Below are 141,699 nucleotides of genomic sequence, written 5' to 3' on the forward strand. Positions count from 1 at the left end.
CCGGAGTTACGAGAAGGGGGGGCGGGGGGCTGCAGAGCCCTCACTTCCCGTGGAGGAGCTGACTTCGCGGGGAGGGGGGGGGGAAGGGAGCCAAGCTAACGCGGGCACAGGAAACATGGGGCGGGGGGGAGGGGAATCAGGGTGAGGGCACATCTGGGGCAGTGTGTGATGGGACGGCGGCATGAAGGGGGATGGGAAAAGGAAGAGCAGGGGCTGCGGGTCGGGAGTGAGGGGCACTGGCAGAGCTGTGGGGGGCAGGGCTGGGCTAGCAGGGGCTGTGGGTCGGGAGTGAGGGGCACCGGCAGGGCTGGGGGGGGGGCAGGGCTGGGCTGGCAGGGGCTGTGGGTCGGGAGTGAGGGGCACCGGCAGGGCTGGGGGGGGCAGGGCTGGGCTAGCAGGGGCTGCGGGTCGGGAGTGAGGGGCACCGGCAGGGCTGGGGGGGAGCCCAGGGCTGGGCTAGCAGGGGGCTGCGGGTCGGGAGTGAGGGGCACCGGCAGAGCTGTGGGGGGCAGGGCTGGGCTGGCAGGGGCTGCGGGGTCGGGAGTGAGGGGCACCGGCAGAGCTGTGGGGGGCAGGGCTGGGCTGGCAGGGGCTGCGGGCCAGGAGTGAGGGGCACCGGTGGAGCTGGGTAGGGGGAGCCCAGGGCTGGGCTGGCAGGGGGCTGCGGGTCGGGAGTGAGGGGCACCGGCAGAGCTGGGGGGGGCAGGGCTGGGCTGGCAGGGGATGCAGGCCAGGAGTGAGGGGGCACCGGCAGAGCTGGGGGGAGCCCAGGGCTGGGCTGGCAGGGGCTGTGGGTCGGGAGTGCGGGGCACCGGCAGAGCTGGGAGGAGGCCATGGATGGCAGTCGGGCGTTGTGAAGGGACAGAGGGTGGTAGGTGCCGGCAGGGGGATTGTAACTGCCCTGGTGTGGCTGGGTAGGGAGCGGGGTTGTTGGCGTCCCTGAGCAGGAGGCTACAAGCCCTGGGCTGGATCAGACACTCACTTTAGTACCAAGCTGCCGGGGATGGGGAGCTGCAGGTAGCGAACGGGCCAGGACAAGTCCTGGCTTCCACACCCTGCCCGGCAGCTTCCTACTCTGACACCAGTGCTGGGGAGGGGAGTGAGGGCTGGTAGTTAGTGCAAGTGGGTGCTTTGCCACTGACTCACTTTTCCTTTCAACTGTTATGTCATATCAACTCTTCAGGCCGGATTTTTCCAGTCCTGAAATGGAGTTAATAATACGAACCTGCATCTATCCCAGAGCCAGGGAGAGAACCCAGGAGTCCTGGCTCCCAGCCCCCTCTGCTCTAACCACCAGCCCCCACTCCCCTCCCAGAGACAGGGAGAGAACCCAGGAGTCCTGGCTCTCAGCCCCCTCTGCTCTAACCACCAGCCCCCCACTCCCCTCCCAGAGCCAGGGAGAGAACCCAGGAGTCCTGGCTCCCAGCCCACCCCTGCTCTAACCACCAGCCCCCACTCCCCTCCCAGAGCCAGGGAGAGAACCCAGGAGTCCTGGCTCCCATCCCACCCTTGCTCTAACCACTAGACTCCCCTCCCAGAGCCAGGGAGAGAACCCAGGAGTCCTGGCTCCCAGCCCCCTCTGCTCTAACCACCAGCCCCCACTCCCCTCCCAGAGCCGGGGAGAGAACCCAGGATTCCTGGCTCCCAGCCCCCTCTGCTCTAACCACCAGCCCCCACTCCCCTCCCAGAGCCAGGGAGAGAACCCAGGAGTCTTGGCTCCCAGCCCCCTCTGCTCTAACCACCAGCCCCCACTCCCCTCCCAGAGCCAGGGAGAGAACCCAGGAGTCTTGGCTCCCAGCCCCCTCTGCTCTAACCACCAGCCCCCACTCCCCTCCCAGAGCCAGGGAGAGAACCCAGGAGTCCTGGCTCCCATCCCACCCTTGCTCTAACCACTAGACTCCCCTCCCAGAGCCAGGGAGAGAACCCAGGAGTCCTGGCTCCCAGCCCCCTCTGCTCTAACCACCAGCCCCCACTCCCCTCCCAGAGCCGGGGAGAGAACCCAGGATTCCTGGCTCCCAGCCCCCTCTGCTCTAACCACCAGCCCCCACTCCCCTCCCAGAGCCAGGGAGAGAACCCAGGAGTCTTGGCTCCCAGCCCACCCCTGCTCTAACCACTAGACTCCCCTCCCAGAGCGGGGAGAGAACCCAGGAGTCCTGGCTCCCAGCCCCCCATGCTCTAAGCCCCATTCCGTGGCCAGAGGCCTGGCTCTGGGGTTCGCGTGTCCAGGTGATGAGGGAAGGTGACTAAGTCACTGAACTTTATAGTTCAACTCGGGGGCTGGGTTTGTTTGTAGTTTGGCAGGAAAGCCGGGGGGGCCCTGGAGCTCCTGGCTGGGCTCTGATCCCAAGCAGGCCGCAGCTGCCCGGCTAGCCAGGTCGGGGCGGGGGTGTCTGGATGGGATGAATCACTGGCCACACACTCAGAAATGACTCCTGTAGCCCCTGTAAATATGACTGCAACACGACCCACCTCTGAGCTCAGCTTCCCCCCTGGAATCCGGCCCGAAGGCAACCCCCTGCTGTCATTGGAGCCAGAGCCGGTTCTGATCTCAGTGACTCCGGTGTGAAACCAGAGTGACCCCCCCGCCGTCAATGGAGCCAGAGCCGGGTCTGATCTCAGTGACTCCGGTGTGAAACCCGAGTGACCCCCCTGCTGTCATTGGAGCCAGAGCCGGTTCTGATCTCAGTGACTCCGGTGTGAAACCGGAGTGACCCCCCTGCCGTCAATGGAGCCAGAGCCGGGTCTGATCTCAGTGACTCCGGTGTGAAACCGGAGTGACCCCCCTGCCGTCAATGGAGCCAGAGCCGGGTCTGATCTCAGTGACTCCGGTGTGAAACCGGAGTGACCCCCCTGCCGTCAATGGAGCCAGAGCCGGGTCTGATCTCAGTGACTCCGGTGTGAAACCGGAGTGACCCCCCTGCCGTCAATGGAGCCAGAGCCGGGTCTGATCTCAGTGACTCCGGTGTGAAACCGGAGTGACCCCCCTGCCGTCAATGGAGCCAGAGCCGGCTCTGATCTCAGTGACTCCGGTGTGAAACCGGAGTGACCCCCCATGCCGTCAATGGAGCCAGAGCCGGGTCTGATCTCAGTGACTCCGGTGTGAAACCGGAGTGACCTCCCTGCCGTCAATGGAGCCAGAGCCGGGTCTGATCTCAGTGACTCCGGTGTGAAACCAGAGTGACCCCCCTGCCGTCAATGGAGCCAGAGCCGGGTCTGATCTCAGTGACTCCGGTGTGAAACCGGAGTGACCCCCCTGCCGTCAGTGGAGCCAGAGCCGGGTCCGATCTCAGTGACTCTGGTGAGAAACCGGAGTGACCCCCCCTGCCGTCAGTGGAGCCAGAGCTGGTTCTGATCAGAGTGACCCCGGTGTGAATCCACAGTGACCCCCCTGCCATCAATGGAGCCAGAGCCGGTTCTGATCTCAGTGACTCCAGTGTGAAACCGGAGTGACCCCCCCCACTGCTGTCAATGGAGCCAGAGCCGGTTTCTGATCTCAGTGACTCCAGTGAAAAACCGGAGTGACCCCCCCTGCTATCAATGGAGCCAAAGCCGGTTCTGATCTCAGTGACTCCGGTGTGAAACCGGAGTGACCCCCCTGCCGTCAATGGAGCCAGAGCCGGTTCTGATCTCAGTGACTCCGGTGTGAAACCGGAGTGACCCCCCTGCCGTCAATGGAGCCAGAGCCGGTTCTGATCTCAGTGACTCCAGTGTGAAACCAGAGTGACCCCCCCCACTGCTGTCAATGGAGCCAGAGCCGGTTCTGATCTCAGTGACTCCAGTGAAAAACCGGAGTGACCCCCCCTGCTATCAATGGAGCCAAAGCCGGTTCTGATCTCAGTGACTCCGGTGTGAAACCGGAGTGACCCCCCTGCCGTCAATGGAGCCAGAGCCGGTTCTGATCTCAGTGACTCCGGTGAGAAACCGGAGTGACCCCCCTGCCGTCAATGGAGCCAGAGCCAGTTCTGATCAGAGCAACCCCGGTGTGAAACCGGAGTGACCCCCCTGCCGTCAATAGAGCCAGAGCCGGGTCCGATCTCAGTGACTCTGGTGAGAAACCGGAGTGACCCCCCTGCTGTCAGTGGAGCCAGAGCTGGTTCTGATCTCAGTGACTCCGGTGTGAAACCGGAGTGACCCCCCTGCCGTCAATGGAGCCAGAGCCGGGTCTGATCTCAGTGACTCCAGTGTGAAACCGGAGTGACCCCCCTGCCGTCAATGGAGCCAGAGCCGGGTCTGATCTCAGTGACTCCGGTGTGAATCCGCAGTGACCCCACTGGAATCAGGGCTAGACTCCACTCTATTTGTGTAGGATTCGCTCAGGGCAGAGGCATCCCGGGAATGCGGTTGCTTGTGGGGTTTTGGAGATTGCAAAGTTTTCCTGCCTTGGGCTCTGTCATCTCTGCTGAGTCACCCAGCTCCTGGTCCTACGAGATTAGCACGCACCTCGGGCTGTGAGTGTGAGTATGTAGGTGTGCGCACGCGCATTTGTAGCACGGAGGGTGTGTGCACAGCTGTGTGCATGACTCTGGGTGTGTTGCTGTGAATGTGTGTGTGTGTTGGTGTCTACACGCGTGACTCTGTGAATGTGTGTGTTTGTGTTGCTGTTAATGTGTGTGTTTATGTTGCTATTAACATGTGTGTGTTTGTGTTGTTGGGTGTGTTGCTGTCTAGACGCGTGTTGCTGCGACTGGGTGGGTGTGTTTAAGTATGTGATTCTGACTGTGTGTACTTGTGTTGCTGTAACACGTTTGTGTTGCTGTGAATGGGTGTGTGCTTGTGTTGCTGTGACTGTGTGTTTCAGTTGCTGTGACTGTGTGTTTGGGTGCATGCTTGTGTGTGTCTGTGTCTGGTGAGGAAGGGTGTGTGTGTGTATGATGAGGGGGAGGAGGTTTTGTGTATGTATGAGAGCGAGGGTGGTTGTGTGTGTGTTAGGTGTTGTGTGTATGGGAGGTTGCATATGCGTGTGTGCAGCCCTCAAACTGAGCCCCATCAAACACATCTCACCCTCTTATTTGCCCTCCCAGCCCAAGAGAGTCAGGTCCCTTCCCACCACCGATCCCACCACCGATCCCACCTCTGGCACCAGAAGTCTCTCTGCAGTGGGCATCTTGGGTCCCCACTAAGGAGAGCAGGGGGAGCAGCCAGAGGACCCACTAAGAAACACTCGGGGGCGCCGGCAGCACTCCCACAAACATTGTCTGCAGTGGGGTTTTTGTATCTGGGTGTGAACACAGCCTGTTGCTCTCCGGCCTCTGCCAGCGCCTGGGGCCTGGCTCAGGAACCGGGGCCTGGCAGGAACTGCCCCGGGCCAGGGCGTCTCAGGCCGCTGCTCCCGAGACGGGTCAGCACGGGCTGGGGGAGGTTCCCGGGACGTGGCTGGAACTGGTGGATTTGCCAAGGGCAGGTTACTTGAGCAATCGGCATCCTGTTAATTGTCCTGGGCAGGAAGGTGAAGAGGGGGAGGGGGAGAAAGAAAGAAATTTCCACTCCAGATTGCCAGCCTGGCCCTGGGCGCCCTCCTCCCCCTCCAGATCCCCTGGCTCTGCCGGTGCCCCTCACTCCCGACCCGCAGCTCCTGCCAGCCCAGCCCTGCCCCCCAGCTCTACCAGTGCCCCTCACTCCCGACCCACAGCCCCCTGCTAACCCAGCCCTGCCCCACCCCCAGCCCTGCTGGTGTCCCTCACTCCCGACCCGCAGCCCCTGCTAGCCCAGCCCTGTCCCCCCAGCTCTGCCGGTGCCGCTCACTCCCGACCCGCAGCCCCTGCCAGCCCAGCCCTGCCCCCCCTGCTCTGCCGGTGCCCCTCACTCCCGACCCGCAGCCCCTGCCAGCCCAGCCCTGCCCCCCCAGCTCTGCCGGTGCCGCTCACTCCCGACCCGCAGCCCCTGCCAGCCAGCCCTGGCCCCCCAGCTCTGCCGGTGCCGCTCACTCCCGACCCGCAGCCCCTGCTAGCCCAGCCCTGCCCCCCCAGCCCTGCCGGTGCCCCTCACTCCCGACCCGCAGCCCCTGCTAGCCCGGCCCTGCCCCCCCAGCCCTGCCGGTGCCCCTCACTCCCGACCCGCAGCCCCTGCTAGCCCGGTCCTGCCCCCCTAGCTCTGCCGGTGCCCCTCACTCCCGACCCGCAGCCCCTGCTAGCCCGGCCCTGCCCTCCCAGCTCTGCCGGTGCCCCTCACTCCCGACCCACAGCCTCCTGCTAACCCATCCCTGCCCCCCCAGCTCTGCCGGTGCCCCTCACTCCCGACCCGCAGCCCCCTGCCAGCCCATCCCTGCCCCCCCCCCCAGCTCTGCCGGTGCCCCTCACTCCCGACCCGCAGCCCCCGCCAGCCCAGCCCTGCCCCCCCCCAGCTCTGCCGGTGTCCATCTCTCCAGACCCGCAGCCCCTCTGCTCTGCCCCACACAGCACTCAGCGATTGAGGGGTCCCTTTGGGTAGCCGGATGCCCAGAGGCCGGCACGCTTGTTTCACTGGTAAGCGAAGCCGGCGGAGGCCGGATCTGGGCAGAGCGCAGACCCTTGCTCTGGCCCCGCCATGCCAAGATCTCCGACTTTGGAATAACAGCTCCCGGCCATACACGACCCCTCGGATGTTTAATAAACACAGCGGGTGAGCGCGTCATATCCCTTCGCTTCTGGCCTTGCAAGTGCAACCTCTCAATGGCCTGCCTGGCTCTGCAAGGGCAGCGGGGCGTAGCAGGTCAGAATGTGGGGGCTGGGAGCCAGGATGCCTGGGTTCTCTCTCTGGCTCTGGGAGGGGAATGGGGTCCTGTGGTTAGAGCAGGGGGCTGGGAGCCAGGGCTCCATTGTGCCAGGCGCTGCACAGACACACAGGGAGAGACAGTCCCTGCCCCAGCTGAGATCAGGGCCCCGTTGTGCCGGGCACTGCACAGACACACAGCAAGAGACAGTCCCTGCCCCAGCTGAGATCAGGGCCCCGTTGTGCCGGGTGCTGCACAGACACACAGGGAGAGACAGTCCCTGCCCCAGCTGAGATCAGGGCCCCGTTGTGCCGGGCGCTGCACAGACACACAGGGAGAGACAGGCCCTGCCCCAGCTGAGATCAGGGCCCCGTTGTGCCGGGCGCTGCACAGACACACAGGGAGAGACAGTCCCTGCCCCAGCTGAGATCAGGGCCCCGTTGTGCCGGGCGCTGCCCAGACACACAGCGAGAGACAGTCCCTGCCCCAGCTGAGATCAGGGCCCCGTTGTGCCAGGTGCTGCACAGACACACAGCGAGAGACAGTCCCTGCCCCAGCTGAGATCAGGGCCCCGTTGTGCCGGGCGCTGCACAGACACTGTCCGAGATGGGGGCCCTGCTGTATTTAATGATCCAGCCCACCCCACTCCTGGGCCTCCAGGCACGCTGAGTGTGGAGACAGCCGGTCAGCCCAGCATTCAGGGACCCCCAGACGGGGGAGGGGCTCAGGTTGGGGCTTCCTGGCTAGAGAAGGAGAGAGGGAAAAAACCCTTCCACGCTGGGGAAAGAAGACAAGAAAGAGCTCTCTGTCCTGAGAACCGCCCTAGGGGAAATGCCGGCACCAGCCCTGGTCACCAATCTGTCCATTTGTCCAGCCCCATACACCCCTATCTGTCTGTCTGTCCATCCCCGTACAGCCCCATCTGTCTGTCTGTCCATCCCCTACATCCCCAGCTACCTGTCTGTCCATTTCCGTACACCCCCATCTATCTGCCTGTCCATCCCCGTACACCCCCATCTGTCTGTCTGTCCACCCCCTACATCCCCAGCTACCTGTCTGTCCATTCCCACACCCCTCATCTATCTGTCTGTCCTCCCCCTACACCCCATCCATCCCCATACACCCTTATCTGTTTGTCTCTCCATCCCCATACACCCCCATCTGTCTGTCTGTCCATCTCCATACCTATCCATCTGCCCATGCCCCTACACCCCCATCTATCTGTCTATCCCCATATTACTCCCCCATCTGTCCATCTGTCCAGTCGCATCTGTCCATTCCAGTACACCCCAGCTATCTGTCTGTCCATCCCCATATGCATCTCTCTGTCTACTCTACCTATGCCCAGACACCTCCGTTTCAAGTGTAAAAGTATAATTCAGGAGGCCGAAAATGAATTTGAAGAGCAACTAGCCGAAGACAGAAAAATGAACAGCAAAAATTGCTTTGTGTACGTCAGCAGCAGGAAGCAAGGCAAACACCCCCGGACGAGCGCTCAAGGAGGACAAGGCCGTTGAGACGACGCTAAAAGAATTCTTCGCATCAGTCTGCACGGCTGAGGATGTGAAGGACTTTCCCACCCCTGAGCTAGTGTTTTTAGGTGACAAATCTGAGGAACTGTCCCCGATTGAGGTGTCGTTAGAGGAGGATTTGGAACCAGCTGATAAACTAAACAGCAATAAGTCACCAGGACTAGCTGGGCTTCACCCAAGAGATCTGAAGGAACTCAGATGTGAAATGGCAGAACCACTAACTGAGATATGGAACCAGTCATTTAAATCTGCTTCTGGACCAGATGACTGGAGGAGAGCTAATGTGATGCCAATTTTTAAAAAGGGCTCCAAAGGTGATCCTGGCAATTACAGGCCAGTCAGCCTGACTTCAGTCCCGGGCAAACTGGTTGAAACGATCGTAAAGAACAGAACCATCAGACACATCGATGAACACGATGTCGGGGAAGCGTCAACGCAGCTTTTGTAAAGGGTAATTATGTCTCACTATAAGATTTATGTGAGGGGGGTCAACAAGCATGTGGACACGGGGGATCCAGTGGATATGGGGTACTTGGATTGTCAAGAAAGCTTTTGACAAGGTCCCTCACCAAAGGCTCTTAAGCAAAGTAAGCAGTCATGGGATAAGAGGGAAGGTTCTCTCGTGGATCAGTAACTGGTTAAAAGACAGGAAACAAAGGGTAGGAATAAATGGACAGTTTTCAGAATGGAGAGAGGTAAATAGTGGTGTCCCCCATGGATCTGTTCTGGGCCCAGTCCTATTCAACATATTCATAAATGATCCGGGAAAAGGCATAAACAGTGAGGTGGCAAAATTTGCAGACGATACGAAACTACTCAGGATAGTTCAGTCCCAGGCAGACTGTGAAGAGCTACAAAAAGATTTCACAAAACTGGGTGACTGGGCAACCAAATGGCAGATGAAATTCAATGTTGATAAATGCAAAGTGATGCACATTGGGAAACACAATCCCAACTAGACATACACAATGACGGGGTCTAAATGAGCTGTTACCGCTCAAGAAAGGTCTCAGCGTCACTGTGGAGAGTTCTCTGAAATCCTCCACTCAATGCGCAGCGGCATCAAAGAAGCGAACAGCATGTTGGGAATCATCAAGGAAGGGAGAGAGAATAAGACAGAAAAGATCATGTTGCCTCTAGATAAATCCCTGGTCCCTTGAATACTGGGTGCAGATGTGGTCGCCCCAGCTCATTGGCAGTGTGTGACTCTGGCACTTGGGGAGGCTGGGTGTGAGCACTGGAAGGTCCTAGAAGCGGTGGTCCACCGGTGCCAGGACCATGGCTCCACTCCCTGCTCTGCCCCAAGACCCTGCCCCCAATCGAGGTCTTCCCCAGAAGCCCGCCTCTTCCTGCGAGGCCCCGCCCTCGCTCCGCCTCTTCCCCGAGGCCTCCCTCACCCATAGCTTGCTCCATTCTGCCCCTTGCTACAGCCTCCCTCGCCCACTCCTCTCCGCCCCCTCCTCTGAGGTCCCCCTCCTGCTCCTCTCCACCCCACTGAGGCCCCCACAGACTGCCTGCCGGCCACTCGCTCCTCTCCACCCTCGAGCCCCCGTCTAGCCGTCACTCGCTCCTTCTGCCCCCTCCTGCATTAAGGGCGAGCAACGGGGGAAGAGGGAGTGAGTGACGGACGGGGTGGCCTCGTGGGAAGAGGCAGAGCGAGGGCGGGGCCTCGCAGGAAGAGGCGGAGCATAGGCGGGACCACAGGGGAAGAGGCCAAGAGAGGGCGGGGCCTCAGGGCAGAGCAAGGGGCGGGGTCACAGTCCAGGCGGCCGTGGCCTCCACTTCTCAGGAGCGTCCGGCGGCTGCGCTGCAAAGGCGGCGGCCGGGGGCCCTCCACAGGGAGGTGCCCCACATCCTGCATGTCTTGCCCCGTTTGCGGAGGCTTAGCTGCCCCACGGCTCTTATACCCAGCGCCCAGGCCCTGTCTCAGCAAAGGTACAGAGCAGGGCAACGCAAGTGATGAGGGGGCTGGAACAGCTTCCGGATGAGGAGACATTAAAAAGACGGAGATGACTATGCCAGAGGTCGATAAAGTCATGACGGGTGTGAAGAAAGCAAATAAGGAAGTGTCATTTACCCCTTCTCTGAACAAAACAGCTAGAGGTCACCTGACGAAATGAATCGGCAGCAGGTTCAAAACAAAGAAAAGGAAGTATTTCTTCACACAACGCACAGCCAACCTGTGGAACTCCTTGCTGCGGAATGTTGTGTAGGTCAAAAGTGTAACTGGGGTCAAAAAGAATGAGATAAGCTCATGGAGGACAGGTCTATCGATGGCTATTAGCCAGGATGGCTAGCGATGCAACCCCATGCTCTGTGTGTCCCTAAATCTCTGACTGCCAGAAGGTGGGAATGGGTGACAGGGGATGGATCACTTGATGATTCTCTGTTGTGTTCATTCCCTCTGGGGCACCGGGCACTGACCATTGTCGGAAGACAGGATACTGGGCTAGATAGACCATTGGGCTGAACCAGTACGGCTGTTCTTATCTAATCTATCTATCTATCTATCTATCTATCTATCTATCTATCTATCTATCTATCTATCTATCCCCATACACCCAGGGCTGCCCAGACCGGGGGGGGGGGGGCACGAGAATATAGTATTCTATTGTATTGCAACTTTTTTTTATGGAAGGGCCCCCCAAAATTGCTTTGCCCCAGGCCCCCTGAATCCTCTGGGCGGCCCTGCATCCACCCCATCTATCTATCTATCCCCATTCCCAAGTTCAGCCCTGCTTTCCCGGTCTGCTTTGGTCACCAGAGTCCCCTGTGGTGGCTGTCCAGCAGTGGCCGGTGAGTCAGCGTGTGGTGTGAGCGCACGGAGGGTCATGCAGAGCACGGCTGAGCGAGCGCATGTCGCCATCCCGTCCTTTCCCTGCAGGCCCCGGGGGGGTGGACGGGTTTGCAGGCCAGGGACTCCGGGGGGAGGGGGGGGGGCACTTCCACTGAGCTTCAGCCTCTAACTTCTCTCCAGCGTGTTAGACATGGGTGTGGGGCTGGGTAACGGGATACGGGGCCTTTCCCCTCTAGGGGGTGCTGGCTCCCATCTGGGCCCAGGGTTGGGGGACTGGCTGGCTCAGTGGGGGGGGGACCCTGTGTGTGTGTGTGTGACAGGCTGACACTAGATCTAACCTGCCCCCCTCCCATTCTTTGCTGCCCAGTCACCCCCTGTCCTGTCCAGCCTGTTAATACAGCTCATTGTGCTGCGGGGGGAATGGGGTCCAGTCACTCATTAACAGCCCCCTGCGTCTTGATGGCCCTGTTCACACAGGAGGCTGGGGGCCGGGGCGCAGCCCCAGGCCGATATTAACCGGACGTTGCCCCGGCTGATTGTTCCAGGACTGGCCGGGACTGAGTGTCCCTGAAGTGCCCCATGACGCAGGTGTTTGTGGGACTGAGCCAGGGGAAAGGGGCACCCATGGGTGTGAACAGACCAATAGATCGCAAAGCACTGGCTGTGATAATGCAGCCGGCTCTGGGGAGGGGCGGCTGGGGAAAAGCCGCACAGCGACACTGCACGAGGATGGCTCACCTGGTGCTGAGATGCAGCCAGCTCTGGGGAGGGGCAGCAGGTCCTAGCCTCACAGCAGCACCTGAGGATGAGCTGGGGGAAGGACAATTCTGGATCCCTTTGAAACGTCACAAGGGATTTAGGGGCTCGCCGGGGTTCAAACCCACTGCGCTGGATTCCCCCCCCCCCAGCAGATCACGCCGGCCCCTGGCCTGTGGGACAGTCCCAGAGAGACTGTAACACTGAGCCTGACCCTGGGCCCATGGGGTGTAGGGGGTCACGTGCTAGTGAGAAAATAACCCAAGGCCCAGTTCTGCAGCCCTGCTGTGGCATGAGAGAGCATCACCGCCCCCTGCTGGTGGGAATAGAGAACTGGGAGGTGTGTGTGTGTTAGCACTGCCCCCTGCTGGTGGGAATAGAGACCTGGTCTCTCTCTCTCTCTCTCTCTCTCTCTCTCTCTCTCTCTCTCTCTGTGTGTGTTAGCACTGCCCCCGGCTGGTGGGAATAGAGACCTGGGCTCGCTGTGTGTGTGTGTGTGTGTGTGTGTGTGTGTGTGTGTGTTAGCACTGCCCTCTGGTGGTGAGAATAGAGACCTGGGCGCTCTCTCTCTCTCTCTCTCTCTCTCTCTGTGTTAGCATTGCCCTCTGGAGGTAGGAATTAGGCGTGCTCTGTGTGTGTGTGTATATGAGTATGTGGGTAGTACTCCGCCCCCCCCCCCCCATTAGTCCCACAGATCCCCGAATATGTCCAGTCACCCCTGATTTTGCCCAAACTCCTATTTTCTGCATTTAACAATCTCCAGCCCTGGACAGTCTCTCAGCCCAGTGACTGATCAGGCTGGTCCGACGGTGCCAGCCAGCAGCACGCGCTGTAACCCCACCTGGCCATACCCGGCTGCTCCGAGTCCGACCCCCAACCCCCGGCCCTACGGGCTGTCACTGGGGGTGGTGGGGGCTGGGGGCCGTGTCATGTGCCCCTGGAGAGGGATAGAAAGAAGGATGCGTGTGGGGATGGAGGGAGGGATGGAGGGAGGGAGGGATAGAAGGAGGGATGCGTGTGGGGATAGAGGGAGGGAGGGAGGGATAGAAGGAGGGATGCGTGTGGGGATAGAGGGAGGGAGGGAGGGAGGGAGGGATAGAAGGAGGGATGCGTGTGGGGATGGATGGAGGGATGGAGGGAGGGAGGGAGGGATAGAAGGAGGGATGCGTGTGGGGATAGAGGGAGGGAGGGATAGAAGGAGGGATGCGTGTGGGGATGGATGGAGGGATGGAGGGAGGGAGGGATAGAAGGAGGGATGCGTGTGGGGATAGAGGGAGGGAGGGATAGAAGGAGGGATGCGTGTGTGGAGGGATGGAAGGAGGGATGGATAGAAGGAGGGATGCATGTGGGGATAGAGGGAGGGAGGGAGGGATAGAAGGAGGGATGCGTGTGGGGATGGATGGAGGGATGGAAGGAGGGATGGATAGAAGGAGGGATGCATATGGGGATGGCTGGCCAGATGGAGGGAGGCAGGGACGTAGATGGGGATAGATGGGTGGATATGGCTAAGGATGGAAGCAGTGACCCTGACAAAGATTTGGGGGCCATGGGGGACAAGCAGCTGAACACGAGCCCCCAGCGAGGCATTGAGGGCAAAAGGGCTAATGAGATCCTGTGACGTATACCCTGGGGAATCTCGAGTAGGAGCCGAGAGGTTATTTTAGCTCTGGATTTGGCCCTGCTGTGACCGCTGCTGGAATCCCGTGTCCAGTTCTGGTGACCACAGTTCAGGAAGGACGTTGATACATTGCAGAGGGGTCAGAGAAGAGCCACAAGAACGGTTAAAGGATTCGAAAACACACCTGCAGTGCTAGACTCAAAGGGCTCCATCTCTCCACAAAGAGAAGGTGAAGTGGTGACGTGTTCACCGTCTATATCAGTGGTCACCAAGCGGTCGATCGCAATTGACTGGGCGATCCTAGAGGATTCCCTGGCGATCATGATCTCTGGTGGCGCAGCGTGGTGGCCGTGCTCCCTGCCTACCCTGGCCCCCACACTGCTCCCAGGTGCGGCCAGTGCGGCTGCGTGGCCCTGAAGTCTCCCTCCGCGTGCTGCTCCTGCCTGCAAGCACCGCCTCTGCAGCTCCCATTGGCTGGGAACGGGGATCTGTGGCCAATGGGAGCTGTGGGGAAGGTGCTGGCAGAGAGGGGCAGTGTGCAGAGCCACGTGCCCTCCCCAGGGGCCACAGGGCCATGTTGGCTCCTTCCAGAAGCCACGTGGGGTCGAGGCAGGCAGGGAGGCTGCCTTAGCCTTGCTGCACCGCCGACCGGGGGCCGCCCAAGGTAAGTGCTGCCCGGTGGGAGGCCGCACCCCAACCCCCTCTCGGAGCCAGGACCCCACACCCTTTCCTGCACCCCAACCCCCAGCCCTGAGCCCCGTTCTGGAGCCAGCACCCCGTGCCCCCTCCTGCACCCCAAGCCCCCAGCTCTGAGCCCCCTCCTGAAGCCAGCACCCCAAGCCCCAGCCCTGAGCCCCCTCCCAGATTCAGCACCCTGCACCCCCAATACTCTGCCCCAGCCCAGAGCCCCCTCTGCACCCAAACTCCCTCCCAGAGCTTGCACCCCTCAGCCCCTCCTGAACCACAATCCCCTGCCCCAGGCTCAGCCCAGAGCCCCCTTCCACACTGCAAACCCCTTGGCCCCAGCCCAGAGCCTGCACCCCCTCCCGAACCCCAACCCCCTACCCCATCCTGGTGAAAGTGAGTGAAGGTAGGGGAGAGCGAGCAATGGGGTGGGAATAGGGGGGGGGGCTTTGGGTAAGGGGCGGGACTCGGGGAAGGGGCAGGGCAGATCTTGGGTTGCCCTTAAATTCAAAAGTGATCTTGGGTGTAAAAGGTTGGTGATCACTGGTATAGCTGGACCACTTGGTAATAGTGGCGGGGAAAACGCCACAGCGGCCCAGCACTGTAGCATTTAATTTCAGAAAGGGGAACTACACAAAAATGAGGACGTTAGTTGAACAGAAATTAAAAGGTACAGCACCAAAAGTGAAATGCATGCAAACTGCAGGGAAACTTTTAAAAGACACCATAATAGAGGTTCAACTTAAAGATATCCCCCAAATTAAAAACCACAGTAAGAGAACCAAAAAAGTGCGACAGTGGCTAAACAACAAAGTAAAAGAAGCAGTGAGAGGCAAAAAGGTACGAGGAGAGATTAATAAGACTGGAACTTTTCAGCTTGGAAAAGAGATGATTGAGGGGAGATATGCTAGAGGTCTATAAAATCATGCCTGGTGTGGAGAAAGTAGATAAGGAAGTGTTGTTTACTCCTTCTCATCACACAAGAACCAGGGGTCACCAAATGAAATTAATAGGCAGCATGTTTAAAACAAACAAAAGGAAGTATTTCTTCACACAACACACAGTTAACCTGTGGAACTCTTTGCCAGAGGATGTTGTGAAGGCCAAGACTATAACAGAGTTCAAAAAGGAACTAGATAAATACATGGAGGATCGGTCCATCAATGGCTATTAGCCAAGCTGGGCAGGGATGGTGTCCCTAGCCTCTGTTTGCCAAAGCTGTGAATGAACGACAGGGATGGATCACTTGATGATTCCTTGTTCTGTTCATTCCCTCTGGGGCACCTGGCATTGGCCACTGTCGGAAGACAGGACACTGGGCTAGAAAGACCTTTGGTCTGACCCAGGATGGCCGTTCTTATGTTCTTATGATTTCCTGTGGCTTGGTTAAAAAGATCACTTGTTTTAAAAATCAGATCCTTCAGAATTGTCAGATGTTAGCACTGGGCTTCTCGATGACTACGGATCTGTCTGTCCTCACAGTCTATGACGGTGACGTTTAGAGAATAATGTTAGTTAGAGGTAAACTGCCAAGATTTGCTCTGGCGTCATCCAGAGAGGTCCAACCTGGTTCCCGCCACGGGGCTATTATTACAGTCACGCTGTAGCCTAAGCCTGCAGTTTGGCTGCTCTTAACACTTTGGGTCTCTCTGCTTCCCCCCCGCCTGTCCGTCCGGCTTGCTGCAGGCCCACTTCCTCTCGGTGTCGCAGCCCGCGCTGTTCACAACGCCGTCATCCAGGTAAGCGCAGAGTCCGGCTCCTCTGACCTCAAAGCTGCAGTGGAGAGGAAGAGGATTAATCCCAAAGGCCCCGGTGAACCTAGCGGAAAAAGGCACACCGAGAACAACTGGCTGGAAGGCAAAGCCAGACAAATGAGGTATAAGGGACACGTTTTAACAGTGCAGGGGGGATCTTTGCACTGATGTAGCTACACCCAATCATTCCCCCAAGGTATATATCTCTTCACTGAAGTGTTATCCTGACCCCCCTCCATGCCCCCACAATCCTCTTGGCTGAGTTTCGTGGTGCTTTCAACCCGGGCTAGCTGGCCTGGCTGCTGTCCCCTGAGCTGGTAACCTGTCCGCTTTGTGGTGTGGACACAAGCGATACCCCTCGAGTGCTGATCATCCGCCAATGCCTTCCCACAATTCTCCCGCCATGTGCCCAGAAAGGACAGACATGTTCTCCCACAATTCATTGGGAAAGAATCAGAGTGTCTTGGCTTATTGAAGTACAAAGACCCAGGGGATACGTCCTCAGAAGTCCGAGTGACACACACCGGGGAGGGGAGCGCTGCACCGGCTAACCCAATAATTCAGGTAGGGCTGCTAAAATAATCCATGTGCTCCGACGCAAGTTAACTCTGCAGCGAAGACTTTCAATCAGTGTCAGTGCCCTGCACCAGGTTTAAATACTAGGCCAAGCCCTGTATTACGCCGGTGCGGGTCTCCTATGCTGGGGGGTTGTGCTAGGCTAGTGACACTGTCCATGTTCTTAAACGAAACTGACTCTTTGTTAAGAGAACAATTGACAGAGGTGCTGTGACTGCAGCTAACATTCCAGCCATGTGCACACAGACCGACTGCCTGGTGCTTCCTCCAAACTCTTCCCCCCTGCAACCTGTGCTCCTCCCTCCAAGTTCCATGCAGGCTGCTACACCTAATATAGGCTCCGAGAGCACAAATGCTGCTCACAGCCCTTGCAGAAGTGGCACAGTGTTTCTGGCCAGTAACCCCAAAGAATTAAAGTCCTCCCACTGCTGGCACCACATTAAGAGCCGTGCCATCCAGAAGCTGTTTGTGGTGCATGACAACAATAACTTTATTGGTCCTACAAAACTGTGACTATAAGGCCACCCCTGTGTGTGGTTGACAGAAGCGGGGATCGAATTTGGGAGTTCTGGGTCTAAGTGCTGGCACCTCTGCTGCCTGAGCTAAAAGACCAACCCCTCTTAGCTTAAAGGCTGTAGAAGACCCACAATTCCTCTATATGTTCCAATCAGTAGAGGGGAGCATAGAACGACTCGCAGTAAACTTGGGGTATGTGAAAAATGTTACGTATTCTTAAGTGCCACTAGATGGCGCTCTTTATGTGAGCCCTCTCCATACACACTATAGAGGGGTGGGAAGTAGATTTTTCAATTTGTAGGAAAATTGCCAAGTTTTAATGTAATGCTTCTCTAATGACATCAGCCTCGGCCCAGGCTGACGCTGGCTGCTGCTGTAAACTCCCAGCCATGACTTATAGTGTGACCTATACACAGATGACAGACAGTGTGTTGGATCCCTGCTAGTAGGTACAGCCCATGCTAACCCCACCCCAGCAGGGGGCGCTGTGGGGAAGGAAAGAGGAGAGCAGTAGGCCCAGCTGTTGGGCAAAGTTTTGACAGATCCCACTGCTTCCACCAATACCTCTCTGGGAGTAGACAGGCCCCTGCTGCCACTTCCAGAGGGGGAAAAGGCGGCTGCTGCCTCTCTGGAAATGGGGCTTCCCTGAGGCTCCCAGGTGGTGGTGGGGCTCTGGCCATAGTTGCCCTATATCATGGTGTGGTCCCCCCAATTCTGACCCCCTCCCCCCCGTGTGCAGTCAGAAAGAAAGGGACTCACAGGTGGTTAAATGCAGCGCCATCCACCCATCTCCAGGGCTGGCCCGGTTCCCTCCGGAGTCCAACCCAGTGATTGGAGACGCCTTTATGGTGCATTGCGGTTTTCTGAATAACGCAAAGGGAAATCGCACGTCATACGTGTCCCTCTCCGCCACCCATTCCTTCACTGTCTGTTCATGGTCCCTATGTGGCCATGGATTGTAACATGCTGTTATGTTGGAAGGTGCTAATGGAGGCCACCAGGTCACTCAATGGGAGTTGGGCACCTAAATAGGGTGACCATATTTCCCTGTGCTGAGTTCAGGACACCTGGTAAAATTACTGGTATTCAAGCGAGTTCAACGGCTGTCAATCAGCCAGAACTATGCAGCAGAAACGTTCAAATGAACAGTGAGTTGACTGAGCCCCTGTTAAAAAGAAATGCTGCGTAGTTCGATTCTTTTTATTTACCTTCTTATCTTTAAGGCTTCAGGGTTCACACAGGGAGGGGTGACACACACACACACTCCCGTACCCCTCTCCCACACAGGGTGGGGTGGGGTGACCAACCGACCCAACCCTCCCTGCCTGGCGCTCTCCGCCCTCCAGGCCTGGCTGTCTTGATAGCTGCCTGTAAGGGGAAATGTGAGGAAGGTGGCTCCAGAAGAGAAACATGGAAAAATACCAACGGTCCCTCATTGGACAGTCTTCAGACTGAGGCCAGATAACACGACACAACCCCACCACTGGCTGCCTTCGCGATTGCACAGTTATAAAAGAGATGAAGTGCATGTTTCACTGAAAATGACATTTCTAGGACATTTTGTTGTATCCTTATAATATTCTTTAAAAATACCAGAACTTTTGATATTGATTACAACCACTTTAGAGCTGCTCTATGGAGCATGCAAAGAAGCCCCCTTGGAAAGGCAAAAGTAAATCGCTTGCTCCTTTCACTGCAAAATGAACATGAAAGACGTTTTTCGACTCCATCATTATTATTGGTAAGAAAATAAGTGTAGAATGAAGCTTTTTTCGTTGACAAAGCAAGAGAATATGGAGCATGCTAAGGGGTGCTTCTCATCCCTGGACTTCAGCGAGGAGTGCGTGGGTCTGAAACTGGACCCATGGCAAAGTGGCTACTGGCTTCAGACTGTGGGAGAGTCGGCTCGGAGCCCAGATGAGATTTCTGGTATATAGTAGTCAGTGCAAAGGATAGTAAAGTCCATCCCCTAACATCTGAAAACATCTCCTAGTTGTGAAATGCTGTCGAAGTGGGGGTGTTTCAGCAGAGGAAGGCCTCCTTTAGGTCAAACTGTGAATGGCTCTCTTCCCCCAAGTTTCTCATCCCCTCAGTGTGTGGGGATCTGTGATTTTGTATCTGTTTTCAACAGCCAGTGGATTTGTTACACTGTTTCAAAATGTACAAGGCAATCACAATTTGCACGGGCCTGTCCTATGTTCTGCAAAGCCAAAAAAGGACAAATCAGAACTGTCTGTCGGGGGGGCTGGAACCATTTGTATAGTGGGGGGGCTGAGAGCCAAACTGTAAACCCTGGATATGATGGAAACCACTTCAAGCCAGGGGGTGCAGCAGAACCCCCCATATCCCTACTTCCAGCACCGATGACTTTCTGGGTGTGTTATGATGTAATGACCCCGTGTCTCTATTTTATAATGTGTCACCAAGTCAGAACATAAACAGCGCACCCAGAAAGCCGTGACTTAGCTTGCAGGGGGCACCCCAGACTGACTTTACATAGGATGAAGTGGCCTAGAAAGCTTAACCCTAACCCTGATTGTACAATGAGGCGGAACGGTTGCTTCTGAGTGGATTCTGGTCGGCAGTGGAAAGTCCATGGCAGTGACTGGTACCCGTCATGGATTAACTCTTTCTGGTGCTCTACTCGGAGACTAGTAATGTTGCTCCTCCACCCATTTCATCTAAGCATAGAAGTAAAAATCTTGTCCCCAATAATGCCCCTCCCTTATAGCTTCCTAGTGCCTCATGCTCAAGTCAGCAAATGGGCAAGATTTCAAGTACTGGATAAATCAGCAGGGATTGGCCGTCGAGCACAAATCACTGCAATGCTCCCTGCAGAGGATCAGAGAGAATCAGTCTCATTGGAGAGCGGATGCTAATACCACAGGGCAGATTTCCTCACCCTTTTCAGGCCGATGAGCCCTTGTTTGAAGTTAAACATGTTCATGCCTCTTGACACTTACTATAAAAGAGTGACAATGTCTCAGTGACAACAGTCGGGTGTGTGTGTGTCTCAGGAAGTGGACAGAGACTGTGGGCCTTGAAGGGCTGCAGTGTGCGAGGAGTGGAGACAGACAATGGCGGAGGGCGATTTCCATGGGGCGAGTTATTGGGAACAATCTCATTCTGCTGACTTGTGCCATCGGGCTCAGGACAGCTCGTGGGGGCGGGGGCATCAGGCCAGGTCCGGGCTGCCCCAGAGTGGCCAATGCACAGAACTCACAAGCCGAGTTTAAAGCTGGAGCTGGGGGGTGGGAATCCAGCCGGGCACCGCGGCCGGTGCCTGTGATCCCCGCTCCGGGGGAGGCCGAGGCCGGCGGATCGCTGGAGCTCAGGAGTTCGGGGCTGCCGGGGGCTGTGCCGAGCGGGTGTCCACACTCAGTTCGGTATCGATATGGGGATCGCTGGGGAGCGGGGGGTCCCCAGGTTGCCTAGGGAGGGGTGAACCGGCCCAGGTCGGGAACGGAGCAGGTCAAAACTCCCGCGCCGATCAGCAGTGGGATCGCGCCTGTGAACAGCCCCTGCGGCGTAGCCTGGGTAAGACAGTGAGACCCGGTCTCTTTTTATACAGACACCCACCGGAGACCCTGTGTGGGGCGGTGGGAGCACCCACAGAGCGGGGATCCTGAATAGGGGCAGAGGGAGGCACCATGTACCAGGGCTCATGAAAGGGCGAACAGGGACACGAGGTAGCTTTCAGAAAGAACTGCGATCTTCATTTACAGACTGCAAGTGATGGGGGGAGAGAGACCTACAGGAGGCTAAACTGGGCACCACAGGCAGAGAACAAGGTGCCCCAAGGCAATGGCAGGGACTCGTTAGATGAAATAGGCCCAGATGATCCCAGCAGGGAACCACGCCCGGAGGTGGGTGCCCCTGTTCCTCCTGCCCTTAGGAAGACCTGGTATCTGGGTGGCCCACTCCAGATAAGAATCCTCCATGTGGTTTCCCTCGCTTCACCTCCAGATAAGAGCAGTGTGTGGAGGGGGTGGGAGAAGGCTGTTTGGCAGATATGTAAAGGGGGGACGGTGTCTCCCTTTCTTGCCCACGCCCCTCGAGGGAAGGGATCTCAGTGTGTCTGGCTGTCTCTGTTCCTCCACCCGTAAGAACCCCTGGTGTGTGGGTGCACCCAGCGCATGAAGGATCTCGGGTGGGTGGGTGTCTCTCTCTCTCCCCTAGTCAGGATCTCCGGTGCGTGGCTGTATAAAAAGAGACTTTGTCTCCCCCAGGCTGCGCTGCCCTGGACGTTCACAGGCACCAGCCCACTCGTGAACTGATCCCCACGGGAGTTTTAACCTGGCTGTGTTCACCCCTCCGCGGGCAACCTGGGGACCCGAAGCTCCGCAGGAATCACCGTCGTGATCCCAAACTGAGCGCAGACCCCGATCCACACAGCGCGCTGCCCCCAGCCCCTGAGTTCATCAATTCACCCGCCGGGCTGCCCGTGGGGTCGGGATTCACTTTCAGACACAACCCCCAGTGCCCCACCCGCCTCGCTGTCTGCTCGCCCCAGATTCACACTCTGTCAATTCTACCCTCTGGCCACACGGGGGCAGCACGAACGGTCTCATCTAAATGCTCTTTGCATTGACCCTTCAGATGCAGAGTGAACCCAGCGCGCAGATCTCTGGGTGCGGCCAAATCCTTCCCCGAACCCACAGTGTCAGCAGCAAATCCCCTGGGAAAGATCCGGAGTTTTGCCGTTAAAACCAAGGAAAATGTACCTTGTTCTGTTCTAGCTACAGCGGGAGATCGAAGAAGCTCAATTGGTTTCACTGAATGAAGAGAGGTTGGAGGCGAATTCACCACTGGTTTTAAATCCTTCCCCAGGGCAAATATCGGATTTCAGGGGTTCCTTAATTCCCCAGACAAAGGTTGAACAAGACCCCAGTGGCTTGAAGTCGATGTCACTAAATCCCAACCGGAAATCACCATCTTTTAACCGTGAGGCTAATGGCACAAGCTCCGCAAGGGACGTGGTAAATTCCCCATCACCGCGGTGTCTAAAGCAAGATCGCGGCTCGTTCAGCGGGATCCCGGCCGGGTGTCCCTGTTTTCATGAGCCCTGGTACACGTTTCCGACCTGGGCCGGTTCACCCCTCTTTCGGCAACCTGGGGACCCCCAGCTCCCCAGCGATCCGCCGGCCTCGGCCTCCCCCGGAGCGGGGATCACAGGCACCCGCCGCGGTGCCCGGCTGGGTTCCCACCTCCCAGCTCCAGCTTTAAACTCCGCTCGTCAGTTCTGCGCCTCGGCCACACGGGGGCAGCCTGGAGCTCCGCTAACGCCGCACCTGGCGGGCTGCATTTCCCCCGCCCGGCAGGTTGAACTTTCCCCGCAGACACACGTGGGAGCAGAAGCCGGATCCGTCCCACAGCCACAGCGTTAGGGGCAGCTCCCCTAGAAAGGTACTGACGTCACCGCTGACGTAACTGACTAGCCAGAGCGCTGCCTCCAGGTTCTTCTCTGCAGGGTGACCGTATTGGCCGAGGCTGAATACGGGCCCCGGGTAACATGGCTGGTAGTCAAGTGGGTTCAGCGGCTGGCAATAAGATCGATGCGGCACAAACCTACAAATAACATCAAATTGACTGAGCCAGAAATGTGAACCCTGGCTGAGAGCCGGCACGCAGCGTTGGCTGGTCTGCGTCTGCCCCCCGCGCTGCATCTTCGCCCCGCCACCAGCCTGGCACCCCCACCCCCATGGCTGGCCACTGGACCCTTCCCACTCACCACTGGTGGGCAGGCAGCTGGAGAGCAGGGATCCGGCCAGCAGCAGGGCCCACCAGTACTGACGGGATGGGGGGGGGGGGGCGCTGGGGAGACAGTAAATATGGGACAATTTGCCCGTTTTAAGAAAAAGTCAGGACACCTGCAAGAGGGTTTAAATACAGGACTGTCCCTTTAAAAATAGGACATGGGGTCACCTGAACACTCTCTGGGTGACCACACAGGACTGGGGAGGAGCTAGGAATTGAACGAGGGTCTTTTAAGTACAAGGTTATTGCCTTAACTCTGAGGCCATGCCCTGAACCCAACCTGCCCTAGCTGCAGTGCCCCCCCTGGCCTGAGCTACCCAAGCAGGCTTGTGGACGCCAGTTGTCGATTGCAGTCCAGTGCCTGGATGTGGGTCGTTGAGCCTGCACATGAGGCCTGCTATTCTGTGTTCTCAAACCACAGATTACAAACTGTTTGGGGAATGGATTTGTTACATGTCTGTACAAGTGTCTCGTTCAGCCTCTGTGATCTGCATATTCACAAAGAGGATGCGGGTCCCTGGTCAACAAGAGAGGAAAAGTTGGAGAGTGAGTTGTGTAGAAGCCTGCTTGTTTGGGGCTATAGTTTGCATCTGTTTTCTTTTAATAACCCCTCCTGTTTAAGATAGACAGTGATTACATATATTAATGAGGCCTTGATCCCTGACTGTGACCTCTAGGACTACTATAATAGAACTAATAAATTAAGAGAACAAAGACGCTCCACCCCTTATGGTTCAAAACAAGAACTGAGTGTAAGTGACACAGCCACATCTGCCTGAGTTTGCAGAGAGCCTGAAGCAATCGCTGAGAGAAAGAACTGCCCAAGTGTCACAGATGCAGCGGCGCTGCCTGAGTCTGCAGAGAGCCTGAGCCACTCACTCAGAGGGATGGCACAGGTCCTGCCCATCTCCACTGAGTGTTAAATCTGAACCCTAATGACAACACATTGCTATTTAACCCTACCTGGGGTTGCCATCTCTTATGGTTTTATCATTAGACTCGGTGTTTAGTCCTGAAGCCGCAGCTCCTGGGTCACAGGAATACATAAGAATCTCAGCCTTCCATTAAACAGTTAAAACATTCCCAGCTCTGAGTTTGCAGAAGAAAGCTTCAAAACATGACCCGAGTGCACAAAAGAACCCCCAAGCTTAGCGTGGCTTTCAAAATGCCATGATTTTTAAGCCAAATCCCATGATTTTTTTTGGAGGGGGGCATGATGTGATTTTTTTGAACAGGGTTGGTCACCACTGCCCCAGCGGGGACACTTGGTGTCACAAGTGGGCGGGGCTTGGGTTGTGGGCGGAGTTTGAATGGTGTTATGTTTTCCCAGTCTAATGCCAACACCTCCTGCTGTGGGCAACCTGGTCTATTGCCGTTACAAGGACTCGATGGCTCCGTCTTACCAGAGCCTCTAAGCTACTGTTTGCAGCCAGAGAGGCACCGTGTGAAGCGCAGTAATTCTGGCCGGACTTCCAGTTCCCTTCCGCTTCAGAATAATAGTAGCACTTTCCTTGGGAGGCGATCCAGCCTTCTGGGCAGCAGGGGGCAGCAGACGCTCTCAGAGCGGCCATGTCAGGTTTGATGGCAGCTCCTGGTAATGCACAAGGATAATAACAAGTTAGTGCTTCCACCATCACGGGGGTGTGTGTGTGTTGTACTGGTGCTCCGGGAACAGGGTAGACACAGCTGTAATCATAGACGTGTTGGGCTGGAAGGGACAATGAGAGGTCACCAACTCTTCTGGGGCAGGGCCAAGTAAACCCAGACCATCTCTGACAGGTGTTTGTCCAACCTAGTCTGAAACACCTCCAAGATGAGGACTCCACAACCTCCCCTGGAAGCCTGTTCAAGAGCTTAACTACCCTGAGAGTTAGAAAGTTTTTCCTAACATCCAACCTAAATCTCCCTTGTGGCAGATGAAGCCCATCGCTAGTTGTCCTACCTTCCGGGCAAATGGAGAACAATTGATCAATGTGCTCTTTATAACAGCCCTTAATACAGTTGAAGACTGTTATCGGCCCCCTCTCAGTCTTCTTTTCTCAAGACTGAACACACCCCATTTTTTTAACCTTTCGTTAAAGGTCAGGGGTTCTAAACCTCTGATAGTTTTTCTTGCTCCCTGATAAAAATGTGGATGAGAATAAAAAATGTGGAAAATTTTGAGTTTACAGAAAAAAAATTGCAAATGTTTCATCTGAAAACCAAACTATTTTGACTTGGAAATGTCAATGCAGTGCATCATGGGAGCTGTAGTCTTGGTGTCTGATGCTTCCATTCTCTTCTATAGGTGTGGCTCCTTGGTCAGATGCCATCTCCCATGATGCACCATGGTCTCCCCTTTAGTGAAGGGACTGTAACGTTGCAATCCTTAGCCTTATGGGAGATGAAGTCCAGCTGGAGTTCCAGCCTGGCCTCCACATGTTCCCCGTAATGAGATCTTGACTTGCAGTGTCTCATTCAGCCACTAGATGGCTCTGTGATCTGCACCAAGTCGCAGACAGGATACAGGTCTCTGGTAGGGTGACCAGATGTCCCGATTTTATGGGGAGCTTTGTCTTATATAGGTGCCTATTACCCCCCATCCCTTGTCTTGATTTTTCACACTTGCTATCTGGTCCTCCTAGTGCCTGGTCAACAAGAGAGGCAAAGTTGGGGAGTGAGCTGTGTAGAAGCCTGCTTGTTTGGGACTATAGCTTGCATCAGTTTTCTTTTAATAATCCCCTCCTGTTTAACATAGATAGTTACTTCATATGTCATGACATTCCCTATGCCAGGGTTGTCTACGCTAGTAGGGATCTCCCCTATAGCAGGGGAATTCCTAGTTAGGGAGATGTTAGTTTCCATCCCGGTTATGCTCCTGGAGTAGCTCAAAGGGGGCCAGGATCTGGCCTTGCATGGGAAAGGGAAAAGAGACTTGGGAGGACAGAATGTGTAACCGAGTCGCGGAGAGGGAGCCAGCCTGGGCCCTTTCTACTCACGTGTGAAAACAAATATGGTGGCGCTCAATCCTCCGATCGCAATCAGGAAAATGAGTAGGACCATCCACGCCATGAATGTCTGGATCTTGGAGAAAGATGGATCGTCTGCAATGGGAGTGGGGAAAGCCATTTAAAATTCCTCGGGGACAAAGCTACTCAGAGTCAGAACCCAGGCTTAGTACATAGTGTAGACAGACGGTGGAGGTTTTAGGGGGAGGCAGCAAGGCAGTGGATTGCACACTGGCCTGGAATGCAGCAGACCTGTGTTCATTTCACTCCTCTGTACCTCAGTTTCCCCATATGCAAAATGGTTCAATAATACCAATCTCTTTTGAGATCTACCAATGAAAAGTGCTAAGTATTATTATTCCTGGAAGCGGGGTTTCAAACGGGCAGCGCTCCCTTCCTCTGGTTCAATTTCTGCGTATTTAAGATGAACCCACCCTCATACGATTGTTCTCCTTTACCTTTGAGTCCGACTGGGTCACCGTCCTCAGCCTGCTTCGCCAGCTCCACCATATTTATGTCTCCCCTAACGGTAGAAGTTGGCTTTGATTTTGGAAACTTCTTCCGGCTACAAAAACACAATGTTACATTGACGATACCTGAATGTTCTCTAGCCGCGCATAGCATGGGTAAGGGATGGAGAATGGGGGAAGAGCAAGTGGTGAATTACTGAGTTATTTGCTATTGGGTGCTATAAAATGATTCTTTCATCCAAAGTCAATCACAGGTCTCATTAGAACCAATGGATGGCCAAGCACCCTCTTTTAAGCTCAGAGGGAGCAATTGTGTAGAAAGAATAGTAAATATGGCAGGCGACCAGCTTGGCTAAACAGTGAAATCCTTGCTGATCTTAAATGCAAAAAAGAGGCTTATAAGAAGTGGAAGATTGGACAAATGACCAGGGAGGAGTATAAAAATATTGCTCAGGCATGCAGGAGTGAAATCAGGAAGGCCAAATCACACTTGGAGTTGCAGTTAGCAAGAGATGTTAAGAGTAACAAGAAGGGTTTCTTCAGGTATGTTAGCAACAAGAAGAAAATCAAGGAAAGTGTGGGCCCCTTACTGAATGAGGGAGGCAACCTAGTGACCGAGGATGTGGAAAAAGCTAATGTACTCAATGATTTTTTTGCCTCTGTCTTCACGCACAAGGTCAGCTCCCAGATTGCTGCACTGGGCAGTACAGCATGGGGAGAAGGTGACCAGCCCTCTGTGGAGAAAGAAGTGGACGTGCACAAGTCCATGGGGCCGGATGCGCTGCATCCGAGGGTGCTAAAGGAGTTGGCGGGTGAGATTGCAGAGCCATTAGCCATTATTTTTGAAAACTCATGGCGATCGGGGGAGGTCCCAGATGACTGGAAAAAGGCTAATGTAGTGCCCATCTTTAAAAAAGGGAAGAAGAAGGATCCGGGGAACTACAGGCCAGTCAGCCTCACCTCAGTCCCTGGAAAAATTATGGAGCAGGTCCTCAAGGAATCAATTATGAAACATTTAGAGGAAAGGAAAGTGATCAGGAACAGTCAGCATGGATTCACGAAGGGGAAGTCGTGCCTGACTAACCTAATTGCCTTCTATGATGAGATAACTGGCTCTGTGGATGAGGGGAAAGCAGTGGATGTGTTATTTCTTGACTTTAGCAAAGCTTTTGATACTGTCTCCCACAGTATTCTTGCCACCAAGTTAAAGAAGTATGGGCTGGATGAATGGACTGTAAGGTGGATAGAAAGCTGGCTAGATCGTCGGGCTCAACGGGTAGTGATCAATGGCTCCATGTCTAGTTGGCAGCCGGTTTCAAGTGGAGTGCCCCAAGGGTCGGTCCTGGGGCCGGTTTTGTTTAATATCTTTATTAATGATCTGGAGGATGGTGTGGACTGCACTCTCAGCAAGTTTGCAGATGACACTAAACTAGGAGGCGTGGTAGATACACTAGAGGGTAGGGATCGGATACAGAGGGACCTAGACAAATTAGAGGATTGGGCAGAAAAAAACCTGATGAGGTTCAACAAGGACAAGTGCAGAGTCCTGCACTTAGGACGGAAGAATCCCATGCACTGCTACAGACTAGGGACCGAATGGCTAGGTAGCAGTTCTGCTGAAAAGGACCTAGGGGTCACAGTGGACGAGAAGCTGGATATGAGTCAACAGTGTGCTCTTGTTGCCAAGAAGGCTAACGGCATTTTGGGCTGTATAAGTAGGGGCATTGCCAGCAGATCGAGGAACGTGATCGTTCCCCTTTATTCGACATTGGTGAGGCCTCATCTGGAATACTGTGTCCAGTTTTGGTCCCCACACGACAAGAAGGATGTGGAAAAATTGGAAAGAGTCCAGCGGAGGGCAACAAAAATGATTAGGGGTCTGGAGCATATGACTTATGAGGAGAGGCTGAGAGAACTGGGATTGTTTAGTCTCCAGAAGAGAAGAATGAGGGGGGATTTGATAGCAGCCTTCAACTACCTGAAGGGGGGTTCCAAAGAGGATGGAGCTCGGCTGTTCTCAGTGGTGGCAGATGACAGAACAAGGAGCAATGGTCTCAAGTTGCGGTGGGGGAAGTCCAGGTTGGATATCAGGAAAAACTATTTCACTAGGAGGGTGGTGAAACACTGGAATGCGTTACCTAGGGAGGTGGTGGAGTCTCCTTCCTTGGAGGTTTTTAAGGCCCGGCTTGACAAAGCCCTGGCTGGGATGATTTAGCTGGGAATTGGTCCTGCTTTGAGCAGGGGGTTGGACTAGATGACCTCTTGAGGTCCCTTCCAACTCTGATATTCTATGATTCTATGATTCTATGATTAAGTCCCTTTATTCAAGAGGGAGAGCTACAAACAATGGAGGGACCGCCCAAGGCACATGACTGTTGTGTACTGGGACATATATGGTCAGGCCTAGGGGGTCAAAGCAGGAGTTGGGGTCAGAGCCAGAGTCAGTAGCCAGGAGTGGGGCATAGAAACAGGGATCTGGAACAAGGCCAGCCAGCTACAGCTTCACCTAGCCACTCAGACAACTTCCTGTGCCTCCATCTGGCTTAAATAGTGAGTCTGAGCCAATCAGAGAGGCTGGAAATCTCCTCCAATCAGGAGCTTTGTGGGCAGAGCATCTGGTGAAGTAGGGTCTGCCAGCCCACATTCCCTGCTGGTACCAGCGAGCTGCCGGGTGGTGGCTGCAGTCTGAGGACTGACTGCGGACCTGGATTCGAGAGTTGAGATCCCTCACATCAGCGGAGCTAAGCTGTGCGGGCCGAGGGTTTGCAGACGCAGGGGCTAGGAGGCTGGTTGCAGCATGTGTGTCTTGGAGGCTGAAAGCCAGGGGAAGCAGAGAGATAGAGCTTTTTGGGCACAGAGCTCCTGGCTTGGGGGTGGGGAGGGACGGACACATTCCATTATTGGTAAGGGGGAGGGCACAAGAGGAAAAGTTTGGGCACCACTGGATTAAAGAATTAGAACATCTGCCTTGTAGTGATAGACTCAAGGAGCCCGATTTATTTAGTGTTACAAAGAGAAGGTTCAGGGTGACTTGGTCCTAGGCTATAAGTACCTAGATGGGGAACAAATACTTAATAAAGGGCCCTTCAATCTAGCAGAGAAAGTTACAACATGACCCACTGGCTAGAAATAGAAGCTAGACAAATTCAGATTGGAAATAAGATGTATGTTTTTACCAGTGAGGGTAATTAACCATTGGTTCAACTTACCAAAGGTCATGGTGGATTCTCCATCACGGACACGTTTTACATCAAGATGGGATGTTTTTCTAATGGAGCTGCTCTAGGAATTAATTCAGGGACAGTCTCTGGCCTGTGTTATCCAGGAGGTCAGACTAGATGATCCCAATAGTCCCGTCTGGCTTTGGGATACACAGGAATGGGACATTGGTGTCCCCCCGGCAGACTGAGCTGATACTGCAACCACACAAAGGAACCACAACCTGGTAGGAACCCACCCAGATGGGAGCGTAACTTGGGGGTGGACCAATGTGTTGCCTGGACACTGCAACACCTGAGCTAGGACCCAGTGGAGTAGGAGGGCCTTGGCCTGACCACTAGGCCAGCTGGCTATCGCACTGACCCACCACAGAGGGCCTTTATCAGAGGGGGAAACTGAGGCACAGAGAGTCTCAGGCCACCCAGGATGTTTGTGATGAGCAGGGCTTTGAACCCAAGGCTGCCAAGTGCTTAGCTAGTGAATTAATCATTGGACCAGCTTCCCTCTCTGTACTAAATGCAAGATCCAGCAGTAGCTAATCCCCTCTACAACAGCTGGTCAGGAACGTCCCATCAAACTGAATTTCTGATGCAAAATGCAGTTTCCAGAAAAATCAAAATTTCCTGCAGGAACATTTCAAAGTTGCCAATTTTTTGTCTCAGTTTTCCTTTGGGAAAACCAAAATGGGACATTTTGTTTCGGGTCCGTTCAACGTTAATCTGTGTCTGCCTGAGCCGTCGCGGTGCCTCAGGGGAGTTGAAGTTCGGATGCTTCATGCTCCCATTCGCCTCTCTGGGACGGGCTCTCTGGCTGGACTACATGTCCCATGATGCACCAGGGTCTTCCTGTTGTGTGGTGCATCACTGGAGTCACGTTACCATGGATGCATCATGGGAGATGTAGTCCAGCCAGGGAGCCTAGCCCATAGGGAAAAATGAAGGCAGGAGGCACCCGAACTACAACTCCCATGAGGGGAGATGCATAGGAAGATGCAGATTAATGTTAAATTGACTCGAAACAAAATATTTCAACATTTCTGGGATTCTGTGTTCAGCCCCAGGAAGATATGGTTAACCCTTTTGGCCTGAGTGGTTCACCAGTATTCAGGGCCTTGCTGGGTTATTTCCATTAACAGGAGAAATCAATTATATCAGTTGGGTCTGTTCTCAGTGTGATCATGTTTATTCACAAAAAATGCCCACAAAGTCCTGTTCCTTCGAACACGGGAAAAACAAACAATAGCCGGCAAGTTCCTTGCTCGGATTCCCCACGTCTGCCCTTCCAGGGAGTTCTGTGCCCAGAAAGCCCTGTCTCTCTGTTTCCTTTCACACTCACAATGGTTTCCTCTGGCTTTTTGCCTCTAATACACAATCTGCTACTGATATCCTCATCCCTGCATTTGCAATCAGGGACACCCCTCGGCCCAAGCAGCTTAGATCTTCCCTGCCATGAGCCTTGGGCAGTCCCTCCATGGTTTGTAGCTCTCACTTCTACATAAGAGGGGCTTAGTTGCTCCTTCCATTGAGTCTGAAAGTGTCTGGCCATCCACTGGCTTTAACCACATGTGGGAATGTCTTTGGATGAAAGGCTCACTTGATGGTAGTCACTTAACACCTTTCAGCGTGACAAGACAGCCAAAGTGGAGGATTTTGAAAAGAGCAAGAACTGTGCTCAGGGGGCTAGAGGGACACTAGGGTACGTCTACACTGCAAAAAACAAACCAACCCTCACCAGGGTTCAGAGCCTGGGCTCCAGCCCAAGTGGGAAAGTTTACATTGCTTTTATTACCCCTGTAGCATGAGTCCTGGGAGCCCGAGTCAGTTGATGGTGGCTTTGAGATTTGCTTAGGAACCAAACCTGTTTCCTAGACCCCTTCCCAGCATAACAAAGTTCAAGGGGCAGCAGTTAGCAGGAGCCACTTACCCGGCCAAGGGACGCCTGATGCCCTAGAAGAGAAAGCAAAGGAAACTCAACCCATATTCCATACAGCAGATCCCCTGTAGAGGCAAGATGTTGCTCACACCAGAAAGGGGCCTGTGAATAGGTGCCCTCCATTGCCTATCACCCCAAATGTTGGATGTTTTTGTTTTTTGGGATTCCAATGCTGGGACGTGGCATTGAGTGGAGGGCGAAGGAGAGGGCTTGGGTAGCCTGAGTTATAGTTCACTTGTGTTTGCTATTGTTATTAAAAATTTCCTTCTGTTAGCCTCAAATTCTGAGCTCTTTACTCAGGTTGTCACCTGTACAACTTGTGATAATCATATAGGGGTAACCCATTAGTTGGCAGCGGTAGTAGGCTGTTATCCACTATGTGGACGAGCTACTAGAGAGCACCATGGTACACACTTTACAAATGTACTATACTTACTCAGGTAAAACTCCTAAGGGCAGCAGTAAAACTGGGGTGGGGTGGGGGAGTTAAACTTTTTGATAACAATTTCATTGCACATTTGAAAAAAAATCCCCAAATTTTCATTAAGAAAAATGGCCCTTTCCCCCGGCTTTTTTAAAAAAAGGTTTTGTTGAAAAAATGTCAATGTGCTTGGAGGATAATGAGCTTTCTGTTCTCTGCTTTGTTTATTTATACTGCCAGTTGTTCAAGACAAGGATTGTCTCTTGCTGTGTGTCTGGGCAGCGCCTGGCACAATGGGGCCCTGATCTCAGCTGGGGCAGGGACTGTCTCTCGCTGTGTGTCTGTGCAGCGCCCGGCACAACGGGGCCCTGATCTCAGCTGGGGCAGGGACTGTCTCTCGCTGTGTGTCTGTGCAGCGCCCGGCACAACGGGGCCCTGATCTCAGCTGGGGCAGGGACTGTCTCTCCCTGTGTGTCTGTGCAGCGCCTGGCACAACGGGGCCCTGATCTCAGCTGGGGTCCCCAGGAGCTGCTGTAACACATGTAATAATTAATCATTTAGCACAATACTACCTGGTTTATGCTGGCATCAGCCTCCTCTCTGGGAATCAGTGTGTGTGATTTATGATTCTGGGCATCCCTGCAGACAAGGCAAATGAAGGTTTGATCCTCTACGCAGTAGAGTTTTAGCTCTTCTTTGTGGTTCGCACACACCCTTTCTGGCCACAAACTTGGCTCCTCTAACAGGAACTGCTTGTCTATTTCTTCCACCTTCCAGGGTTGGTTGTCAGAGCCGGATTTTCCCTCCTGAATATCTTCTTTGCACCACGGGCAGGTGATTTGCTCTGTCACTTCTCTCCAGGGCCGGTTGATGCAGGCCTGGCACAAGTTGTGGCCGCAGTGTCTGATCACTGGATCTCGACAGCGCTCCAGGCAGACAGAACAAGTAACGAGGCCCCGGAGATGCTCAACAGAGTTTGTGTCTTTCATGGCTCCTGCGGGAGAGATGGTGGAATGTGAAGTTTACGCTTGTCTCCTGGGGTTATTTTTTGTGTGCATTGGTTGCCTATACTGGGCCTTTGGAAAGGAGGAGACGGCAAGGGGATAAGGTGGAATAAATTGAGGGTAGGCAGACAGATATTCCCCTAGGTACCATGGCATTGATAGTTCTCTATCTCTACCGTTCTAATAATGCCAACAACATGCAAACGGTGACTCTCCCTACCTCTGGTTTATAATGTGGCTGTGTTTGAGGGGATTTTAACAGAGCAAGCGAAAGGCCTGATCTCAGAGCTACCCACTGTCAGATCTCCAAGTTCCTGTTCCAAACCACACAGATGAGAGAGCTCTTCAGAACAGAAAGTGAGGGGGGAAATAGTTAACATTGGCATTCTTTGCTGTTCGACATGGCTGTACCGGTTTGGGTGAAACTTAAAAAACCCCAACCAACCAAACCCTGAATTCCGGGGGCAGAGATTTTAGGAACAAACAGGTAAAGTTATAAACAACTGAAAATAGAGGGTTATTAGGGTGAGCATCAGGCAATCTGAACGATGCACATCTCGAATGCTCGTCCTTAGTAGCTCTCTGTCTATATGGTATTACGGGGGTGTTTGATTATGTAGGGCTCAGTTCTGCTGCCAGTTTGAAATCTAGTCTGTTTCAAAACAGGTTAACAGCAGTTTCTGCTCCTGCATCTGCTTCTTAGATGTCCTTCTATGTATAGTTTTACAGTCACTCTTTACTATCTTAAAGGATTATTTTTTTCTGCCCAGTTGCTCTGTGAAAAACCGGCACAAACACGGGAAACCGACAAAGTGTGCAGCAGAAATTGTGAGAGAGACTGTACACAAAGTGCTGTCAAATGCAGCGAGACTTCAGTCGCTTTAATCATGTGAGTAATCTCACTGATTTCCATGAGACTAATCAAGTGATACAAAACAGCTTAACATTATCAGAAGGACTTACTTTAAAATAATCAAATCAATGTAACTGTAATTCTGTGGACTCATAAACATCCTTCCACCCTCCACATAAATTAAATACAGTTCCCAGTTAGTTTGAGCTGAAAAACAACAGAAGCTTTTTTTAAAGGTCATTAGACTGCATGAGAATGTATCAAATGAATGTTATAAAGGCTGGAGATGGAAAATGAGAACTCCTTCACAGGTTTTTGGATGCAGCCTGCTTTCTGGTGAAGATCAGTCTGGTTGAGAGCTACCATACCTGGAATATGCTCTTCGGTTGTCACAAATCTCTGACTCGGGAGACCTCATCTGGACCGTGTGCTCAGCCCCTCTGCGAAGTCCCCAGCTGAACAGCGAGTAGTTACTGCCAAACTTCAAGGAGTTCAGAGAGGGGCAGTGAAACCGATCGGGGGCTCACAAGGGGAGACTGAAATAGCTAACGGGGCTTGGTTGGTTGATTTCTTTTCCTCAGCCCTGGTTGATTGGCTGTTTGCTGTAACCCCATCCTGGGCCCTGACCCACGGTTACTTCACCTCAGCCTCACTCCACACCTGCTCCTCATATCTCTTCTGCCCTGTCCTCCTGGCCCCCTCCATACCCTCCTAAGTAAACTCCACACTCCCAAAAATATTACGCAATTAACATGCCATCACACTGTTCTTTTGCTCCGCTTGTGTGTTATACTCCTTCCCCTGACCCTGGGCCTATTTAGATTGTAAGTCCTTCGACACAGGGACTGTCTCTTCCTGTGTGTCTGTGCAGGACCCAGAACAATAGGGCCCTGATCTCAGCTGGGGCAGGGACTGTCTCTCCCTGTGTGTCTGTGCAGCACCCGGCACAACGGGGCCCTGATCTCAGCTGGAGCAGGAACTGTCTCTCGCTGTGTGTCTGTGCAGCGCCCGGCACAACGGGGCCCTGATCTCAGCTGGGGCAGGGACTGTCTCTCCCTGTGTGTCTGGGCAGCGCCTGGCACAACGGGGTCCTGATCTCAGCTGGGGCAGGGACTGTCTCTCGCTGTGTGTCTGTGCAGCGCCCGACACAACGGGGCCCTGATCTCAGCTGGGGCAGGGACTGTCTCTCGCTGTGTGTCTGTGCAGCACCCAGCACAACAGGGCCCTGATCTCAGCTGGGGCAGGGACTGTCTCTCGCTGTGTGTCTGTGCAGCGCCCGGCACAACGGGGCCCTGATCTCAGCTGGGGCAGGGACTGTCTCTGCCTGTGTGTCTGTGCAGCGCCCGGCACAACGGGGCCCTGATCTCAGCTGGGGCAGGGACTGTCTCTCCCTGTGTGTCTGTGCAGCACCCGGCACAACGGGGCCCTGATCTCAGCTGGGGCAGGGACTGTCTCTCCCTGTGTGTCTGTGCAGCGCCCGGCACAACGGGGTCCTGATCTCAGCTGGCGCAGGGACTGTCTCTCGCTGTGTGTCTGTGCAGCGCCCGGCACAACGGGGCCCTGATCTCAGCTGGGGCAGGGACTGTCTCTCCCTGTGTGTCTGTGCAGTGCCCGGCACAACGGGGCCCTGATCTCAGCTGGGGCAGGGACTGTCTCTCCCTGTGTGTCTGTGCAGCGCCCGGCACAACGGGGCCCTGATCTCAGCTGGGGCAGGGACTGTCTCTCCCTGTGTGTCTGTGCAGTGCCCGGCACAACGGGGTCCTGATCTCAGCTGGGGCAGGGACTGTCTCTCCCTGTGTGTCTGTGCAGTGCCCGGCACAACGGGGTCCTGATCTCAGCTGGGGCAGGGACTGTCTCTCGCTGTGTGTCTGTGCAGTGCCCGGCACAACGGGGCCCTGATCTCAGCTGGGGCAGGGACTGTCTCTCCCTGTGTGTCTGTGCAGTGCCCGGCACAACGGGGCCCTGATCTCAGCTGGGGCAGGGACTGTCTCTCCCTGTGTGTCTGTGCAGTGCCCGGCACAACGGGGTCCTGATCTCAGCTGGGGCAGGGACTGTCTCTCCCTGTGTGTCTGTGCAGCGCCCGGCACAACGGGGGCCTGATCTCAGCTGGGGCAGGGACTGTCTCTCCCTGTGTGTCTGTGCAGCGCCCGGCACGACGGGGCCCTGATCTCAGCTGGGGCAGGGACTGTCTCTCCCTGTGTGTCTGTGCAGCGCCCGGCACGACGGGGTCCTGATCTCAGCTGGGGCAGGGACTGTCTCTCGCTGTGTGTCTGTGCAGCGCCCGGCACAACGGGGTCCTGATCTCAGCTGGGGCAGGGACTGTCTCTCGCTGTGTGTTTGTGCAGCGCCCGACACAACGGGGCCCTGATCTCAGCTGGGGCAGGGACTGTCTCTCGCTGTGTGTCTGTGCCTGGCTAAGGTCAGTGTGAAAGTGATTGCAATGTTGCAAAAGATGTATTTAGTTGACATGTTTCAATGTTACGCGTGAATTTAACCATCCCGCTTCTGTGCATTGTGTAGGCTTTGCCAGCTGTGGCCTTCAGGAACACTTCACTCACCTGGCCGAGCGTCTCCACCAGATAAGCATTTCAACATCTCTCACGATAATCTTGTGGTCTGGAAAGAAAGTCACGGCTTGCATCTGTCATGCACCTTCCTAGACCTGACCCTGTGTTGATGTCAGTGAAATGCCCACAGTGATCCATAAGCATCTGCAACACCACGGAGAAGTACCCCTTCCTACTGATGTACTCCGTCGCAAGGTGGTCTGGTGCCAAAATTGGAATGTGTGTACCATCCATCGCCCCCTCCCCTCCACAGTTAGGGAAACCCATTTCTGCAAAGCCATCCACTATTTCAGGCACATTTCCCAGAGTCACAATCCTCCGTAGCAGGATGCGATTTATTGCCTGGCACACTTGCGGATGTAAGCAGAGTCAGGATGAGCTCCACCCTGACATCTGGTGGTGAATTATGGCGAGTGTGGAAAAGAACTTCAGGGGCTGATCTGGTTTGCATAGGCACACCCACTCGCCTGGCATGAAACCACAGCAACTGAAAGTGGTTACTTTGGCTGGTGTGGGATCCCCAGTTTCTCCGTTATTGGGGCAGGAAGAATAAAGTTTTGTTACCCTGATTCGGTGAATCAAGGCCAGTGGAACTGTTGTATGACAGAAGGACTCACCATTACCTAAGTAGCACTTGCTTGACAAGGGGCATGGGTTACAAAACCTAGTGAATTAGAGAAGTTGGGGGCAGATATTTGTATCTGGTGGTGTAGGCCCCTTTTTGTAAGCCTGAAACACTAATAGCATTTCTTCTTCTCTCCACTGTTGAACGTGAGAGCTAACTTTGATTCTGTTAGGAGTCTAGTTACAGGCTGGTGAGCTGAGTTCACTTTGGGCCAATAGTGCACTAGCACCGGGGCTCCCCTACTACTAGTTGAAATCACTAAGAGCTGAGATCACTGAGTGCTGTGTTAACTAGTGGGGGAGCCTGAAGCTATATTGCTAAGCGGCTGGCGGAGCAGTTTGTGGGGATGGCTGGAGGAGCAGCTAGCAGAGCGGAGCCTTGTGGGGACGGCTGGAGCGGCCCAAGGAACGGTGAGCAGAGCCGAGCGGCTCACAGGTCGGTGAGCAGAGCGGAGCAGCTTGTAGAGCGGAGCAGTTTGTGGGACGGCAGGAAGTGGACTGGCTCATGGTGAAGGCTGCGGCGGAACCCCATGGAGAGGCGGCCGTTCGGCCTCGGATCACGTAAGGTGCCCCTTAACACCCTGCATGCCCCCCTTTTACTCTGGGGCTGCACTGACCAGGGACAGAGACTTTAGGGGTTGTTGGACTTTTGGGACTTTGGTGATTCTTGGGTTGCTGGACCCAAGAGACTTTGGGGGGTTGTTGGACTTTTGGGACTTCGGGTGATTTTTGTGTTGCTGGTTTCAAGAACCAACGGGAAAGGACACGGCCCAATTTGCTGGGGTGGGTCCTCGCTCATGATTTGGTCTATGAACTCTAGTTGTGGTGTTTTCCCAATTTAATGCTATGTTGTTTACCTCATGTTATTAAACATTTTCTGCTACACCGAGGCTCTGTGCCTGCGAGAGGGGAAGTATTGCCTCTTTGAGGCGCCCAGGGGTGTGTGTAAGATTTTCCCAGTCACTGGATGGGGGCTCGAGCTGGTTTTGTGTCACGCTGTTGGGAGGGGACCCCTATGTACTGAACCCGGCCCTTGCTGCTATCAACTCGGCCTGGCAGAAGGGTTACACGTTAACACAGCCCCAATGGATGACTTTCCCACTCCAAATGTATACGTGACCAACCGGTAGCAGTCTGGAGTCACCAGCTTCCACACAGCAATCGCTTACTGAGAGAGCAGCTCTCATTCTGGTGTCCTTGCGCCGCAGGTCTGGGGCCAACTCCGTGCACAGTTTCAGGAAGGTGGCTTTCCGCATCCAAAAGTTCTGTAGCCTCTGCTCGCCATCCCACACCTGCATGACCATGCGATCCCAGTCCCACCATTCTGTAGCGGCTCTGTGACTGCCAAAAGCAATCTAAAATTGCTCTTACCCGTATCACGCAGAATGTCGGGCGCCTGCGAGTCTTCTTCAGTTAGGAACTTCACGATTAACTGCACTGCCATCCGCGATGTCTTCAGGACAGTTAACAGAGCGTAGAATAGCAGTGCGGGATCCATCCCTTCTCACAAAGTTGCCGAGGTGCACAGCAAAGAAGGGCCGTTGCAAAAATGCTGTGAAAGAAAGCCGGAAGCCCATGGAGTGGTGGGACAGAAAAATGCATCATGGGACATTTAGCCCAGCCCCAGGATGCGCCGCGATACTCTCTGCCTTCCCACAACACCTAGCGACAGAAGGTGTCGAGCTGGACCCACAGTGCATTGCTCACACTGTGGATGATGGTCCCCACACTGTATATATGATTTGCCCAGAGAGGGAGTTATGGATATGGAATTCTGATATCAACTTTTGGGTGTCGACATCACTTTTGTCGACAAAAATTGGTAGTGTAGACATGGCCTAACTCCAGCAGCATGGCAATTTTCCGGCCAGTGTGAGTACACCTGTGCAATCTAATGAGGAAAAGGACCTGGAGATTACAGTGGACGAGAAGCTGGATATGAGTCAGCAGTGTGCCCTTGTTGCCAAGAGGGCTAATGGAATATTGGGCTGCATTAGTAGGAGCATTGCCAGCAGATCGAGGGAAGTGATTATTCCCCTCTATTCGGCACTGGTGAAGCCACACCTGGAGTATTGCATCCAGTTTTGGGGCCCCCACTACAGAAGGGATGTGGACAAATTGGAGAGAGTCCAGCGGAGGGCAACGAAAATGATTAGGAGGCTGGGGCATGTGACTTATGAGGAGAGGCTGAGGGAACTGGGCTTATTTAGTCTGCAGAAGAGAAGAGTGACGGGGCATTTGATAGCAGCCTTCAACTACCTGAAGGGGGGCTCCAAAGAGGATGGAGTTCGGCTGTTCTCAGTGGAAGCAGATGACAGAACAAGGAGTAATGGTCTCAAGTTGCAGTGGGGGAGGTCTAGGTTGGATATTAGGAAACACTATTTCACTAGGAGGGTTGTGAAGCACTGGAATGGGTTACCTAGGGAGGTGGTGGGATCTCCATCCTTAGAGGTTTTTAAGGCCCGACTTGACAAAGCCTTGGCTGGGATGATTTAGTCGGTGTTGGTCCTGCTTTGAGCAGGTGGTTGGACTAGATGACCTCCTGAGGTCTCTTCCAACCCTAATCTTGTATGGTTCTCTGATTCTAATGCACTTAGAGACATCGGGTCTAAAAAGAAAGCTCTGCTCAACTTTAAGTTGTGTTAGTAAAGAGAAGTTGTAACACATCCAGGAGTTACTAATCTGATAAGATAATGTTTAGATCAGTGATTCCCAAACTGGGGTTTGGGAACCCCTGGGGGTTCACAAAATGTTACAGGGGGTTCTCGGGGAAAAAAATCCCTAATGGGGGACAGAGCTGTCCCTAGGGACCCTAGGCAGCACGAGACTGGCAGCCTGGAGCCCTGGAGACTTCCAAGAGCTAAGCAGATCAAAGCAAGCATCTCTATCACACGGAGGAGATTTAAACTTCAAGACTCCTTAGAAGAAATGGAAAGGGAGGGGGATATTTTTTGCTGTTTTTTAAAATTAAATAGGCAGCTAGTATTGTTTATAAAATTATTATGAAGAACAAGTTGAAGCTTTGTTGTAACGTGCGTTCTTTGCCTGGACTGCTCAAGACCTGAATGCTTGTGTAGGAGGAACCCTTTGAGTTGGTTTCCTAAATACCTTCATGCTGCTTCACATCTGATACTCCTTGATGAAACATAGGAGCCTTGTCTTATAACAGCTTATTCAAAGTGATACAAGCTACGGAAGTGAGATCTTGGAAGAATGTTGCCATTTTCATAATGTAATAAAAATACTGTAATGATAAATAATAATTATTAATAAAGAGTGTGTAATAAGCATGTCATAAAAACAAATTTTATATTTCCAAGAGCACTCCTTTTATAATTTATGCTCAGGTGAAGGAGAAAATTCCTGGAAATATTCATTTTTAGGAGGGGGTTCGCGAGATTTGACATTTTAGTGAAAGGGGTTCACAGGTTGTTAAAGTTTGAGAACCACTGGTTTAGACACAGCTCTGGTTTACTTTGGCCCCATTCACAAAGAATTGATCTTTATCGAAAGTGAAAATGTTCTTCTTTCACTGCTGATCTGTTTTATGGGAACTGATTATCATTTATTGCCTACTTTGTCCCAGCAGATATGTGTCAACAGTGGCAGGTACTAAATGTTTTCTTGTCAGCTCATTGGATTTCCTTCATGGGTGTGAGGAGGGCAAATAACAAGTCTTTGTATTGCCATGTCCCACAATGGCCCCTTTACTTTTGACAGGCCTCCTAGATGGGGGGGAGAGGATCCCTCCTGACTGGGGTCACCTTTTCACAGGTGTGGTAAGATGAGGCCCTGAAACATAAACCCTTGTATCAGAGGCCCGGTCTGAGGCCTGAGGCCTGAACTGAAGTAATGGTCAAGACTTTGCTAACACAAAGTTAAGCTGTGAGCCGAGGCAGGCCCGGCTCACAGAAGTTAGCAAGAAGAAGGCTTCTAAAAGCACGTAGACACATATAAACACGGATAAGATGAACGTGTGCCAGAACATCCTAGTACAAACACATTCCACAGAGATAAGAAGGAACAGGCAGGCCCATTCTAAAGACAGGGTGAGAAGGACAATATGATGGATAGACTTGTTTGTTCGAACCAACTTGTACCAGGAGAGAGGCAGCACCCTAATGCGTAGAGGGGCTGTACCTCAGAACGTCAGAAGAGATGTGTAACCTGTTTGTCCCTGTGTATAAGAATGCATCCCCGAATGGATGTCTTTGTCTGGCCTACGGGGCAGTGGAGAGTCCCGCCACTGACCGAGCCGGTCCATTCTCAGGGACATCATAGGATGTCCTGTATTTTGCGGGGAACTATTCCTGTGGTTCGTTTGACAATAAACCTGGCCGGGTGCCTTCGGACGTTATGAGAGTCTGTGGCCATTGGGAGTTCTCCTGGAGTCTGCTGTGTCAGTGACCTGCACAGAGCCGGGGCAGCACACAGAGGGAACACACACATGCAGCCGACTGTCATAGGGTTACCATATTTCAACAAGCAAAAAAGAGGACGGGAGGAGCCCCGCCCTAGCCCCGCCCCTGCCCCTCCCACTTCCCGCCCCCCCAGAACCCCCAACCCTCCCCCCGTTCCTTGTCCCCTGACTGCCCCCTCCTGGGACCCCTGCCCCTAACTGCCCCCCAGGACTCCACTCCCTATCTAAGCCTCCTTGCCTCTTGTCCCCTGACTGCCCCAACCCTTATCCACACCCCCACCCCCAGACAGACCCCTGGGACTCCCACGCCCCATCCAACCACTCCCCACCTCCTGACAGCCCCCCCCCAGAACTCCCAACCCATCTAAACCCCTCTGCTCCCTGTCCCCTGACTGCTGCGATCCCTCTCCCCACTTCTACCCCCTGACAGCTCCCCCCAGAACTCCCAGCCCCCTACCCCCCCGCTCCTTGTCCCCTGACTGCCCCCTCCTGGGACCCCTGCTCCTAACTGCCCTCCAGAACCCCACCCCCTACCTAAGACTCCCTGTTCCTTGTCCCCTAACTGCCCCCTCCTAAGACTCCCCCCAACTGCCCCCCAGGACCCTACCCCCTACCTGTACCCTGACTGCCCAAAACTTTCTCCACTCCCCCCAAAAAGCCCCCCCCCCGTTTCTTGACTGCCCCCTCCAGAACCTCCCTGGCCCCCTTACCCTGCTGCTCAGAACAGGGTGTTGGGCTCTGTGCCAGCCGGACACATGGCTGAGCTCCCCAGCACAACAAAACCCGGTCCCTGGCCCTGCACAACAAAACCCGGTCCCTGGCCCTGCACAGTGCTGCGGGACCGGGCTGCAGGAGGAGGAGCTGCCGGCCGGCTCAGAATGCAGGGAGGGGGGGGGTGGGAGGAGGAAGCTGCTCCGGAGTCCAGCCCGGGACTTTCCTGCAGCCCTCCCAGCTCTGCTCTGCCGGGGGAGGGGGGAAATCCCGGACATTGTGAGTGCTTTACAAATTCCCCCCGGACGCTATTTTTAGCACGAAAAGGAGGACATGTCCGGGTAAATCCGGACGAATGGTAACCCTAGGTGTGGAGGTTGGGTGTGGAGGTTGAGGAGGGAAGGGAAGGGAAGTTCACAGCCTGGGCAAGGGCTGTTTTTGGAGGGGCTTCTACTGGCTGCCTGATTTAGGTGCTGCCTAGGAAAAAGGAACCTTTCCCTTGTGTTCCTGGGAAGAACAAACAAGTATCCAAATGAAAGCTCAGCTTTGTGTAAAAATCCCCCATAGACGATAAACCCAGCACATCCCAGCTCCGCTGCGGGCCCCATCTGGCCAGCCCTGGCACCCCGCACACACACTCAGCTGCGATGATCGCCAGGGAGCAGGCTGAGAGCACTCGTGGGGTGGTCTGCAAGCCTAGTCCTGGTCTGACCTGGACGGTGCTTGAGAATATCAGCTCCGTGCCTGCAGCTCCTCATACTCTGCTAGCCGCTTCTCCACATGGGTCCGGAGTCAGTCCTTAATATGCTGTTTTCTGCTATACTTGCTTTTATAACAGTGAACTAACAGTGCCGGTCTCCCAGGACCATGTGTTTCCCTCCAGGAGAATAATAATACGGACACCATAGCACTTCCATTAATAGCCCCAGAGCGCTTTACAAAGGAGAGGCAGGTGTCTCCATTTTACAAATGGGGAAAGTGAACCGCAGAGCAGTGAAATGACTCGCCCAAGACCTCCGCCACAGAATAGGATGCAGGTTTCCTGTCGTCTGGTTCACTAGGCAGAAGACTGGGTCCATTGCTTGGTCCATTTTACTGCCCATTGGGAGTGGGCCAAGGTAGTGGATTAGACCATGTATAAAAAGCTGTGGGAGGGACACACACCAATTATTGTAGTTGTTCCCAGCTCCTGGTGTACACACCAGTGCAGGCTCAGGCTTGTGGCACTTGCTACCTTGAAGTTGAGTCTCTGGGCAGGGTACCATGCCACATGTTGCCCACTTCCCATTTGGCTGTGCACACTATTTTCCTGATTGCAAGATGGGTGAGCTCACTCTTCATGATAGTGCAGAAGGTGCATAGCTGAATTGGAGCTTAGCTGGTACAGTGAAGTTCTCAATCTGGTGAACAGCTGCATTAACATATAAGAGTCAGGAACCCACTGGATAACAGAGCTATAACTTGGCTTGGCAACTCTGCTGTTTAGCTTTCTCCCCGCGATGGATGGCATCATATACACACAGCATGTAAAAGGTCCTAGTACTGCAACAACAGGCTCTTATGCAAATCCTCAGAGAGGGTGGTGGTTGTGAAATGAGCTTCCTCCTTTACAGTTTGTAACATCGTCCAAAGCGAGTAGTGGAGGGACACACTGGTAGTTGTGTTTATACCCCCCCTTCGCTTCTCCCGCACCTACTCTGTCACAACCCAGCTGATCCCGTAGGAGAGGACCTGCCAACTCTGCCATTGTAAATCCAGAGATACAGGAACGGGGCGTGTGCCCTTTTTGACTCCATCAGGGTGTATAAAGAAAGCCTGAAAGGGATTTCTATAAAGAGTTTTTCTGTCTGCTTGTTTTTTAATCCCAGGAAAATCAAGTCTTTCCTTCCCTGATTTTGCAGCAAGTGTCCCTTGGAGGACACGGAGACATGGATCGGGAGCCTCGCAGCTCTTCGTGGACCAGGCCGGGGTGAGAGTCTTTTAGTTAAATGGATGTTCAAAAAACCTCAGACCAAATAACTCCAAGCAGTCTGAGTACAAACCACTCCCCTTCACAGTTAATCCAGTCTCACTCACCTTGTGTCTATGATACCACCATCTTGCCACTTCTCCAGTTGTCCATAGAGTGCTCTAGGGAAAGTGATGTTGACAAAACCTGAATTCTAATGTTAATAAAACAACTAAACAAAATCCCTTTCAGGCCCTTTTTATCCACCATAAAGAAAAAAAAAAAGTTTCTTTTCATTTTGAAGGACTGAGGGCCTGATCCAATGCCTATTGAAATCAATGGTAGTCAGTCCATTGACATCAATGGGCTGTGGATTGGTCACTTATACCTTGATTGTAAACACTATGCTCTCAGCTGAAATTTAGGTTACAAAAGCTGCGGCACAGAACCAAATTTCATTTATTGTGCAAAAGTGCAAACACTCCACTAAGTCATTCAGGCCCTGATTCAGGAGTCCGTCCCTGTTCAGCAAAGTACTTAAGCATGGGCTTTAAGTGATTTGCGGAATAGGGAGGGATGTAAGCCTGCAGAATAACATCTTCAGAAGCAACTGTGAGATTTAGGCGCTTAAATCCCATTTACAAAAGTCACGTTATCAATTTTACTGGTGCTGAATGGGGCCTGCTTAATTTGGAGGATGAGAAACTACAAATAGCAGGTGGGGCAAATGGAGTAGATGGATTTTTGTTAATGTTCCTTTAACTGAAAAAGAACTTTTATGTGAGCTAAAATGACTGACACTTGAAGGGAAATGTTTTCCCTTTAAGGGAAATGTTTACAGCCTGCTTGTCTTTCATGCAGCTCGGTCCCTTTGCATATTCCAGAATTATTTGTTTAGATAAGGAAAATGTTGTTTATGCAAATCACTTTCTGCAACTAAAGGTTGATTAGGGTCTTTGAGGTCTTTGTGTGGGTGGCAACTGTATTGAAGCAAGTGATCTGTCCCAGCTCATTCTGTATTGCAGAATCCTTACGAACGTATGTTATATAGAGGAGAGGCAACATTTTCAAAAGGTCCTAAGTGACATAGGAGCCTAAGTACCATTTTCAAAAGTGACTTAGGAACCTGAGTCCAATGAGACTTAGTCCAATGAGATTTAGGCTCCCAAGTGTCTAAGTCACTTCTGAAAATTGGAGCTAGGCTCCCGAGTCACTTAGGACCTTACCCTAGTCTTAATTACTTTCTGCCAAGCCTCGGATCTTTTACTTCCATGTCCCTCACTGTAGGGGAGCTGCTACCCTCTATGGCTGACAGTTCTGCAAATACCCACTTGTATGGGGAACAGCGCAATCCTATGGCTGTAGCCCCAGACTGGGAGATGGTGAGACTTCGAACAAGTCTCTGCATCTTAGCTTTCCTCTCAGGAAAAGTGGGCTAATGCTGTTTACTCTCCACTGTCAGGTTCTTTGCTGTCCGTGGAGCAGAAGCCTTCTACAGGTGTTCGGTATGAGCAGGATAGCTCCTGGTGGCTGGGATGGGTCACATAAAACCAGCCAAAGTTGGACATGATATGCTCACCAGGCTCAGCCTAGTTTTCCATCTTACTCAATGTCCATTCAAAGCTCACAGTGGATTTCCCCGAGTGGGGGAGTTTGAAAAAGGAAGCAGAGAGCAGCCTGCAGTGTGATTCTGGCTGTCCCCTCCCCTCACAGTCCTGTTGTTTCCAAAGGCTGCATTTGTGTCACCGGTAGAGCTGGGCAGGAAACAGCTTTCACGTCCCAAGAACATTTTTGAGATTTTAAGAAAACCCCCTTCCACGGTGAGACCTTTTGCTATTTTCACGGGGCCCTCACCTAACTGTGGGGGGAATCCCTGCTCCAATGACTTCTTCATTATATGTACAAAGCTCCAACCGAGAGATTGAGAGTTTTGAGACCCAGCCCACAATAGCCCCGTGGTTAGGGGACTCACCTGGGAGAGCGAGACCTGGCTTCAAGGCGCCGCTGCAGATCAGGCAGAGCAGGGATGTGAGCCTAGGTCTGCCATAGCCCAAGTGACTGCCCTAACCACGGGGTTATTGGCTATCAAAACGGGTCCGTTCCTGTGAAAAGTTTCAGTTTTACCATGTCAGCTTTTTCTGATGAAAAAATGTTTCATAGAAAAATTCCTGAGCAGCTCTAATCATTCCCCTGTGATTCAGCTTTCTCTGGAAGTAGGGTTACCATATTTCAGCAAGCAAAAAAGAGGACGGGAGGAGCCCTGCCCTAGCCCCGCCCCTGCCCCTCCCACTTCCCGCCCCCCCAGAACCCCCAACCCTCCCCCCGTTCCTTGTCCCCTGACTGCCCCCTCCTGGGACCCCTGCCCCTAACTGCCCCCCAGGACTCCACTCCCTATCTAAGCCTCCCTGCCTCTTGTCCCCTGACTGCCCCAACCCTTATCCACACCCCCACCCCCAGACAGACCCCTGGGACTCCCACGCCCCATCCAACCACTCCCCACCCCCTGACAGCCCCCCCCAGAACTCCCAACCCATCTAAACCCCTGTGCTCCCTGTCCCCTGACTGCTCCGATCCCTCTCCCCACTCCTGCCCCCTGACAGCCCCCCCCAGAACTCCCAAACACTCCCCCCCTGCTCCTTGTCCCCTGACTGCCCCCTCCTGGGACCCCTGCTCCTAACTGCCCTCCAGAACCCCACCCCCTACCTAAGATTCCCTGTTCCTTGTCCCCTAACTGCCCCCTCCTAAGACCCCCCCAACTGCCCCCCAGGACCCTACCCCCTACCTGTACCCTGACTGCCCAAAACTTTCTCCACTCCCCCCAAAAAGCCCCCCCCCCGTTTCTTGACTGCCACCTCCAGAACCTTCCTGTCCCTTCTCCTGCCCCCCCTTACCCTGCTGCTCAGAACAGGGTGTTGGGCTCTGTGCCAGCCGGACACGTGGCTGAGCTCCCCAGCACAACAAAACCCGGTCCCTGGCCCTGCACAACAAAACCCGGTCCCTGGTCCGGACCGGACTGCAGGGGAGAGCTGCCCTTGTATCAGCACAAAGTGCTCTCGCTCCCGTTTTGCTACGCTGCATGGCAGAAACCGCTCCCAGTTGCAAAAGGGGAGGGCTGCACTTTGTGCAGATACACTTGCTCAGAATGCAGGGCGGATCCGGCTCCTCTACAGCTGCTCCGGAGTCCAGCCCGGGACTTCCCTGCAGCCCTCCCAGCCGCTCGCTCTGCTCTGCCTGGGGGGGAAATCCCGGACATTGTGAGTGCTTTACAAATTCCCCCCGGACGCTATTTTTAGTACAAAAAGGAGGACATGTCCGGGTAAATCCGGACGAATGGTAACCCTAGACTGTCATCAACATTGAACAGAGCAGAGCACCACACTGGTGGCGTCTGACGAAAACAGGAAGCATTTTTGCCTGTGGGGAGCAATGTTAGGGGAAGGGGGATGGTGTGGGAACCAGTGAGGTGGTGTGTGGGCGAGGGGAGCCCCGATTGCCTGCCCTTTCTGGAAGCCCAGCCGATCTGGGCGTTCTTGGTCTGCTCTTGGTGCTGAACACTAAGTATGGCCGGGGCAGGCCCGTGAGCGGAGTCTGAGCCCCAGAGTGGTTTCCCTGATGTCAGCTCCCCCATCTCGGTGCCCTGAGCCTCTCTCCTGCACTCCTTAGTCGCACCTGCCTCCCCGGTGTGCCTGTGTATGCGCTGGGCGTCTCCCTTCTCAGCTCCCCGTGTCGCACCCCCCTTCTACAGCATGAAGAAAAGCAGAAGCAGGTCATTTGGGGAAGGGACTTTGGCTCAAATGAATCACTAGGTAATGTCCCCAAATTTACCCCCAGGTCTGTTATCCAGTCCCTCGACTGGCACTCTACCTTTCAATGCAATCGGAAACTACCTGTGTGTGAGAGTGAGAACACTGGGAAAATAGACTTGAAGCCACGTGCTCTCTTTCTATCCTGCTTCTGGCCCAGATTTCTCATTTGCATCCGCTCTGCACCGGCCTTCATAAAATCAGAAACTTCTAGTGACCTGTGGAACATTACGTTGTGTTGCTGGTTCTCCATAGGGTGCATGAGCTGCGAACAAGGGAACCCCACTGACACCTGTAGATCCAGGCTGTATTTCTGGGGGTAAGAATCTCCTTATAAGAACCAGTACATTTTAAAATGAAATCTTAATTTGATGTTGGGGCACATATTTTAGGATTGCCTTGAACAAATGACCATAAATTTGCATCACTAACACTACCAGCATGGTAATTTTCTGGCCAGTGTGAGGACAGGTGGAATTTAGTGCATTTGGAGAAATCGGGTCTAAAAGAAAGCTCTGCTCAACTTTAAGTCGTGTTAGTAATGACAACGTGTAACATATCCAGGAATGACTAATTCGATAAAATCACTTTTAGACACGGCTCTGGTTTACTTTGGCACCATTAGCAAAGAATTCATCTTTATCGAAAGTGAAAATGTTCTTCTTTCACTTCTGATCTGTTTTACGGAACTGATTATCTTTTATTGCCTACATTGTCCCAGCAGATATGTGTCAATAAGTGGCAGGTACAGATTATTTTCTTGTCGGCTCGTTGGATTTCCTTCATGGGTGTGCGGGGGGCAAATAACAAAGTCTTTGTATTGCAATGTCCCGTAATGGCCCCTTTACTTTTGACAGGCCTCCTAGATGGGCAGGAGAGGATCCCTCCTGACTGGGGTCACCTTTACACAGCAAACATTTTTTACAGTTCAAAGCACAATTTACTTTTTACCTGATAGCAGGGGATACAGTTATTAGGAATGAGATTATTGCCACCAGCAACTTGGAAGCGTTTCCTGAAGTGTAAACACATTCTCGTGAGTCTAACCTAACTTACCAGTGCTAGCAGCATGCAGAGGTGAGCTGGGCGGGTTCCCCACAATGAATCTGCCCGTGTTGAGCGGAGGCCTAGAGCCTTGGCAGGAGCTGGCACCTGCTCTGCCAGCGTCACACCAGCTAGATGCAGGGACAACTTCTTGGTGTCCTCTGCAGGCCTAATAATGGGCCTGGAGCAATCGAGGACCCTGGGAGCAGAGCCACTCAGGGCCTCGGTGGGCAGCACATCCTGTGGTGTTTGGGCCCTCAAGGCTCAGAGCCTGTGGGTCACTGCTGGGCCAGGGCTGTCCGATGGTGGTGTGGCTGTGCCCAGAACTCAGGGACCAGCACACCCAGGCTGTAGCCTGCACATCCTCCCAAGGGGCTGTCACTGGGGGCAATGGTGGGGGAAGGGGGATGGTGTGGGAGACAGAGGGCAGCAATGATGAGTGAAGGGGGATGGTGCTGGACCCAGTGGGGTGCAAGAGTGGGGAAAGGGGGACGTGTGGGAGCCAGTGAGTTGTAAGGGTCGGGGGAGGCTTCCTGAGCTCTTCTCACAGCTCCTCATCTATCAGTGGAAGCACGGCTGTGTGGCAAGGGGAGCCTCGATTGCCTGTCCTTTCTGGAAGCCCAGCAGATCTGGGCGTTCTTGGTCTGCTCTTGGTGCTGAACACCGGGTCTACACTACGACTTTAATTCGGATTTATCAGCTTTAATTCGAATTTACCCTGCAACCGTCCACACAACGACGCTATTTATTTCGATGTAAAGGGCCCTTTAAATCGATTTCTGTACTCCACCCTGACGAGCGGAGTAGCGCCAAAATCGATTTTAACATTTCGAATTAGGGATAGTGTGGCCGCAATTCAATGGTATTGGCCTCCGGGAGCTATCCCACAGTGCATCATTGTGACCGCTCTGGACAGCAATCTAAACTCGGATGCACTGGCCAGGTAGACAGGAAAAGCCCCGCGAACATTTGAATTTCATTTCCTGTTTGCCCAGCGTGGAGAGCACAGGTGACCACAGATAGCTCATCAGCACAGGTAACCATGCAGTCTGATAATCGAAAAAGAGCACCAGCATGGACCGTGAGGGAGGTACTGGATCTGATCGCTGTATGGGGAGAGGATTCAGTGCTTGCAGAACTTCGTTCGAAAAGACGAAATGCAAAAACTTTTGAAAAAATCTCCAAGGGCATGATGGAGAGAGGCCACAATAGGGACTCTGAGCAGTGCCGCGTGAAAGTCAAGGAGCTCAGACAAGCCTATCAAAAAACAAAGGAGGCAAACGGTCGCTCCGGGTCAGAGCCGCGGACATGCCGCTACTACACCGAGCTGCATGCAATTCTAGGGGGGGCTGCCACCACTACCCCACCTGTGATCGTGGATTCTGGGTCGGGGATAGTCTCATCAGCGACGCCTGAGGATTCTGCCGATGGGGGAGAGGAGGAGGAGGAGGATGAGGATGAGCTTGCAGAGAGCACACAGCACTCCGTTCTCCCCAACAGCCAGGATCTTTTTCTCACCCTGACTGAAGTACCCTCCCAAGCCTCCCAAGCCAGTACCCAAGACTCTGACCCCATGGAAGGGACCTCAGGTGAGTTTACCTTTTAAAATATAAAACTTGTTTTAAAAGCAAACGGTTTTTAATGATTACTTTGCCCTGAGGACTTGGGATGCATTCGCGGTCAGTTCAGCTACTGGAAAAGTCTGTTAACGTGTCTGGGGATGGAGCGGAAATCCTCCAGGGACATCTCCATGAAGCTCTCCTGGAGGTACTCCAAAAGCCTTGCCACAAGGTTTCTGGGCAGTGCATCCTTATTCCCTCCTCCATGGTAGGACACTTGACCACGCCATGCTTGCAGCAAGTAATCTGGTATCATTGCCTGACAAAGCCTGGCAGCGTATGGTCCCGGTGTTTGCTGGCATTCAAGCAACATCCGTTCTTTATCTTGTTGTGTAATCCTCAGGAGAGTGATATCACTCCTGGTAACCTGGTTGAAATACGGGAACTTAATTAAGGGGACAGAGGTGGCCGTTCCTACTGGGCTGTTTGCCTGTGGCGGAAAATAAATCCTTCCCTGCAGTTAGCCAAGCACAGATGGGAAATTGGCCCTGAGTTTTTCGCGTTTGGCTAGCAGGGATCTTCCCTGTTACCAGCCACGCGGTGGGGGGAGGGGTACCGTGATCATCCCAGAGAATTCATGGCGGGAGGGGGGCGGCGGCGGGGGGTGGTGGTGGTTAGTTTGGTGCCTGCAGGGATCTTCCCTGATACCAGCCACGCGGTGGGGGGGAGGGGTACAGCGATCATCCCAGAGAATTCATGGCGAGAGGGGGGGGTGGTTAGTTTGTTTTCTGCTGCTGCTGAATGTTAACAGAAAAACCGCAGCACTCTACAGGCTATACTTGGTATGTGGGAAAGGAGGGCGCAGAAGCTGTAAAACAATGGCTTACCATGGCCGCATGCAAGCCGAATTCTGTTGCCCAGACCTGTGATCTCTAGCAGCAAAGCCACAGGCACTCAGCATTAAGAGGCAAAATGCGACCTTGCACAGAAATCACATGTGCTATGTAATGTGAATAGTGTTGGTCACCGTGAAAGAGTATAAGCATTGTTCTGCAAAATGTAGCTTTTTAAACAAGTCTCTCTTTTTTCCCCTCCCTACAGCAGCTGCAAATTCCTCAAGTCTCCCTCCTCCATCCCGAAGGTTATCACAGATAAGGCGTCGTAAGAAGAGAACGCGAGACGAGATGTTTTCTGAAATTATGGAATCCAGCCGCAGTGACAGAGCTCATCTGAATGAGTGGAAGGAAACAGTTTCAAAGTATAGGAAAGAAGCCAGTGAATGTGAGGACAGGAGGGACCAACGTGAGGACAGGAGGGACCAACGTGAGGACAGGAGGGACGCTCGAGATGAGAGGTGGCGGCAGGAAGACCAGAGGAGGCAGGATGCAACGCTGGGGCTGCTGCGTGAGCAAACAGACATGCTCCGGCGTCTGGTGGAGCTTCAGGAACGGCTGCTGGAAAACAGACTGCCGCTTCAGCCCCTGTTCCACCCTCCCCCCTCCCCATGTTCCGTATCCTCCTCACCCAGACGTGTAAGAACACGGGGGGGGAGGCTCCGTACACCTTCCCATTCCACCCCAGTAGACAGCCCAAGCAAAAGGCTGTCATTTTTTTAACCTTTCCTTTGTGGCTTTTTCCTTCCCAGCAATCCTCCTCCCAAATACCACCCGGGTTCCCTCCCTCTTTTTCTAATCTATTAATAAAGAATAAATGATTTTTAAATGATAGTGACTTTATTTGGTTTGAAAGAAAGCTGGGGGAAGGGGGAGGGTGGGTTCCTTACAGAAAATCAGTCAATAAAGGGGGCGGGTTTTCATGAAGGAGAAACAAACAGATATTTCACACTGTAGCCTGGCCAGTCATGAAACTGGTTTTTAAAGCTTCTCTGATGCACAGCGCTTCCTGGTGTGCTCTTCTAATCCCTGGTGTCTGGCTGCGCGTAATCAGCAGCCAGGCGATTTGCCTCAGCCTCCCACCCCGCCATAAAGGTCTCCCCCTTACTTTCACAGAGATTGTGGAGCACACAGCAAGCAGAAATAACAATGGGGAGATTTCTTTGGCTGAGGTCAGAGCGAGTCAATAATGATCGCCAGCGACCTTTTAAACGGCCAAATGCACATTCTACCACCATTCTGCACTTGCTTAGCCTGTAGTTAAACAGCTCCTGACTCCTGTCCAGGCTGCCTGTGTACGGCTTCATGAGCCATGGCATTAAGGGGTAGGCTGGGTCCCCAAGAATAACTATGGGCATTTCAACATCCCCAACGGTTATTTTCTGGTCCGGAAAGTAAGTCCCTTGCTGCAGCCCTTTAAACAGAGTAGTGTTCCTGAAGACGCGAGCGTCATGAACCCTTCCCGCCCAGCCCGCGTTGATGTTGGTGAAACGTCCCTTGTGATCCACAAGTGCTTGCAGCACCATTGAAAAGTATCCCTTGCGGTTTATGTACTCGGTGGCTTGGTGCTCCGGTGCCAAGATAGGGATATGGGTTCCGTCTATCGCCCCACCACAGTTAGGGAATCCCATTGCAGCAAAACCATCCACTATAGCCTGCACATTTCCCAGAGTCACTAACTTTCGTAGCAGCACCTGAGTGATTGCTTTGGCTACTTGCATCACAGCAGCCCCCACAGTAGATTTGCCCACTCCAAATTGATTCCCGACTGACCGGTAGCTGTCTGGCGTTGCAAGCTTCCACAGGGCTATCGCCACGCGCTTCTCAACTGTGAGGGCTGCTCTCATCTTGGTATTCTGGCGTTTCAGGGCAGGGGACAGCAAGTCACAAAGTTCCATGAAAGTGCCCTTACGCATGCGAAAGTTCCGCAGCCACTGGGAATCGTCCCACACCTGCAACACTATGCGGTCCCACCAGTCTGTGCTTGTTTCCCTTGCCCAGAATCGGCGTTCCATGGATAGAATCTGCCCCATTAACAACATGATCTCCAAAGCACCGGGGCCCGTGGTTTCACAGAATTCTGTATCCGTGTCCGTGTCCATGTCCATGTCAATGTCCTCATCACGCTTGTCGCTGCGCTGCCGCCGCCGCTGCCTCCTCGCCTCGTTTTTCTGGTCCTGGCTGAGCATAAACTCCACGAGAACGCGCGAGGTGTTTACAATGTTCATGACTGATGTCTTGAGCTCAGCGGGCTCCATGCTTGCCATGGTATGGAGTCTGCAGTGTTCACCCACCCAGGAAAAAAGGCGCGAAAATGGTTGTCTGCCGTCCGTTGCTTTCATGCAGGGAGGGAGGAGGTGAGGCTGTACCCAGAACCACCTGCGACGATGTTTTTTGTCCCATCAGGCACTGGGATCTTAACCCACAATCCCAATGGGCGCGGGAGACTGCGGGAACTATGGGATAGCTATGGGATAGTTACCCACAGTGCAACGGTGCAGAAATCGACGCTAGCCCCGGTACTTGGACGCACACCACCAAATTACTGTGCTTAGTGTGGCCGCATACATTTCGACTTTATACAACCTGTTTTTCAAATCCGAATTATATAAATTCGGATTAATCCCGTAGTGTAGACATACCCTAAGTATGGTCGGGGCAGGCCCGTGAGCGGAGTCTGAGCCCCAGAGTGGTTTCCCTGATGTCAGCTCCCCCATCTCGGTGCCCTGAGCCTCTGTCCTGCACTCCTTAGTCGCACCTGGCTGCCTGGTGTGTCTGTGTATGCGCTGGGCATCTCCCTTCTCAGCTCCCTGTGTCGCACCCCCCTTCTACAGCATGAAGAAAAGCAGAAGCAGGTCATTTGGGGAAGGGACTTTGGGTCAAATGAATCACAAGGTAATGTCCCCAAATTTACCCCCAGGTCTGTTATCCAGTCCCTCGACTGGCACGCTACATTTCAATGCAATCGGAAACTACCTGTGTGTGAGAGTGAGAACACTGGGAAAATAGACTTGAAGCCACGTGCTCTCTTTCTATCCTGCTTCTGGCCCAGTTTTCTCATTTGCATCCGCTCTGCACCGGCCTTCATAAAATCAGAAACTTCTAGTGACCTGTGGAACATTACGTTGTGCTGCTGGTTCTCCGTGGGGTGCATCAGCTGCGAACAAGGGAACCCCACTGACACCTGTGGATCGAGGCTGTATTTCTGGGAGAAGAATCTCCTTATAAGTACCAATAAATTTTAAAATGAAATCTTAGTTTGATATTGGGGGGCATATTTTAGGACTGTGCCTTGAACAAATGTCCCTAAATTGCATCACTAACACTACCAGCATGGTAATTTTCTGGCCCGGGGCGGCCAATCTGAGTCTGAGAAGAAGCCAGAATTTACCAATGTACATTGCCAAAGAGCCACAGTAATACGTCAGCAGCCCCCCATCAGCTCCCCCGCTCTGCTTCCAATGCCTCCCGCCCACCGGCAGTCCCGCTGATCAGCGCCTCCCTCTCCCTCGATGTACCTCCCAATCAGCTGTTTCTTGGCAAGCAGGAGGCTCTGGGGGGAAGGGGGGAGGAGCGAGGGCACTGCAGGCTTAGGGGAGGGGGTGGGAAGGGGTGGAGTGGGGGCAGGGCCTGTGGCAGAGCCAGAGGTTGAGCAGTGAACACCCCCTGGCACATTGGAAAGTTGGCACCTGTAGCTCCAGCGCCGGAGTCGGTTCCTATACAAGGAGCCGCATATTAACTTCTGAAGAACCGCATGTGGCTCTGGAGGAACAGGGTGGCCACCCCTGTTCTGGGCAGTGTGAGGACACATGTGGAATTTAATGAATTTGGAGAAATTGGGTCTAAAAAGAAAGTTCTGCTCAACTTTAAGTGGTGTTAGTAAGGACAATGTGGAACACATCCAGGAATTACTAGTCTGATAAGATAACGTTTAGACACAGTTCCATTTACTTTGGCTCCGTTAGCAAAGAATTCATCTTTATGGAAAGTGAAACTGTTCTTCTTTCACTGCTGATCTGTTTTATGGAACGGATTATCTTTTATTGCCTACCTTGTCCCAGCAGGTATGTGTCAATAAGTGGCAGGTGTAGAATATTTTCTTGTCGGCTCGTTGGATTTCCTTCATGGGTGTGTGTGGGGCAAATAACAGAGTCTTTGTATTGCAATGTTCCATAATGGCCCCTTTACTTTTGACAGGTCTCCTACATGGGCGGGAGAGGATCCCTCCTGACTGTGGTCACTTTTACACAGCGAACATTTTTTTTACAGTTCAAAGCACAATTTACCTTTTACCTTATAGCAGGGGATACAGTTATTAGGAATGAGATTATTGCCCATAGCTTCTTAGAAGCGTTTCCTGAAGTGTAAACACATTCTCGTGAGTCTAACCTAACTTACCAGTGCTAGCAGCATGCAGAGGTGAGCTGGGCGGGTTCCCCACAATGAATCTGCCCGTGTTGAGCGGAGGCCTAGAGCCTTGGCAGGAGCTGGCACCTGCTCTGCCAGCGTCACACCAGCTAGATGCAGGGACAACTTCTTGGTGTCCTCTGCAGGCCTAATAATGGGCCTGGAGCAATCGAGGACCCTGGGAGCAGAGCCACTCAGGGCCTCGGTGGGCAGCACATCCTGTGGTGTTTGGGCCCTCAAGGCTCAGAGCCTGTGGGTCATTGCTGGGCCAGGGTTGTCCGATGGTGGCGTAGCTGTGCCCACAACTCAGGGACCAGCACACCCAGGCTGTAGCCTGCACATCCTCCCAAGGGGCTTTCACTGGGGGCAATGGTGGGGGAAAGGGGATGGTGTGGGAGACAGAGGGCAGCAATGATGAGTGAAGGGGGATGGTGCTGGACCCAGTGGGGTGCAAGAGTGGGGAAAGGGGGACGTGTGGGAGCCAGTGAGTTGTAAGGGTCCGGGGAGGCTTCCGGAGCTCTTCTCACAGCTCCTCATCTATCAGTGGAAGCACGGCTGTGTGACAAGGGGAGCCCCGATTGCCTGCCCTTTGTGAAGGCCCAGCAGATCTGGGCGTTCTTGGTCTGCTCTTGATGCTGAACACTAAGTATGGCCGGGGCAGGCCCGTGAGCAGAGTCTGAGCCCCAGAGTGGTTTCCCTGATGTCAGCTCCCCCATCTCGGTGCCCTGAGCCTCTGTCCTGCACTCCTTAGTCGCACCTGCCTCCCCGGTGTGCCTGTGTATGCGCTGGGCGTCTCCCTTCTCAGCTCCCCGTGTCGCACGCCCCTTCTACAGCATGAAGAAAAGCAGAAGCAGGTCATTTGGGGAAGGGACTTTGGGTCAAATGAATCACAAGGTAATGTCCCCAAATTTACCCCCAGGTCTGTTATCCAGTCCCTCGACTGGCACTCTACCTTTCAATGCAATCGGAAACTACCTGTGTGTGAGAGTGAGAACACTGGGAAAATAGACTTGAAGCCACGTGCTCTCTTTCTATCCTGCTTCTGGTCCAGATTTCTCATTTGCACCCGCTCTGCACCGGCCTTCATAAAATCAGAAACTTCTAGTGACCTGTGGAACATTACGTTGTGTTGCTGGTTCTCCATAGGGTGCATGAGCTGCGAACAAGGGAACCCCACTGACACCTGTAGATCCAGGCTGTATTTCTGGGGGTAAGAATCTCCTTATAAGAACCAGTACATTTTAAAATGAAATCTTAGTTTGATATTGGGGCACATATTTTAGAGATTATGCCTTGAACAAATGTCCATAAATTTGCATCACTAACACTACCAGCATGGTAATTTTCTGGCCAGTGTCAGGACAGGTGGAATTTAGTGCATTTGGAGAAATCGGGTCTAAAAGAAAGCTCTGCTCAACTTTAAGTCATGTTAGTAATGACAATGTGTAACATATCCAGGAATGACTAATTCGATAAAATCACTTTTAGACACGGCTCTGGTTTACTTTGGCACCATTAGCAAAGAATTCATCTTTATCGAAAGTGAAAATGTTCTTCTTTCACTTCTGATCTGTTTTACGGAACTGATTATCTTTTATTGCCTACATTGTCCCAGCAGATATGTGTCAATAAGTGGCAAGTACAAAGTGTTTCCTTGTTAGCTTGTTGGATTTCCTTCATGGGTGTGCGGGGAGCAAATAACAAAGTCTTTGTATTGCCATGTCCTACAATGGCCCCTTTACTTTTGACAGGCCTCCTAGATGGGCAGGAGAGGATCCCTCCTGACTGGGGTCACCTTTACACAGCAAACATTTTTTACAGTTCAAAGCACAATTTACCTTTTACCTGATAGCAGGGGATACAGTTATTAGGAATGAGATTATTGCCACCAGCAACTTGGAAGCGTTTCCTGAAGTGTAAACACATTCTCGTGAGTCTAACCAACTTACCAGTGCTAGCAGCATGCAGAGGTGAGCTGGGCTGGTTCCCCACAATGAATCTGCCCGTGTTGAGCGGAGGCCTAGATCCTTGGCAGGAGCTGGCACCTGCTCTGCCAGCGTCACACCAGCTAGATGCAGGAACAACTTCTTGGTGTCCTTTGCAGGCCTAATAATGGGCCTGGAGCAATCGAGGACCCTGGGAGCAGAGCCACTCAGGGCCTCGGTGGGCAGCACATCCTGTGGTGTTTGGGCCCTCAAGGCTCAGAGCCTGTGGGTCATTGCTGGGCCAGGGTTGTCCGATGGTGGTGTGGCTGTGCCCAGAACTCAGGGACCAGCACACCCAGGCTGTAGCCTGCACATCCTCCCAAGGGGCTTTCACTGGGGGCAATGGTGGGGGAAGGGGGATGGTGTGGGAGACAGAGGGCAGCAATGATGAGTGAAGGGGGATGGTGCTGGACCCAGTGGGGTGCAAGAGTGGGGAAAGGGGGACGTGTGGGAGCCAGTGAGTTGTAAGGGTCAGGGGAGGCTTCCGGAGCTCTTCTCACAGCTCCTCATCTATCAGTGGAAGCACGGCTGTGTGACAAGGGGAGCCCCGATTGCCTGCCCTTTGTGAAGGCCCAGCTGATCTGGGCGCTATTGGTCTGCTCTTGGTGCTGAACACTAAGTATGGCCGGGGCAGGCCCATGAGCGGAGTCTGAGCCCCAGCGTGGTTTCCCTGATGTCAGCTCCCCCATCTCGGTGCCCTGAGCCTCTGTCCTGCACTCCTTAGTCGCACCTGGCTGCCTGGTGTATCTGTGTATGCGCTGGACGTCTCCCTTCTCAGCTGCCCGTGTCGCACCCCCCTTCTACAGCATGAAGAAAAGCAGAAGCAGGTCATTTGGGGAAGGGACTTTGGCTCAAATGAATCACAAGGTAATGTCCCCAAATTTACCCCCAGGTCTGTTATCCAGTCCCTCGACTGGCACGCTACCTTTCAATGCAATCGGAAACTACCTGTGTGTGAGAGTGAGAACACTGGGAAAATAGACTTGAAGCCACGTGCTCTCTTTCTATCCTGCTTCTGGCCCAGATTTCTCATTTGCACCCGCTCTGCACCGGCCTTCATAAAATCAGAAACTTCTAGTGACCTGTGGAACATTACGTTGTGCTGCTGGTTCTCCGTGGGGTGCATGAGCTGCGAACAAGGGAACCCCACTGACACCTGTGGATCCAGGCTTGTGACGTTATTGATATAATCTGGGACCATATAGATCATTGTTGCAACCAAGGTCCTGTAGTGGCACGCAAATCTTGTATAAAGGGGGTCAAATGGGGTGTCTAAGACAAGGTTATGGTTTACTGGTTATGATTATGCTGTCTATATGTGTGTATCACTTTTGTAGTTGAAGTTATGAATATTGGCTCTATACTGTCTGTATTTCAAACTTATGCTATGCTGCTGGGTGACATCCCAGACAAACTGGTGTTAGCTCTGCCTAGCCTGCTTGATGGCCCATTAAGGACCATCAGCTATACACTGGACCCATTGAGAGAAGTTACAAGGCAGATACGCCTTGTAACTCAGCAAAGTATGCAGGGACTGGCCCATGTGACTCCAGACTCCATTTTGCTGTAATTTTCCACAGTAAGAACAAAGAGGTATTCTTACACCTGGAAAAGACTATATAAGGCGGATGCCTCATCTCCATCTTGTCTTCAATCCTGCTTCATACCTCTGGAGGAACTTTGCTACAAGCTGAAGCTTTGAACAAAGGACTGAGGACCCATCCCAGCGGGGGATGTATTCCAGAGACTTGATTTGAACCTGCAGTTTATTCCATCGCTGCTGCAAGCCTGAACCAAGAACTTTGCCATTACTGTATGTAATTGATTCCATTTAACCAATTCTAACTCTCATCTCTATCTTTTTCCTTTTATGAATAAACCTTTAGATTTTAGATTCTAAAGGATTGGCAACAGCGTGATTTGTGGGTAAGATCTAATTTGTATATTGACCTGGGTCTGGGGCTTGGTCCTTTGGGATCAGGAGAACCTTTTTCTTTTACTGGGGTATTGGTTTTCATAACCATTTGTCCCCATAACGAGTGGTACTGGTGGTTATACTGGGAAACTGGAGTGTCTAAGGAGATTGCTTGTGAGACTTGCAGTTAGCCAGTGGGGTGAGACTGGAGTCCTCTTAGTCTGGCTGGTTTGGTTTGCCTTAGAGGTGGAAAAAAACCCAGCCTCGGGCTGTAACTGCCCTGTTCGAGCAATTTGTCCTGAGTTGGCGCTCTCAGTTGGGTTCCACCAGAACCGCATGGTCACAAGGCTGTATTTCTGGGAGAAGAATCTCCTTATAAGTACCAATAAATTTTAAAATGAAATCTTAGTTTGATATTGGGGGGCATATTTTAGGACTGTGCCTTGAACAAATGTCCTTAAATTGCATCACTAACACTACCAGCATGGTAATTTTCTGGCCCTTGGTGGCCAATCTGAGCCTGAGAAGAAGCCAGAATTTACCAATGTACATTGCCAAAGAGCCACAGTAATACGTCAGCAGCCCCCCATCAGCTCCCCCGCTCTGCTTCCAGTGCCTCCCGCCCACCGGCAGTCCCGCTGATCAGCGCCTCCCTCTCCCTCGACGTACCTCCCAATCAGCTGTTTCTTGGCAAGCAGGAGGCTCTGGGGGGAAGAGCGAGGGCACTGCAGGCTTAGGGGAGGGGGTGGGAAGGGGTGGAGTGGGGGCAGGGCCTGTGGCAGAGCCAGAGGTTGAGCAGTGAACACCCCCCGGCACATTGGAAAGTTGGCACCTGTAGCTCCAGCGCCGGAGTCGGTTCCTATACAAGGAACCGCATATTAACTTCTGAAGAACCGCATGTGGCCCTGGAGGAACAGGGTGGCCACCCCTGTTCTGGCCAGTGTGAGGACACATGTGGAATGTAATGAATTTGGAGAAATTGGGTCTAAAAAGAAAGTTCTGCTCAACTTTAAGTGGTGTTAGTAAGGACAATGTGGAACACATCCAGGAATTACTAATCTGATAAGATAATGTTTAGACACAGTTCCATTTACTTTGGCTCCGTTAGCAAAGAATTCATCTTTATGGAAAGTGAAACTGTTCTTCTTTCACTGCTGATCTGTTTTATGGAACGGATTATCTCTTATTGCCTACCTTGTCCCAGCAGCTATGTGTCAATAAGTGGCAGGTACAGATTATTTTCTTGTCGGCTCGTTGGATTTCCTTCATGGGTGTGCGGGGGGCAAATAACAAAGTCTTTGTATTGCAATGTCCCGTAATGGCCCCTTTACTTTTGACAGGCCTCCTAGATGGGGGAGAGAGGATCCCTCCTGACTGGGGTCACCTTTACACAGCAAACTGTTTTTTTTACAGTTCAAAGCACGATTTACCTTTTACCTGATAGCAGGGGATACAGTTATTATGACTGAGATTATTGCCCACCAGCAACTTAGAAGCATTTCCTGAAGTGTAAACACATTCTCGTGAGTCTAACCAACTTACCAGTGCTAGCAGCATGCAGAGGTGAGCTGGGCGGGTTCCCCACAATGAATCTGCCCGTGTTGAGCGGAGGCCTAGAGCCTTGGCAGGAGCTGGCACCTGCTCTGCCAGCGTCACACCAGCTAGATGCAGGGACAACTTCTTGGTGTCCTTTGCAGGCCTAATAATGGGCCTGGAGCAATCGAGGACCCTGGGAGCAGAGCCACTCAGGGCCTCGGTGGGCAGCACATCCTGTGGTGTTTGGGCCCCCAAGGCTCAGAGCCTGTGGGTCACTGCTGGGCCAGAGCTGTCCGATGGTGGTGTGGCTGTGCCCAGAACTCAGGGACCAGCACACCCAGGCTGTAGCCTGCAGATCCTCCCAAGGGGCTTTCACTGGGGGCAATGGTGGGGGAAGGGGGATGGTGTGGGAGACAGAGGGCAGCAATGATGAGTGAAGGGGGATGGTGCTGGACCCAGTGGGGTGCAAGAGTGGGGAAAGGGGACGTGTGGGAGCCAGTGAGTTGTAAGGGTCAGGGGAGGCTTCCGGAGCTCTTCTCACAGCTCCTCATCTATCAGTGGAAGCACGGCTGTGTGGCAAGGGGAGCCTCGATTGCCTGCCCTTTCTGGAAGCCCAGCAGATCTGGGCGTTCTTGGTCTGCTCTTGGTGCTGAACACTAAGTATGGCCGGGGCAGGCCCATGAGCGGAGTCTGAGCCCCAGCGTGGTTTCCCTGATGTCAGCTCCCCCATCTCGGTGCCCTGAGCCTCTGTCCTGCACTCCTTAGTCGCACCTGCCTCCCCGGTGTGCCTGTGTACGCGCTGGGCGTCTCCCTTCTCAGCTGCCCGTGTCGCACCCCCCTTCTACAGCATGAAGAAAAGCAGAAGCAGGTCATTTGGGGAAGGGACTTTGGCTCAAATGAATCACAAGGTAATGTCCCCAAATTTACCCCCAGGTCTGTTATCCAGTCCCTCGACTGGCACGCTACCTTTCAATGCAATCGGAAACTACCTGTGTGTGAGAGTGAGAACACTGGGAAAATAGACTTGAAGCCACGTGCTCTCTTTCTATCCTGCTTCTGGCCCAGATTTCTCATTTGCACCCGCTCTGCACCGGCCTTCATAAAATCAGAAACTTCTAGTGACCTGTGGAACATTACGTTGTGCTGCTGGTTCTCCGTGGGGTGCATCAGCTGCGAACAAGGGAACCCCACTGACACCTGTGGATCCAGGCTGTATTTCTGGGGGTAAGAATCTCCTTATAAGTACCAATAAATTTTAAAATGAAATCTTAGTTTGATATTGGGGGGCATATTTTAGGACTGTGCCTTGAACAAATGTCCTTAAATTGCATCACTAACACTACCAGCATGGTAATTTTCTGGCCCTTGGTGGCCAATCTGAGCCTGAGAAGAAGCCAGAATTTACCAATGTACATTGCCAAAGACCCACAGTAATACGTCAGCAGCCCCCTATCAACTCCCCCGCTCTGCTTCCAGTGCCTCCCGCCCACCGGCAGTCCCGCTGATCAGCGCCTCCCTCTCCCTCGACGTACCTCCCAATCAGCTGTTTCTTGGCAAGCAGGAGGCTCTGGGGGGAAGAGCGAGGGCACTGCAGGCTCAGGGGAGGGGGCGGGAAGGGGTGGAGTGGGGGCAGGGCCTGTGGCAGAGCCAGAGGTTGAGCAGTGAGCACCTCCCGGCACATTGGAAAGTTGGCACCTGTAGCTCCAGCGCCGGAGTCGGTTCCTATACAAGGAGCCGCATATTAACTTCTGAAGAACCGCAGGTGGCTCTGGAGGAACAGGGTGGCCACCCCTGTTCTGGCCAGTGTGCGGACACATGTGGAATTTAATGAATTTGGAGAAATTGGGTCTAAAAAGAAAGTTCTGCGCAACTTTAAGTGGTGTTAGTATGTGTTGACGTCACTAGGCCTCACCCTAGGTAACTCGGGAGGGTGGAAGGCCACTAAGTGTCAATGAAGCCTTCCTGCACTAGGCCTAAGTGAACCAAACTCTGTCCTTCCATGTTTAAACTCTAATCAACCTCAAAAGCCAGGTGCAATTGGAATATGTAAGCAACCAGTTATCTGTGTGCAACCCCCTGCTCAAGCAGTAATAATGAGGCTGCATGTTTCTGGCTGAAGGGAAAAAGGACAAGATAACGGTTTAAAGAAGTTACTAACAAGCTAGGCTTATAGCTGCCAAGAATGACTTAACTATTACCAGGGATGGGAGGGGTAGAGGGAGGAATGGGGGGGTGAAAGGGAGGGCTAGAGGGGAAAGGGCGGGATGAGGCTTAACTGCAAAATGTATAAAAGAAGAAAAACTGTTCCTGTTAATGTGCTTGATTTGAGACTTGCCAGTCTCCTTGCACCGCTTTGGGATCCCAAATAAACTTTGTTTGCTTCTCCCCCTGGTGTCTTTATTGGCGCGAAGCACACCGGGCAACGAACCCACTGTTGCTGTCCTCGAGCACACCTGTGCTGGCAACATATGGACAATGTGGAACACATCCAGGAATTACTAATCTGATAAGATAACCTTTAGACACCGCTCCCATTTACTTTGGCTCCGTTAGCAAAGAATTCATCTTTATGGAAAGTGAAACTGTTCTTCTTTCACTGCTGATCTGTTTCATGGAACTGATTATCTTTTATTGCCTACCTTGTCCCAGCAGGTATGTGTCAATAAGTGGCAGGTGTAGTAAGAGGAGGCCCTGAGATATAAATCTTGGTATCAGAGGCCCAGTCTGAGGCCTGAGGCCTAAACTAAAGTAATGGTCAAGACTTTGCTAACATAAAGCAAAGTTAAGCGGCAGGCCCTGCTCACAGAACCTGGCAAGGAAAGGGCTGATGCTGCAGAAAGAGACATACCTAAAAAGTACTGGACACTAGATATCAGAACACTCCAATACTGGAACATTCCACAGATAACATGGAACAGGCCGACCCATCCCAATGACAGGGGCAAAAGGGTAAAATGATGGATAAAGTTGTTTTGATCGAACCAACATGTACAAGGGGAGAGGTGGCACCTTACTACGTAGAGGGGTTGTACCTTGCTACGTAGAGGGGTTGCACCTCAATACGTCAGGAGTGATGTGTAACTTGTTTGTACCTGTGTATAAGAATGTGTCCCTGGGGTGGTGTCTTTGTCCAGCCAAGGGGGCAGTGGAAAGTCCCGCCACTGACTGAGCTGAGTCCATTGCCGAGCGGCACTTTCTAGTAGTATGCCTGGTAGACTAAGTAATCTACGGGGAACTGAAATTGTGTCAGGGTCGCAATAAACCTGGCCGAGGTGCCTTTGTACCTTACTAGACTCTGTTTATTGGGGGTTCTCGTCGGGTTTGCTGTGTCAGCTATCTGCGCAGAGCTGGGGCAGCACACAGAGGGAACACACGCACGCAGCCGCGTGATATCAACAGGAGAAAGCAGAAGCACCACACCGGTAGCATCTGACAACAGCAGGTACAGAATGTTTTCTTGTCGGCTCGTTGGATTTCCTTCACGGGTGTGCGGGGGGCAAATAACAAAGTCTTTGTATTGCAATGTCCTGTAATGGCCCCTTTACTTTTGACAGGTCTCCTAGATGGGCGGGAGAGGATCCCTCCTGACTGGGGTCACCTTTACACAGCAAACATTTTTTTTACAGTTCAAAGCACGATTTACCTATTACCATATAGCAGGGGATACAGTTATTATGACTGAGATTATTGCCCATAGCTTCTTAGAAGCGTTTCCTGAAGTGTAAACACATTCTCGTGAGTATAACCAACTTACCAGTGCTAGCAGCATGCAGAGGTGAGCTGGGCTGGTTCCCCACAATGAATCTGCCCGTGTTGAGCGGAGGCCTAGAGCCTTGGCAGGAGCTGGCACCTACTCTGCCAGCGTCACACCAGCTAGATGCAGGGACAACTTCTTGGTGTCCTTTGCAGGCCTAATAATGGGCCTGGAGCAATCGAGGACCCTGGGAGCAGAGCCACTCAGGGCCTCGGTGGGCAGCACATCCTGTGGTGTTTGGGCCCTCAAGGCTCAGAGCCTGTGGGTCACTGCTGGGCCAGGGCTGTCCGATGGTGGTGTGGCTGTGCCCAGAACTCAGGGACCAGCACACCCAGGCTGTAGCCTGCAGATCCTCCCAAGGGGCTGTCACTGGGGGCAATGGTGGGGGATGGGGGATGGTGTGGGAGCCAGTGGGGTGCCCACAATTCAGGGACCAGCATACCCAGGCTGTAGCCTGCAGATCCTCCCAAGGGGCTGTCACTGGGGGCAATGGTGGGGGAAGGGGGATGGTGTGGGAGCCAGTGATGTGTCAGGGTCGGGTGAGGCTTCCTGAACTCTTCTCACAGCTCCTCATTAGCTGCGAACAAGGGACTGACACATGTGGATCCAGGCTGTATTTCTGGGGGTAAGAATCTCCTTATAAGAACCAGTAAATTTTAAAATGAAATCTTAATTTGATGTTGGGGCACATATTTTAGGATTGCCTTGAACAAATGACCATAAATTTTCATCTTTAGCTCTAGTGTAACCACACACCTTCTGGATGTGGTGTTTATTAACTAAGAAAAGAAATGACAGTTACTGTTGTTAAGTGTTGAGGTCTGGAAAGTCAGTGCCTTGATAATGCTGTTCAGGCTGCTCCGTGCTTCTGTCCTTGGAGCTCCAGTGTTATCAGTACTAACAGCAGGTAATCCAACCTGCTAATTCAGCAGACTGCAATGCTGAATAGAGAAAGACCACAGGCATGGTTCAGTGATGAAGGCGTCGGCCAGGTTTATTGCCCTCAGGGCACAGTCCCGGAGCCCTGGCTCTGTGGTTATAGGTACACTAACATGTGGGTACCCCAAGGAGTTACTCAGTCAACAGAGGGAGTTTCTGCTGTCCCTTAGGCCACACAAAGGGTTAATGCGAGGTACCCTGATATTTATAGACTGAGACGAAGAACTGGAATAAACATCTTAAGTACCACTTTTCGTGTTTCATGACATCTGTTACCTCCCCTTGTGCCTGATATCTTGGACAAAACATCCCTATTCATTATTTTATCAAATCATTTTATCTTTTACTAGATTGGGATGTATCTGTATTAGCTGGAATATATTTATAAAACAATCTAATGTCTAGTACACTAGTACTTCTGACACATTCAAATCTCAAATGCAATGAAGCCAGGCTTCGTACTTGCTCCAGTGCTGATGAATTTGTTCTTTGCTTGTGTCCTCAGCCATGCCACAAGGGACTTGGATCAGGGGATATACATCTGCTACCGACTTGATGGCTCCTTCTTTGATCCTCAAAGACTCAGTGCTAAGACCAAGATGCTGGAGAAACTTCTTGTCAAGGCACTTTTTGCAGATGAGCATGCCTTGATGGCCTATAGGCACGACGAACTTCAGGTCATCGTTGATAGGTTTTCTGAAGCATCCTAGCTCTTTGGCCTCACCATCAGTCTCAAGAAGACTGAGGTCTTCTTCCAATGAGCATGTCATTCCAGTGCCTAAGCGTCAGCCATCTCCCAAAACAGATCTTGTATGGGGAGCTGAGTCATGATAAAAGAAAGAAGGGTCGTCCACGTAAGCGCTTCAAAGATAATCTGAAGTGCAGTCTCCAGTGGGCTGGCATCAGTCCCAAAGAACCTGAACAAATGGCTCAGAACAGGACTCACTGGCAATCTCTGACACGATCAGCATGTGACAGGATTGACTAAATCGTCTCCAGGCTGCACATGAAAGGCTCCACACAGCTGCATTAAACATCATAGATACGGACTTCCCATGTCCTCAGTGCGACCGACTGTGCATCAGAGACATATGCATAGCCATAGATGAGAATTGCAACAATATGGCCACCATCAGCGATGGACTACCAACATAATAATACAGTACACTAGCAAGAACTTTGCCAAGTCCATGTACTGGACAGTGAACTAGTAAGCATCTGCTTTAATACATGGCCTGACTTTCACAGCCTCTAGTTCAGGCCTCAGTGCTCCAAGCTCTCTCTCTCTCCTACAAGGTGAAAGCAGGTAAACATACGCACACAAATGAGTTACAGTCTTATTTCCAAGAGAGTAATAGAAGCTTTTGTGATATTCAAGATCTATATGTCCTTTAGGGCTAACCCCGGCCAAGCCCTGGGGAACTCTTCCTTATGCTTAGAAATCATCTCCCTTCAGAGTTCAAGCGACATAGAGATAACAATTTCTTTTTGACAAGGATTTTTATTCCTTTACTCCCAGAGTTCAAGCAGATGGGACAGGTGACTGTCTCTTCTTTATGGGTAGGGGGAGCAATCAACAAAGGCTTTTGTCCACTGATGTTCCACAATGGCTTGCCTGGGGTGTATGCATCTTCTTTTTTTGGAGAGAAGATGACAGTTCTTGTGATAAACTAGTTTTTCAAACTTGGTAATGCTTCACTCCTGACTGGGTTTAGCCGCTGTTTGTTGGCGGGAGAGAGCTCTCCTGCAGTTACTTTACTCATAGACAGCACACACAAGAAATAGAGATAATTTAGAAAGCGTGTGTTTAGTTTAGAACAAGGGTCGGCAACCTTTCAGAAGCGGTGTGCCGAGTCTTCATTTATTCACTCTAATTTAAGGTTTCGCGTGCCGGTAATACGTTTTAACGTTTTTAGAAGGTCTCTTTCTATAAGTCTATAATATAGAACTAAACTATTGTTGTACGTAAAGGAAATAAGGTTTTTAAAATGTTTAAGAAGCTTCATTTAAAATTAAATTAAAATGCAGAGCCCCCCGGACCGGTGGCCAGGACCCGGGCAGTGTGAGTGCCACTGAAAATCAACTCATGTGCCGCCTTTGGCACACGTTCCATAGGTTGCCTACCCCTGGTATAGAACTTCTTTTGCAAAGCTCATGTGTCTGTTTGCTTCAACTATTGTGTGTCCCTCCCTGTAGAAGCAAACTGTAACCCTGTATGCTACCAAGATGGGAGCTCTGGGAAAGGTTGTATTTAAGCTACTGGAGAGTCTGAGGGGGTCAGCCCTGGTCCTGGGCTGTGGTGTGACTGTTCCACTTCTGTGATGGGGTAACTGACAGCCGGTGCCCAGGAGATGTGCCAGAGATAGTAGCTGGGGGTTAGGTCGATGTAATGTAGCTGTGGCAATCAGGGCACAAAATTTTTCACAGCCCTGAGTGACATCACTAGGTTGATCCACTTTTAAGTGTAGACCAGGCTCAAGAGGGGTTTCCCCGGAGCTAGCTGAAAACACAGGGGCTGAGGGACTGGCAGGCAGCTTCGTGTGTGTGAGGCGGAAAGCCAAGGGAAGCAGTGGTGAGTTTGATCCCGGCAGGACAGGGAGAGACAGAGCTGGCTTCAGGTACAGGGTTCCCTGGAAAGGCAGATGTGGAGTTCTGAGTAAGGAAAGTGCTGGGTGCTGTTTGTTTCTACCCTGGTCAGGGCACAGGAATATGGGACGTTGTTTGTAAATAATAAAGACTGCACCAAAGAAATACCTGACTCCTATAATCCATTTCTCCTTCCAATGGAAGAATGTAGCAAGGCCCCAGAGACTGGCTGACTGCTCAAGTCAAAGGAGCAATGGTACAACCCGGGTCAGAATCTAGACCTATGGCAGCAGATGTGTTCGCGGGAGACATCTGCAGGGAGCTCCAGCAGCAAAGAGCCTGTGCAGAGAAGCAGACTGCGGCTCCTTGTGGACGTGAGCATGTCTGGCTTTGTGCGCTGAGCAGTCCCCATTGTCCCTTCTCTCCGGCCTGACACGCCTCTCCCCAGAGTCAGACAAAACCCAAACATGCATCCCTGGCTTGTATTTCCCCCCCAGCAGGACCAGGCCACACCGTGATTATGGGCTCAGTATTGGCCCAAGGAGAAATAATGATGGGAAGAGACCGGGGCAGATGGAATGGGGTGGCGTATGGGATGGGTAGGATTGTTCCCTTCTGTCTATGGAGTTTTTCAAAGTTTAAAACCACAATCTTCTTTCCAGCTCTTAGCTGGCCTTTTGAAGGGGCTGGGCTGTACTCCTTAGACTGCAAAGTCATAAAGTTTAGAATACTTACCATAAAATCACCCTTCAGGTCAAGGTTGCTCTTGGTTAATATGTTGCTGATGTTTTTATGCCTTGTCACTAGCACACACCCAGGGCCGCCGAGAGCCGGTTTGGGCCCTGGTGAAATATTTTTTGGGGCTCCCCAGCAAGGGCGGAATGGCTAAAGAGGTCCAACGAGAGGGTGGGGAAGCCGGACCCCAGGCTCCCTTCCGGACCGCCGGGCCCCAGTAATTTGTACCGGCTTCCCTTCCTCTCGTTGGCCGTGCACACACCAGCTGCCGCTGACCTTGACCCAGGGAGCCCCTGTAGCCCGGCTCGTCCCAGGCGGGTGGCTGGATGTTCAGCAAGACACAGCCAAGCCAAGGCTCCTCTACACACACATTGTGTCCCTGACATAACTCAATGGGGTTCAGTTCCCACCCATTGTTGTTTCACTGCAAGTCTGTGTGTGGCTGTAGACACCCACTGTGACGGGTTGGATCACAGAAACCCCCTTGGGAACTGCCAACTGATGTGCCAAGACTACTTCTGCCCCTGCTTTCCTGCCCTGGCAGCTTAGGACTCCAGCACCCTGTCTTGTTGAGCCAGACACTCCCGTCTGCTCCAACTCAGACCCAGGGTCTGAACCACGTGCCCCAAAGCTCCAGACTTAACTGAAAGCAGCTCACAGAAGTGTTCCAGGCTTTAATGCTCAGATGCCCAACTCCCAGTGGGGTCCAAACCCCAAATAAATCCATTTTACCTTGTATAAAGCTTATGCAGGGTAAACTCATAAATCGTTGGCCTTCTATAACACTGATAGAGAGATATGCACAGTTGTTTGCTCCCCCAGGTATTAATACATACTCTGGGTTAATTAATAAGTAAAAAGTGATTTTATTAAATACAGACAGTAGGATTTAAGTGGTTCCAAGTAGTAACAGACAGAACAAAGTGAATTACCAAGTAAAATAAAATAAAACACGCAAGTCTGAGTCTAATACAGTAAGACAACTGAGTATAGATAAAAACCTCCCCAGTTCCAGTAAGCTTCTTTTTACAGACCAGTCTCCTTCTAGTCTGGGTCCAGCAATCACTCACACCCCCTGTAGGTACTGTCCTTTGTTGCAGTCTCTATCAGGTATCCTTGGGGGTGGAGAGGCTATCCCTTTAGCAAGCTGAAGACAAAATGGAGGGGTCTCCCACAGGCTTAAATAGACTTTCCCTTGTGGGGGGAGACCCCCTCCTCTCTCCTATGCAAAGTCCATCTCCAAGATGGAGTTTTGGAGTCACACGGGCAAGTCACATGTCCATGCATGACTGAATTTCTTACCAGCCAAGCCACATTCCTGGGAAAGCTCCAACGTGGATTGGCGACTTCGAGTTCATTGTTGGCTTAAGTGGTTCTTGACTGGGCATTTAATTTGCACATTCCTTTTTCAGTAGAAATCAAGCAAGTGCCAATATTCCTAACTTCAAGTACAAAAATGATACATGCATACAAATAGGAGGAATGTAGTCAGTAGATCATAACCTTTACATAGATATGTTACATGGCATATGTAGCATAAAACATATTCCAGTTATATTATATATACATTCATAAGCATATTCCCATGAAGCCTTATGGGGTACATTGTCACAACCACCTCATTGTGAATTAAGAATGTCCTCGTTGGGTTGAGGGCACGTCTACACAGCACCTGGGAGCTGTGATTCCCAGCTCGGGTACACATACACGTGCTGCTGGAATAGAATCCAGCCCGACCTCTGCCTGGACACGCACTGTGTAGACAGACACTGAGTTTAAGCTTTCATGTTCTTGTTTGTTTGTTTCATTCCTTCTTTTCCCTTCATTCGCTTTCTGCTCCTTTACAACCCACTGCTCCCCCATTCCTTGCTGATGTAATTCTTTTGTTCTTCTTTTCTTATCTTTCTCTAGCTCCTCCTCCTGATCTCTCCTTTCCCTCCTTCACCTGTGCAGCTGATATGGGACCTCCAATCATCAGCAAAGTCATTTCTGATACGAAGAGTACAAAAGCCAAGAGATCCCAGCAGCTTTGGCCAGGGTGACTCCTGTACTGGAAATATAAGAGGAAACCAAATAGCCAATCTGCCTGGAATATCTGACAGACCCAGTGACCATAGACTGTGGGCACAACCTCTGTTGAGGCTGCATCACTCAGTACTTGGAGAAACGGGCAGGTGGGGCATATGACCCCTTGTGCTGCCCCAGCTGCAGAGCCTGGATCTGGAAAGGGACTCTCTGAAATAACTATCAGCTAACAAATATAGTGGAAAAAATCAAACCACTAGACTTCAAACCAGGAAAAGAGAATTTGTGTGAGAGACACGACAAAGGCCTGGATCTGTTCTGTGAAGAGGCCGGGGACGCCGTTGCTAGAGATCCCCGGAGCACAGATATCACACGGTGCTTCTCCTGGACGAGGCTGCCCAGGAAAATAAGGTAGGCGACACTGTGGATCCGGGTTAATTCAACCCTTTTCTTTTCAGATGGTCTCAGAGCCTCAGAATCTCCCACTTTCCCAGATTTCCTCCCTTGATCTCTGGCTCCACTTAAATCTCTCCCCTGCAGGCTCCTTCTTCTGGGCAGGTGCAGGGAGCCCTGGCCACGGATGGCACCCAGCCTGTCAATCCCGCACTGTTCATTAGGGAGAGGTGGGCACTAGATCTCCGGGTGAGGCACTTTCCTCGCACACAGGACGGAAGGAAGATGTGTCTGTGCTGCTGCCAGGCCAGGAATGGAAGGAACAAGCTGCTCCCACTGCACCCCTGACAGCCCAGGCACTGCCAACGGGGTGTTCATATTAATCATGAACCGAGCAGCCCTCACTCTGGTGCACGGAACACATGGGCACTGGAACAGAGAGGGCCAAGGGATCATGGCCCTCCGAGTTTTCATCACAGGCCCGGTCCCCGGCCTCTCCTCTTGCTCCCAAGGCTGGAAGCTGGAGCAGCAGCTGCCCAGGGTGGGGTGGGGGCCAAGAGAAGCCCCCGGCCTGTGTCCCCACCCCCTGTGCGTGTCCCCACCCCCTGTGCTCCCCGCTAGGGCAGGTGGAGACTCCGCAGCTCCCTATAGCTGCCTGCACAGCTCTTATCCTGACCCAGCTCCAGCTTCCAGCCTGGTCTCGGGGTTGGGACTCGGGGGCCAAAGAGCCACAGCCGGGCCATGGTGAGAGCTGCGTGGGCAGCTGTGGGGAGCCGCAGGCCCTCCACTTGCCCAGGGCAGGGAGCCTGGGGGGACATGGGCTGGGGGCTGCTCTCGGGTGCCCCCCACTCTGGGCAGATGCAGGAACCTGGGCTCCCCAGCTCAGCTCTGGCTTCTGGCTTGGCCAGGGATGGGGCCTATGGGGAAGAGGTGGGGCAGGGCAGGGCCACGGAGGGGGCAGGGGCCTCAGGGTACCTCCAGTTTTAGGAAGAAACCTTCACCTCTGATGGAACATATATACAGGAGAGGGTTTAAACACCGGTACCATGGGTTCTTCCCTAGGGACCCATCTCTGGAGTCACGTGATTAAAACAGACCTTCAGGTTTCATAATAAAAAAAAATCAGCAACTAAACAGTAACTTTCTAGCCCATATGATTGAACAGAAAAGTTTGAAAGTCTTATAACTTTCAAGCATAACTGTTATAGTGACGTGTGCCTGAGTCTGCAGAGAGCCTGAGCCAATAGTTCTGGGAAGAGGTAACTGCCCCATGCATCTCAATAGGGTGTTCACTCCAAGAACTACTCCTCTGGGGTCCTCAGCCACCTCTCCCCAGCTCTCTGTGTGCAGCAGGCGGGGAAGAAGGCAGTGGGCCCAACTCACCATCCCAAGAAAATAAACATGATACACAAATCTGTGCGGGCGACATGTGTACTGAGATCCCTGTCCCAAAGAGCTTGCCGTCTATAAAGATGAGTAGAGACAAATTCCCCCTCCCCTCCAAACAAGCATTTCTATGTGTCATTTATTTTCTTTTCAAACATAGTCTCAGCACCTTCTGAATTTTCTGCTCGACTCAGATGGTATTTACCCAAAATAAAACATCGCCCTTTGACGGGGCAGACTGTAGCCCTCTGCCCCTTTAAAATAAAAAATCTGACTCCTACCCAGGGCCATGGTTGAACTTACTGTTTGTGCATTACTCAGGTTCAATGGCTCCAAAATTGTCCCTTGACCCTCACAAATCTGTGCATCATTGCTAGCTAGCTTTCAACCCCCTGAGCTTCTCTCAGGGTGGTTCTTTGGTGCTTGACCTTTAGCACACAGCAAAGGGAAACACCCAGTTGTGTTGCAGGTGGGGCACATTTCTGAGCTCAGGAAAGCGAACCTTACCCTGTTACGCTGGCCAGAGGGAGCCATGGCTGCAGAGCACCCTGTGGAAAGGCTCCAGGATGAAGCTGCTCGTCCCATCTGTCCGGAGTAGGTCCGAGAACCTGCCACTCTGGAGGGTGGCCACAATTTCAGCCGAGCCGAGCCTGCAGCCCCCAGTGCTGGGAGGGATCCGATACAGCCGCCTCCTGCCCTCAGCAGAGGTGGATTAAGATTTATTGAGGCCCTGGGCACAAAGAACAGTTGGGCCCCACACACTCTGGTGACCAGGGGGCGCCAGAACCGGGGAGGGCAGCCATCGCCTCCCCCCACATTTTAACGAGGTGACACGTAGCTGTGGCTAGTGAGGGGGACAAATAAAAGGTTCTGGGGGGGTCACCCCCCCCCCATATCTCGGGGCCCCTGTGGTGCAAATGCCCAGCAGCTCTCCCCTTGGCAGCGGTGCTCTGTGTGGCTGTGTAGCCCGGGCAGGGAGGAAGCGCAGGGCTAGTGGCTGTATTATCATAGCACCTGAGAGCTTCAGTCAAGGACCAGGACCCCACTGTGCCAGGCTCCTCCCCCAGCCATCAGTGGGGCTGCTTCACCCTCCCTGCTGCTGGAGTCCCACAGGTTGCCTCTGCCGCCACCCCCTGCCCCACCTCGGTGGATAGTCCGCAGAGCAGGCAGCAACCCTGGGACTCAGGCAGTCGAGAGGGCGAAGCAGCCCCGTGTGGCGGGGAAAGAGCTCAGCAGGCAGCCAGCCCCCTGCTCCTTCCTTCCTCTCTGCCAGGGGGAGCGCTGCCTCCTCGCGCCGGGCATCCCCGCCACGGACATCTTGAGAGATCTGGGGGGTACGTGACCCCGGCCTGCATGCCGCCACCACACATCGCCTCTTTAGCCTTGGGTAGACAGGCCTGTGCCAGCCTCCTCCTGGTGGGGGGATGGACTGAGATGGGCCTTACCCCCTCCTCACCCTGCTCCTCCTCTCCCGCCCCCCCTTGTGCACATGTTCCGGTGCTCTGGGGGCCCCAAATTGGCTGGGACTCAGTGGCCCCGTGTGTTAATCTGCCACTGGCCCTCAGTAAAGAGAAACTGTGCAACAGAGAAACCTCAGGCCAAACAGGCACCTGGTGAAGGAGCTAGAAACAGCTGGGTTTAGAGGCAGCGAAGGGAGCAGGAAGGCAGAGGGTGTGTGGGGAACACCAGGAGCCTCTGAAACTCTTCTGTGAAGAGGATCAAACTTCGACCTGTCTGGTTTGCGATAGAGCTCACCTGGTGGTTCCCAAAGAGGAGACTGCCTAGGAGTACAAAGTCAGGAATTGCTGTTAAGCTGAATAACTTTAGATTTTGTATAATTTATTAAACTATTGATTGGATGAATAATTTTGGATTTTAATTCCAGATTAATTTCATAGCAAGTTGCCTACCGCGGCTATTGGTGTAACTGCATCACTGAGCTTTGTAATGCCTCCATTGTACGAAACGTACTAAAAAAATACATTATGTGTCATGAAAACTTTAACGATGTCCAGTGCAAGAAACATGGCTCTGAGAAGCTGAATTCTTTTCCAAACCATTTCCCACTTGGGGCCATTTGAGCAAGAGGGTCCCATGGCTGCAGAGAACCCAGTGTAACTGCAAAAAAAAAAAAAAAAAAAAACACGAGGAGTTCTTGTGGCACCTTAGAGACCAACAAATGTATTTGGGCATAAGCTTTCATGGGTTATGTAACTGCATTACTCAGCTCTGTAAAGCCTTCGTTGAGTGATAGATTCTTTCTGTCTTTCCCTCCAGGACATCAGAAGCACCTTGAGCAGGTACGTGGTTCTTCTCACTCTCTCTCACACTTCACAACACTGGGAAAGAGCTTGGAGACGATGTTAGCATCCCATCTCCCCCGGGCTCTACAGCAAAATGTGCGGGGAAGTCACATGTTGGATACAAAATTCTCTCTTAAACTTTATCCTGAGCGTCTCACCTTTTCTAGACGACTCTGGAATTCTCCATGCAGTGAGAAGCACTGACCTCAAGTATTTCCTAGAGATGTGACGTCCCTGGGGGATTGTGGGGCTGGAATATGGACCTGTCACTGCTGGGGCACTGGTCACCATTCAGCTCAGGGCAGCAGTGGTCGAGAGTCTTTCCCAGCTGAGGGCTGTTTGGAGACCTGGGTGGAATGAACTCGGGAGGAGGGTGTTGGTGTCTCAGTTTTTAGTGGACAGATTTCTACAACACTGAACATGGGAACCTCCTATCGCTCAGCGCATGGAGGCCAAGGAGTGCATAGAGACTCAATTCCCCTTTTATCGCCATAGCTGGTCTCTCCAGGCCAGAGTTGAACAATATCAACGGGATCTTCAGAGGGAAGGTTTGACTGGCAGAGCCTGAACTACACCTGCTCTGAGGCTGGGAGAAGCAGAGGATTCTAACTCCAGCCCCATTAGAGCAGCAACTTTCACTGACAACAAATTATTAAGTGTCACTAAATGCAGTAAACCATGTGAAATTGTTTCTGTCCAGGTGTGAGAAGGGGAAGTTCCAGCAGCCAGAGGAGATTTCTCCTGAACTGGAAAAGAGACTCAACGATTTCTCCCAGAAACCTGTTGCTCCAATGGCGATTCCGAGGGAATCCGAAGGTACCAAGAAGGGATCTAGGAGGGGAAATTGGGATGAGCCTCTGAGACTGTGGGAGGAGAGTGGGCTCTGGCCGATTGGTTCATAATTAGACGATGCTTCTATTATATTGTTGGGTGAGAATGCCACACACTTGGGGTCCAAGTCACTCAGGCTGATTAATTCAAACCTTTGTTTGTACCAAAAGCATGTCTGCCATTACAGTGACTGTTAAAGTAAGCGATGAGAGACATACAGAAAGAAGAACCAGCCTCTTATCATCTCCTGGGGCATAGGCAGGTCACACTGAATTTCTCCCATGAAGCTCCGACAACTCCTTACGATGTCTGACATATTATACGGGTCCAAATGATCTATGGATTAGTTCTTTTCCAAACACCTTTGAGAGTTATGAATATTAGTATATTATGTAACCCATACACTACACATACACAAACTTTCGAATTGGCGGGGCTTTGGATGGCCAAGCCATATGCCTGTTGTTGTTCTCTTTTCTGACTGAATTTTTATTAAGACTCAGATTTCGTCTCAGATATTATTAGTAAAAATCACAGACAGGTCACAAAAATTCACAGAAGCCCATGACCTGTCTGGGATTTTTCCCAAAAATATCCCTGTAAAATGGGGAATAAGGAGGGTCCAGCCCCCACAGTGATTGGGGACTCTGGGGTCCCCTTCCCTGTCCCCCGCAGCAGTTGGAAGCTCCAGGGTTCCCTCGGCGTCCGCAGCGACTAGGAACTCCTGGGGCCTGCTGCCAGCAGCAGCTGAGAGCTGCAGGGCTCCCTGCTGAACTCCATGAATTCGGGATTTACCAAAGGTCACAACATACAGGCCCCAATTTAGCAAACTGGCCTAACTTGGGACACCAGCATTTCTCGCTCCCAGCTAGAGAACTGCAGGGCAGGTGCTCCAGAGCTGTGTAACCTCTGCAGCTGCAGGTAGAGTCAATGGGACCTGCAGGTGCTCAACCCCTCTGAGAGCCAGGCCTTGGAGCCTAAAGGTCACCATCCAAAATCTAGACCCTAAATTAAAGGCCATTTGTTAAAGCTGGACTCAGCCCATCACTGTGCTCTGGTCCCGTATGGCAGCTAGACTGGGCCAAACGGGCTGTAGGGGAGGAGAAAGCCCCTTCCATGGGGTAAGGAATCCGTCCTCCACAGGAACTTGTGCCAAGGGAACCAACATGGGAAAAGTTAATTTCATGCCAAAGTCTTTGCATAACAGGGGGTGGGGTGGGGTCTAGGTTATGACAAAGGCAGCAAATGAATGAGACAAACCAACTGGGGTCTGAAGGGTGGAAGGGGAGAAGGAGGGGAAAAGTAAATCTCTCTTACAGATTGTCTGTCCTGGGATGGTTGCTAGGCTTCATGGATGTTGGTTCCATGGCTGAGAGATGCCTGAATGAGAGAGAAATAGAAGGTTTCAGATTAGTTTATATTAAATACCTGAGTGTGTGTCTGTCTGCTTCTCTGTCATAATTAAAACCAGTTCTCTGAGTTCAGAGTTATAAATATGAGAGTTCCGCGGTTATAAATATGAAAGCCTAAAATCTCCTCTCTTTTCTCCTTTCCCCCGCCAGACACACTGTCCTCTGAACTGGAGACCCAAACTTGGGAATCCCTAGGAGCATACACACAGGGTGAGATTGCAGGTGGAGACTGTCTTTGAGTTATGAGAAAATTACAGTGCAAATATCTTCATGAGATTGTAGCTAAAGTTCCCAACCAAACCAACAGCGACCATGACACACAGCCCTAAAAATAACCCATTAAGCAGGAAGGAGATCCAGGGGCCCATATCCCGCCCCTCCCATTTTTTAAAGTGGAATGACAAAGCCCCGCCCACTTTTCAACATGGGCACAGTTTGGAGGCAGGGGGCCACGTTGCCCCCCAAACAGCAAGCCTTGGGCAGGTGTGGAGCGTCGCAGGCAGTGGCTGGGCTTCATGGGGGGGCAACTAATTGGCTCCCCCCACCTGTGTAGTGCAGCCCCTGCCCCTGGCACCAGCCTCTTCTGGTGCTGGCCTCTCTCAGTGGCCCCACCCTAGGGTTACCATAAGTCCAGTTTTTCCCGGACATGTCCGGCTTTTCGGCAGTCAAACCCCCGTCCGGGGGGAATTGCCAAAAAGCCGAACGTGTCCGGGAAAATGCCGGCCGGGCACTTCCCCTCCCGCGGCTGCTCTGCTCCTCCCCTGACTCTTTGCCTCTGTTTAAGAGCCGAGCTGCCCGAGCGCTATGGGCTTCAGGCAGCCCCCTTGCCTCCGGACCCCAGCCGCCGGCCGGGCACTTCCCCTCCCGGGCTCCGGCGGCGCAGGTTCCGGAGGCATGGGGGCTGCCTGAAGCCCATAGCGCTCGGGCAGCTCGGCTCTTAAACAGAGCCGAAGAGTCAGGGGAGGAGCAGAGCCGCCGGCCGCGGCGGCTCTGCTCCTCCCCGACTCTTCGGCTCTGTTTAAGAGTCGAGCGCTATGAGCTTTGGGCAGCCCCCATGCCTCCGGACCCTGCGCCGCCGGAGCCCGGGAGGGGAAGTGCCCGGCCGGGGGCGCAGGGTCCGGAGGCATAGGGGCTGCCCGAAGCCCAAGCACTACCGGCTTCACGGTTTGCTGGGCAGCCTCCAGACCCTGTGCCCCCGGCTGGGCGCTTCCCCTCCCGGGCTCCAGCTGCGCTGGGGAAGCGCCGGCTGGGGGCGCAGGGTCTGGGGGCTGCCTGGCAAACCGTGAAGCCAGTAGCGCTCGGGCAGCCCTTTCTGCGTGGCTGGGAGTGGGAGGGGGCGGAGTTAGGGTGGAGTTGGGGCGGAGTTAGGGCGGAGTTGGGGCGGGGCTGGGTGGGAATGGGCGGGGCCAGGGCCCCGTGGAGGGTTCTCTTTTTTTATTTGTTCAATATGGTAACCCTATCCCACCCCTGCTCCTCTTCCCCTGAGGCCCTGCCCTTGGCCTGGGAGTAGAGGCTGCATTAGGGGTGGGAATTTCACTTTGTGGTTTAAAGTTGGTACCTGCCTCTTCTGCTCCCTCCTCACTAAATCCTTCTGACACATTCCTGGCTGTGTCTGCTGCTGGGGATGGAGCAGCTCCAGCAGCGGGAGTCGAAGCTTTTGCAGGCAAATGAGAAACAGAGCGAGGAACTGCAGGGACATCTCTGCTCAGCCTCAGGTGTCCAGGACAGAGGCAGCTCCCTGGGATCCAGGCCTGTCCCAGCCAGAACAGGGCTGCCGGGGAGTGTGAGGACTGGACCCAGCCTCCCCCAGGGCTCAGCTCTGTCGCTAACGCTCTGATTCTCTCTCTCCCCAGAGAATGTGACTCTGGATCCAGACACGGCTCATCCCCAACTCATCCTGTCTGAGAATCGGAAAAGTGTGAGCTGGGGAAACACACGGCAGCAACTGCCCAGCAACTTTCAGAGATTTGATTCTTGGGGCTACGTGCTGTGCTGTGAGGGGTTCACCTCGGGGAGACATTGCTGGGAGGTGGAAGTGGGGCCTGGGGGATACTGGGCCGTGGGGGTGGCTAGAGAGAATGTGGCCAGGGGAGAAAAAATCCTCCGTAGCCCTGATGACGGGATCTGGGCTGTGGAGCTGTGGGGGAATCAATTCTGGGCTCTCACCTCCCATGAAACCCCCCTGCCCCTGAGCCAGGTCCCCAGGAGGATCCGGGTTTGTCTGGACTGTGACCAGGGGCAGGTGACCTTTATCGATGCTCATAACAAGGCCCCGATCTTCACTTTCCCGCCGGGATCCATCCCTGGGAAGAGAATCCAACCCTGGCTCCGGGTGGGGTCGGGAACCCAGCTCAGACTGTGGCCCTGAGGGATGCGAGGGTGCGGGTGGGGGCTCCGTGGGGGCCAGTGGCGGATTAATGATTTTGCCGCCCCTAGGCCCAGAAATAATTGCTGCCCCAGGCCCTATATTAACTTGTTTTAGTCTTTTTACAAATTTGTTTGAACTAAAATAAATCTAAATATCACTACTATTCTCAACTATTTTTTCTGTCTCACTAACTGATTAAAAAAAAATCTATTTTGCACGTTTGCTATCATTTCATTGTACCTTTCTTTTTTTTGTATAGCATTTTCTTTTAACTGAGAACCGCTTAATTTCTTCCTTCCGGTCATATTAGTAATGTTTAGGATTCTCGCGAGTATGTTTACTAAATGGCGCCGCGCCATCATCGATGGTTTCAATACGTGTTATGATTGGTAGAATCGTAGCGTCAATGATGCCGCGATTACAAAAATGCTGCTATTATAAATTTGCCGCCCTAGGCCTCGGCCTTGTCAGCCTAGGCGATAATACGCCACTGGTTAGAGTGACCAGACAGCAAATGTGAAAAATCAGGACGGGGGTGGGGGGTAATAGGAGCCTATATAAGAAAAAGACCCAAAAATCAGGACTGTCCCTATAAAATCAGGACATCTGGTCACCCTACCGCTGGTGGGGGCCCTGAGCAGGGGTGAAAGTAAGGCAGTACGGGCCGGTACGGCGTACCAGTAAAAAGTGGCTGCCGGTACCGGCCCCTACCGCCTTACTTTAACCTCCCTTCCCCTTTTGTCCCCCCAGGCTGCCAACGGAGCAAAAGGAGCAGCTGCCCTGGGGCCAGCAATTTAGAAGGGCCCGGGGCTCCGATCGCTGCTGCGGTAACAGCGGGAGCCCCCAGCCCTTTAAGTAGCCGCTGGGGCCCCAGGCGGTGCGGGCCAGTGGCCAGACAGCCTAGAAGGGCTGGCTGGGGGACACTGAGCTCCAGGCCTGCCCTTTCTGCCAGAGGCCCCGCCCCTTCCCCCCGGGGGGGCGGAGTCAGCCCATACCCTCCCTCCCTGCAAGAGGAGCAGAGGGGCCAAAGTCACCTTCTCCTATAACTAAGGGACAGCTGGTCACACGGTAAAATTGTCACACACAGGGGATGAGTGGGGGTGCAGCTAGACCCAAACCATTATATAATCTTTTAAAATAATCATTATTTTGGGTCATTCTCAGCATTTTTTAAAAGCTCCTGAGGTTGGCAGGAGAGGCAGGGACAGGGCGGGTTTAACCAGAGGGCGTAGAAGAAACAAGAAGAAAAATTTGAATGAAAATAAAACAAGAATAAAGGGAGAGTCCTGGAGAAATGGTGACAACCAGAAATAAAAAGTGACAGGAAAATATCCCTGACAGGGGAACCAGCCCGGGGGCAGCAAGAGGGGAAAGGATAAAATCACAGAGGTGGGATTGGAGATGCCCTGTGACAAGGAGAAGAGGAGAGTGGGAGGGATATAGGAAAATAGGCAGGGGTGGGAAGTGAGGGCTAGAAAAATTACAAATAAAAAAGGGCAGGAAAAGGAACGTAAGGGGGACAGAGAGATTTTTTACGTGTTACTGAAAGTGAGACTGTAACTCATTAATTCCCTATGTTAATTCCTGGACAATTGTGCTATTTTTGTGCCATTAAGGAAACTGTTCTGGCTACCCTGTAGCTGGGGATCTCCTCCCGACACACTGTGGTTATTAAAGCTCCTTCCTAGCGCCTTTTACTTTCCTGCTTTCCAGTTATTTGGTGTGAATAAAACATTACAAACAGTTCTCCTTGTTTGTTCCACTTTAATGTCCCAGCTGCAGTTGCTGGGGGCAGAGTCCTGGGATTTGCTTCCTGACTTGGTTGTGTCTCGCCCCAGCCCCCAAATATCCTGCCTCTAGGAGGAGAGTTTGGGTTTGGCTGTGCTGTGTCACTGTCCAGCCTGTGCTCTGCGTCTGTCCTGGACACACCCATGTCAATCAGGAATTGCTCAGCTGGACTCTACGGAGAGGTGACTGGTTCCACAGGGCGCGATTCATAAAGGGACTCGGGTGTTGCAATGCTGAGTGTCACAGGGCCTAGTTTTTAGGTAGCTAGAAAATCACAGGAACAGCATGGTGATCTGCAGAGCTGTTACATGCCTGAATTCCCTATACAATGCGTGGGCGATACAGGATATCTGAATTCCAGCAACCTCCATATCCTGGAAGTAGAAGAACAACTCCTGCGGTCCCGGCTGGAAGAGCTGGATCCAGAGATTGTGAAGAGAAGGGATGAAAATACAAACCAAATTTCCCAGGAAATACCCTGTCTCCGTGAGCTGATCAATGAGATGGAGGGGACCTGTCAGCAGCCAGTGAGTGAATTCCTGCAGGTGAGACTTTGGGAGAGACATCTCAGAACTGTTCACAGGGAAGGGAGGGCTCCCGGGTCATGGCTATTGGAGTCCAGGACTCAAGATCTCAGTGTAACTCAGTGTGTGCATTGCAGGAAATGGGAATTATGATTGTGCTGTGGGGAGTCACAGACCCACAGATGCTGTAACTAACAGGACCTTAATGCCCCAAGGTGTTAAGTTCCAGCCATTGAACCTGGATGGTGCTTTGAGTTCAAATGCCACCCTAGGCAGGGACAGATGGGGACTTGCCTGGTCTTTTTGAGAGGGCTGGAGCTGGACGGGGTGGGGTGGGGGGCAGGACAGCATCTTTGAGCTGGATGGGGATGAACAGGGCGTGTGACCACCCTCTTTGAGGGGGATGGGGACAGACGGTGGGAGGCTGTATAAAGGGGAAGGTGATCATCTACACTAATATGGTCACGCTTTTACAAAACGATGATAATTCTTGCACAAGGTATGGCTTGTGACACACAGCAAACTTTGCAATTCATATAAAGGACTGATGGCTGAGCACGTACGCAATGAAACTGCTTGATCTCATGACACAGCCAGGATTTTTCCAGCAAAAAGGGAGTCAAGATATAAAAGGCGAGAAAAAGGGCCCCTGACCACCTGTCTCCTATCCTATCTCTGGACTATGAATTCTAACAAGGGAAATTCTGAACAAAGGACTGGGGTCCCCAGTCCTATCTGGGCAGACCGGAGAGACTCATAGAAAACTAGCAGATACCACATCCCTGCTAGCGTTTGGGATTCTCAAACTCCAATCCGCCTGAAACATATTTTACCCACTTTAATCTCTGAATAACTCTCATTTCTGCTTCCTATATAATATTTTTTTAGTTAGTTTCTTGAAGGAATTGGCCTGCCATGTTTTCTTTGGTGAGACCTGGGGTATACCTTGGTCTGGTGGAGTTGGAAGAACTTAATGTGCTGTGATTTTGGGGGTTAATAACCTTCCATTGCAGCAGTGTGTCTGGGTGGTAAATGAGACTGCAGCGCTCAGTGGACTGGCTGTGGCTTCATGGTGAGCTAGTGTCGTGAGCCAGGAGTACATGTTTATTGCTGGTTTGGTTACATCTAACTAAGGAAGTACCACCAGTCTGGGAGTGTTTGCCCAGTTTGGACAGTCTGACCTAATATTGGCACTCACAGCTGTGACCCACACTAGACACCAGCGACAGACAGAATGTGGCCAGAATATTTGAGGGGCATGGGCAGTGGGTGCCACCCCCCCATCAGGGAGGCTAGCACCCCAACCCCACCCCTTCTGCCTGAGGCCTTTCCCCTACTCTGCCCCTGACTCGCTGGAGTCCCAAGCCCACCCCCCTACCTCAGCCAGAGGAGCTGCAGCCGAACCACCCCGACCTCCTGGGCTGACCCAGCTTCCAGGGAGGGGGGGTGAGGAGGGACTTGGCAGGTGGCCTCATGGGGGAGGAAGGTGGAGGTGGGCAAGGGGGGTATTGCAGGGGACGGGGGTGAGGAGAGAGCTGGCAGGTGGCCTCATGGGGGAGGAAGGTGGAGGTGAGCGGGGGGGATTGCAGGGAAGCGGGGTTAGGAAGGAGCTGGTGTGGTGGGGGCCTTGCTGGGAGGGGGCTGAAGGAGAGGAGGGACATGGTGAGCAGCGGGGTCTGGGGACCTAAGGAGAGGGAGGGTGAAGTGGAGGAGAGGAGCGAGGTGGGGAAGAGGTGGAGTGCAGGCAGGGCCACCATGGCCCAGGCATCTGACGGTGGGACGGCTGTGCCAGGAAAGGCCTATTAAACCTGCAGCCCATGTTGAGGCAGATGGGGATGGATGGGTCCTGGCCAGCTTATCTGAAGTGGACAGGCAGAGATGGGACGTGGCCGGCATCGTTTAAGGAGATGGGGCTGTGGTGAAATTGTGCACACAGATGCCTGCCAGTATCATGTGCGATGCTGTGGGGATGAACCGTCTGCCCACAGAATCAGCTGCCGCATTTGCAGCCAGGAAATAGATTATTTAGCGGTGATAAGGGAAACAGCCTGGGCCCCCGCCACAGTGCTCGGGGCTGGGCGTTGTCTGGGGTGGCCGTAATGGAGGCCAGGAGCACACATGGCAGATATGGAGGGGGGAGGGGCAGGGGGACGGGGACCCGTGCATGGGGTTGCAGCAATGGGACACACTTTGCTGTAATGGGGGGACCCAGCACATTGGAGTAAGGGGGACATGGCTGAGAGGGGTAGCGGGGACATGTGGGATCTGTTGTGGTACACCCCATAACAATTGCAGCTCCCAGGTGTGTCTGAAGTAGGGTGACTATCCGTCCTGCTTTTAAAGGGACAGTCCCGTTTTTGGGGGACTTTTTCTTATATAGGCGCCTATTACCCCTCACCCCCGTCCCGTTTTTTCACAGTTGCTGTCTGGTCACCCTAGTCTGAAACACCAGAGGGCTCTAGAGAGCTGGGGAAAGGATTTCAGACCTTACTACTAGAGCCCTGCGCAGATACAAAAATGTGTATCCACATCTGATCTGCGATCTGCAAAAATGTACTGTGGATATCCCATCCCCAGACGTGGATATCTAAGGATTTGAAGGGCTCTACACCAGGGCCGGACTGAGGCACACACCCTCCCCCGCTGCAGACCGGTCGAGGAGAGCCGCACGGGCAGCTGGGGGGGGGGGGGGGGCGGATCACACACATTCGTGGACCCTCCACCTGCCTTAGCCGGCCAGGGAGCCTGGGGGACAAGGACACAGCCGGGGGCTGCTCTAAGCCCCACCCACCACACCACCGGCAGGTGGAGGGTCCGCTGCAGCTCCCCACAGCTCTCCGTCTGGCTTTTATCGTGGCCGTGCTGCGGCTCTGAGTTGTCCCAGCCCCCCACCGGAGCTGGGTCGGGGAGACCTGTGCTGGCAGCTGTGGGGAGTCTGGGTCCATCCACCTGCCCTGGATGGAGGGTCTGGGGGGAAGAGACATGGGCCAGGGGCTGCTCGGGTAAGAGCCGGGCAGGCAGCTGTGCAGAGCTGCAGCAGACCCTCCACCTGCCCTGGATGGGGGGCCCGCAGGGCCGGTGCAACCACTAGGTAAACTAGGCGGCTGCCTAGAGTGCCAAGTGGTTGGGGCGGACAAAAGCGCACTCTGGGGAGGCGGTGGAGTGGAGGTGAGCTAGGGCATGGGGAGGGCCGCCTGCAGCAAGTAAGGGCGGTGGGGGGCAGCACACAGGGGAACCGCTCCCGGCCCCAGCTCACCTCTGCTCTGCCTCCTCCCCGAGCACGCCGCCCCCGCTTTAATTCTCCTCCCCTCCCAGGCTTGCGGCTCCAAACAGCTGATGGGCGCTGCAAGCCTGGGAGGTGGGAGAAGTGGAGCAGCAACAGCGTGCTCGGGGAGGGGGCATAGCAGAGGTGAGATGGGGTGGGGAGCCCTGCGGCACCTCCCCCCCTCTACTCTAAGGCACCCCCCCCCCATGGCAGCTCCCCACCCCCTCAGGACCCCTGCCCCATCCACCCCCCTTCCCTGTCCCCTGACTGCCCCCCGCCACCCCATCCAACCCCTCCTCTCATTCCTGATGGCCCCCGGGACCCCTGCCCCATCCAACCACCCCTTCTCTCTGTCCCCGACTGCCCCTGGAACCCCTGCCCCTGACTGCCCCCCACCACCCCATCCAACCCCTGCTCCTTCCTGATTGCCCCCTTGGGACCCTTGCCCCCATTCAATCCCCCTGTTCCCTGCCCTCTGACTGCCCCGACCCCTATGCCCTATTCACCCCCCACCACTCCCCCAAACTCCCCTGCCCTTTATCCAATACACCCTTCCTGCTCCCTTACCGCGCTGCCTGGAGACGGCTGGCGGTGCTACGGCCGCGCTGCTCAGCCAGAGCCGGACTGGACCCGCGCCGCTCAGCCGGAGCCAGGCGGGGCCGGAGCCACGCTCCCCAGCTGGAGCCGGGCTGGGGCCAGGGTCGGGCCGGAGCCGTGCCACCCGAAGTCGGGCTGGGGCCGGGGCCTGGGCCGGAGCTGCGCTGCCGGGGCCGGGGTTGGGCCAGAGCTGGGTCGCCCGGCCGGAGCCGGAGCCGGAGCTGGGGCTGGGGCCGGGGCCGGGCCGGAGCCATGCTGCGGGGTCGGGGCTGGGCCGGAGCCAGGAAGCGCCGTGAGGCCGGAGTCAAGCCGGGCCAGGCCGCACCGCACCTGGAGCCCTCCTCACGCCCCCCCCCCACCCCCAGCTCACCTGCGGGAAGCCGCCGCTTGCTTCTCAGACCTTCCAGGCTTCCCGCGCGAACAGCTGATTCGCGGGAAGCAGGGGAGGGGGAGGAGAAGCTGTGGGGAGCATTCAGGGGAGGAGGCAGAGGCGGAGCGAGGTGAGCTGGGGCCGGGGGCAGGGCAGGGAACTGCTGGAGCTTTTGTGAAATTTAAAAGCCCTTTTAGAACCGGGACAACCGGTTCTAAAAGGGCTTCTAAATTTAACAACCGGTTACTGCGAACCGGTTCAAACCGGCTCCAGCTCACCACTGGGTGAAGGGGAATCTGATGGAAGGGCAGGCAGGCAGGCATGCTGCAACCCCCACCATTAGGCTGACATGAATTCCTGGTGGCCTGGACCATTGGCAAAAGCCTGAGAGGCTGTGTCCCGGTGAGAGTTGCCAACATGGGAACAGAACCCAAGTCATGTACCAGGGCATAGGGCTTGGTACCTTCCACTTGAGGTAGCTGGGTAGCCAGAGAGGGCCTTGAAGTGCGAGCAGTACAGCACGGCACTGGGAAAAGAGGAAGTCAGAGACTGACTGAACATGGGAGTAGAACAAGTGTAGGAGAGAGAAGCTCTCGTGCAGGAATTGGGGCTGAGGAGGTGTCTGTCACCCAGGTGGCTGCAAGGTAATTGGGAAATTACCTTTATCGTCTCCACGTGGGATGATCATCTGGGGTGCACAGGGTTGACACAGCACTGGACTGAGACTGAAGATGTCGGATCTGTGAGACAGGGATGGCGAAGGATCCCAATCCACCACCGAGCAGAGTTCAGCAAACCATTGTAACGGATGGAGAAGAGAGGCATGATTCAGCTCCCCATGAGCCCAAGGAAGAAAGCTGGAGGGAGATGGACATGGGTGGATTATTGACAGCTGAATTATATTACCATGAGAGATGCAGATCTCCTCCCGTAAACTGATGACACTCAAGACTTGCTGGTGAAAGCCTGTTGGTTCTCCACCCTGGCCAGTGGCTACTGGCAGGTAAAGGTGCACCCTGATGACTACTAATAGAAGACAGGATTCACCAGCAAATAGGGTCTTTTTGAGTTTAATGTCATGTGTTTTGGATTCTGTAATGCTCCTAGGACATTCCAAAGGTAGTTAGATGTCATGCTGGCAGATTTGCAGGGCACATCCTGCCTGGTGCATCGTGATGATATTATTGTCATTTGAAGGTCATTTGAAGAGCACCTGCAGAGGTTGGGCACTCTGCTGGAGAGACTACACCAACCCAACTTAAAGGCGAAAAGAGCAAAATGTGATTCCCCCCCTCACGCAATGCAATGAAGCAAATTGTCTGAGGCATGTGATCTCAAAGATTGACATGGGAACAGACATGGAAAGGGTGGAAGCCATCCAATCCTGGCCAGTGCCACGTTCTGTCACTGAGGTGCAGAGTTTCATTGGCCTGGCTTCATACTACCAAGCTGCTGCTGATGTCACCACAGTTGTGCAACCACTGCACAAGCTGGCAGAAAAAGGGCGGACGTTTGAGTGGACTACCCCATGCCAAGAAGCTGTTCTGCAGCTAAAGTGAAGGCTGACGTCAGCATCAATAGTGGCCTTCCCAGATCCTCCGCTACCATTCATTCTTGACACCGATGCCAGTGAAGCTGCCATTGGGGTTGTCTTGGCTTCTCCATATGGAGACAAGGAAAGAGTAGTTTTGATCCAAGTTGTGATTGCAATTGACAAAGGGACAGGGGGGTTACAGAAATCTCATGAGTTTGGTATGTACATTCTAGTTTGACAAAGAATGTCAGTGAGGTCTTAAATGAAAGCCATTGTGAAATGTGTGTACAAACATCATGTAAGGAGTTGTGTGTGTATATATATATATACTGAAAATATGTTCTTAAAGTCTGTGTCTGGGGGATTGGTCCCCAGCAAAGGTGAAAAACAGGATTTCTGTCAGATAAGAGATGTTTATTCATCTGTTTACATGTAAAGTGAGTATTGTCTTCTTTACTATGCGTTTCCTACCGCTACTGTGTAAAGTAATCAGGAAGGGTGCGCACAGTTAAACAGCAGGGGGAACCCTATCTGGTTTCTACATTTCAAAGGTTTGATGGACTATATTTTGGGAGGCAGAGAAGATGCCCAGTCCCCCATTCTTGAGGAAACAAAAAGGACAGTGTAGTGACTTTGCTTTATGAAAAAGGGATGCAGGATCTGCATCATGGCTTCATTGGAGTCAATGGATCAGATTTCCAGCTGGCATAAATCAGCCCTACTCCACTGGCATGAATGGGAGCAGATCTCCAGTTGATGCATTTAGGGTTAGCTGCACGGAAGTCACTGTAGTTACACCATTTGCACTATATGTAAATCTGCTGCCATGTTATACATCTAGATCCTTTGCATTTGGCAGCTCCTGAGGGGTGGAGGCGGGGGGCTCACTCCTATTCTCACTTCTCTAAGGCTCGGATCTATTTGGTGATGACAACATCATTGGAGAGAGAGTTGTGCAACTGGGATCTGAGGGATGCCAAATCTGTGAGAGGCATCTTGGTGCTATTCAGTGGTAGGGCTACCCACATTGCTCATGTGATCTATGTGTGTCTCCCTCCCCACAATACAGCCCACGCTTTGTATTATCACCCTGTACCTTAATGCAGTATATTTCACAGCATACTATGAAGAATGCTGTACCCTGATGTGACGGGCTCAGTCACAGAGACCCCCTTGGGACTGTCACCTGATGTGCTGAAATTATCTCTGAGCACTTTTTCCCTGCCAGATTGAGACTTCCAGAACCCTGCCTTGTTGAGCCAGACATGCCAACCTGCTGCAACACAGACCCAGGTCTGGTCCATGCCCCCAAAGCTGCAGACTTTAACCAAAAACAGCTCAGCAGGTTACCTCTCCAGCATCCAGACATCCAGTTCCCAGTGGGATGCAAACCCAAATAAATCTGTTTTACTCTGTATAAAGCTTATACAGGGTAAACTCATCACTTTTAATCACTTACTCTAGGTTCATTAATAAACAAAAGTGATTTTATTAAGTATAAAAAGTAGGATTTAAGTGGTTTCAAGTAATAACAGAACAAAGTAAGTCACCAAGCAAAATAAAGCAAAATCACGCAAGTCTAAGCCTAATACATTAAGAAACTGATTACAGATAATATTTCACCCTTAGAGATGCTCCAATAAGCTTCTTTCACAGACTAGACTCCTTCCTAGTCTGGGCCCAATCTTTTCCCCGGTACAGTCCTTGTTAGTTCCAGCAGACATCTTAGGTGGTAAGTAGGTGTTTTCTTATGACTCACCCCCTCTGTCTTGTTCCACCCCCTTTATAGCTTTGGCACAAGGCAAGAATCTTTTGTCTCTCTGGGTCCGCACCCTTCCTTCTAATTGGAAAAGTACCAGATTTAACATGGATTCCAGTATCATGTGACATGGTCACATGTCCTGTGAGACCCCAGCCTCCATTCTCCCTGAGCTGGCCCACGTCTACACAGGAAGGTTTGCAAGTAAACAGATCCATTTACAGTTCATTAATCCTGAAGCACCCTTAATGGCTTCCACTTAATATGTTTACATCAGTAATACAAGTTTATATCTTATTCTCCTAACTCCAGATATAGAAATAATACATGCAAACAAATAGGATGAACACACTCAGTAGATTATAAGCTTTTTAATGATACCTTACAAGAGACTTTTTACATAAAACATATTCCAGTTACATCATATTCACATTCATAAGCATATTTTCATAAAGCATATGGAGGGCAACGTCACACCTGGATCTTTGCTTATGCTCATCCCTGCCTCTGGTGGACACTTGCTCTCTTGTTGTGCTCTTACTAAACGTACCAAGGGCAGTGTGCCCACCCAGGGAAGGAAAGAGAGACCTGCTGGAGTGGGTACTGCTGGGGGAGATTTTCAACCCCCTCCTTAGGTACTAGAATAGATGACAGTGCTGAAAACTGGCTTCTAACCTAGGGAGGTTTAAAGAGAGTGCTTTGTTCTCTGACAGAGCTTCCATTGAATCCTCTCTGAAAATTCTCCTCTGAGGAGCTTCTCCTAGGTCAGACAAGTCAGTGGCAGACCTGAAAATAGAAGCTAGGAGATCTGACAACCTATCTTCTCTGCTGCTCTAACCACTGGGAATCACTGCCCTTCCAGAACTGAGACCACAAGCAAGGAGTCCTGACTCCCAGCCCCCTGTAAGAAAGATAGGGTATAAAACAAACCGTAGTTAAGCATCTGCTTAACTGATTACATACTCTTACCACCTTTCTTAAGGTTCTTTTAATTTTGATTACTTAACTAAAGAAAAGGACTTGAGAGTTTAATTTAGTTTTATAGAATTTTATTAAATATACTTCTACTTAATAACAGCAGCTGGGGGCTTGTCAACACATAAACTGCTACAGCAACACTGCTGTAGCACTTCAGTGAAGATGCTACCTGTATTGATGGGAGGGGTTCTCCCATCAGCATAGGTAAACCACCTCCCTGAGAGTGGTAGCTAGGTCGACGGAAGTATTCACCTGTTGACCTAGGGCTGTCTATACCAGGGGTTAGGTCAGTATAACTGCATTGCTCAGGGGTGTGGATTTTTCAAACCCCTGAGTGATGTAGTTATACTGACCTAATTCCCTAGCATAGGCTATAAGAAGGCAAAAACGTTATTGGGCTATGATTTGGCTAACATAAACTAGCAAGTTGGTCAATATCACCATTTAAGAATCAAATTACACAACCACAATAGAAAACAACACTTGTACTCAGTCACCATGTGGGAAGGTGACTTTATATTCTTGACAGAGTTCCTCAAAATAGAATCTCACTTGCTGCAACTGCTTATCAACTCATGTTGCTAACAAAACCAAACAACCTTTGTTATCTATTTCCTAATGAATCGTGTTAGCCCCAGAATCTGATTTAACACTCCTAATGGCCCAAGATAATCTCTTACATTTATGACAGACTGTGTAGACTGACCACAGTTCAAGGAGCTTGAACACTGGGTCTCATTTCATGTCCGTATACTCTGTGACAGGGTCAGGCCAGATGGCTACAGGAGAGTGATCCTATTGGGATCCAGGAAGTGGGCGGGCGAAGCCTACAGGAGAGTGATCGAAGGCAAATATATTAGCCCCAGGTTAAGTAGGTCCCTTTTCCCTGGGTAAGGTAACAGGGAAGGTTCCAGGACAATCAGGAACTTTCTGGAAACAATTAAGGCAGACAGGCTGATTAGAACACCTGCAGCCAATCAAGAAGCTGCTAGAATCAATTAAGGCAGGCTAATCAGGGCACTTGGGTTTAAAAAGGAGCTCACTTCAGTTTGTGGTGCGTGTGTAAGGAGCTGGGAGCAAGAGGTGCAAGGAGCTGAGAGTGAGAGGGTGTGCTGCTGGAGGACTGAGGAGCACAAGCGTTATCAGACACCAGGAGGAAGGTCCTGTGGTGAGACTAAGGAAGGTGTTTGGAGGAGGCCATGGGGAAGTAGCCCAGGGAGTTGTAGCTGTCATGCAGCTGTTACAGGAGGCACTATAGACAGCTGCAGTGCACAGGGCCCTGGGCTGGAACCCAGAGTAGAGGGTGGGCCCGGGTTCCAGCCCAGGGAACTCTTAATCGGACACAGGAGGAGTTGACCCGGACTGTGAGTTCACCAGAGGGGAAGATCTCTGAGGCGAGCAAATCTGCCAATAAGTGCAGGACCCACCAAGATAGAGGAGGAACTTTGTCACAACTCCTAGAATATGAAAGTCAGTATGAAACCGTTGACTATGGTAGACACATGTATAGTGGTTTACAATCTTAGTTAACAACAGTAACTTGTTCAGTTTTAAAGGTACTTCACAAGAATCTGATTGGAACCTGTTACAAAACAAAGACACACTGTCACAGAGTTACTATCATTACAGCACATACACAGCCGTGTACGTTTAATTAGGTAACCAGTTTAAGGAAGTGGTCAATCGACTGCTTTGGGTCATCACCCAAGAGAAACTCTGTGTGTTACTTGTCACCCTTTGCACAGCTTTCAGCTCAGTTATTGTTCACAGCAGAAACTGACACTGCAAACACAGGTGCAGTGCCACAGATGGAGTGGAGGACGGTTACGACTATAGCCTTTTTCTGGTGCACTAGCAGGCAACCCAACTTGCTGGAAAATAGAAAGAGATGGTTAAGGTTGCCTAACCAAGATATGTACTTGATGTCCCCAGGAGGACACTCAGATGGCTGGCCCAGGACCTCAAACTTCTCCCTTCCTGGTGTTTTTGGCAGTTGAGAAGTGATGTGCTGAAAGAGACAGGATGTTTTATCCCATTTCTGCTGGGTGGTCCAACTTGGTTCCTCTTACTGGAGCTGCTGGTGTGGACCAATCAGATGGTGACCCATATTTCTTCCAAAGATTCAAAATATCCAACCAAAATAAAATAATATAATATATGGAGATATACCTATCTTGGACTGGAATTTTCCAGTCACTCTGTAGAACACATCTGATCACACTAGTTTGTGTAAGACAAGTTAGGCCACAGCTGTTGGTACAACCATCTTGGGATATTACCTTGAACAGTGGCTGGTTTGCTCCAGTCAGCAACTTATCTCTGCAAGATGCTTCCCATGGGCCCCTTTGTGGTGCATCATGCAGTTATTCTTGCCCAGTTGCAATTTCTCTTGCAACATTCTGCTAGTTGCTGAAATGTCCAGTTTAGAGTTCACATACATTCATAAGTCCCTTCACATTCTTTGCTGCTCTTTAAACTTGTTTGAACCCTTTGTCATACAATGCAAAGTCACTCCAAGAACTGCTGTGCTCCAGCAACCTGGAACAACTGTATACATCTTCCATTTCTCTTCTCCTTGTTTTGACAATGGTGGAATCTAAGTATGTCTGGCTGAGCTGAGTCTGTGCATTATTAACCAAATGTTACATTTCTGATTATTCTGCTCTGTCGTCAAGTGTCCTTAAAAACCCATTATTCGGTTCCTTTTATTTATTCTATCAGGTTCCCTATTTTACTGCAGTATCTGGCACATCATATAATATCAATATTTGATATTAATTTAATAAGATTTTGAATCAATTTACTTATTCACAGACAGGGAAAAAAGGGGAAGTCTCTGTGATGGGTTGGATCACAGAAACCCCCTTGGGAGCTGCCACCCAATGTGCCAAGACTACGTCTATCCCTGTTTTCCCTGCCAGCTCAGGACTCCAGCACCCTGTCTTGCTGAGCCAGACACTCCCGTCTGCTCCAACGCAGACCCAGGGTCTGAATCACTTGCCCCAAAGCTGCAGGTTTACCTGAAAACAGCTCACAGAAGTGTGCTTGTCTTTAACACTCAGATGCCCAACTCCCAATGGGGTCTAAACCCAAATAAATCCGTTTTACCCTGCATAAAACGTATAAATTGTTCGGCCTCTACAACACTGATAGAGAGATATGCACAGTTGTTCACTCCCCCCAGGTATTAATACATACTCTGAGTTAATGAATAAGTAAAAGTGATTTTATTAAATACAGACAGTAGTATTTAAGTGGTTCCAAGTAGTAACAGACAGAACAAAGTAAGTCACTAAGCAAAATAAAATAAAATGTGCAAATCTATGTCTAATTAAACTGAATACAGATAATCTCACTCTTAGAGATGCTTCAGTAAGTTTTTTTTCTCAGACTGGACACCTTCCAGGCCTGGGCACAATTCTTTCCCCTGTAGGGTGACCAGACAGCAAATGTGAAAAATCAGGATGGGGGGTGGGGGGTAATAGGAGACTATATAAGAAAAAGACTCAAAAATCGGGACTGTCCCTATAAAATCGGGACATCTGGTCACCCTATTCCCCTAGTACAGCTCTTGTTCCAGTTCAGGCGGTAGCTAGGGGATTCTTCATGATGGCTCCTCTCTCTCATTGTTCTGTTCCACCCCTTTATATATCTTTTGCATAAGCCAGGAGCCCTTTGTCCCTCTGGGTTTCCACTCCCCCCCCCCCAATGGAAAAGCACCAGGTTAAAGATGGATTCCAGTTCAGGTGACATGATCACATGTCACTGCAAGACTTCATTACCCACAGCCACACATATACAGGAAGACTCACAGGTAAACACAGCCATCTGCAGACAATGGTCCTAGTTAATGGGAGTCATCAAGATTCCAAACCACCATTAATGGCCCACACTTTACATAATTACAATAGGCCCTCAGAGTTATGTTTTATATTTTTAGTTTCAGGTACAAGAGTGATACATTTATACAAATCGGATGATCACACTCAGTAGATTATAAGGTTTGTAATGATACTTTACAAGAGACCTTTTGCATGAAGCATATTTCAGTTACATTATATTCACTTATTATTAAATTTTTATAAAACCATATAGACTGCACAACATCACAGTTTCTTCAGCAGCACCAGTGGTACATTCTTGCAAAAGGCCTTCTTCAGACTATTGAAGAAATCAAGCCCTTAGACGTTGGCTTTTTATTCTCTTAGCTCTCCATTGTATCTTTTCTAAAAGGATTGTTGCCTGGGCAATGCTTGAGTAGAAGTAACTTATAATTTTGGGGCCTTAGTTACTATACGCCCTACCACGCTAGCTATTTTACATATCCAAAGGGCTTTACAATCATTAACCAATAGATTAGTGTTTTTTCATGCACTGATTTTCATGTGGCAGTTCAGACACCTGAGGAAACACCTATTTCATGTGTGTCAAAACGTTGCCAGCATGGATGTGAGCTCCCATGAACACCTAACAGGGTCTGGCTTTTACTGATGGCATTGGGGTTCAGTTCATGGCCTGCCTGACTGGAGACATTCTGATCTCTAGGCAGTTCTCTCTGCTCAGCGGGAGGATGCCACTGGAATCAGGAGGATGGGCTGGGTAGATGGTCACCTGGTGGGGGACACTGCCCAATGTGCAGATAAAGAGACTGACTGACTCCGGAACTCCACTGCGGCAAGAGGCAGAAGCGGAGTTGATGGGGGAGCAGCGGCAGTCGACCCCGCGCCGCGAGGACGTGAAGTAAGTCAATCTAAGTCGATCTAAGATATTCTCGTAGCTGAAGTTGCGTATCTTAGATCGATCTCCCGTGCCAGTGTAGACCAGCCCTTAGACACAGAGAGCTGAACTGAGAAAAGAAACCAGAAATCCTGCCCCCTAGTTCCCATATTAGATTTTATCCCTAATAGTTAGAGATGGACTTAAGCCCTGATACATGGGGTTTAATATCCTTAACATCATATTTTTGATATCCTTAATTTTGATAACTCCAGATATTCTTATTCTTCATATAAACTTCCTATCCCATTTTGAATTTTACTAACTTCTTGGCCTCAACAACTTCCTGTGGCAATGAGTTCCACAGCCTAATTACATGTTATGTTAAAAATATTTCCTTTTCTGTTATTCAAATTAGCCCAATGTAGCATGTGGTCCAGACCACTCGGTAGACCTGACCTAAGCCTATAATTATTACCATTCTACCAATTTACCAATTTGTGTCACATGAAAACCTTACTAGTGTGGGGGAAAAAGACCCCCCCCCCCCCCCCCGCAATTGTCCAGGCCTTTGTTTGTTGACCTGGGCCTGTCTTGTAGCTAACAGGCCCAAAGCCTGAACCAAAAACTAGCTGTATCTCATGACTGCGGGGAAGCGGGGGGGAGGCAGTGGAAACCCCAAAAGCAGGAACTATTTGCAATATGTGCCTTATGCTGTGAAATGTGCTAACTGCTTGTGTGAGAAGATTATAATCAGTAGGCGTGAAGCTTTTGTAACGGTAACCCATAGGCCTAAGACATGTAACCCATGCCCTCTCTTACCCCTATTGTGTAACTACCCCGTGATACTGCTGTACTCCATGATAACCATGGTGAAACAGGTCCGCCATAAATGGTATGGTTGCAACACCCTGGAAAGAACCGGAGGGGACCCTAACTCTTATTTACACCCCTAAAAGGAGGGATTGCTCAACCTTAGAAAGAACCGGTAGAGACCCCAACTCAAATTGTGGGGAAGGTTGCAGCAACCCTGGAAAGTACCAAGAAGGACCCTAACTCTTATTGCACCCATGCTGGGCATAGTTACAGCAACTCTGGAAAGTACCAAAAAGACCCCAACCCTTGTCATGTGTTAATTCCAAATAAGGGCAATTATTACTCAAGTGTGTGATGTATTTGCAGTTTTAAACCTTAAGTATTCAGTCAATGCTTTGTTTCTGGGGAGTCGTTCCGATACAGCTACCCCCAACGCGTTGGTGTGTGTTCAATAAACGGGCCTCAGGCTTGAGTCTCTGTCAAATTATTGCCTAGGGTGGTTTTTTCCACGACACTAGCAATGATTTAATTTTTTCTTCCGGTTATTATTGATCCTGTTTTTCATAGGAGACTGTATGACTGGAGAAATGGTAACACTGTGTCATCACAGATAACAAAAGAAGTAAAATCCAGTTGATTGGGAGGTGAAGAGATATTTATACAAAACTGTCTCAGGGACCACCTGCTTAACTGAAATGTCCACAAATACTTGGGAGAAAAACTTCATATGATTCATATGCCCTGTCCCTTCGGTTAAAAGCAGAGAGAACTTCAGCTATGTTTCTACTGAGCTCCAACATGATTGCCAGTAAAAACTAGGGCAGACAGGACTTGACAAGGTGTGAAATCTTGCTCCCATTGAAGTTAATGGCTAACCTCCCACTGACATCCATGCAATCAAGATTTCATCTCATATTTTGTGTTTCTTTTTTGATGAAATGAGACAGCCTTATACTCACTTACAAAGACATAACATATACCTCTTCCACCCTTTCTTTGATCTCCAGCCTACCCCAGTGCAAATCCAGAGAGACCCCAAGGACAGCAGTGGAGTCAGGGCTGGATTCTGATCTCAGTGACCCAGGTGTAAATCTGGTGTAAGTGGGATCGGGCTCGGGCTCGGGCTCACTGACATGTCACATCCCCCTCTGCCCTTACTTAGCTCCGCTCTAAAAATTCCTGTCTTTAGCCTTGGCCATATCCTCCCTAAGCTCTTCAACCACACGTTTTAGCTTCTCGACCAGGTTCTTTACTGTCTCTGTGTCAAGGAATCTCCTGCTCTCCTGCCCTCCCTTTTCTACCACTGGCCACACTAACTGATAAATCTCCTCCAAATTCCTGCAGGCATGTTCATAGCGCAAGGGGTCACCAATGTATGACCTGAGCGCGTTGACTTTCCCAATCAGCTGATTCACAAATTGTATGTCTTTTTTCAGTTTCAGCTCCTCCTCCTCCTCCTTCAGCTCAGTTGGTTCACCACCAATCTTTCTCTTTTCCCTCAGACTGGCCTTGATGTATTCGATCTTCTCCTTGGTTTCTCTCTTCTCTTTGTCACATATACAAACTTCCCATTTGTAGTTGGAGACCTGGATTTTGTACTGGCTGATGGTTTTGTGCAATTCCAAGGCTGCTTTCCGAGCCATGTACATAGACACGTGGCAAATGATGGTTACAATGCTAGCCGACAGGGAAAACTCCTTCGTATCGGTCACTTTTAGGGCTTCTTGAAAAAATTTCATCGAAACTATTTATAAAAAGAAAATTGGGTTTTTGATTAAACAACATTTTTCTAAAAATTACCTGCTTACTCTGGAAAATGTTGATTGTTCTGTTTTATTGTACTTAATTTTATTTGGTCAAAAAAACAAATGCACCAATAATAATAATTAAAAAAAGTCTGAATTAGCTTTTCTGAGGCCTGATGAGATTTACAGTTCTGTTGACTCACATCCCTTTCTCCTCTATGGACCAGGCTCCTTGACCAGACACTATCTCCCATGGTGCACCATCTCCCCACAACGAGAGGAGCATGTGATGCATCATGGGAGATGTAGTTTGACCAAGGAGCCTGGCCGATATAGGAGAATGGACGCACGAGGCACCCAAATTACACCAATGAGGCACCAGCACGTTTCCAAATCAAAATGTTTCAGTTTTCAGTATTTGATCTTTTTGATGAAAACTCAATATTCTGTGGAAAATTGACCCCAAGAATTATTTTTTACATTTTCATTTAAACTTTTCATAGAAACAAATGAGAGAGAAAATAACTTTCACAGCTGCTATAGTCTTGGCTAACAGAGTTGGGTCTTTTGCCTCATGCACTACAGGCTCGTGCTTTACGATCCAAAGGTCCCAGGTTTATTCATGTGGTGAAAGCTGATTCCTTCTGTGCGTCCCCCTGGAGCAAAGCCAACCTGGGCAGTGTCAGGGTGAGCTGTTCCCACACACAGAGCCACCATCACAGTGCCTCTCCCTGACCTAAAGGGTACCCCTGTGACAGACTGTACCCCTGTGTCCCCCCCTTGCACACTATTGTAGTAATCTCTGTGTAAAGTATGCCTTATCAGCTATCATTTGAAAACTCATAATTTACTAGTCTTTATTGTCCTGGTGAAATGTGTGGCAACATTGTAGGTAAAGTTAAGATTCCATTGTATAGTCCGGGGAGTGGCTGAACCGGTTCCTCAAGTGTCTGGGAAACTCCATTTGGGATAACAGGATTTGTGCACATCATTTCTAGTACTAAAATGAGGGCTGGGCAGTACCAGATGTACATTTCAGGGAAAAGTCTGGAGCTGAGAGTGAATTGGGATTTGGGATCACCCTGCATTATAACAAGGCTGGGACGAGCCAAGGTGCGGGCGGCTGACTGGCTCAGCACACCCACACACATAGTTGGGAGGCTGTTGGTGAGGAATCTAGGACCGGAAGCTCTGGCAGAAAAACATTGTGAAGGACAACCTAGGTTAGAGGGCAGGGGGACACAGGGACTGATTAGTCTGGATTGTACCTGGGCATGTCACAACCCCCGCTAATAGACTACGGGAGTTCAATTTCTGTGGCCCGATCAGCAACTTGGCTGAGATTGCGAATGACAGGGTGGATGCAGCAGTTGCAGAGATCCCCCAGAAAGAGTAAACCTAAGGCTGGGTTGGAGCTGGCATGCCCTAGAGGCGATAGGCCCCATGGCCAATTTCCCACCACCTGAGCCAGCCAGTCCCCCGGTCCTGGGGCCAGATCAGAGCAGCCACCCTCTAGCTGGGAAAGGACCCATCTCCCTGTCCTCGACTCCTGAACCAGGCCATCCCCTGCCCTGGGACCACATAGGAAGCAGAACCCCTCTGCCCCCAGAGGATTAGCAACTTTCTACTCGCACAAAACTGAACACTCTTGCCCCGCCCCTGCCCCACCCCTCCTATGGGGCCACGCCCCTTGTTCACGTCATCTCCTCCTTCTTCTGTCGCTCGCTCTTCCCACCGTCACTCACTCACTCACTCATTTTCACTGGGCTGGCTCAGGGGTTGAGGTGTGGGAGGGATGAGGGCTCCAGCTGGGGGTGCAGGCTCTGGGGTGGGGCTGAGGATGAGGGGTTTGAGGTGCAGGAGGGTGCTCTAGGCTGGGAATGAGGGTTTCGGAGGGCGGGAGAGGGCTCCAGTCTGGGGCAGGGTGTTGGAGTAGGTGCCGCCTCCCCACAGCTCCCAATGTCCAGGAGCTATGGCCAGTGGGAGATACGGAGCTGGCACTTGGGGTGGGGGCAGCACACAGCGCCCCCTCACTGCCCCTACGCCTAGGAGCCAGAGCAGGGACACGCCGCTACTTCCGGGAGCCACGTGGAGCCACGGCAGGCAGGGAGCTTGCCTTGGCCCTGCTGCGCCACTGACTGGACTTTTAACAGCCCGGTCAGCGGTGCTGACCATAGCAGCCAGGGTCCCATTTTGACCGGGTGTTCCGGACACCTGGTAACTCTACCCCCCAAAGAAGAAATTCCCTGTGTCCCAGGCTGGATAGGTGATTAGAGGTGGAAGTCCAGAAGAGTTGTGGTCAGGAGAAGGGGCCCCTGTAAGGCTGGTAGAAGCAGCCGGCCAAAGCAGAGCTGGGAAGCAGAGAGACAGCGGAGGGCTGGGTGAGGCCCCAGGATCAGTGTGCACAATTGCCAGGGAATCATTACTGGTGGGGTGAGGCCTGAGCAGTGAGTCAGGGCGCTGGGCGCATCGAGCATCCATGGGGCACAGAGATGACTCTCAGAGGACACTACTGATGACACCAGAGCCAGCCCCACTCCCTAGCCAGGAAGACTTAGGGCCTGATGCAAAGCCCACTGGATCAACGGAAGAAAGTCGATGGCCTTTGGATCAGAATCTTCAACGGGAGCCCTCATGTGTTGAACCTGAGGAGCACCAAGGGGTGAGATGTCTGTTGTAGTTCCCCACTAGCGAAGCCCACCCTGAGGGGGTGCAGTTCCCTGTCATTGAGACTAACCCCTTTGTACCCAGGCCTCCCACACACTTGTTTCCCACCTCAGCCCTAGAAGATAGCCCTTTCCTGGCTGACATGCCTGGGGGTTCCCTCTGGGTGCCCATACTACTATGCTACCCCACAGTGGGTGGGTGTTATGCATTCCCCTCTGTGCCGTCCACAGGGGATGTGAGTCTGTTACAAGCCACAGCTAGGAAGCATAGCTTTTTAACTCAAGCTGCAGCAGCTTGCGCTCTCAGCTCGGGAGGTGCCTGGTTCCATCCCTGGGGTATCAACCAAGGTGGTGGCCATCATGTATGTGGATCAGGCAGAGAAGGGGACACGTAAGACATGGTGACCCATGTACTATGCCTGTCTCTGAGCCAGTGGCAGCAATGGATGTGCTACCAGGCATATGACAAAGGTCTGATATCCTGCTGCACCCATGAGCTGGAGTGGCCTTGGTGGGTACTTACCTAGGAGAGTGAAAACAGGCAGAAGCACCAGGGTGATATATGTCATGATTTTACTACACTTCTCCTCCTTTCTCGCCTTCTTCAGCATTGTCATCATCTCGTCCAGATGGTTCTCGGCCATGTCCAGCTTTACTTGGATGCAAAAGCGCATCTGCTCGTGGTTTTCCATTTGGATCTCTAACTGCCTGAGCTCTCTCTTTTTGACAAGCAGTTCCCTGATTTTGGATCTGAGGGCTTCTAACTCCTTCTTCGCGGCATTCATGTTCTCCAAAGCACATTTACTGTGTCCCTGAATCTTCTGATGCTTGTCCGGGTCTGTTTCGGCCTGGGGCAGGCATTCGGCTAGAGACGCTAGGGACTCCATCCCCATGGTGAACTCACGTACATAGCTGTCATCTTGTGAGGCCCATGTTGAAAAAGCCATGATGGGCAAGCCAGGGACAGGGCATGTACAATCTACACGAGAGAGAGAACTTTCATTACCAGGGACAAGAGAAGGGACAAGAGGAATTGTTTTCTCACCCTTGATCTCGAGATTGCCCATCCCAGGCATTATGCAACAATGGCTGCCTCTCTACAATTAGGGTTGAATGCCCACACAAAAAAGGTATTGTGAAGGCAGTTAGTTCCTTCTGAACATTGTACCCTTCCAGCAGGTGCGATATTAAATGTGTTAGAAAACCAGGAACTGGAGAATGAAGGTGATTGAGAAGGAGCTAGGGGATGGGCAACGCCTCTGAAAACTAACCCCTGATGTAAATCAGTGGAGGTCCACCGAAGTCAATAGAGTCAAGGTCACATCCTGATCTCAGTGACCCTGCAGTAAATCCAGTGACCATGGGGGACTAAATGGAGTCTGGGACGGATTCTGATCTTAATTACCCCAATGCAAGACTAGAGCGACCCCACTGACCTCATTGGAATGAAGTCCAGATTCTAATATCCGCTACTCCAGTGTAAATTCTTAGTGACCCTACGGACTCTGGATGAACAGTGTTATAACTGAGATGAGAATCTGTCCCACTGAATTTGATATCCTGAACCAAGTCTGTCTAACTCAGAATCCTGGCTGCCTTCCTGGACCAAATCAGACCATCTATAGCTCTGAATAAATCCACCCATCCCCTGACACACCAGATCGAATCATTGTGCCCATCCAGCCCAGCACCACCACCCAGGATCAAACCAATGGGATCATCTAGCCCAGTATCTCCCATTCCTCCACCACACTGGACTAGATCTTCTGATCTTTGTCCCCACCACAGCACAAGACAGTGCCTCCATGGGACAGGCTTTCCCCAAGCTCCCCACTACAAAAGTACCCTGAAATAATCCCTACCCCACCCCACCCCACCCACCACCACCACCACTTACCTTCCTGCTCGCTTCAAACCTCTTCCCTTCTGTAACTGATCCCAGTGCCTGAGTTGTGGTGATATTTATACAGGGTTCTGTTTATCAAGGACTCTGCCTAGTGGTGTGTGTGTGTGTCTCTGCATGACCTCAGCTGAATCTTGAAATCCCAACATCCAATGAGCTTTCAGGTAGGAAAACACCTTGATCACTTGTCCAGAAGGTGAGCACTAACCCTCACCGCCTCCAGGGGTGAATTGCAGCTGGGATGATTCCATCCAACCTCCCTAAAAGCCAGTTCTAAATGGATACAGCATTCTCCTTCTGGAAACCCAGGAGTCCCAAGTCCCTGCAGTGTTGCTTGCACTGATCTTCTCAGCTCTAGGTGAGGTTTCCTGATCACCAGACAGGACTTCCTCGCTGCTAATTCTCCGCCCCCTCTCAGCAATCCTGCTCCTTCTGTACAGTTCTCAAACTTAAGCAATGATCGCTAGCTATAAAACCAGCAGGTACCACTGTGATCATCTAGTCTGATCTCCTGCATAGTACACACCACAGGACTTCCCCGAATTAATTCCTGTTTGAATTACAGCCTGTCTTCTAGAAAAAAAGATTTCATCTTGATTTAATAATTACTTCTCATACTCCCCTAACCAGAACTGGAGTTACATCCTGGAAACGACATTGCATTTATCCACAGGGTCTGCACATTCTTTTTCTGAGGGCCTCCTCTGGTTGACTTGACACAACCCAGTACTTCTGGGTTTTGTAATTCATTCAACTTCTAGCCACCTGAGCTAGTGAACTGAGCACAGAAGCCTGAGTGGATAACTTCCCTAGCCCCAGCATTGCCGTATGTTGCCATCCTGTCATTTCCCCATTGAATAGGTTACCAAAGGTCCCAGAAAGCTGGAAATCATCTCCTTTTCAGGACCTCTCTGTCCATGGGAATAAAACTCAGCTGTTCCTGCCCTAACCACTAGATCACACTCACCTCGCAGAGCCAGGAATAGAACCCAGGAGTCCTGGCTCCCAGCTCTAACCACGAGACCCCCCCTCCCAGAGCTGGGAATAGAAGCCAGGAATGCATAGCATTATTATGTGCATTGCAGTAGTGCCTCAGGGCCTGAGTCACAAACCAGGTCTCCACTGTGCTAGGTGCTGTACAAACTGAACAAAAAGATGGTGCCTGCCCCAAAGAAATTACAAAAGGGTACATCTAAACTGCACACTCCTTAGGTAGTGTGTAGAGTCCATACACTGAACAGGTATGAATAGCAGTGTAGATGGACACGCCTAAATCCTGCTGCAGTGAGAGACTCCAGCAACGAGGAAAGGCTCTGGCAGTGGGGAGGAACCAGGGAAAGCCTCCATCAGTGGGGAAAGGGCCTGGCAAGGGGAACTGCCAGAGCCTTTCCCCATTGCACCCCCCTACCAGAGTCTTTCATTGATGCCTGTAGCTACGCACTGCAGTGTGGATACAGCCTGCCTCTCACTGTGGCGTGTTGCTATGCATACCCTCCATACTGCCGCCAGTATGTGCAATGTCGACATAGCCTAAGTTATGTGGCAATGCCACCTCAAACACCCCAGTTAAGGTTTGCTTCTCTAACACCCAAGGGGCAAAGATGGGTGCTCTGTAGGTCTAATGTGGGAGGCCATAATGGAGACCCAAAGATCACATGGGGGCAGGGTATTGGTTTAGGGGATGGGGGGAGGAATGAGAAGAAAACACACACCCACATACTGCTAAACAAACATTAAGGAAATACAAGAGTGTCAACATTCATAAGCTGTTTCTCTTCTCCAGCAACACTGCTAGCTGCTGAAATGTCCAGTTAAAGTTCACATTTATTCATAAGTCCCTTCATATTCTTTGCTGCTCTTTAAACTTGTTTGAACACTCCGTCATACAATGCAAAGTCACTCCAAGAACTGCTGTGCTCCAGCAACCCGGAACAACTGTATAAATCCTCCATTTCTCTTCTCCTTGTTTTAACAACAATGGTGGAACCTTAGTATGTCTGGCGGAGCTGAGTCTGTGCATTATTAACCAAACGTTACATTTCTGATTATTCCACTCTGTCGTCACGTGTCCCTAAAAACACATTATTGGGTTCCAAATTTGTTCCTTGACAAATTGTATAATTGGTCTGAAATCAACAGGATGAAATTCAATGAAGACAAGTTCAAAATACTTCACTTAGGAAGGAAAAATCAAATGCACAACGATAAAATGGGGAAGAACTGCCTAGGCGACAGTATTGCTGAAAAGGATCTGGGGGTTATTGCAGATTATAAATTGAATATGATTCAACAATGTGATGCAGTTTCAAAAAAGGCTAATATCATTCTGGGGCATATTAACAGGAGTGTCACATGTCAGACACAGGAGGTAATTGTTCCACTGTATTCAGCACTGGTGAGGCCTCAGCTGGAGTCCTGTGTCTAATTCTAGGCACCAGACTTGAGGAAAGATGTGAACAAATTGGAGAGCGGCCAGAGGTAAACAACAAAAATGATCAAAGGTTTAGAAAACTGACCTATGAGGAAAGATTTTTAAAAACTGAGCATGTTTAATTTTGAGAAAAGAAGAAGGGGGGGGACCGGGACCCGATAACAGTCTACAAATCTATTAAGTGCTGTTATAAAGACAAATGTGATCAATTTTTATCTGTGGCTACTGAAGGAAGGACAAGAACTAATGGGCTTAATCTTCAGCAAGGGAGAATTAGGTTAGATATTAGGGAAAAATTAGGGCTGTCAAGTGATTAGAAAAATTAATCGCGATTAATCGCGTGAATAAAAAACTTAATCACGATTAATCACACTGTTAAATAATAATAGAATATCATTTATTTAAATATTTTTTGATGTTTTCTACATTTTCAAATATATTGATTTCAGTTACAACACAGAATATTAATACTTAATATTTATTTTGGATTACAAGTACTTGCACTGTAAAAAAACAAAAGATATAGTATTTTGCAATTCACCTAATACAAGTACTGTCATGCAATCTCTTTATCATCAAAGTTGAATTTACAAATGTAGAATTATGTACAAAATAATCTGCTTTCAAAAATAAAACAATGTAAAATTTGAGAGCCTGCAAGTCCACTCAGTCCTATTTCTTGTTCAGCCAATCGCTCAGACAAACAAGTTTGTTTACATTTGCAGGAGATAATGCTGCCCTCTTCTTGTTTACAATATCACCTGAAAGAGAGAACAGGCATTCTCATGGCACAGTCATTGCCAGCATCGCAGGATATTTACATGCCAGATATGCTAAAGATTCATATGTCCCTTCATGCTTCAACTACCATTCCAGGGCACATGCTGATGATGGGTTCTACTCAATAACAATCCAAAGCAGTGTGGAGTGACGCATGTTCATTTTCATTATCTGAGTCAGATGCCACCAGCAGAAGGTTGATTTTTCTTTTTTGGTGGTTCGGGTTCTGTAGTTTCCGCATCGGAGTGTTGCTTTTTTGAGACTTCTGAAAGCATGCTCCACACCCCATCCCTATCAGACTTTGGAAAGCACTTGAGATTCTTAAATCTTGGGTCAAATGCCGTAGCTATCTTTAGAAATATCACATTGGTACCTTCTTTGCATTTTGTCAAATCTGCAGTGAAAGTGTTCTTAAAATGAAGCACATGTGCTGTGTCATCATCTGAGACTGCTATAACATGAAGTATATGACAGAATGTGGGTAAAACAGAGCAGGGGACATATAGTTCTCGCCCAAGGAGTTCAGTCACAAATTTAATTAACACATTGTTTTTTTAATGAGTGTCATCAGCATGGAAGCATGTCCTCTGGAATGGTGGCCGAAGCTCAAAGGGGAAAATGAATGTTTAGCATATCTGGCATGCAAATAACTTGCAATGCCGGCTACAAAAGTAGGAGTGTTGCCAGCAGATTGAGGGAAGTGATTATTCCCCACTATTCAGCACTGGTAAGGCCACATTTAGAGTATTGCATCTAGTTTTGGGGACCCCACTACAGAAGGGATGTGGACAAATTGGAGAGAGTCCAGCGGAGGGCAATGAAAATGATTAGGGGGCTGGGGCACATGACTTACAAGGAGAGGCTGAAGGAACTGGGCTTATTTAGTCTGCAGAAGAGAAGAGTGAGGGGGGATTTGATAGTAACCTTCAACTACCTGAAGGGGGGTTCCAAAGAGGATGGAGCTCGGCTGTTCTCAGTGGTGGCAGATGACAGAACAAGGAGCAATGGTCTCAAGTTGCAGTGGGAGAGGTCTAGGTTGGATATTAGGAAACACTGTTTCTCTAGGAGGGTGGTGAAGCACTGGAATGGGTTACCTAGGGAGGTGGTGGAATCTCCATCCTTAGAGGTTTTTAAGGTCAGGCTTGACAAAGCCCTGGCTGGGATGATTTAGTTGGGGTTGGTCCTGCTTTGAGCAGGGGATTGGACTAGATGACCTCCTGAGGTCTCTTCCAACTCTAATATTCTATGATTCTATGATTTCAGTAGCACATACAGCAATACTTCATAACTTCACATACAATGATAGTCCACACAGTCCAATTGGATATTAATGTTCAACAAATCAAGACTTCTTCAATGATATCTCACAAGGCATACTTTGTACAAAATACATCATATTCATAAGTCAGTGGTGAATATGGGGGTGCCAGGGTGCTATTTTGAGGTACGGAGAGTTATATCCTCCTAGTGGAGACACAGTTTATCCCAGCAAAATGTGCGTTTGCCAGCAGAGCTCACACCAATTCCCCAAGAGAAATAAACTCTACCAGCAAAAGCACTCTCTGAGGTGCACCGGGTGTTTGCTGCCTCCTGCCTGAGGCTCCACCACCTCGGCACACCTGGCCCTCCGAAGGTGTCCTGCCGGAAGGGAAATGCTACAAACTCAGAGCTCCAGGGGTTGCCTAGCAACGTCTCTCATCATCAGCTGCAGGCAGAACCAGCAAGTGTTGGTCCTCCGGTGCCTAGAAGGGCCAGGAGCAGGTGGAGGCCAATCAGGGTCCAGCCAGGCTGGATAAAAGGGGCTATTTGCTTCTAGTAAGGGCGAAACCTGGTTGAAACCAGGATGGGGAAGGCTGGCTCTCCCTGACTTAACCCAAGTAACCTGGCCTGATCAGGGCCCTAACCTTGACAGGATTTGCCTTGGACCTCTGAGAAAGGCTATTGTTTATGTTATGGACTTTACGTATAGTGGCTATGCTGAGTTCAGTATTAATTTGCTAAACCCTCAGCGAACCCACTCTTTGGGGCTCTGGGCTCAGGTGATCCCTAGACACTTACATTGAAACGAAACAAACCTGAGATTCTCAATAGATACAACTTTAAGTGAAGCCAATGGCAAAACACCCATTGGCCTATATGGGACAGGACCAAGTCAGTAATCACATGACTCCAGGAACTGGGAAAAACACCCAATACCATGAGACTCAGAAAAACTAGAATGGAAGTCTAGGGGCACCCCGAGGAGCATTATAATTACAGTAGCACTAGGAGGTCCCATTGTGCCGGGCGCTGTACAGATGCACAGTGAAAGACAGTCCCTGCCCTGAAGAATTTACAATTTAAGACAGACAGAGGAAGGATTTTAACATCCATTTCACAGATGGGGAGGTGAAGCATGGAGAGATGAAGTGATTTTACCAAGGTTACCCAGGACACCTGTGGCAGAAGAAGGACTGGTGCCTAGATCTCCCCTGAGTTGTTGTCCAAAACCTTGGCCACAGGATCATCTTTCCACTTGGCTCAAGCTGATTTCAGTGCAGGACACAACTGGTGGGCAAAGTCAGTGGATGCCACCTTGGCACGCCCTGTCCCTGCACCCAGGGCTGCAGGGAGCTGCGCCAGCCCCCGGAGTAAGTTTTTACAACCCCAGTCTCCCTTATGGGCTGTTATCCCAACCAGGGATCCCCTGACAGCAGCAGAATTGCAGCCATGTCCCATCCCTTGGGCATGACCCCTATATGCCCCCTACACCAGGGGTAGGGGGGCATGAATGGGTGGAGGTAGGGCCGGCTATTCCAGTTCTAAACCATTTGGAGATTCACCCAAGGTGAGAAAATCCTTATTGTGCTAGTCTGTATCCCTATGTTCAACCTTTTTACAAAACTATAATGGATTTTTTACAAAGTATGCCTTGGGAGGTATCATTTGAAGACTCATAAATTGCTGATCATTATTGTCCTGGTAAAATATGTGTGGCAACATTGTAGGTAAATTTAGAAGACTCAACTGTCTAACATTACTGAGACATATTCCAAGTTTAGAAAAGCAGGCACAAAACAGTTCCTCAAAGACAAAAGGCAAACTGATGCCTCAGCCAGGTGTCAACAAAATCAAATGGATTATCACCTAGTTAAATGGCCATTCTTTGGCAGGAAAAAGGGTGTGAGCGAGAAATTTACATATTGGCAAAGAAACAGCTGGAGGCTCCTGTCCCCCACAGACTTTCTGTTGACTGAAGCCCAGCTGGAAATGATTCTCAAAGAAGAGAAATGCCACAAGAAAGGAGAACAAACGCCCAGATTTTCTCTCCTTTCAGCTCTGACACCACTTGAAGGACAAGGAAATCAGCACTGAATTGGGGGAGGGATCCTGGCTGAAAAAATTCAGCCAGTAAGACTGTTCGAACATGTGGTAGAGACTTTTTTGCTTTAAATTCACTTAGCTTGTTAAGTTAGGTGTTAGGTGTGTTTGACCTTTTATTTCTTTGTAACCAGTTCTGACTTTTATGCCTCATTGCTTGTAATCACTTAAAGTCTATCTTTCTGTAGTTAATAATCTTGTTTTATTGTTTTATCTAAACCAGTGTGTTTGGACTGAAGTGTTTGGGAAACTTCATTTGGGATAATAAGATTTGTGCAAATCATTTTCTATTCATGAAATGACAGACTTTAAATGAGCTTGTATTGTCCAGGAAGGCGCTGGGCAGTACAAGATGCACATTTCTGAGGGAAATTCTGGGACTGGGAGTTTGCTGGTGTTGCCCTGCAGTGTAATTCATGGGCGGTTGGCTAGCGCACTCATACAGTATAGCCAGGTCTGGCTCCAGGCACAAGCAAACCAAGCAGGTTCTTGGGGCGGCACATTTTCAGGGGCGGCATTCCAGCCAGACTCTTTTTTTTTTTGGTGCTTTGGGCGGCAAAAGCCTAGAGCCGGCCCTGGCAGCAGCAGCGCGTCCTGCACCGGGGGCGCCCTGGGGCCGCTGCGGTTCGCGTCGGGGAGCAGCGCCCGCACCTTATGGCCGGGCAGGCTCCGAGCGCAGGACACTCGGGCAGGGGGCTGCCCCTCGGGGCACATGGAGCTGCCTGCAGGTGCCGCAGGGCGGCCGCCCTCCAGCGCCGCAGCCGGGGCTGGGCGAAGTGGCCCGAGCTGTCCAGGGACTGCGGCAGGGCGGCCAAGAGCAGCAGTGGCAGCAGCGGGGCCATAGAGGGCGGGGTGCTGCCATGCGGGGCCCGCGTCCTGCTCTCTGGGGCTCCGCTCCCTCTGGGGCTGCCCTGCCCCGGCTCCTCAGCCCCTGCCGGGGCGGTCCTTGAGGTGGGAGCCCCGGCTGGAGGGACCCTGAGCTGAGGCCCCGCTGCTTACCCCGACCCTGCCAGCACTGGACCGGCTGGAGGCGAGGGGGGAACGGGTGGAGTCAGCACTGGTGGGGGGAAGCCCAGCGCTGGGACAGCAGGGAGTGCGGGTGGGGTGGAGAACCCAGCGCTGGGACAGCAGGGAGTGCGGGTGGGGTGGGGTGGAGAACCCAGCGCTGGGACAGCAGGGAGTGCGGGTGGGGTGGGGTGGGGTGGAGAACCCAGCGCTGGGACAGCAGGGAGTGCGGGTGGGGTGGGGTGGGGTGGAGAACCCAGCGCTGGGGTAGGAGGCAGCCAAAAATTTTTTTGCTTGGGGAGGCAAAAAACCTAGAGCTGACCCTGAGTATAGCTGGGAGTGATTTACACGCTGGAGGCTGTGTGTGAGCAGACAAGGGGTGGTGGCTCTCACAGCGTAGCAGTGTAAAAGGCACCCCCGGTTGGAGAACTGAGGGGATACAGTTGTCCATCAGTCCAGATTGTACCCACATATGTCATACATATTTCCCCAGTCAAGGGAGCTTTATACCCTTTGCGCTGCCAGATCACTGCAAAGGGACCATATCGGGATCCATACACTTATTGTCAAATAGTGCCAGCCCAATAAATAAATAACTTAAGCCCACCGGTTTCGGGGAGTCCTAACTCTAGAACCCCATTCAAACTTGGTATAACAATTCTACCTTGGACCCAGACCCAACCTGCCCATTTTGAGGCCATTGTGACTTTTTCTTGCGGATTTTGGATAGGTGAAAATCAGGTGGAATCTTAGCTGCAGGTTTTGCAATGGATTGACGATCATGTCTCCATAATACTGAAAAGACCCAGGGTTAGGAGGAGCTCAGTGAAATTATTATTTCTTGGGGTCTTCCTAAAACTGGGACACTAGAACCAATAAATGCTCTCTAGAGAAATTGGCTGGACCAATGAGTAGCTTTCAAACCTATACAGCTGCCATATGCGATGAGTTTGACTCCTACTCATAATGGCTTTCTAATACCAAGAACTAAAGGACTCTTTATCCTAGCAGAGGAAGGTAGAACAAGAAACCGAGGGCTGAAACAAGCTTGACGAATTTAAACTGGAAATAAGGATTTTTGATGGAGCACAAAAATCAGGTTTCTATTGGAATGACAATTGCAAGCAGAGCTTGTTGGGAACTGGAATTCCTGAAATTCCAGCATTTTGGATCTCCCCCTCCCCCAAATGGAATGAAAAGCCGATATTTCAAAAATGTCTTATGAAATGAAAATTGTGAAAAAAATTAGATTCGGGACTATTGAAAAATGTTGGTTAAAAACATCAAATCACTTTGATCAGGTAAAAACATTTCATTTTGACTTTATTTTTGATTCATTTTGTTTTGACTTTTATATTTTTTATATTTATATCTTATGTTCTTATGTTTATATTGCATTACTATATTTAAAATATTTTGATATATTTAATCTGATATATTAATATTATACATACATTTAAACGAAATGAATCAAAATGCTAGCGCTGAAATGAGAGGCGAGGTGGGTGAGGTAATCTTTTATTGACGTTGAATCGGTCCCATAAAAGATATGACCTCATCCACCTTGTCTCGCTAACATCCTGGGACTGACGTGGGTACAACTACCCTGCATACAAAGCGGAAATGAAACATTTTATCCTTATCAAAACATTTTCCTGTCGAAAACTCCATCAAACTTGGCACATTCCCACAAAACATTTTGATTTAGATAAAACTGCTTTTTTCAATGGAAAACTGTTGCATCTAAATTTTTGCGACTAGCTCAAGTTACAAGCTTAGCTATGCTGTGACTGCCGTCTCTCCCTAATAGTGAGGAACTCAGAGTTAGTGGGAACTAACGTAAGTTTGTGTTACAAGTGCCTCACTTGCTGAGCCATAGAGGACATAAGCTCTTACAATCCCAGCTAACAGAAGTCTGGCCCTTTAGCTCAAGCTGGAAGAGGTGCTTTTTTTTTTTTCTTTTTTAGTCCTTGGGGTCCCAGGTTCAATTCCCAGTGTGTCAACTCCTATCAGTTATTATTATTGTTTCTCTGGCATCTCCTAAAGTTGGGACACTGGAATAATTTTTTCCCGAAGTAGGTGGCCCAAGGTGACGATCTGTGGCTATTAAAGCTGACCCTCACTCATATACTGTGAATTTGAGTCTGGTCGTTGGCAGCTTTCTAACATCTGGTACCAAATGTGTCTTTAATCCAGTGGCAAATAAGAACCACTGGCTGGAATATAAAATCAGACAAACTCCAATTAGAAATAAGGCTCATATTTTAAGGGTGTTTAATCATTGGAACAAACTAATTAAGAGATGGTCTAGATAATAATCAGTCCTGCCGTGAGTGCTTCAAGAGGGGTGTTAAGGGATACCCAGATCTGAACCAGGGATTTTTCCAGCGGATAACATGATCAGTTACAGCTTGAGCTAGAGAGCCAGGCTTTAGAAGCAGGGGTAGTGATGGCTTATAGTCTCTGTGGATTGGGCACCGCGGGGGACACAACACACTGACTGATGGGCCACACAACCAGAACAGCTGCTGACTGTGGCGCTGTGTGACAGAGCTGCCGGGGGAAAGTTTGTTCAGGGTTTCCGGTGTGAATGGTGCAATGCTGGAATATCTTCTGGCTGGAGACACCCATGCAGGTGGGTGGGGTGTTGGAGCAAAACAGATGTGATTTTTCCCAACTTGCTTATGGGATTTGGAAACCCAATTCTCATTTACATTTGGGTGTCCTAATCCCCCAGCACGTTTGAATCTGTCAGCCCAGCACCACAGGAATTGCCCTGCCTTTCCAGTTCGGAGCATTGCTCATCTCTGGCAGAAATCAGACCCTGCTCTGTCCCTAGGCAGGAAGGATCCATCGTTGAGGCATCAACCTGAGAGTTCATGGCCCTGCCCTACTTCAAAGCCTATTGGCTGGAAACTCCACCCAGCCGGGAGAGGAAGAGCTTGGCCAAACGCTACAGCTGCTCCCTGGCTATTGCAATGGGTACGTTGGTGCTGCCTTCCCCTGCCCCGCGTGGCACAGAAAGATCCCCACGCGTCTCAGAAACCCTTAGATAGTGCCCAGGACAGGGGGACGAGAAGTGCTATGTGAGGAAATCACTGTCTCACTTAAACAGACTGAGCCACAAGTAATTCTGAGAAGCTGACACACAGCGTCCGTCTCCTCTGCCTGTCGGCAGTTGGCTCAGATCCAGTGACACCAGGCCCAGGCCATCCCCGGGCAGTGCCCAGCGGAGGTGGCCGGGCAGAGACATGGAAGCGTGAGATACCTCTGAGCCTGCTTCCGCCTGCTCGGCCTCAGAGGTAACCCAGGCTGGGGCAGGCTGAGATTCGGGGGTATCACAGAAAGGTGGGGGGGCAGAGCTGGAGTATCTTACGCTCCAGCCATCCCCAGCCACAGGATGGGCCCCTCGGGGGTTCATAGCAGAACGGTGCCGTTACAACAGCCCTGAGACTGCTGGAATTACGCTGGAGGTCAACACAGCCCCCTGCCCCCAGTCTGGTCCCAAGAGCAAAGCTGCCATGGCCCCGTTTTCCCTTCTCAGCTGTACGGAGCAGACACTGGGGCACCAGAGTAGCCAGTCCAGAGAGTTTCTCTTGGCACCATTTATACGTCACTGCTCGGCAGCTGTTCACACCCTGCAGTGCCGAGAGCCACCCAGGCGCCTGTTCACAGACAGCAACCAGGTGAGTGGGCGGAGCCCTCGCCCGTCCCACCCACGTGCAAATCCAGCTGTTCCCTCGATAGCCTGGGACAGACACACAGCCCAGCGCGCTGAGCCAGGGCCCGCAGCTTGCAGGAGGATACAGACGCCAGGGGCTTCAGCAGGGGGTCAGAGAACGACCCTTCCCTTCCCCCCCCCACCCAGAGGACCTGCACTTTATTAAGGCCCCTCCATCCAAGAGCTGTGACAAAGGGCAGTTTTCTGTCGTATCCTGGATTAACCATCCTGAATTAAATTAAACCTCATTGAACTCAGTTTAATATCTTTGCGGAGGGGGGGCGGCATTGTATGTAAAATGCAATTGTCGGTGTGTTATTGTAGGGCTGTACGTAACTGTTCAGGAGACGGGACCCATGTAACCTTGGGGAAATGTTCGGAGTGTCAAAGAACAGTTTGGGACAATCTGTGTGAAGTGGTTTCCTGGGAGGTACCTGGGAGGCCTTGTGAAGCCAGGCCCTGGGGAGAAGCCAGACCCTGTCGGCTGGTTACCTGCCCTTGGGAACACCGGCTCAGAGAGCCCTGAATGGTGTAAAGGCCGGACTGAGCTTTTCCTGAGGGCGCCAGTTCTGAGCTGAGGCTGCTGTGAACTTGTGACCAGAGCAGAGCCCCCTTTGTGGGACTGAAGGGCGAATCCTCTCCCAGCGCCGGGGAAAGGGAGGGCAGGCCCACCAGTGTCCCATGACCACCTCTCACGCTGATAGGCTGTGTCACATGGTGCACTGCTCCCCACAGGGGGAGCAGCCATTGCAATCTGCAGTGACCCTCTGGCTGCCAGGCGATTATCTCACACACCCAGGCTAGGCCAGGCACTGAGCTGGGGCTGGGATCTCACAGGCAGTGTTGAGTTAGATCTGAAGACAGGGTTAACCGTTAGTCTTCTCACAACAAGCGGTTACCGGTTCCCACCAACCTGATTTCTCAATATGAGAAGATGAAACCAACCCAATTTCAGTCCCTACCCCTGCTTCTCAGTGCCTGTCTCATTTCTTGTCATTTTACAACCGTTCGCTGTATTTTTTCAATGGGATTCTCCCCTGCAACTGTGTGAAAGACCCACACAAAATTGTCAAACTGACGCACTGACCATGCAGGGGTGATACTTTCATGAACTGATAGACTTTAACAGCTCCATGGATTTTAAAGATCGAAGGGATCATTACTGCTCATTTAGCCTGACCTCTTGCATCACACTGGCTGGAACATCTCACCCAGCGATTCCGCCATCAGGCTCGTGACGTGCTCGAACAAGACTGTATCTTTTAGAAAGACCAACCCAACCTTGGTGCAAAGACTTCACGTGAGGGAGAATCCACCACATCTCTGGGGAAGCTGCTCCAATGGTTAATCACCTGTCCTGTGCAAATGGAAACAGTTTTGGTTTCAGATGACCCCCCCCCAAAATCTTGTCAAAAGTGAAATTTTCCCGCAGAAACATCTGTCTTGCAATGAAAATTGTTGACCAGCTCTGCTCTGACTCCTGAGTTATGAAATGTCTGGTTTTAGAGTTAACGCAACCACCTCTTCAGTAAAGGAGCTTCCCCCTGGTGATATGATCCGGCAACGACCCATGAAGCAGTTCCTCTTTGTGGCACCTGCAGAGGCCTCCAGACCCCTGGGGCTTCAGTTCAACCCTGCTCTGTCTCTGTTGACACACAGCAAATTGCATTCAACTGCCCCATTACCCTACTGGATGGAAAGACCATCGGTCAGCCAGATGGGACATTTCCCTTCTTCAGTTTGGGCTTCAATTGCAGCAAGGGAGGTTCAGGTTGGACATTAGGAAAAACTTCCTAACTGTCAGGGTGGTTAAACACTAGAAAAAACTGCATTGGGAGGTTGTGGAATCTCCATCATTGGCGATTTTTAAGAGCAGGTTGGACAAACACCTGCCAGGGATGGTCTAGATAATACTTAGTCCTGCCATGAGTGCAGGGGACTGGACTAGACGACCTCTTGAGGTTCCTTCCAGTTCTATGATTCTATTTCTATGATTCTATACTACTGCCTAAATCGTTCCCAATTCTTCTTTAAATCCGGGAAATAATTATTATTACTAAAGAAAGCATCAACAAGCCTCTAGGTTGGGCCCCACTGTGCTAGATGCTGCACAAAAATACTGCTATGTTGGGAGATGCTGATGGATGCCATCAAGTGAGACTTTGCTCCTAAGACAGTCGCAGACCTCGTCAGAGTCCCTGGGTGGCTAAGCACCCTCTGTCCGACTCAATGGAAGGAGACATTAAACCCCTGTTCTGTGGTAAAGGCAGCTGGGAACAATGGAGGGACCAGGGACGGCTCTAGCGTTTTTGCCACCCCAAGCACCAAAAAAAAAATTCTATGGTGGCAATTCAGTGGCCCTCCTCTTCATTGGCCGCCCCAGGCACCTGCTTGCTACGCTGGTGCCTGGAGCCGGCCCTGGGAGGGACCATCCAAGGCACATGGCAGAGCAGAGATTTTTGGGCACAGAGTTCACTGGAGGTGCAGACTTAGGAATTTCTGAGCAAGTACAAGGCCTGCAGTGGTTTGTTTCTGTTGTATTCAGGGAAACAGGACTCTGTGGACATTCTTCTGAAATACATAAAATGTCACCCAGAATAGACCTGACTCATGTCACTGATTTCTTGAGTGTCTTCAAATGTGTCACCTTGCCCGATATTTACAGAATTTATATGTGCAGTTAACCCTACTGTGATTGGTGTCTTATCTCAGAGCGCTATGGGGAGCAAGGATTTCAGGTGCTTTCCGTTCTCAGTTAGATCGACGTCAGATACAAAACAGACGTCTATTATTAGTAACTGAGGTGTGAAAGGCCCCAAAACAGATACAACACCTCAGTGCAATTAACTGTCCTCAGATTTGTTCTATCTCCCATTCTTTATAAGGTTTATTAGGCTATGTCTACACTACCACATATATCAGTTTAACTTACTTGGGACATCCATGGATTCTCACTTAGGATCCGTCTGTCCCCTCTGCTCCACTTGGGTGGCACAAAGTGTCCAGATTCTGTCTGGAAATGGCCTGCTGAGAATTTCCCGGTGGTGTAAAGCTGGAGGTGCTGGGTTACTATGCCGACAGCCTGATCCTTCCGCCGCTGATGCCGGGGGGATGTCAGGGGTGTGTCTCACACTCTATTGATCCCTGACAGGCGCTGGGTCTTATGGCATAAGCTAGAGTATTGTTATGTGTATTATAGTAGTACCTAGAGGCCTCTTCTGAGACAGACACTGACACTGTCCCAAAGAGCTTAGCTGACACAGAGAAGACAGACAAAGGAAGGAGCCTTGTTCCCATTTTACAGCTAGGAAAACTGAGGCACAGAGTCTTGCCCCAGGTCACCCGAGGGATCAGTGGCAGAGCCATGAACTGAACCTAGATCTCCTGAATCTCAGCCCATCGGCTCAATCACAAGACCAATCTTCCTCTGTGTGTCCTACACCCGGGATCTGTGCAGAACCACATCCCCCATGTTAGGGCACTGAGAATTTTCTCTAGCCCAGGGGGTTTGAACGCATTCTAAGAACCTGTGGAAAGATGAAGCTCTGGTTCCACTGAGCCTTTCTCAGCCCACCAGCCCCTGCCAGGGCAGCGGGGTCGTTCGTGATGACACATGGGGTCTGCCCTGCCCTGCACCTTATTGAAGTCACTTACACTTGTGCCAAGTGAGACAGAGACATTCCCAAAGCAGAATCTCCCCTCGCTCTCTGTGCACTGGTGTCACTCAGGCCTGATTCTCCATCACAATCAGGCTTCTTTGTGCTGCTCAGGAAGTGTAAATGCACCTTAAAATGGATGCCAACAGCCCCCTGGAAGCCCTGTGCAAGGGATCTCTGTGGCTGCTGTGGAGCTGGAGTAAGAACCCTGCAACTGCCCTGCTCCCAGGCCCCCAGCACCAGGAGTAGATTGGGGGTGTGGCCAGAGCACACTGCCCTCTGGCTAGCCCATGCTGCCCAGGGTCCCTGGGGAGCAGAATGTAAATTAGAGCAGCCCTGAGGCTGCTCTAACTCACACTTAGGGCTGCACAGGGCCCTACAACACTCCAGAACACAGGGAGCACAAAGGGAGTCTTTTTATTTGTTGAACCTGCCTTATTGATTGATTCCTAAGCACGGAGACTTTGAAAGCCGGGCCCCATCTGCTTCCTCTGAAGGATGGGAGACTCTGTGACAAGCGATATTTTATTGCGGGAAGTTGGCTACACTATATCTCTGTAAACCAATCTCTGCTGTTGTTTGCTGTCTGTTCAGATAAGAGCCTCTCACTAGATCCCTTGCTTGTTCTGGGAAATTTACCCATTGGTGGCAACAGATGCAGCTGCCTGCCTTGTTATCTGGCACGTGCACATTTCTTAGAGCAGTCAAAACCACAGGGGCAGCGAATGCTCGTTCCACACTCCCTCGATTCTGATCTCAAACCAGCCCCAGGCCAGATCCCAGCTGTGTCAATCAGCTGCAGCTCCATTGATGTCAATGGACGACGGTGCCAATTCACACCTGCTGGTGACCTGGCCTGTGGTTCCCTAGTATTTCAATGGGCCATTGTAAACTTAACTAAGATGACTGAGACCAAGAACAAACCCCACAGCAGTTCCGCAGGCCCCCTTCCCAATGGAGAAACATCTGCTGTTATTGCAACATTAACCTTCCCCAACGGCTAGCGACAGCCCAGGCCAGACCTCCCTTGTGTGCATCTCTCTTGCTGTTGATATGCAAACGCAGCAACAAAACCAGCCTTGAGGAGCTGATCACATCCCTCAGCATCACCCTGGGAGCACCGAGGAAGAGCCGGGTTCTGTCTCCCAGCTGGCAGCAGAGTAACTGTGGCCAAGGCTGGATCTTACCTAGACTCAGTCACAGTCTGACCTCATCACTGCAGTGACACCCCCCACTCTAAGTGTGGGCAAAGCTACAATCCCGGCCAATGGCACGGAAGAGACCCAAGGCTAGATGGTCCCATTATAGCGCTGAGCTGAAACACACCCATTGCTCTGGGCTCAGGAGAGCTGACATGTGGATTTGGAGTTAAGACACTGGCCCAGTGCTCAAAAACCATGAGGTGACCTGCTAGAGGGGTCGTGGAAAGCAGCGTGTGGAAGTAGGTTGTTATCGGGAGACTGAGCTGGAGGTGTTGCAGAAAAACATGGTTATCCTAGGTGCAGAACTGGTGGTGAAAGATGTTTGCTAACCAGCATGGCCTAACATGCCTTGCACTAAGTGGGGTGACATAAAATATTTCCACATAAAGATTAATAGATTGTGAGTTCTGGGAACAAGATCTACAAATAACAGTGAACAATTGCAAAACTATGGAGATATACCTGTCTCATAGAACTGGAAGGGATCCTGAAAGGTCAACGAGTCCAGCCCCCTGTCTTCACGAGCAGGACCACGTACTGATTTTGCCCCAGATCCTCAAGTGGCTCCCTCAAGGATTGAGCTCACAACCAGGGCCGGCTCCAGGCACCAGCCGAGCAAGCTGGTGCTTGGGGCGGCAGCTTGTAGGAGGCGGCATCTGCCCAATCCTAGGGCGACACGGCCGCTTTTTTTTTTTTTTTTGGTGGTGTTCCGCTCCGGCTGCCCTGTAGGGGGCGTGGTGCAGAGGATGGGAGCGCCCTGCAGCAAGCCCGGCAGGGCAGCCCACATCCTTCCCTCCCAGCTGACCGGAGCAGTGCAGAGCCCTCCTGGCAGGCAGTGGGGCCGTGTGGCAGTGCCCCGCTGAAGCTCTGGCTGCTCCCATTCTCTCTCTCTCCCCGCCGCTCCCTCCGCTAGCCGGGGTACATCCGCAGCGCAGGGAGTCCCCCTGCACCCTGGCTCCGGCCGCGCCGCAGGTTTTTTTTTTTTTTTTTTTTTGCTTGGGGCTGCCAAAAAGCCAGAGCCGGCCCTGCTCACAACCCTGGGTTTAGCAGGCCAAATGCTCAAACCACTGAGCTATCCCTCCCCATAGGGAATGAGACTATCCAGTGTTAGAGTAGTAAAGGCTGAAAAAACCCCCAAGAGTTTTGGAAGAGATCTAACCGCTCCTGATTCAGAGCATACATCTCTCATATCTGTATTGCAATGGGAGGGGTGTCTGTGGCACATATAGACATACTGCAGCTGGCTTTGCTCCAGCGAGCTTGAAAAACAATAACAGTGAAGCCAGGGCACCAGGAACTAGCCACTTGTGCACATACCTGGGTCCTGGCCTTGCTTGTACAGCTGGTATGTTTCCCTGGGGATGGTTATCCCATAACTGGCTCCTGCAGGATTCCTTGTCCCTTCTGCCGAAACAGCTGGTGGTGGCCACTGTGGGAGGTAGTGGTCACTGGGATAGACAGGCATCAGGTCTGATCCAGTCTGTCAATGCCTATTTGACTGCATTGTATTTTGCTCAAGCACCATTTTCTTAGGCCTGGTCTACACTACGAGTTTAGGTCGAATTTAGCAGCGTTAAATCGAATTAAACCTGGACACGTCCACACGACAAAGCCCTTTTTTTCGACTTAAAGGCCCTTTAAACCGGTTTCTTTACTCCACCTCCGACGAGGGGATCAGCACTAAAATCAGCCTTAGCGGGTCGGATTTGGGGTAGTGTGGACGGAATTCAACGTTATTGGCCTCCGGGAGCTATCCCACAGTGCTTCATTGTGACCGCTCTGGACAGCACTCTCAACTCGGATGCACTGACCAGGTAGACAGGAAAAGCCCCGCGAACGTTTGAATTTCATTTCCTGTTTGCCCAGGATGGAGAGCACAGGTGACCACGCAGAGCTCATCAGCACAGGTAACCGTGATGGAGTCCTCCCAGGATCGCAAAAGAGCTCCAGCATGGACCGAACGGGAGGTACGGGATCTGCTCGCCATATGGGGAGATGAATCAGTGCTAGCTGAACTCTGTAGCAGTAAACGAAATGGCAAAATATTAGAAAAAGTCTCAAAGGCCATGAAGGACAGAGGCCATAACAGGGACGCACAGCAGTGCCGCGTGAAAATTAAGGAGCTAAGGCAAACCTACCACAAAGCCAGAGAGGCAAATGGAAGGTCCAGGGCAGAGCCGTTCTCCTTCGTGTACTCCCAAAGCGTTTGCAAAAGGTTTCTGGGGGGGGCTGCCTTATCCCGTCCGCCATGGTAGGACACTTTACCACGCCAGGCCAGTAGCACGTAGTCTGGAATCATTGCATAACAAAGCATGGCAGCGTATGGTCCCGGTGTTTGCTGGCATGCAGACAATATCCATTCCTTATCTCTCTTTGTTATCCTCAGGAGAGTGATATCATTCACGGTCACCTGGTTGAAATGGGGTGATTTTATTAAGGGGACATTCAGAGGTGCCCATTCCTGCTCGGCTGAACAGAAATGTTCCACACTGTTAGCCACGCGGTGGGGGGAGGGGTGAAGTGATCATCCCAGAGAATTGTGTGTGTGTGTGTGGGGGGGGGGGAATAGTTGGGTTTGTGCTGCATGTTAACCCGGAAACCGCAGCCCCTCCTTTTACATTGCAAACCCATTTTAAATGGCCAACCCAACGGGTGCTTGGTATGGGAAATGAGGGCGCTACTGTTTGAAACCATTCCCATATGTTAAGAAGGTTAAAAAAGCCAAAAGACTGTGGCTTACCACGGCTGTCTGCAAGCCGAAATCTGTTGCCTGGCACTGCGTGAGTGATCTCTCACACCAAACCGGCAGGCCCTCAATATAAGAGGAAAAATGCGACCTTGTAGCGAAAGCACATGTGCTGTGTAATGTGAACAGCAAAATTTAACGTGAAAGAGTGTACCCATTGTTCTCTAAAATGTGTCTTTTTTAACCACCTCTCCCTTCTCCTCCACCAGCTGCAAATGTTTCTCCTTCACAGAGGTCAGTGAAGATTAGAAGGAGAAAATGGCGAACTCGGGATGATATAGTCTCAGAGCTCCAGATGTCCTCCCACGCTGATAGAGCACAGCAGAATGCGTGGAGGCAGTCAATGTCAGAGTGCAAAAAAAGCACAATATGAACGAGAGAAGAGGTGGTGGGCTGAATCGCAGGCTGAAGAGAGCAAGTGGCGGGCTGAAGAGGATAGGTGGCGTCAGTTTGCTGACAGAACTCCACCAGAGAGGTCCTTTGGGGCCATCTGCCTGTCCCAAGTCAGGATAAAGGAGGAGGGTTGGGCGTGGGGCTAGCAACTCCACCCCGTAAAAAATCAACTTGCTACAGAAATGCCAACAATAGAGATAACAGAGACTTTTAGCCTGGAAAAAGAAGGGTCTTCAACTCGAAGACGCATGACGCTGGGTGGTGAAAGTCGTGAGGAAGCCACTAAGCTGATTACCCTTCTTGCAACCAGGAGGATTATCATCGGTACATGGAATGTGAGGACCATGTATGAGTCAAGAAAGACGTCGCAGGTCGCAGCAGAGATGAGGAAAGAAATTAGAAGGAGAAGGTGGGGTTGGATAGGACACACACTACGCAAGCAGCCAACCAACATTACTAGACAGGCATTGTGGTGGAACCCCCAAGGCAAGTGGAAAAGAGGCCGTCCAAGAAACACCTGGTGACGCGACCTTCAGGCTGATAGCATAAAAATGGGCTATACCTGGAACCAGCTAGAGCAAATGGCCCAGGATAAAGGACTCTGGAGATCTGTGGTTGGCGGCCCATACCCCGATTGGGGTGACGGGCATGAGTGAGAGTGAGTCAGCTTGCTGACAGAAGGCAAGGGTCGATGCTCCGGCTGCTGGAGCATCAAACTGATATGCTCCAGCGTATGGTTGAGCTGCAGGAAAGGCAGCAGGAGCAGAGACCGCCGCTACAGCCCCTGTGTAACCAACAGCCCTCCTCCCCAAGTTCCATAGCCTCCTCACCCAGATGCTCAAGAACGCAGTGGGGGGGCCTCCAGCCACCCAGCCACTCCACCCCAGATGATTGCCCGAGCATCAGAAGGCTGGCCTTCAATAAGTGTTAAAGTTTTAAAGTTTTAAACTGCAGTGTGTCCTTTTCCTTCCCTCCTCCCCCACCCCTCCCGGGCTACCTTGGCAGTTATCCCCCTCTAGTTGTGTGATGAATTAATAAAGAATGCATGAATGTGAAGTAACAATGACTTTATTGCCTCTGCAAGCGGTGCTCGAAGGGGGGCAGGGAAGGGTGGTTAGTTTACAGGGAAGTAGAGTGAACCGGGTGTGGGGGGCGGAGGGTTCATCAAGGAGAAACAAACAGAAGTTTCACACCGTAGCCTGGCCAGTCACCAAACTGGTTTTCAAAGCTTCTCTGATGCGCACCGCACCCTGCTGTGCTTTTCTAACCGCTCTGGTGTCTGGCTGCGCGTAATCAGCGGCCAGGCGAGTTGCCTCAACCTCCCACCCTGCCATAAATGTCTCCCCCTGACTCTCACAGATATTGTGGAGCGCACAGCAAGCAGCAATAACAATTGGAATATTGGCTTTGCTGAGGTCTATCCGAGTCAGTAAACTGCGCCAGCGCGCTTTTAAATGTCCAAATGCACATTCCACCACCATTCGGCACTTGTTCAGCCTATAGTTGAACAGGTCCTGACTACTGTCCAGGCTGCCTGTGTACGGCTTCATGAGCCATGGCATTAAGGGGTAGGCTGGGTCCCCAATGATAATGATAGGCATTTCAACATCCCCAATGGTTATTTTCTGGTCCGGGAAGAAAGTCCCTTCCTCCAGCTTTTGAAACAGACCAGAGTTCCTGAAGACGTGAGCATCATGTACCTTTTCCGGCCATCCCACGTTGATGTTAGTGAAACATCCCTTGTGATCCACCAGGGCTTGCAGCAGCATTGAAAAGTACCCCTTGCGGTTTATGTACTCGGTGGCTTGGTGCTCCGGTGACAAGATAGGGATATGGGTTCCCTCTATCGCCCCACCACAGTTTGGGAATCCCATTGCAGCAAAGCCATCCACTATGACCTGCACGTTTCCCAGAGTCACTACCCTTGATATCAGCAGGTCTTTGATTGCGTTGGCTACTTGGATCACAGCAGCCCCCACAGTAGATTTGCCCACTCCAAACTGATTCCTGACTGACCGGTAGCTGTCTGACGTTGCAGGCTTCCACAGGGCTATCGCCACTCGCTTCTCAACTGTGAGGACTGCTCTCATCTTGGTATTCTGGTGCTTCAGGGCAGGGGAAAGCAAGTCACAAAGTTCCATGAAAGTGCCCTTACGCATGAGAAAGTTTCGCAGCCACTGGGAATCGTCCCACATCTGCAACATGATGCGGTCCCACCAGTCTGTGCTTGTTTCCCGGGCCAAGAATTGGCGTTCAACGCCATGAACCTGCCCCAGTAACACCATGATTTGCACATTGATGAGGCCCGTACTTTGTGAGAGGTCTATGTCCATGTCAATTTCCTCATCACTCTCATCGCCGCGCTGCAATCGCCTCTTCGCCTGGTTTTGCTTTGGCATGTTCTGGCTCTGCATATACTCCAGGACAATGTGCGTGGTGTTCATAGTGCTCATAATTGCCGCGGTGATCTGAGCGGGCTCCATGATCCCAATGCTATGGCGTCTGGGCTGAAAAAAGGCGCGAAACTATTGTCTGACGGACTGGGGGATGGAGGGGCGAGTGACGACATGACGTACAGGTACAGGGAATTAAAATCAACAAAGGTGGCTGTGCATCAGGGAGAAACACAAACAACTGTCACACAGAATGGTCCCCCCAAAGATTGAACTCAAAACCCTGGGTTTAGCAGGCCGTTTATTTCACGGAGGGAGGAGGAAGCAAATGAATACAGAACAAATCTGGTCCATCTATTTTTTACATCTTAAGCTGGCAGCAGACGGTGCAGCATGACTGATAGCCATTGGCATCTTCTGGGTGCTTGGCAGGAGATACTGTACTACAACTGCTAGCCATCATCGTCAAGACGGTTCAGTCGGACTGCCGGCAGGACTGAGTCTCCAGGAGACAAAACATGTCTGCCCAGGTGCCTCTGATTGAACTCACTGAGGAATATGATGATGACGGATATCAGTCGTAATACACCATCCACTGCCAAAAGGCAAGGAGCTGCTGCTGTGTAGCAATGCAGCTTCACGTCTGCCAGCACCCAGATAGCCGATGAAGGCTACCAGTCATACTGCACTGGCTACCACCAAAAGGCAGTTAGCTGCTGCTGCTGCTGTGTAGCAATGCAGTACCACGTCTGCCGGCACCTAGAGGACATATGGTGACAGTGAGCTGAGCTGAGCTGAGCGGGCTCCATGCTTGCCGTGGTATGTTGTCTGCACAGGTAACCCAGGTAAAAAGGCGCGAATCGATTGTCTGCCGTTGCTCTGACGGAGGGGGAGGGGCCTGACGACATGTACCCAGAACCCCCTGCGACACTGTTTTGCATCATTCAGGCATTGGGATCTCAACCCAGAATTCCAATGGGCGCTGGAGACTGCGGGAACTGTGGGATAGCTACCCATAGTGCAACACTCCGGAAGTTGACGCTAGCCTCGGTACTGTGGACGCGGTCCGCCGACTTAATGCACTTCGAGCATTTTATGTGGGGACACACACAATCGACTGTATAAAACCAATTTCTATAAAACCGGCTTGTATAAATTCGACCTAATTTCGTAGTGTAGACATACCCTTACTTTACCAAGCTCTATGTCTGTTATTATGGATAGAAATGGTTTTTCATCACTTTGTGTGTTTATGGTGAAATCAACATTTACTGATAAGTGTCTACTCTTTCCAACTCTAAATATATTTGAAATCTTATCTCCCTCTTAAACAAAGGTTTGAAGTGCCCACACCCTACTCCATGGATATGAACAGAGAGGGCTCCTCCTGGTGGTGAATCTGTTCATTACACTGATGTGACCATATATAAACTCCTACCGTGAAATCACAGAAGGGAAAAAATCCCACACGTCCATGATGCAGCCGTTCCCCTGAGGGACCCGTGCAGGGTTCGCCCTCCTGTATTTCATTCTGAGCGGTTCATCTAGCCTGGGCATTCTGCCAGCAAATACTGAAGCAGCTGCCTAAGTGTACACGTGTGAGCAGCCCCGTGACTGCAATGGGATGAATCATGTATATGAAGTTACACATGGGCACCTCTGCCTTGGTTTGGGGCCATAGCTTTCAATGCCCCGAGTGCTGGGTCTCTCCAGCCTTGCCCTGGGCGCTCCCTGGATGGATCTATTTCTCGGGCAGGAAGGTTTTAATATTTAGCTTAGTTTCTTCCCTGCCTTATTCCAGCCCAGCAGCTCCTCATTGTCCCCGCACAATAATTATGGCCCAAGGCTTTTGGAGCTACTGGTGATTTTGGCCCCCACAGTTTTCAGGTGCCCAGCTGAAGGTGCTTTGAAAGAGGCTGGTTTGCATAGGGTGGGTGCTCGGTGCTTTCTGACAATTCAGGCCCCTTTAAAGTGGCACAAACTGGGCTCCCCAAATCCCCCATCACTCTGCAGAACCTCAGCCCCCGTTCCTGCCAGGTCAGATTGCTAATGGCCCCTGCTGCTACACTCCAGCGCTGGGACGTCACAGCCAGGGCCAGCTCCAGGCACCAGCTTAACAAGCAGGTGCTTGGGGCGGCCAAGGGAGAGGGGCGGCAGCTGCGGCAATTCGGGGTCGGCAGGTCTCTCACTCCCTCTAGGAGCGAAGGACCTGCTGCTGAACTGCCGCCGAGGATCGCGGCTTTTTTTTTTTTTTGCTTGTGGTGGCAGAAATGCTGGAGCCGGCCCTGGTCACAGCCAGCAAACAGCACCACGGCTCAGGAGTTTCAACCCCATCAGGCTTGGCTGGATGATGTCGTTCTGCATCTTACAGACAGCTCAGAAAGCAAAGCCACATGTGTTTGAAGGCCTGGGGAAGCCACAGAGGGTGCGCAGCGTCATAACAGTAAACATCAAAACCATCAGGAGTTTGGACGGGGTCTGTCCCTCCTGCTTCGGGGCATGAGCCCCGACCTCTAACTCCTGCGGGGCAGGGAGACTCATCCCCAGTGGGCAGATTGTTCCACAGCTGCCTCATGCAGTGTTAATGACACCTTGCTTTGGAGGGGCTGGTGCAAGTCATTGCTGGAGATGGGATACAGGGGTAGATGGGCCCTTCATCCAATCCAGTCTGGCAGTTCCTGTGTTCTTATCTGTCCTGGAGTCTCAATCAGGATCTTGGCCCCATTGTGCTGGGAGCTGTATGTACACACAGTTAACAGTCCCTACCTCAAACAGCTGACAATTTAAATTCCATGAGAGGGGTATTACCTGGAGATGATCAAAATGTGTCAACTGAATATTCTTTCTCTCTCCCCCTGCAATCCCTAAAAAATGTGGTTTCATCAAAATTGAGATTTTTCATGATAAAATGTTGATTTTTGATGTTTTTTTCAGCTTTTCCATGGGAGAATTTGAAATGAACATTTTCACTTTGATTGTATCTTTCTTATTATTTCCATCTTTAAATGACGTGTTTTGGGTTGTCTCCTTTTTAAGCAGGAAAGTGGAGAAAAACTCACTTCTCAGTGAGGTGAAGCTTTGAACTGACTACAAAAGCGGAACATTTGATTTTTATTTCAACTTCCAAATTCTTTCCCCTTCAAATAATAAAATATATTTACAAACGTCTGTGAGATTGCCACAAAAGACTAAACTTTTTTCAAATAGAAAAGGGTAAATAAATTTAATAGTGAGAAAGTGCTACTTTCTCTCACTTTGTAAACTTTTTTTAAAAATTCACACTTTGCCAGTTGATTTTGTTCTTCGGAGTGATGAAAAACTCCTCTATATTTCTTAATAAACTGTTTCCAGGGGGAGGAAAAGTAGAAACATGAGCTAAGGTGGGGTTTACCCACCTTCTGACATATTTTTTACATAGTAAAAGTGGAAGAAAAAGGTGGGAAAGAACCAAAAAGCCACAAGTGGAAATTATAGTTGAAATTAAACAAAAATGTTCAGTTTGAAATTTCCCCATTTGGACATGTTGTTTTTCCCTTAACTCCTGTAAGCAGGTCGGCTGCCTCCAGACTGCCATTTTGTTGCCAGGGTAGCGTGCAACACCCTGCCTCAGTTTCCCCATCCCATGTTTCCAGGAATAATCCACAGAGGCTGATGTCCAGTAACAACCCCTCTTCTTGGGGGCTGGTTTGTTAAATATAAAATAACCCCAAAGTCGAGTCTCTTCCGTCCGAGTCTGCAGTTTCGCTGTCCAGCCAAGCCAGGCTCTTCCCTTCATCAGGCCTAGGCGTTTTCCCTTACGCCCAGTTAGGTCAACTAACCTGTCACAGGTGCATGGCCTCTTCCCTCTTAAAGGGCCAGGGTCACCCTGTGACAACCCCCAGAGCCAGGCAAATCCCCATTGCAGCCTAAGTCCACACCTAGGTGCCTGCGGATAGATAGATGGGGCCAGGTCTGTGCATTTATGTGGATATAAAAACGTCCAGGATCAGAACAGTGAAGAGATTGTGAGAGGGAAATGAAATCTGGGGCTTCAGAGCTCCAGCCAATGTCTAGCTATTAGAGATAAGGATGAAAGCTAATGAGGGCAGATAATTAATTATTAATAGAATAATAATGATAATAATGAATCATTTGTATGGCACCCATATTGTAGAGCCCCAGTCATGGATCAGGACTCCTCTGCGCTAGGAGCTGTATGAACATACAGCAAACAGATCATCCCTGCCCCAAAGAGAATATCTCACATTTGCTACTGCAGAAAAATCTCATGATTCTCCCTGACACAGCTGGCACTGGCCACTGTCAGGGACAGGACACTGGACTACATGGACCTTGGATCTGATCCAGTCTGGCAATTCCTACGTTCCTGTACAATGATCCATCCACTTTCTCTCCATCCCTACATTAATCTGTATATGTGAGTGTGTCTAGCTATCCATCCATCCTTGTATCCATTCATCCTTGTAACCATCCAACCTTCTCTCTCTCTATCCATCCTCGTATCCATCCAACTTTATATCCATTCAACATTTCCTCTCCCATCCATCCTCATATCCATCCAACCTTCTCTCTCTCCATCCATCCTTGTATCCATCCAATCTTCTCGCTATCCATGCATCCATGTAGCTATCCATCCTTCTCCCTCTCATTCCATACAGTCTTGTATCCATCAGACTTCTCTCTATCCATCCATCCATGTATCCATTCAACATTCTCTTTCCCATCCATCCTCGTATCCATCCTACCTTCTTTCTCTCCATCCATCCTCATATCCATCCAATCTTCTCTCTATCCACCCATCCTCGTATCCATCCATCCTGCTTTCTCTCCATTCATCCTTGTATCCATCCAACCATGTATCCATCTAACCTTCTCCCTATCTTTCCATCCAATCTTGTATCCATCCAGTCTTCTCTCTCTCCCCATCCATCCTGGTAGCCATCAAACCGTCTCTTCATCCATCCATCCTTGTATCCATTCAACTTTCTCTCTCTCCATCCATCCTCCTAGCCATCCAACCTTCTCTCTTTCCATCTATCCCCGTATCCATCCAAACTTCGCTCTATCCATCCATCCTCATATCCATCCAACCTTCTCGCTATCCATCCATCCTCGTATCCATCCAATATTTTCTCTATACATCCATCCATGGAGTCATCCATCCTTCTTTCTCTCCATTCATCCTTGTATCCATCCAACCATGTATCCATTCAACTTTCTCCCTATCCTTCCATCCAGCCTTGTATCCATCCAACCTTCTTTCTATCCTTTCAGCCTTGTATCCATCCAAACTTCTATTCATCCATCCTTGTATCCATCCAACTTCTCGCTATCCATCCATCCTCGTATCCATCCAATATTTTCTCTATACATCCATCCATGTAGCCATCCATTCTTCTCTGTCTCCATTCATCCTTGTATCCATCCAACCATGTATCCATTCAAACTTCTCACTATTCGTCCATCAAGCCTTGTTTCCAACCAACCTTCTCTCTATCCATCCATCCTTGTATCCATCCAAACTTCTCTCTCTCCCTCCACCCTCATATCAATCCAACTTTCTTCCTATCCATCCAATCTTCTCTCTCTCCATCCATCCTCGTATCCACCCAACCTTCTGTCTATCCATCCACCCTCGCATCAGTCCAACCTTCTCTCTCTCCCCATCCATCCTCATAGCCATCCATATATCCATCCATCCAACCTTCGCTCTATCCATCCATCCTTATATCCATCCAACCTTCTCGCTATCCATCATCCCTGTATCCATCCTACCTTCTCCTTCCACCCTCGTATCAATCCAACCTTCTCCCTATCCATCTAATCTTCTCTCTCTCCATCCATCCTCGTCTCCATCCAACCTTCTCTCTCTCCCCATCCATCCTCATAGCCATCCATATATCCATCCATCCTCGTATCCATCCAACCTTCTCTCTATCCATCCATACTCATATACATTCAACCTTCTCGCTATCCATCCATCCATGTATCCATCCAAACTTCCCTCTATCTATCCATGTTAGGCAAAAAGATTCTTTTCCCCAAGAATCAGGAAAGCACAGAGAATACTGAAAGGGGTTTATTCATGGTACCGGGAAGACTGACAAGCAGCTTCAAAAATATGGTGCAGTAGTGGCCAGTTATATACATTCTCTTATCAATTTATTTACATTTATCTGTACATACAGAGACAGACATTGTTACAAGTCAAGAGAGAACTCTGAACAAAGATAAAAATAGGAACAGTACGTACATATGGAGGTCATCCTAATTGCATCAAACATCTATGGCTACCTTGCAGGGGAAAGAGGCAGGGTACGAGGGGGTAGGGATGAGTACTTACAGGTATCTGGTGGGCTGACAAGGGAGGGTTTGTTCTGTTCTAAGAGCTGAGTTACTGGGTGGGCATTGACCATATAAGTTTATCAATTGTTTACAGTGTCCTTGGCTGAAGCATTCCTGCTTGATCTGTGGTTTCTGTCTTAGCTGTTAGTTAAAGTTTAACTCTTGCCTGACACATGTAACCATCCAATATTCTCTCTATCGATCCATCCATGTAGCCATCCATTCTTCTCTCTCTCCATTCATCCTTGTATTCATCCAACAATGTATCCATTCAAACTTCTCCCTATCCGTCCATCAAGCCTTGTTTCTATCCAACCTTCTCTCTCTCCATTGAGTCTCATATCCATCCAACCTTCTGTTATTCCATCCATCCTTGTATCCATCCAACCTTCTCGCTATCCATCCATACTCATATCCATCCAAACTTCTATCTCTCCATCCATCCTCATATCCATCCAACCTTTTCTCTCTCTATCCCTCCACATATCCATCCAAACTTCTCTCTATCCATACAGCCTTGTATCCATAAAACATTCTCTCCAGACACTTCACTCCCAGATGCCAATTACAATCTGGCCTTTGATCAGGGTTACTGGTCACCCCAGGGGATATGTAATGGGATATGGGGCCTTTCCTGCCTAGGGGCCACTGGCTTCAATCCTGCACCATTTCCCTTTGTGGTGTAATATTGTGTGTGTTTGGGGGAGCCTGCCCTGTCTCTCTGGTGGCTACTGAACTAGCACAGAGGTATAAAAAATGAGCTGAGCTGGTCTGAAACCAGGTTTGCCTGGGGCAGGATTCTCCTTTGGAGATGAGGTTTACAAAGGGAGCAAACAGCCCAGTGGGGATGAGAATTGGACACTTAATTTAAATATAGCTGCAGTGAACAGATGTGGCCACAACAGAGCACAAAAGCCTAAGGGTACATCTACACTACAGGGGGGAGTCGATTTAAGATACGCAAATTCAGCTACGTGAATAGTGTTGCTGAATTCGACGTATCGCAGCCGACTTACCCCGCTGTGAGGACGGCGGCAAAATCGACTTCTGCGGCTTCCTGTCGACAGCGCTTACTCCCACCTCCGCTGGTGGAGTAAGAGCGTCGATTCGGGGATCGATTGTCGCGTCCCGACGGGACGTGATAAATCGATCCCCGAGAGGTCGATTTCTACCCGCCGATTCAGGCGGGTAGTGTAGACCTAGCCTAACAGAGGGGAACAGGCTGCATTTACCCTGGAGAGACTAAGAATTGATGCACCTGTCACAGGTTAATTTCAGTAGTTGTTATCTAGCAGCATTGCTATGGCCTGGCAGTCAAAGAGCTCAGGATAAACTTTTCCAAGAAATAAGGACCATCACAAACCTCACCACTTTCTGCTCTAAATGCAAGGTGCATTTCTTTGAACTTGTCCTTTCTAATGTAAACACAGAGTAACAGGTATATTAAAAAAAAACACCCTAACAAAACAAGACTCTCCACTGCACATGCTTCTTGCTGTGGGAAGAAGATGAGAGAACAAATACGTGACAGATGTGTAGTCACAGTTGTTAATGTACTACGGAAGGTACTCAGATACTATGGGGATGAGAATGGTATAAAACCTTACTAGACTAGAGACTAGATGTTGTTGTTTGGTGCGGGGTTTCAGCTAAATTTTGATCAAACTACTGTAGACAGAAGAAGAACAGGAGGACTTGTGGCACCTTAGAGACTAACAAATTTATTAGAGCATAAGCTTTCGTGGACTATAGCCCACTTCTTCGGATGCATATAGAATGGAACATATATTGAGGAGATATATATACACACATACAGAGAGCATAAACAGGTGGGAGTTGTCTTACCACCTCTGAGAGGCCAATTAATTAAGAGAAAAAAACTTTTGAAGTGATAATCAAGCTAGCCCAGCACAGACAGACAGTTAGATAACAAGTGTGAGAATACTTACAAGGGGAGATAGATTTCAATGTTTGTAATGGCCCAACCATTCCCAGTCCTTATTTAAACCGGAGTTGATTGTGTCTAGTTTGCATATCAATTCTAGCTCAGCAGTTTCTCGTTGGAGTCTGTTTTTGAAGTTTTTCTGTTGTAATATAGCCACCCGGAGGTCTGTCACTGAATGACCAGACAGGTTAAAGTGTTCTCCCACTGGTTTTTGAGTATTTTGATTCCTGATGTCAGATTTGTGTCCATTAATTCTTTTGCGTAGAGACTGTCCGGTTTGGCCAATGTACATGGCAGAGGGGCATTGCTGGCACATGATGGCATATATCACATTGGTAGATGTGCAGGTGAACGAGCCCCTGATGGTATGGCTGATGTGATTAGGTCCTATGATGATGTCACTGGAATAGATATGTGGACAGAGTTGACATCGGGGTTTGTTACAAGGATAGGTTCCTGGGTTAGTGGTTTTGTTCAGTGATGTGTGGTTGCTGGTGAGTATTTGCTTTAGGTTGGGGGGTTGTCTGTAAGCGAGGACAGGTCTGTCTCCCAAGATCTGTGAGAGTAAAGGATCATCTTTCAGGATAGGTTGTAGATCTCTGATGATGCGCTGGAGAGGTTTTAGTTGGGGGCTGAAGGTGACAGCTAGTGGTGTTCTGTTATTTTCTTTGTTGGGCCTGTCTTGTAGGAGGTGACTTCTGGGTACTCGTCTGGCTCTGTCAATCTGTTTTTTCACTTCAGCAGGTGGGTATTGTAGTTTTAAGAATGCTTGATAGAGATCTTGTAGGTGCTTGTCTCTATCCAAGGGATTGGAGCAAATGCGGTTATATCTTAGAGCTTGGCTGTAGACAATGGATCGTGTGGTGTGTCCTGGATGGAAGCTGGAGGCATGTAGGTAAGTGTAGCTCTCGTCCCCTAACGCCCCTACTCTACTTGCGCTACATTGATGACATCTTCATCATCTGGACCCATGGAAAAGAAGCCCTTGAGGAATTTCACCATGATTTCAATAATTTCCATCCCACCATCAACCTCAGCCTAGATCAATCCACACAAGCGGTCCATTTCCTGGACACTACTGTGCTAATAAGCGATGGTCACATAAATACCACCCTATACCGGAAACCTACTGACCGCTACACTTACCTACATGCCTCCAGCTTCCATCCAGGACACACCACACGATCCATTGTCTACAGCCAAGCTCTAAGATATAACCGCATTTGCTCCAATCCCTTGGATAGAGACAAGCACCTACAAGATCTCTATCAAGCATTCTTAAAACTACAATACCCACCTGCTGAAGTGAAAAAACAGATTGACAGAGCCAGACGAGTACCCAGAAGTCACCTCCTACAAGACAGGCCCAACAAAGAAAATAACAGAACACCACTAGCTGTCACCTTCAGCCCCCAACTAAAACCTCTCCAGCGCATCATCAGAGATCTACAACCTATCCTGAAAGATGATCCTTTACTCTCACAGATCTTGGGAGACAGACCTGTCCTCGCTTACAGACAACCCCCCAACCTAAAGCAAATACTCACCAGCAACCACACATCACTGAACAAAACCACTAACCCAGGAACCTATCCTTGTAACAAACCCCGATGTCAACTCTGTCCACATATCTATTCCAGTGACATCATCATAGGACCTAATCACATCAGCCATACCATCAGGGGCTCGTTCACCTGCACATCTACCAATGTGATATATGCCATCATGTGCCAGCAATGCCCCTCTGCCATGTACATTGGCCAAACCGGACAGTCTCTACGCAAAAGAATTAATGGACACAAATCTGACATCAGGAATCAAAATACTCAAAAACCAGTGGGAGAACACTTTAACCTGTCTGGTCATTCAGTGACAGACCTCCGGGTGGCTATATTACAACAGAAAAACTTCAAAAACAGACTCCAACGAGAAACTGCTGAGCTAGAATTGATATGCAAACTAGACACAATCAACTCCGGTTTAAATAAGGACTGGGAATGGTTGGGCCATTACAAACATTGAAATCTATCTCCCCTTGTAAGTATTCTCACACTTGTTATCTAACTGTCTGTCTGTGCTGGGCTAGCTTGATTATCACTTCAAAAGTTTTTTTCTCTTAATTAATTGGCCTCTCAGAGGTGGTAAGACAACTCCCACCTGTTTATGCTCTCTGTATGTGTGTATATATATCTCCTCAATATATGTTCCATTCTATATGCATCCGAAGAAGTGGGCTATAGTCCACGAAAGCTTATGCTCTAATAAATTTGTTAGTCTCTAAGGTGCCACAAGTCCTCCTGTTCTTCTTTTTGCGGATACAGACTAACACGGCTGCTACTCTGAAACCTTTCATTATGTAGACAGAAGTACACTCAGATGCCTTGGTTAATTGGAGTAATCTCTGCTTTATTGAATCAGCACCATCAAGTGAATGACAGGAAAGAATTGCAGCAGAAATGCATCCCAGATAAAAGTCAACTCATCCACTCATCATATGGGACTGTACTGAACAGCTGACTGTCAGCCTCACCTGGTTCTACCCATCTCCCCTCAGGCCCGTGAAGGGAACTCAGGAGTCCTGAGTCCAACTCTCCTACTCGAACCACTAGGCCCCACTCCCCTCTCAGATCTGGGAATAGAAACCAGGACTCCTGACTCCGAACCTCTTGCTTTCACCATGAGATAGCGCTAACAGTTTATTTTGCAGTCACTGATGTGCTGAATGTGTCAGCGCAGCAAAGTTCTAAAAACATACAGAGACAGCAATCAGCAAATACAGGAGAAGAAGGATCAGGCTAATGCAGAGGCACTGGGACAATTTTTAGAGTGCGGATGCTGAAATCCACTGAACAAAACTGTAAACCCTGTATATGATGGAAACCACTTCAAGCCAGGGGCTGCTGCATCACGCCCAGTTCCAGCACCCCTTAGCTAATGATTTTCTCCTTGGCCGGAGGCTGGCCAATCGGTCTGGTAGGTAATACATTACAGGAGATTGCAGTGCTGTAGGTGTGGAGTTAATCCTTTATTCACCAAAAGCAGCATTCCTAATGGGATTGGTTCTTGCTGTCTTCCTAGCACCGTAACAAGGTGGACATGGTTACACCAGGTGAAATATATTAAACAAACCCCAAACAAATTTACTGCTGCAATGAAAAAAAAATGTTTTAAAAACACTGCTCAGCTCGCAAACTGACCTTTTTTTTTTTTTGAAGGAAAAAATACAGCTTAATCCTGACCAAGTGCTTCTGAGTCCAGAACCAGTAGTGACATGATGGAATTTGTGGTTTGAAGCAATTCTTTACCCCACTGAACATATAAGTGACTACCGTGAGTTCATTGAAAGAGAAATGGAGATTTCACCTGACACTCAAGTAATAGACAGGCTTATCTCGCTTTTAAATTACATGACCTTGCCACTTGACGTAGAGTTCATTGCTCAGAATGACAAACCATTGAGGAAAGCCATTAAATCATTTGAGATGTGTTCTGTTTCTATCCATCAATTGCACAACACTGTAATGGATTTGACACACTGGGCAGACGCCATTGCAAAAGAAAAGCACAGTGAAGATGTAGAACGGAATGCATTATTACAAGGCGTGTTCAAGAAAACGGCAGACAAACTGAAGGAATACGACTGCAACACTGAGGAGAGTGTTGCCAGACCAGCTCAACGAGGACCAAGGTTCACACAGCCGGGACTGTCATTTATGAAAGCAATTCAGGCATTTGATGTGAAACAAGTGAATGCGTTATCAGAGCAGGCGCTCCCTCTGGAGGCAATCCATATGTTTCGCTGTGAAGCAAAAGCACAGCTTGCCCCATACAGATTTTTTTTTGCAAGTGAACGTGAATTAAATGATCTTGGAGAGTTTGGGGATTCACTTGCAGTTCTACAGGGTTTTCCAGAGTTAGCAGAGATAGCAAAGCGGTCACTAAAACAATCACTATCAATTTTGCCTAATTCTGGGGATGCCGATCATGCAGTATCTTGGTACGGACAAAGCAGAGTTCACAAAGGAAAGACAGGTTATGAAGGAGACCACTTTAGTAGGTGTACCGCACTAAGATTCAATGACTGTAAACTGTAAAAGGATCAAGTGTCTTAGGATGACCAGAAGGCAAGTGTGAAAAATTGGGACAGTGGGTATGGGGTAATAGGAGCCTATATAAGAAAAAGACCCAAAAATCGGGACTATCCCTATAAAATCGGGACATCTGGTCACCCTAAAGTATCTGGACTTGATTTTAACAGCAGTAAAAGACTTTTAGTCTTCTGAATTTTATGTTGTACCAATCAATTTTTTAAAAAATGACTGTAATATAGTTGCAGCAAAATGTCTGGTTATCAAAAAAAATTAGCAGGCATTACATAATACTTGAGTGATTATATTGTTCCAATAAATGTTTCTTAAAAAATAGGTCTTCTCTGACTTTTCCAAATTATTGCAGTTCATAAAGGTCCATTATTATTTTTCTGCAATTTTCCATGTCTTGTCCGCAACTCAGCTGTAATTACAGTATTTGACAATCATCCCCCAATTCAAGTAGGACCTTACAGATGAACTTAGTCATGGAGTCTGGAGGAGCGGGGCTCTGTCTGTGGGGGACAGACTGGCAGTTAGTCAGGGATGTGGGGGAGGGTCGGGAAGAGCGGGGCTCTGTCTGTGGGGGACAGACTGGCAGTTAGTCAGGGATGTGGGGGGGGGTCGGAAAGAGCGGGGCTCTGTCTGTGGGGGGACAGACTGGCAGTTAGTCAGGGATGTGGGGGGGGGGGGGTCAGGAAGAGCGGGGCTCTGTCTGTGGGGGACAGACTGGCTGTAAGTCAGGGATGTGGGGGGGGGTCGGGAAGAGCGGGGCTCTGTGTGGTGGGGACAGACTGGCAGTTAATCAGGGATGTCGGGGGGGGTCGGGAAGAGCGGGGCTCTGTCTGTGCGGGGACAGACTGGCAGTTAATCAGGGATGTCGGGGGGGGTCGGGAAGAGCGGGGCTCTGTCTGTGGGGGGACAGACTGGCAGTTAATCAGGGATGTCGGGGGGGGTCGGGAAGAGCGGGGCTCTGTCTGTGGGGGGACAGACTGGCAGTTAGTCAGGGATGTGGGTGGGGTCGGGAAGAGCGGGGCTCTGTCTGTGGGGGGACAGACTGGCAGTTAGTCGGGGATGTGGGGGGGGTCCGGAAGAGCGGGGCTCTGTCTGTGGGGGACAGACTGGCAGTTAGTCAGGGATTTGGGGGGGCGTTGGGAAGAGCGGGGCTCTGTCTGGGGGGGACAGACTGGCAGTTAGTCAGGGATGTGGGGGGGTCGGGAAGAGCGGGGCTCTGTCTGTGGGGGACAGACTGGCAGTTAGTCAGGGATGTGGCGGGGGGTCGGGAAGAGCGGGGCTCTGTCTGTGGGGGACAGACTGGCAGTTAGTGAGGGATGTGGGGGGAGGGTCGGGAAGAGCGGGGCTCTGTCTGTGGGGACAGACTGGCAGTTAGTCAGGGATGTGCGGGGGGGTCTGGAAGAGCGGGGCTCTGTCTGTGGGGGACAGACTGGCAGTTAGTCAGGGATGTGGGGGGGGGGTCGGGAAGAGCGGGGCTCTGTCTGTGGGGACAGACTGGCAGTTAGTCAGGGATGTGGGTGGGGTCGGGAAGAGCGGGGCTCTGTCTGTGGGGGGACAGACGGGCAGTTAGTCAGGGACGTGGGGGGAGGGTTGGGAAGAGCGGGGCTCTGTCTGTGGGGGACAGACTGGCAGTTAGTCAGGGATGTGGGGGGGCGGGAAGAGCGGGGCTCTGTCTGTGTGGGACAGACTGGCAGTTAGTCAGGGATGTGGGGGAGGGTCGGGAAGAGCGGGGCTCTGTGTGGGACAGACTGGCAGTTAGTCAGGGATGTGGGGAGGGTCGGGAAGAGCGGGGCTCTGTCTGTGGGGACAGACTGGCAGTTAGTCAGGGATGTGGGGGAGGGTTGGGAAGAGCGGGGCTCTGTCTGTGGGGGACAGACTGGCAGTTAGTCAGGGATGTGGGGGGAGGGTCGGGAAGAGCAGGGCTCTGTCTGTGGGGACAGACTGGCAGTTAGTCAGGGATGTGGGGGGAGGGTCGGGAAGAGCGGGGCTCTGTCTGTGGGGGACAGACTGGCAGTTAGTCAGGGATGTGGGGGGGGTCGGGAAGAGCGGGGCTCTGTCTGTGGGGGACAGACTGGCAGTTAGTCAGGGATGTGGGGGGGGTCGGGAAGAGCGGGTCTCTGTCTGTGGGGACAGACTGGCAGTTAGTCAGGGATGTGGGGGGAGGGTCGGGAAGAGCGGGGCTCTGTCTGTGGGGGGACAGACTGGCAGTTAGTCAGGGATGTGGGGGGGGTCGGGAAGAGCGGGGCTCTGTCTGTGGGGGACAGACTGGCAGTTAATCAGGGATGTGTGGGGGGGTCGGGAAGAGCGGGGCTCTGTCTGTGGGGACAGACTGCCAGTTAGTCAGGGACGTGGGGGAGGGTTGGGAAGAGCGGGGCTCTGTCTGTGGGGGGACAGACTGGCAGTTAGGCAGGGATGTGGGGGAGGGTCGGGAAGAGGGGGGGCTCTGTCTGTGGGGGACAGACTGGCAGTTAGTCAGGGACGTGGGGGAGGGTCGGGAAGAGCGGGGCTCTGTCTGTGGGGGGACAGACTGGCAGTTAGTCAGGGATGTGGGGGGAGGGTCGGGAAGAGCGGGACTCTGTCTGTGGGGGACAGACTGGCAGTTAGTCAGGGACGTGGGGGAGGGTCGGGAAGAGCGGGGCTCTGTCTGTGGGGGGACAGACTGGCAGTTAGTCAGGGATGTGGGGGGAGGGTCGGGAAGAGCGGGACTCTGTCTGTGGGGGACAGACTGGCAGTTAGTCAGGGATGTGGGGGGTCGGGAAGAGCGGGGCTCTGTCTGTGGGGGGACAGACTGGCAGTTAGTCAGGGATGTGGGGGGTCGGGAAGAGCGGGGCTCTGTCTGTGGGGGACAGACTGGCAGTTAGTCAGGGATGTGGGGGGTCGGGAAGAGCGGGGCTCTGTCTGTGGGGGACAGACTGGCAGTTAGTCAGGGACGTGGGGGGGGGTCGGGAAGAGCGGGGCTCTGTCTGTGGGGGGACAGACTGGCAGTTAGTCAGGGATGTGGGGGGAGGGTCGGGAAGAGCGGGACTCTGTCTGTGGGGGACAGACTGGCAGTTAGTCAGGGATGTGGGGGGTCGGGAAGAGCGGGGCTCTGTCTGTGGGGGGACAGACTGGCAGTTAGTCAGGGATGTGGGGGGTCGGGAAGAGCGGGGCTCTGTCTGTGGGGGACAGACTGGCAGTTAGTCAGGGATGTGGGGGGGTCGGGAAGAGCGGGGCTCTGTCTGTGGGGGACAGACTGGCAGTTAGGGACGTGGAGGAGGGTCGGGAAGAGCGGGGCTCTGTCTGTGGGGGGGACAGACTGGCAGTTAGGCAGGGATGTGGAGGAGGGTCGGGAAGAGCGGGGCTCTGTCTGTGGGGGACAGACTGGCAGTTAGTCAGGGATGTGGCGGGGGGTCGGGAAGAGCGGGGCTCTGTCTGTGGGGGACAGACTGGCAGTTAGTGAGGGATGTGGGGGGAGGGTCGGGAAGAGCGGGGCTCTGTCTGTGGGGACAGACTGGCAGTTAGTCAGGGATGTGCGGGGGGTCTGGAAGAGCGGGGCTCTGTCTGTGGGGACAGACTGGCAGTTAGTCAGGGATGTGGGGGGGGGGTCGGGAAGAGCGGGGCTCTGTCTGTGGGGACAGACTGGCAGTTAGTCAGGGATGTGGGTGGGGTCGGGAAGAGCGGGGCTCTGTCTGTGGGGGGACAGACGGGCAGTTAGTCAGGGACGTGGGGGGAGGGTTGGGAAGAGCGGGGCTCTGTCTGTGGGGGACAGACTGGCAGTTAGTCAGGGATGTGGGGGGGCGGGAAGAGCGGGGCTCTGTCTGTGTGGGACAGACTGGCAGTTAGTCAGGGATGTGGGGGAGGGTCGGGAAGAGCGGGGCTCTGTGTGGGACAGACTGGCAGTTAGTCAGGGATGTGGGGGAGGGTCGGGAAGAGCGGGGCTCTGTCTGTGGGGACAGACTGGCAGTTAGTCAGGGATGTGGGGGAGGGTTGGGAAGAGCGGGGCTCTGTCTGTGGGGGACAGACTGGCAGTTAGTCAGGGATGTGGGGGGAGGGTCGGGAAGAGCAGGGCTCTGTCTGTGGGGACAGACTGGCAGTTAGTCAGGGATGTGGGGGGAGGGTCGGGAAGAGCGGGGCTCTGTCTGTGGGGGACAGACTGGCAGTTAGTCAGGGATGTGGGGGGGGTCGGGAAGAGCGGGGCTCTGTCTGTGGGGGACAGACTGGCAGTTAGTCAGGGATGTGGGGGGGGTCGGGAAGAGCGGGTCTCTGTCTGTGGGGACAGACTGGCAGTTAGTCAGGGATGTGGGGGGAGGGTCGGGAAGAGCGGGGCTCTGTCTGTGGGGGGACAGACTGGCAGTTAGTCAGGGATGTGGGGGGGGTCGGGAAGAGCGGGGCTCTGTCTGTGGGGGACAGACTGGCAGTTAATCAGGGATGTGTGGGGGGGTCGGGAAGAGCGGGGCTCTGTCTGTGGGGACAGACTGCCAGTTAGTCAGGGACGTGGGGGAGGGTTGGGAAGAGCGGGGCTCTGTCTGTGGGGGGACAGACTGGCAGTTAGGCAGGGATGTGGGGGAGGGTCGGGAAGAGGGGGGCTCTGTCTGTGGGGGACAGACTGGCAGTTAGTCAGGGACGTGGGGGAGGGTCGGGAAGAGCGGGGCTCTGTCTGTGGGGGGACAGACTGGCAGTTAGTCAGGGATGTGGGGGGAGGGTCGGGAAGAGCGGGACTCTGTCTGTGGGGGACAGACTGGCAGTTAGTCAGGGACGTGGGGGAGGGTCGGGAAGAGCGGGGCTCTGTCTGTGGGGGGACAGACTGGCAGTTAGTCAGGGATGTGGGGGGAGGGTCGGGAAGAGCGGGACTCTGTCTGTGGGGGACAGACTGGCAGTTAGTCAGGGATGTGGGGGGTCGGGAAGAGCGGGGCTCTGTCTGTGGGGGGACAGACTGGCAGTTAGTCAGGGATGTGGGGGGTCGGGAAGAGCGGGGCTCTGTCTGTGGGGGACAGACTGGCAGTTAGTCAGGGATGTGGGGGGGTCGGGAAGAGCGGGGCTCTGTCTGTGGGGGGACAGACTGGCAGTTAGTCAGGGATGTGGGGGGAGGGTCGGGAAGAGCGGGACTCTGTCTGTGGGGGACAGACTGGCAGTTAGTCAGGGATGTGGGGGGTCGGGAAGAGCGGGGCTCTGTCTGTGGGGGGACAGACTGGCAGTTAGTCAGGGATGTGGGGGGTCGGGAAGAGCGGGGCTCTGTCTGTGGGGGACAGACTGGCAGTTAGTCAGGGATGT

At 51.5% G+C, this 141,699-nt stretch overlaps 4 protein-coding genes across 5 annotated transcripts; 2 read left to right on the forward strand and 2 right to left on the reverse strand.

The window, feature by feature from the left end:
- Positions 1-15,023: 15,023 nt before the first annotated feature.
- LOC112061414 (C-type lectin domain family 2 member H-like) lies at positions 15,024-34,070 on the reverse strand. Its single transcript, XM_065563135.1, has 8 exons — positions 33,933-34,070; positions 32,280-32,701; positions 31,278-31,300; positions 26,124-26,230; positions 25,657-25,761; positions 24,082-24,269; positions 17,681-17,784; positions 15,024-15,848 (listed from the first exon to the last, which is right to left on the reverse strand). Exons 2-8 carry the CDS (start codon positions 32,694-32,696, stop codon positions 15,707-15,709), a joined length of 1,086 nt encoding a protein of 361 aa, XP_065419207.1. The 5' UTR covers positions 32,697-32,701; positions 33,933-34,070; the 3' UTR covers positions 15,024-15,706.
- Positions 34,071-49,354: 15,284 nt separating this feature from the next.
- On the forward strand, positions 49,355-51,915 carry LOC135974690 (SRRM2 protein homolog rsr-2-like). Its single transcript, XM_065563136.1, has 2 exons — positions 49,355-50,270; positions 51,342-51,915. Exons 1-2 carry the CDS (start codon positions 49,724-49,726, stop codon positions 51,854-51,856), a joined length of 1,062 nt encoding a protein of 353 aa, XP_065419208.1. The 5' UTR covers positions 49,355-49,723; the 3' UTR covers positions 51,857-51,915.
- An 18,986-nt stretch (positions 51,916-70,901) lies between these two features.
- On the forward strand, positions 70,902-79,936 carry LOC112061217 (E3 ubiquitin-protein ligase TRIM15-like). 2 transcript variants are annotated; one of them, XR_006173644.2, is made up of 5 exons: positions 70,902-71,426; positions 75,072-75,094; positions 75,798-75,913; positions 77,491-77,550; positions 79,194-79,936. XR_006173644.2 is itself a non-coding variant. In XM_042846972.2 (5 exons), exons 1-5 carry the CDS (start codon positions 73,361-73,363, stop codon positions 79,706-79,708), a joined length of 855 nt encoding a protein of 284 aa, XP_042702906.2. In that variant the 5' UTR covers positions 73,274-73,360; the 3' UTR covers positions 79,709-79,936. The 2 variants fall into 2 exon arrangements, 1 of the variants encoding a protein (XP_042702906.2); XM_042846972.2 differs by lacking the exon at positions 70,902-71,426 and adding an exon at positions 73,274-73,501.
- A 17,191-nt stretch (positions 79,937-97,127) lies between these two features.
- Positions 97,128-101,441, reverse strand: LOC135974577 (uncharacterized). Its single transcript, XM_065563000.1, has 2 exons — positions 100,990-101,441; positions 97,128-97,799 (listed from the first exon to the last, which is right to left on the reverse strand). Exons 1-2 carry the CDS (start codon positions 101,411-101,413, stop codon positions 97,225-97,227), a joined length of 999 nt encoding a protein of 332 aa, XP_065419072.1. The 5' UTR covers positions 101,414-101,441; the 3' UTR covers positions 97,128-97,224.
- Positions 101,442-141,699: the final 40,258 nt, after the last annotated feature.

The sequence above is a fragment of the Chrysemys picta genome, chromosome 12, assembly GCF_011386835.1.
Source record: "Chrysemys picta bellii isolate R12L10 chromosome 12, ASM1138683v2, whole genome shotgun sequence".
NCBI lineage: Eukaryota > Metazoa > Chordata > Testudines > Emydidae > Chrysemys > Chrysemys picta.

Excerpts from the sequence above, each read along its gene's own strand:
- LOC112061217 (XM_042846972.2), top strand. The coding sequence starts at position 73,361 with ATGAAGCTGCTCGTCCCATCTGTCCGGAGTAGGTCCGAGAACCTGCCA. Across the intron at positions 75,914-77,490 it reads GATTCCGAGGGAATCCGAAG|ACACACTGTCCTCTGAACTG; the intron begins GTACCAAGAAGG and ends TTCCCCCGCCAG. Across the intron at positions 77,551-79,193 it reads CCTAGGAGCATACACACAGG|AGAATGTGACTCTGGATCCA; the intron begins GTGAGATTGCAG and ends CTCTCTCCCCAG.
- LOC135974690 (XM_065563136.1), top strand. The coding sequence starts at position 49,724 with ATGCAGTCTGATAATCGAAAAAGAGCACCAGCATGGACCGTGAGGGAG. Across the intron at positions 50,271-51,341 it reads CCCCATGGAAGGGACCTCAG|CAGCTGCAAATTCCTCAAGT; the intron begins GTGAGTTTACCT and ends CCCTCCCTACAG.
- LOC112061414 (XM_065563135.1), bottom strand. The coding sequence starts at position 32,696 with ATGAAAGACACAAACTCTGTTGAGCATCTCCGGGGCCTCGTTACTTGT. Across the intron at positions 25,762-26,123 it reads TGACCCAGTCGGACTCAAAG|ACGATCCATCTTTCTCCAAG; the intron begins GTAAAGGAGAAC and ends CTCCCATTGCAG. Across the intron at positions 15,849-17,680 it reads GGCGCTGCATTTAACCACCT|CTTTGAGGTCAGAGGAGCCG; the intron begins GTGAGTCCCTTT and ends TCTCCACTGCAG.
- LOC135974577 (XM_065563000.1), bottom strand. The coding sequence starts at position 101,413 with ATGGCTTTTTCAACATGGGCCTCACAAGATGACAGCTATGTACGTGAG. Across the intron at positions 97,800-100,989 it reads GCCTGTTTTCACTCTCCTAG|TTTCGATGAAATTTTTTCAA; the intron begins GTAAGTACCCAC and ends TTTTATAAATAG.